The 144,179-nt window shown below is 37.0% G+C and overlaps 1 pseudogene; it reads left to right on the forward strand.

The window, feature by feature from the left end:
- The first annotated feature begins 24,235 nt into the window (after positions 1–24,235).
- On the forward strand, positions 24,236–26,382 carry LOC127214804 (mitogen-activated protein kinase 6-like; annotated as a pseudogene).
- Positions 26,383–144,179: the final 117,797 nt, after the last annotated feature.

Genomic DNA, 144,179 nt, shown 5'->3' on the forward strand with positions numbered 1-144,179 from the left:
TGGAGAAGGTAGTGGGCCCCAAAACTGATAGCTGAGAATCTTGCATTGGACTGACTCTGACCCAATGAATTTGGGTCTCAGTTTGAAGGCCTGGACAGTCTAAGTGACCTCAGACAGTACAAGCAGGATGTATCTTTGCTGCACAAATGGACTTTGAGAGCAATTCCCCATAGAGGGATACTACATTAACATAGAGGCAGGAGGGAGGGCCTAGTCCCTACTCCAAATGACCTGACAGATTTTGCTGACCCCTCCTGAAATTCATTACATTCCCTGTGGAGCACGGGGGGAGGGGGAAAGAGAAGGGCAGGTGGTCTGGGGGCCATAGGATGGAGAAAGAGAGGGAGGGGGAAAGGGAAGGAAGGGGAACTAGTATTGATATGAAAATTAGAAATAACATATATAAAAATAGATAAAATACACATAATTAATAGTTTCCATTCGTGATCACTTTTAGAAATGTATACAGATCAATTTGTTTCTGTTCTGGTTATTGAGGTATCAGACATGGAACAAATTCTGTTTTCTACTTGGTCACTTTTATGTTCCACAGTTTGTATTCTACCTGTCAGCTCTCCAATGCCATCTTCAATATTCTGAACCTTTTTGTAAGCATTTTATGTTTTGAATTCTATCATTTTCTATGTTTTGAAACTTTGTTACTAAGTCTCTTATGGTTTGTACAAGTTCCTTATTGTTTGCTGTAATCTCAAACCCTTTCTTTAAGAATATCATGTTAATGATGAGATCCATTGCTATTACAAAACAAAAGTACATATTGGTCCAATCATAATTTTCTTTTGCTAAAATTCTTTTATATATGAAGTAAAATGATTCCTAAAATCCTGCATTGTAAAATCATCTGCCATACGTATGGAACAATTGATCTCAGATATTGTACCCGCTTAAATTTTACTTCATAACACTGAATATAGATTTTGGAAAACCTGTTCAAAGAATCAATTTCTCTAAAAGTAAGACTATGAACTAATGAATCAAGTCTTCAGAGATGCCCTTCAAAGTGTAAATTTCCTTCAAAATGTTTCCTGTTACCTTCCTTCAGTTACATGGTAAACTTTTAACTCAGGCATAGGTCCATGTGTGAGTTTTTTTTTTTTTTTTTTTTTTTTTTTTTTGGCGTTTTCATTAGTTTTTTCAACAAAGATTTTCTCTGTGCGACTTTGGAACTTTTCATGACATTCATTCTGTACACCAGTGTAGCCTCAAACCCATGGGAAACCATGCACCTACCTCCAAACTGCTAGGACTAATGCTGTGCATCATGGCCAATATGAGTATTTTTTTCTTTAATGTGGTCTATGCAAAGTATATTTTATATGATGGTTTCTGAAAGACTTGATGCATAGTATCAAGTGCTAACTGCAAATATTGATTGTACTGTGTTATTGATTTTAACTTAGAGTCCACATAATTGCTAAAGTTCATGCACCCATACATATTACTGTTTTGCCGCTGTACATTGAGTGGTCTTGTTCACTTCCTCTGGTCCCTGCCTCTGCTTCAATGCTATGTGAATCATAATAGCATGGGAAGTAGGTAAAAAAAGACCCAGATCATATACCATTACTGATTCCACTGCCACGGATCTCAATATCAGATTAAGCAACAATCCATCAGCCACATGCAGAGGGCTTATACTGGTTCCATCCTAGCTGCATATCATGGAGTTCAGGGCCTGATAATTCACAAAAGTTCAGGGAGCTACACATGTTCATTTTCCACTAAATACCCACCTGTGATTAAAAAAAAAAAAAACCTTACCTATTTATATTCATGTGACCACTTGTGCTCAGGCCAATGCTTGATGGTGGATCTCTGCACCTGCCATCTGCTTTACCAGTTATTTCATTAAGGTGTTCTTTTGACAATTAGGGTAGTCATCACCTTCTTACAGGAGATGGACATTTTATGCATCCACTACCCTGTTTAGAGGCATTTTGCCTGGGATCATCCTTGTGGATTCCATGGAGTTATGTTGGCATAAGTTTGCTCCCTAATTCCATAACAGATTCCTGCATGAAGATATGTATGTCATTGCTCTCCTTTTGCATCCATCCTATATCTCAAAATCATGATCCTTCATGTTCACACCACCTCCCTCTAACCCCTAGTTTACCTAAGAAATCTATCAGTGTATCATTAAACGAACAATCCATGCATCCTCCTTAAGATTCACCCTGTTATTTAAGTTCTCTGGTGTTGTGGATTAGGAAAGTGGTTATCATTGCTTTACTTTGCATATAATATCCATTTACCAGTGAGTAAACACCAGTTTATTTGTGTTTCTCAGTCTGTGTTAGCTCTCTCAGGATTCTTTTCTAGTTCCATATACTTCCCTTCAAATTTCATTATGTCATTGCATTTAACATTTAGAAATACTTAATTGTGTAAATCGACCACATTATATTAATCCAATATTTTATTGTGGGGCATCTAGGTTGTTACCCTGATTTGCTGTGTCAGCACCAATTGCTTAAAATATCTTTTATTATGTATCATAATATTAGCATCATTGTCAAAAATCAAGTGTCATAGCTATATAGAACAACATCAAGATATTCAATTTGACTTCAGTGGTTCAACTGCCTATTTTGATGTAAATGCTAGGCTGTTTTTATTATTATTGGTTTATATTAGAAGAAAATATCAGTGTTAATGATTGCTCTCTTATTTTCTTTATTGTACATTGTGGTTCTGCCTATTCTGTGCATTTTGCTTATGCATACAATGGTGATTATTATTTTTTCTAATCTATGAAGAATTGTGAGGGAATTGTCAAGAGGACTGCATTATATCTGTAGATTGCTTTGTGGAAGACTACCATATTTATTATGCTGGTTCTACCTTTCCAAAAGTATAGTACATATTTGCATTTTATTCAATCTACTTTTATTTCTTTCTTCAAAAACTTAAAGCTCTTGTCCTACATGATTTTCCCTTGTTTCTTTGAAATATCTGAAGATATTCTATGTTGTTTTCGCTATTGAATGTGTGATGTTTCTCTGCTCTTTATCACTGATATGTAGGAGGGCTAAGTCTTTTTTATGTTAACATTTTATCCTTCCACACTTGGGAATGGGCTTATCATCTTTATGTATTCCCAGGTAGAAATTTGGATCAATTATGTATACTATCATGTTGTCTGCAAATAGACAATTTTTTAATTTTTCCATTCCTATTTTTATTAAGTGTATCTTCTTTGTTTTCTTATTGTATTTCTATCTAGTACTATATTGAATAGGTATAGAGAGAGTGAACACCTTATCTTGTTCCTTATATTTGAGGAATCATATTGACTTTCTCTTGATTCAGTTCGATGTTGACTCATTGTACTTTACTATGTTCATCTATGACCTTTGTTTTCATGATCTTTCCTGGACCTTCATCATGATGCTTTTTAAGCATCCAGTTAGATGAACATTTGAGTTTATTCTTTCAAGTTGTTTATATGGTGGATTACATTGACAGATTTTTGTGTGTTGGACAATCCCTGTGAATCTGTGGTAAACCCACTTTGATTATGTTGGATAATTTTTATGTGCTTTGTATTCAGTTTGCCTGTGATTATTGAGTATTTCTGCATTAATGTTTATGAGCAAGGTTTGTCTATAATTGTTTTTCACTTGGATCTGCAGATTTTTATGGAGGCAATTAGTGCTATGAACTATTAAATGTGCATTCTCTTATATTGAATTCTAGGTAATCTTCATTTTTTTCATTATGTCTTCCTGTATCCTTTTAATTCAGTTGTGTTTTGTGTAATTTCTGTAAGTTTGCAGGGTTTCTGTAATTTGTGTTGTTGTTGAGATCTTACATTTTCCATTGTGATCACTTAAGCACTTAAGATGTAAGGGTTTTTTTGTACCTGTTGACATTTAATTTGTGACTGAGTATTTACAGAGTCTTAGATATACTTTTATGAGATAACATATTGTCAAAAAGGTAGACACTATTGTGTTTTGAGGGGAATGTTCTACAGACCTTAATCAGTCTATGTAAATCATAACTTCGATTAATTTACTCATTTATCTGTTAACTTTTCTTGTGAAACACCTGTCATTTTGGAAGATGAGGTTTTGAAGTCACCAACTGTTAGTTGTTAGCTGTGGTTTGTGATTTAAGGTTTGGTAATGTTGTTTTTAAAATTGTAGTTGAAGCCCTCTTTGTGACATCAATATTTAGAATTTAGGAATCATCTCTTGGACTTATCCTGTGAGGAATAAAAAAAAACCTTCTCCATAAGTTTTTAAAAATTTCCACCTGAAGCCCATTTCATTAGATATTATGATATATTTGCCAGCTTCTTTCCCATGCTCATGTAATCAGAAAATTATTTCTCTACCTTACACAAAGAAGTAGTAATAGTCTTTGAAATTCAGGTTTGTTTCAAGTATGAAGCCGATGGAGATCCTCTTTTCATGACCATTCAATTAGCCATTGTCTTTTCTTATAGGTATATTATGTCCATTGATATTAAGGGTTATTATTTACCTGTTGTTGTTAATTCCTTTTTTAATGTTTTTAAGTAATTTATATTTTACAGTTGTTTCAGTTTTCCATCAATCCTATCCTCTGCTTCCCCTACCTCTCATCTATTCCTTGGAGAGGACAAAGCCTCCTAGGATATTCAATAAGTGTGTCTGACCATTCATGTGAGGCAGGAACAAGACATCTTCCCACCTCACAGAACCCTGGGTCTAGGCTGAACAAGGTATCTTTCTATATAGAAGGGTCTCTACTAAGTCAGTTTGTGCATTAGAGGTAGAACTCATATTGTCTGAAACTCACCATTGTCAAAAATTAACTGATTAAGTTAGAATCACAAGGATATTAATGTGTCCTATGTGGAATCTTGAAAATTGTAGCAGAGGATATATGTCTAAATAAACATCAACCTAGTTTACTTGAAATGTGATGCTTTGACTTTTATGTGTATTTTGTAGACTCATCTATTTCTTTGTTAAGATAATGGAATTAAGTATAACTCACGTAGAGGCTTGCAGTTTCAGAAGAATATAAATGTATCTATCATGTGGAACTATGAGTGGGTTTGATAGAAGAATGTGATAGAGTTCTACATCATTATATTTTCCTGGGAACCCTGGTAGAATTCCTTTTTCCCAAATCATGGCCTATAGAAAAAAGGGTATCTGAGATGCTGTGTTACCACTGGATAATGTATTATCTCAAGATAAGTGCCTGTGCAATCTCTAATGACAGAATAAGTGGAATGTGATTCTCCAAAGAATAGCAGCACCAAAGACCTGTAAGTTGTCCTACAGTTACCAACATTACCCAAGTCAAAAGTATCTAATTAATGGAATACATTTGTTGAAAAACTGTACAAAGCCTTTTTAATGAATGTCTCCCTTGCTAAGATGTAAAGCCATAGATTAACAAAACTAAACGACTCAAAGATATCTTTCAAAGGGTGAGAGTATCATTGTCAATTTCCCTAAGTAAATTTTAATCGACTTCTTAGACTAGAATGATGCAAAAGAGGAGGGTGCTTACCTGTAATGATGTTGCTTCCCAACTTCATCTGTCTGATAGCCTCAAATAACAAGGATACATAATGTCAATATCAACTTTAAAGACTGTAATAACTGTGGATATCATTAAATTGGTTCCCAAATGAGAGCTTCATGTCTGGTAACACTGTCCATGTTGATTACTGTTGATTACTGAGAAACCCTTGGAGCTGGCTCTTGCCCCACTGTCAGTGAGTTATGAGCTTTCTAGAATCAGACAGCTAGAATGAAGTTCCCTTCAGTGTTCTGCATGAATGAACACTCAGGAATGAGATGATGTTATTTGCAGTGGGTGAGTGCCCCAGTTTGAAGAAAGTGAGGATCTTGTACAATCTTCAATGCCAATACAAGTCTAGTGAGTCAAGCCAGGGAAAATATTCCTGGCCACCATTGTAAAAGCTTGTTCTTTGACAGCTTGGAGATGTGTGATAGGAAGACGGATGTGGAATTTAAAAAGTAAGGGACCATTTGCTTGAATGTATAATGAAGACAGCTTGGCAATTTAGGCAAGATACAGCCTTTAAGCAGAATTGTCTTATTGATAAATTTTTAATCTTTGATTTTCTTGTAAAGGTATGAATTCAAACCGTTTCCCTTTATCCAAAACGATAAGAACTATTCCATGGATTTTAAGATCTATAGACCCGGAAAGCATTAAAATTTCATAAGGCAAGTGTATCTCTAGAATTATTAACCAAGGTGAAACATAAAACTGTTTCCCATTTCTATTAGAGCCTATATTTACCATGGAAATCAAATCATAATGGCAAGGGGGCTAGACATGGTGCTACAGAAAGGGGCAAATTTACTATTGCTCACTGTCTTCTTTCCTAGCTGAAAATTGATACTCCAATTCCACTGAGATCCACTCAGCCTTACTGGCTGTACTTTAGTTATCCTAGTCCAATCTACTGTCATATCATGAGGGCAAAACATGTCCTGATTTTTCGATACTGTGCCCATTGAATTCAAGGTGAAATGTTCTTCATATCAATCCTCGGTTTTGTTTTATTTTGATGTCATAATATTCTTATTTTATTTCTCCTCCTTTATAGTGAAAAAAATATTCCCATTTCCCTCTACATTTATGCTCCAATCTGAAAAAATAAACCAGTATGACAACCTAAACACAAAAAATATACATCTGAATGTACATGTAAACCCTACTAAAACATTTATAAGAAAATGAGGAATGTTGGGATTCATAGAAACTGCATGGCTAAGAGAATATAACAATTCTCTACCCAACTTTCTTTCTTCTTTTTATATTAAGTAATAAAATTAAAGGTTTATGTGCTTCTGGGATACCTATGTTCTTTCCTTTGTCACTGATGAATTGTTAGATAAAATATTACATAAATACAAATACACACAACTGGCCTAATAAATGAGACCTAAATGAATATCTTCCCATCTTTCAATTCATACTTCCTTGGTTCTTCCACTCTTTGATCTTTAACTATTTCCTCCTTTCAATATTGGAGATCTGATTTTATACAGCCTTATTGGGTTTTTCCTCTTTTTACCTTTCATTTTAAATTTTCTTCAGTAGGTGATGTGATTATTATGTTCATTGCCTATTATTTTCATGTCATAAAATGTCTCTTCATGTAGTTCACATACCCATTATTACTAAATTGTAGGTGGTGTTCTTTAGCTTTGAATGAAGCCACAAACTGCTGATATCTTCCAAGATGACCCCTAATGCAGACGACTGCCCCTGCGTCCTAAAGACACTCTTACAATTCTTACTCTTTACAAAGTTTCCTGAAGACATTGGCTGTTACAAAGGGATATCCGTGGGTCTGTTGGGTGGAGATATGTGGGGAAATACAATTTCCTAGAAATGGGAAGCTTGACACAGACACACAGACTCTGTCTCTCTCTGCCTCTCTGTTTCTCTGTCTCTCTCTTTGTTTCTCTCTGCTCCCCTCTTTCTATGGGATGAAATAATTCTCAAAATGAGATACTGAGTACAGATGACATCATGGTGAGCACTTAGAGGAAATGTAATGTTCTTACCCAGCAGTGCATGGCAGTCACAGTGGTTACATATCAGCTCTTCCTCCACATTCTTGCCTTCACTGTCTTCTACAATGAGAAGTATAAGAGCCAGCAGCATCAATGTAGTTGCCAAAGCAGCATTGCTTCAGATGAGCAAGTGCTGCTCTCTCTTAGCTCTGCAGATGATGGCACCCCCATCAATGCTGACAGAGCCTCTGGTGCTGTATATCTGCTACCCCAGCGACTGCATTATCACTGCTGCCACTTTGTTGAATGTCATGATGTCAACTCAACAGAGTTCATTAGACAAGATCCTCTGATTTTCTGATTAGTAAAGTATTGCATTTTTTAAAGTGATGACTGTGTCTTTCATGGATTTAGTCTGGTGAACCCTCCCAGGAACTGATGATGTGAAACCATCAAGGTTTTAAATTATTTAACCATTTATTTATTAATTATATTACTATGTAAACTGTGATCTCCCAGTGTCCCTTGTAATTTGGGTGCAGCTTCTGTATCTGCTGTATCCACTGCATAGCAGCCAAAAACCTAATGGATGACACCATCATCATTTAAGTAATGAATAAATAAATAGTTGGAGTGTCCTGCATACTTAACTGCCATAGCATGACCACAAACTTCAGTGATTATCAGTGAAGTAATACTTAGATATCTAAACAATGTCACAATTAATTCCCAGTAATGACTGGTCAGGCTCATGTCATGAAGGATGACATCATCTATTTAAATATTTAACATCTACATATTTAATAATTGAATAATTAAATAGCGTTGCATACTTAAATCCCCCATGCTGGAGCCAGACTGAGCTCTTCCTAGAATAATGATTGATTTAAACAATTAAATAAATATATAAATATATAAATATGGGACTAGCACATTATTTCCCATAATGTGGCACCAAACTCGAGCTATCATTCCTGATCAACAAAGTGACTAAATAAACATGTAATGAGATGGTGCTACATTATCAACTCCCACAACATAGCTCCAACTCCAGTAATCACTTATTAAATAATGATAGACCAAAATAAGTAAATGATTAAAAATTAAATAATTGGATGGTGTTTTATACTTTACTTCTAGAAAATTGAGCAACACTCAAGAGTTTATTGCTTATTTAATCATAGATGTTGACAATAAAAATAATGAGTAGTGAGATAACATTTTATAATTCATCCTTATAAGGTACCAAAATTATATGAAATAATTAAATAATGAAATGTCATACCACAATTAACCTCAACATGGTGGATCAAGACTTCACTCTTATTTGCGTAAAGACAGATTTAAACAATGAAATAATCAGATTTTTAGATGATCTAGCCCAATTGACTCCAAAGGACAGGAATCATATATTATGTAATGATCGATTTTAATAATGAAATGATATGATCAGCAGTAAAGGCAAGAGTTTCCTGACCAAATTACGAGTTTTGACGCAATGAAAGCAAACTCCTTATGGAGGTATTTCTATGTCCATCATCCTTTTATGAAGTAAATCTTTGCTGCCTGTAGGAGACATATTTCACTGGCATGAAAAGACTTAGGATATTAAGCATCCTAAATGCCATATTCTGCAGGTCTTCAAAATGTTTGATGATTATCTCTCTATCTAAATATATCTGTTTAAAATTGAACACATACATAATATGACTACGTGTTTGATTATTATAGATGACTATATACCTGTATTTCTTAATTATACATTCATTTTTAAATAAGCTGCATGATTGCAATACCTTAAACAAGAAATATGTATGCACTACAACAAAAACAACTTTACATTTGTGTCAATATACCAAATCCCATATCAATTTAAATTATCGGAGGATAATAATGTTTTTTTTCTTATATTCCCCCAAAATGATGACATGTAACACATCAAATAACCAAAAATACTCATCCCACCTCTTTGGGATATGAAAGATTTATTCTGTTGACTTCTCCCTGGTGCCAGTGGGCAAATGCATTTTTAGGGGACACTCCTGATTTTTTTTACAGTAATTTTTCATAAGTGCACAGTAAGCTACTTATTCTTGTTTCCTGGAACCTGTGTGAGCATGGCTGTTACTTAGAATGTCTGACAACTTTTTCCAATATGTTTGTGTGTGTGTATTTCTCTTTGTGACTTTGTGCATTGCTACATTATTTACTCACCTATTTTCTCCAATATTTGCACCTGTACCATGTGATCAATCTGTTCTAGATTTAAGAAAATGTAGAGAAACATAATTTTATTTCAGTAAATAGAAAAATATTAAGTTAGATTTCATAAATGGTATTGTCCCAATTCTGGAAATAAGACAATTGGAGCATAGAAAATATTGTTGGATACAAATCAATGCAGTTGAATGACCTAATGGTGCTTTCATGTATAACACTATAGGCATGTAGTTGTTTGATAGACTTGAAAATAAGTTTAACTCAAAAAAAAACCCCTCCCATTTTTGGTAGAAAATCAGGGAAGCTATAAGTTTAGCCCATTGGTGAGAGTGATTATCTAGTTTTATTAAAATTTATTCTTAGTTTTATTAAATCTAAGACCCAGATGAACACTCTAGATATGAAGCATTCCTTAACTCAGCTAGCACCTAGAACACTGTGTACAACTAAACATCCAGGTAAATACAGTAAGCCAATAAGTAGCCTCCCAGGATGTAGGGCAGAGGTGTGGTGGTGTACCAGAGTACAGGACACAAAGCATGTTAGTCAGATGACATGGGGTTGTGGACAACCCACCATAATGGGGCCCTGAGTTCAGCCCTGACTTCTCAACTTACAGAAGCCAAATTGCTGGAAGATTGGGCATCATGGGTAATCCAATTTTATGATGTACAGATTAGAAAGGAGAATAGTAACAAGAAACGTTTGGATTCATGCTTATGGTACACCATCATCAGGGTGCAGTTGGAATACTACTCCTCATCAACTGCAGCAGGTACAACCAAGGGCCTGGAAATATCCTTAACCTTGTCCCAGGAAGCAGCTTGCCCAGTTTTTTATATGGGGACACAGGGACACATTGAGAGCATAACTATTCTTTCACATATTCCCCCTTACCTACTAAGGCTTGACTAAGGGTCACCAACATAAATATCTACTAGGGGTTATCAGGCAAAAATTCTTAAATGCTTGATGATCTGTTACAATCTATCCCTTACCCATAGCCTTATCGTCCCCATATTTCACCAGGCACTACTCAAGAAACTTCTCTTTCCTTTCTCCGATTTCCTTAAGTTCCCCTCACACATGAAATTTTCTGTATCTTCAGTTGAAATCAACCTACTTTTGGCCTGGCACAGGCACATGTCGATTTATCCAAAGAGATTCAAGTGGGCTGTGGAAAGGAAAATTAGACACCTAGGGAAAATAAACTTATTTGTGCCAACAGGATGCTTACAGTATATATATATCCTGCATATAGAGTTCCCTCAAAATTCCTGGTGTCCCTAAAAGAAGCACTCAACATGACTTCATTCTTTCCCTCCAGGGCAGCAGACACATGTAAAAGAATCAAGTGTGCATAGACAGAATGGAACAACACATCAACCTGTGTGAAAAAAAAAAACACAATCCCATACCAAAACACCTGAAACTGAACACAGGACCCTCTTCCCTTGTGACTGTCCAGCTTGATATCCACCTCTGTGTCTCCCACCATGGCTTTTATTTGCATTCAAATCCATGGCATCCAGGGCAGCTGAGCCTATCTAGACCCAGATGATGTACCATATTTAGTTTGGAAATGCTTTTCAGTACACAACAGAGAGCCACACTGTTATGAGCACTGACAGAGTACAGAGTCCTACATTCACACTGTTGATATCTTTTAAGATGACTGGTAGATGAAGACCACTGACATGGCTTCCAGTGGCAATCTATTGTAATCTCTTCCAATTCTCAGGCTGTACCAAGATTCCTAAGGACATCTGCTGTGTGATTACAATGGGACTTCTGTGGGAATGTTGGGTGGAGGTATGTGGGCAGATATGAGCCACTAGACATGCCAGGCATGGAACAGACACAGAAAATCTCTCTTTCTTTTTCTCTCTCTCTCTGCCTCTCTCTCTCTGTCTCTCTCTCTCTCTCTTTTATTGGAGGACATATTTCCCAAATAGGATGAGTTCAGGTTTCCAGCTAGAAGAAGAGACACGATCTGACCAAGCCAAATGTAGAATGTGGCAGTCACAATGGTCACCTTGCAGCTCTTCCTTCACATCCTGGCCTTCACTGCTCTGTACTGTGAGAAGGACAAGCAAAAACAACAGAAGCACAGGCAGCATCATAGTGGTTGCCAAGACAGCATTGCTGTTGATGACATCACTGAGAGTGAGTAGCTGCTTTTTGTTCGCTCTGCTTGTGAAGGTACCTCCATCACTGCTGCCAGAGCATCTGTTGCTGTGGTCCTAGCCACCACAGCATCCTCATCATGAATGCAGTGACTTGTTTGCTTGTCATACCATAAACCCAACAGTGCTTATTAGACAAGATCCTCTGATCATCTGATTATTAAATACTTGAATTTTTAAAATTTGGTGATGACTGTGTCCTTCATGGGTCAGTTGTGGTCCATCTTCTCGGGAACTGATGATGTGAAACCATCCAGTATTTATATTATTTAATTATTTAATTATTAAAATACATTATTATTAAATCAGTAATCATTTGATCTCCCAGTGTCCCTCACGTTCAGGTAGCTGCTTCTGGTACCAATTATCTCTTGTGTTCATTACACTGCTGACAAACCCCTCATCAATGATCCCATCATTATTTAAGTAATCAAATAAGTAAATGTTCCTGTATTGCTAACATCCATAAGATGGAAACAGACTCCAGTAATCATCAAGAAAGTAATACTAAGATAATTAAATAATGCCACACAATTATATCCCAGGGAGGATTGGCCCTACTCCAGTCATGAACCACAAAATCATCATTGATTGAAATAATTAATATATAATTATAAAATAAATGAGAACAAAATGAGGTAGTATTGAATACTTAAATCCCACATAGAGGAAACAGACTGAACTCTTCCTTGAGTAACGATTTATTTAAACATTTCAAGAAATAGATAATAAGATGGCCTTGCTTATTAACTCCCAAAAGGTGGCACCAAACTTGAGTTATCATGGCTGATATAATGATCTATTTCAATGACTAAATAACCAAGTAATGAGAAGATGTGCCTTCAAAACTGACTCATGGTCCACAACGTCAATGTTGATTTAAATAATTTAATTACATAATTAGATTATCTGGAATACTTGGTACCACAAGGTGGGAACTCCAGTAATTTTCGATTATGTAATGACCTAAATTTACAGTTGAATATGTATAACATCAGATCATGGGATGGTCTTGCACACTTGACTTCCAAAAGAGGCTCTAAACTCATCATCATTGAATAAAGATAGATTGTAATTATTAAATGATTAAAAATATTAAGTAATTGGCTGATGTTTTCTACTTGAATCCTAAACAATGGTTTAAGAATTAAAAGACCATTTATTTAATCATAGATTTGAACCACAAAATGAATGAATAATGAGATAACAAAACGATATCATCATTGATTTAAATAATTATATAATAAAATGACATGCCACAATTAACTCCAACTAGGTGAATACAGACTCCACTCTTCCTCAAGTAGATAAAGGCAGATTTGAATAGTGACATAATCATATGGTTAGATGGTCTGACACCCTTGTATCCCACAAGTTGTCACCAACTTTCATTGATAACAGATTATGTAATAATGTTAATAATTAAATGATTAAATATTTAAATAGTTGGAGTTTTTTGCATCATTAATTCCTGGGAGGCCATGCCAGACCTGATGATGTCTTCACCGATTTTTAAAATTTGGTAATTTAATAAGCAGATAATCAGTCTTCCTTGCCTGATAACTATGAAGGGCTGACATCATGAGCAACTGAGTCTGTGCTGTGGTACTGAATGAGCTGGGATAATGGGACATACCTGGGGTAACAGGGAGGCAAAAATCCCAACAACCATGCTTATCTTTGTGGAGTCCTTCTACTTCTTCACGGTGCACACCCTGCAATCTTCTGGACTCAATCTTCCAGCACCCCTAGCACTCTGGGTGATGAATATGGCTTTCAGAGTCTACTGTGTCCATGGTGTTAACTTCCAAGTTCCTAAACACTTACCTGACAGATACCTGCAGCCTACACTTAAGCAGTCATAATTTAAATAATTATATAAGCCAGTAATCGGTAACTCTCACAATAAATCAATAGGTTATGTGCCATTTAACTAGGATGGAAGAATGGGTAGATTCTAGACATGAAGGATGACATCATCATCGATTTAAACAATCAAAATTGTGATGATATCATCCATGACCAAATAGGCTTCATACATGGGTTTCAAGGAAGATTCAACATACGACAATCTATGTGATCCACCATATGAAAAAATTTAAAGAGAAAAACCACCTGATGATCTCACTAGATGCTGAAAAATACTTTGACACAACTCAAAACCCTTTCCTGATAAATATCTTGGAGAGATCATGGGTAACATAAACATACCTAGTAATAAATGCAATATACAGTAATCCAATAGCCAACATCAACCTGAATGGAGAGAAGCTTAAGAGGATTCCTCTAAAATCAGGAACAAGACAAGGCTGCCCTCTCTCTCCATATCTGTTCAATATAGAAAAATGGTAATCTTGCCAAAAGCAATCTACAGATTCAATACAGTCCCTATTAAAATCCTAGGACAATTATTTTCTGACCTTTAAAGGATAATAAACAACTTAATATGGATAATCAAAACATCCAGGATAGACAAAATTAACCTTTACACTAAAGGAACTTCAGGAGGCAACACCACACCCAACGTTAAGAACTACTATAGAACTGTAGTCCTGAAAACAGCCTAGTATTTTTACAAAAGAAGAGAAGTAGACCAATGGAATCAAATTGCCGAACCTGACATTAACTCACACACCTATGAACATCTTGTTTCTGACAAAACAGCTAAAAGTATACAATGAGAGGAACAACCATTTTCAACAAATGGTGCTGGCACAATTGGATTATGATGTGTAGAAGACTGCATACTGACACCTATCTTTCAGCATGCAGTAAACTCAAGTCCAAATAGATCAAAGACCTCAATATAAATCCAGCCACACTGAGCCTGTTAGAAAAGAAAGAGGGAGGTATCCTTGAATAAACTGGTACAGAAGACTGCTTTCTGAACATAACTACAGTAGCACATACACTGGGATCAACAATTAATAAATGGTACCACCAAAAACTGAGAAACTTCTGAAAGGCAAAGGACACAGTTGACAATAAATGTCAGCCCACAGACTGGGAAAAGACCTTCAACAGTCCTTCATCTGACAGAGGGTTGATCTTCAAAATACACAAAGAATCCAAGAAACTAGTCACCAAAACACCAAATAACACTATTAAAAAATGGGGTACAGAACTGCAAAGAGAATTCTCAGTAGAAGAAATTTAAAAGGTTGAGAGGTACTTAAGAAAGTACTCAACATCTTTAACTATCACTGAAATGCAAATGAAAACACTCTGAAATAGCATCTTACTTCTTACGGAATGGCAAATTTGAAACACAAATGAAAACTATGGTGGAGAGGTTGGGAAGATAGGGGAGCACTTCTCCACTGCTTGTGTAGCTATTTTGGAGATAGTATAGCAGTTCCTCAATGAAATGTATATCAGTTTGCCACAGTACATGGAAATCCCCATCCAAGAAATAAAGACGTGTGCTCAACTATATTGCAGCAGAATTATTTGAAATAGCAAGACGCTGAGAGCAACCTAGTTGCCCCTCAACTGAAGAATGGATAAAGAAGAAGTGGCACATTTACACAATTAATACTAATCTGTGGGTAATAAAAAAAGGATGGAATATTGAAACTCACATGAAAATGGATGGAACTTGAAGAAACCATCCTGAATGAGGTAACCCAGTCACAAAAAGAGGAACATGGTATGTACTCACTCATACAATTCACACCAGTAGAGAAACTAGTATACAAGGAATATTCTAAGAGAATCTTTCATATTCCATCACAGAAGGGATAAAATATACTGAGCATATTGTGGGTTGGGGGTCATTGAGTAGAGAGAGAGAGCTAGAAGAAATAGAATGAGAGGAGAGGAAAGCACGTTGGTCTAGGAAGATTGAGTCATGGAAGAAATAGATGAGGGAAAAAACATATATATATATATATATATATATATATATATATATATATATATAGAGAGAGAGAGAGAGAGAGAGAGAGAGAGAGAGAGAGACCATGAAAGAGGGAACCATTATAGGTTTGAATAGAAAACTGTCTCTAGAGAATTGTCCGGAGACGCAAAAGACTGAACCCAACTAACAATTTGAGCAACAGTGGAAAGGCTATCATAAATTCCCTTCCCTGATAACGAGTTTAATGTCTAACCTATCCACAATCACAGAGCCCTCTCCTAGAAGCTGATGGAAGCAGAAGCAGACCCACAGCTAAACGCTGAGTCGAACTGGAATCCAGATGCAGAGAGAGAGAACTTGGCCAGGCTAAAGAATCCCATAGTAACACCTGATCTAAACAAGGAGAAGTTTATGGTCCCCCAGACTGATAGCTGTGTACCCAGCACTGGATTGACTTAGATACCATGAATAGGCGTCTCAGTTAGAAGGTCTGGGCAGTCAAAGGTACTTCTTACTGTGCAGGATTCTCCCTTAACATAAGGCAGGAGTGAGTGCCTAATTCCTACTGTAAATGACTTTAAAGATTTAGTTGAGCCCTCGTGAAGGAATCACCCTACATGTGGAACGGGGGGGTTGGAGGGGACAGCCTTGGGGGGGGCATGGGAGGGTGGGAGAGATGAGGAAAAATAGAGATAGGGAACTGTGATACATGTGCAAAATAAGAAAAAAGTAGTTTGGAAACTGGTAATAGATATACAACTCAGAATTATTTTTCTTGCTCAGAGCATTGATCTGATGAAAAGATGAAGTTTTATGAGTCTTAGAATAATGAGAATGATACAGGTGAATAACCCTACTTGAGTTAAAAATAAAACTGACTTTAAAATGAAATAAAACAAGTAATCAAAAATGTGATGATATTGCATACTTAACTACCAAAGATAGAGCTTGAATAGACTCTTCATGGAATAGAGGATCATTTATTTAAATAATTATACAAATATTTAGATGGTCTTGCATACCAACTCTTATCTTCAATTTAATTGATTTAATTACAAAATTAGTTAATCTGGTAACTTGATCCCACAAGGTGGCACCAAACTTCAGGTATTATGGAAGACAAAATCATTGTCTAACTAAACTATATAAACAAACAACCGGTTGGTATCACATCATCCACTTCCTCAGTGTGGCTCCAAACCATATTCATGAACAATGTTTTCACCATTGATTTAAATAATTTAATTACATAATTAAATGATTCGATGATCTTGCATACTTGACTCACCTAATGTGATGCAAAATTCGACTGATCATCGATTATCTAACATCCTATTTTAATAGATAAATAATTAGATGTTGAGAGGTTTGCCATACTAGACACCCACAAGTTGTCTCTTACTTGACTCCCACAAAATTGTGACAAATTACATGGATGATCAATTATTTAATTAAATATTTGTGTATTATGATGTGTAAATGAATAAATGTCATTGTATATCCAGAGTTTAAGAAGATATCAAATAGTTGATGTTGGGCAGGTACCTCATTGGGGATTACCTGCTATCAAATTATCCCTCAGTCTAGTCTAACAAAAGGAATAACACCTTCCTGGTGGAAGTTAACAATGGAAAACTTACCTCTTGTGGAATAATTGTGAGTCTTTTTATCTTTTTAATTCATAGTTTTATTTCTTAGGTAGATGACATTCATCAACAAAAGTTGTTGAACTTTTTTCCAGACTATAACCCTTTATATTAGGTATCTTTGAATTGGGTAATATCAATAACTGTAGGCCAACTTTTTGGGATTTGTCTGTGACTTGCTTAGGAGAATGAATTTCCACAAATGCTGTCATTAAACATTTTAGGAGATACGTATCTTGGAAGAATAGCCAATCTAAGTTTCTCTCTGGTTCCTGTCCCATAATACCAGCATCTTTGCCAGGCATAAATTGTGGTCCAACAATCGGGCTCATTCCTGTTGTACACCTCCCACAAGTCTTTCAAGCAACTACATGCCTATACTAATTACACATGAAAATGAATGCATCATTATGCCATTCAACTACATTGATTAGTATTTAAACATATTTCCTATGCTCCAATGTTTTCTACTTCAGGAATGCAGAAAATACAATTAGTGGCCTCTACTTTTTTTTTAACCTTTACACTTAAATTGAGTTTATTTTTAAATCAATGCATAACACAACAGCATGCTTAGTTATGGAATGCAATGCATTTTGATACTTGAGCAATTGTACAATATTTAAATCCAAATTCCTTTCTCATCATTTTTTAATTTTTTATTTATTTTATATAACCAAATCCATTTAAATAAAAACAAACATCTATAGACAATATTTGGGAATTTGGGCGTCATTCTTTACAAACTACTTCCTGCTGATAAGGGGCACTGTCATGGGGGATTCTAAGAAGATGCAGAAATCCTGGCTGTAGTCTGCAAGGCTGCTTTGTCCAGCTGTTTTGAATGTAGGGTCACATGGTACTCTGTTTCAGGCAGTCTGGCTTGATAAAACCACATTAGTCTGGAAGGAATCCACATCTTTTCATTTTTTGTGGAAACAAAAATAGAAACCCTTCTCCCCAGTAACTTGTCCTTGAACTTAAATTTTGGAGTCAAAGCATTTTTTTTTTTTTACATAATCTACTACTTTAGATGTCAATCACGGTTACCTCTCCCTCTCTCCCTCTTTCCCTCCCTACTTTGTTCCCTTCTTCTCTGCCCTCTCACATGCACCCTAACCACCCTCCACTCCCATCCCCCACCCCAATTCCATATGTAGGGGAATGCCATCCAGTTGGGGTAATGTAGACCTGACAGGTTATGTGAAGTAGGGACTAGGGCTTCTCTCCTCTCTCTAGAATAAGGCAGTTATCCCTCCATGGGGGATGTGTTAGCAAAGTCCTTTTGTGCACCAGAGATACATCCTGGCTCCACTGTCTGAGGTCCCTTAGACTTCTCAGTCCTTCTGGCTGAGACCCGTATTCAGGGGGCCCTGGGTCAGTCCCATGCTGGCTTCCCAGCATTCAGTCTGGTGGCCTGGCATCTTCCTTAATCCTTGTCTATTTACTGAAATGAAAATCAGCTTCTCTTCACTCTTTTACTTTTAGAACATCTTGAGCACATGGTATCTCTGAATTGTTTTGATTTGTATTTTGCTGATGGCTAAGGATGTTGAGCACTTTCTTATTTGTCTTTCGGCCATTTTTGATTCCTCTATTGAAAATTCTCCATTCAATTCTCCACCCTCATTCTAATACAGTTAGTTGGAGTTTGGGTGACTAATTTCTTGAGTTCTCTTTATATTTCAGAGATCAGCCTTCTGTCAGATTGGTGTTGGTGAAGATATTTTCCCCTTCTTTGGGCTGGCATTTTGTCTTGTCATCTATGTCCTTTGATTATTATGTGGCTTTATGGGGAGCAGCTTATTTTTGTTTGTTTGTTTGTTTTGTTTTGTTTTTGTTCCAGTCAATTTTGTTGTTATTGTTGTTATGCATCACCTACTTACAGAGACATACCCTTCCTCAGATTGGGAATGTTTTCTTCCATGATTTTGTTGAATATGTTTTCAGCACCTTTGAGCTTGACTAACTCACTTTGTGCTATGCCTATTATTTTTAGGTTTGCCTTTTTCATGGTGGCCCATATTTCCTGGATGCTTTGCATTAAGAATTTGTTGGATTTAAGAATTTCCTTGGTCTATGTATCTGTTTCTTCCATTTATCTTAAGTGCTTGAGATTCTCTGTTTGATTTTTTTTTACTCTGTTATTTATATTTTCATCTGTATTTCCTCATTGTATACCCATTTTTACTATTTCCAGCATTACCTCAGTTTGTATCTTCTTTATTGTGTCTATTTCAGATTTCATGTATTTAACTTTGATTATTTTTCCTTCAGATGTGTGATGGTTTTTTTTATTGGCTTTCCTTAATTTCTTTAAGAGATTTGTTCAATTCTTACATTATTTTTTTGCTTGGTCTTTTCCTCTATCTCTTCAAAATTCGTTTGTTTTTTTCTTCCATTCCTTTTTCCCATTTCATCTTTCAGGGTATCCATAATTTTTATGAAGTTATGTTTTAGTCATTCTCTTCTGCTTCATGTGTTTTGGTTGTTTAGATCTGGTTGGTGTAGAGTTCCTATATTCTGGTGGTTAATTACTGGTCTTTCTATACTTGGGTATTTTCTTGTATTTACTGTGTTACTTTTGCTTCCTCCATTGTTTGCGGGTAGAGTTTCTCTGTATAAATCCTGCTACCCCAGTATGTTTAGGGGGTCAAAGTTCGAAGTTTGTAACTTTGGTTAATCCAAGCTCTTATGGATATTTCTATTCACTGTAGCAGGTGATGGGGTCCAAAGACAACCAAGAGCATCCGCAAAGTGGTCCCATGTGGATAAGAAGGTCTGTTGTTCTCAAGGCAGACAAAGGATTTTGCATGGATCGGGATGGTTTGTTGGACCCACACTCTGAACCAATTCTTATCCAGAGCTTCAGGCCAGAAGGACCCATAGTCATATCTTATAAAAACCTCCCAGTCACTTATTCTATATCAGCTGTGTTTTTTGGGGAAACACAACATAATCATTAATAAAATCATGGGTAGAATAATGAGTAAAATATATATATGGAAAGTCAGGCTGAAGAAATCTTATAAAAACTAAGCATATTTTTGTTGTTGTTTACTGAATAAAGTGGAAGAAAAACAAGGAATGGATTATTTGATGGAGGACACATTGCACACATTGTAAACCAAGAATTAACACACATAAAGACAGTTATACAGGGAAAACCTTGTATAGACACAATCTTCATCAGAAGCTAACTTTACACCAGAATAAAATAAATGGATCACATAGGAGAGAAATCTTCACTTGTCAACAGATATGTCCATTTTCCTTTGATAGTAGTTGAGACCATTGCTAGAAACCACGTGTACAGTGAAATATGAGAAAATTGCTGTCTCTATGCTTATCTTGGTGATAAATCAGGGGATGATGACACAAAAGACTTAATGTTTTCTTTTCAATAAAATAATGCTGTATAAGGCAAAGAACATAGGTGGTCTTTTATACCCTCTGTATGTATTACATATGGAGTACATGAACTATGTCAAAGTTCTTATCATGCACTTTAACATGTATATTTGCCCTATTCAGACATAGTAGGTGCATGTAGAATAGGAGGAAGAAAATTATGACTCACACATGTATGTGCCAATAGTGTAAAGTAAATTAGGATGTGATAGGTGGCTGATTTTTAGAATATTGAAATCTAAGAGACAGTGAGATCAAAATATTTGCCTGACATACCAAGTTGAAATTACTGTGCTCGTAACAAGAGCCCTGACACAGGAAAAAGCTGAAATGCAGTGTTTACTTTGAAGTTTTGTTATTATGGATATCAGTTGTGTAAAAACTTTAAAGACATAATTAGGAGGTAACTATCCAAACGAGGGTATGGCCAAACAAATTTCAATTAGAATTCAGCAGGTACTATTTCCCAAGTTATGGGCAACTAGTCTCATGGAGTAAAGTCTGTGGAAGAGCTTTCCACAGACATTTTTGTGGGAGGTCTTCTTCAGTGACAATTAGAATTGAGAACTAAATTATTAAAAGACTCATAGGTTCCCAGAACATGATAAGTACCTCTTCTAATTATGTTTTGCTAAGTCATAAAACTCAGATGATAATCCTTGCTGACAGTTGACAGTCAAGGAATACTACCAAGTCATACCTAACAATGAAGTAATTACAGAAATTTCTTCATAGACATAAAACCAGTAGTGTAAATGTGAGAAGATACAGCAGAGAACTGAAAAGAACAAAGATTTTATGAAGATTTCCTTTGGGAGAGGAGAGATTTTTCAGGTTGCAGCTTGCCATTGTAGGGATGTTATTGAGATTCAGATTTTTAACTAGTAGAACATAGACTATGAATGGCCTTAGTGCTTCCTTTAGGAGACTTACCATGATCCAGGTATCATGGGTGGTGTAATCTTTGATTTAATAAGTTAGGTAATTAAATAATTTGATGATTTCACAACATGCATGACCCAGAGGTGCCTCCAAACCTGACTCATTATATATTACATCAGCAGCAGCTTAAATAAATTACATAGTTAAATAATTAAATGGGCTGGCATACTTGAATCCCACAATGTGCTACAAAATGACAATGATCATCAAATATCTAATGCCCTATTTTAATTTTTAAAATATATTATAATTAGATTATGATATGATCTTGCATACTCAACTTCTACAAGTTGTCCCTTAATAGACATCCACATGATTGTGCTAAATTCAGTGAACATTGATTACTTAATCATAGATTTGAATACAATTATTACCCAGCATTCTTTCACATTCATGAATACCTCCCATGTGCTAAAATAACACCACCCACTCATGAACACACATTATATTCTCTGATTTTCCCCAAAAAATGCAAGTCCGTTTTTTGAGTTATATATATTTTTAATGCTCCTACCAAACAACTACACAGATAATGTGAAAGCATAGTATGTCATTCAATAATATTAATGGATATTTAAACATATTTCCTATGCTTCGGCTAATGGGTTTTCCAGAATGTAGACAATAACTTTCTTGTGCCTCTGCCTTAATCTATTTCTATTTTCTGAAATTAAAATAAGCTTCTCGTCACTCTTATATCTTTTAAATATCAAGACCACATGGTAAAGGTGCAAATATGTGGAGAAGGAAGGTGAGTGAATACCTGCAGCAATGGACAAAGGCACAAAAAAGAGAAATGAATATACGCAACAAAAACGATTATATTGGACACCAAAATGACAGTCATGCTGAGAAACAGTCATGCTCACAAAGCTTTAATACCACAAGACCAAATAGCTTACTTTGGACTCCTGAAAAATTATTTTTAAAAAATTAGAAGAGATAATTTTCATGTGAAATATCTCTATTCACTAAGTGAATGAGAAATGATTTATAAAATTGAAATGTATTATATTTCTTAGGCAAATAAGATTAATAACTGCAATCACAGCAGTGATTGATCATGATTTATTTAATAGCTACCATGGTCTTAGTAACAGAGCATTAGAACTTATATTTGCTTCTCTCAAAATACAAGAGATCTGGCAAATGAGTATAATTTTGAAAATTTTTAAAGAGATTTGCAATACTTGTTAATTGTACAATGAGATGCTGTTACTTATTTTGGAACATTCCAAAACAAGACACCAGCTTTCAAGAAGATGCTCCTCTTTATGAGATTACACATTTTTCTGAAGGTAATATTCCATAATTCTGCACATAATTTCTGTTTTAGAGATATTGTATTGCCCCTGCTGGCAAGGGCTGCTTGGATACAAACAGTGGAAAGAGAATAGAGTATGCAGCCATTTCCCACAAAGCTCAATATCACCTCATTGAGACCTGACCCTCTCTCTGTCCATCTTTTGCTGTTTCTTTCTTCCTGCTCCTTAATCACTTCCAATCATCTTCTCCTGCTCTTTTTCTTCCTCCCCATTAATGTCCAAGACAAAGTCAATATACTGCAAAGGCTAATACACTTGTTATCTCCAATGGTCATGCTATTAATCAGAAAGAAAGTCTAACTTATGATTAAACTCCTAAATCCCTGATTTTTTGATGAGGTTTATCAAAAAAGTAACAATAAAAATATGCTGTCATGGTGGCGACTGCTGCAAAGTGAGAGCCTCCAAGACTCCGCTTCCACCAGCACAGCCAGAGACCTGAGCCAATCCTGGGAGCTACCCGTAGGCCCTGCACTCTGTCGATGAGTCGGAGGAGACCTATTGTATCAGAGTAAGATGGATGGTAGCTTTGATTGTGATTGTGTTGAGCTGAAACCACCTGATCACTAACAAAAGATACCTGTCAACCAACATCACCAGGGCTTCCTGTTGAAATACAGTAACAAAGGAAGAGAGGAAGCAAAGGGAATGAGTGTTTCCCAGTTCCTTAGAATGCTGCTCAGGACCAGTCCAACACTGAATGTATCTGCAGTGTGAGAGGATGTCCACAGAGGCCTGCCGAATGCAAAATTATTCACAGTTTTGTCCCATGTTAAGTAGGTCAGCATAGTAAAGCTGAGTGCATAGTATGTCATTTCATTCCATTTGAGTTTCTTGAGTGTTTTCTTTAAATATCTGTAGAGTTGCTGCTCTTCATTGAACTATGAGCACTGCAATCTTTTTAATTGTCCGTATGAGTAGAGATTTTTGAGATTTAAGTCTGAGGGGAACTCAACAGACCTGGTTGGTATCTGCAGTGAACATCAAGAAACCATCGTGCTGTTCAAACAGAATTGTTTTTCTCCATTTTTGAGACATCTTTCCTTTTGATGCCAGTTTTCTTCCTTGTTTGCTCAAGTTCAACAATTTGAAAGGAAAAGGCAATTATTGTAAGGGTTTCAAAATGGCAGAGAAACTTGAAAATCTCATGAACATTCATGGTTTTGATCTGGGCTCTAGGACTTAAACCATTGGGCTCTGGAGGCAATGGCTTGTTTTATTCTGCTGTAGACAATGACTGTGACAAAAGCGTAGCCATCAAGAAAATTGTCCTCACTAATCCCCACAGCATCAAACATGCTCTCCGTGAAATCAAAATTATTAGAAAACTTGACCATGATAACATTGTGAAAGTGTTTGAGATTCTTGGTCCCAGTGGAAGCCAGCTAACAGATGATGCGGGCTCTCTCACAGAGCTGAACAGCGTCTACATTGTTCAGGAGTACATGGAGACGGACTTGGCAAATATACTGGAGTGGGGCCCTTTACTGGAATACCATGACAGGCCTTTCATGTATCAGCTGCTATGAGGGCTCAAGTACATCCATTCTGCAAATGTACTGCACAGAGATCTCAAGCCAGCTTATCTTTTCATTAACACTGAATACTTGGTGCTGAAGATAGGTGATTTGGTTGGGCATGGATCATGGATCCTCATTATTCCCATAAGGGTCATCTTTATGAAGGATTGATTACCAAATGATACACATCTCCATGACTTTTACTTTCTGCTAATAAATATACTAAAGCCATTGACATGTGGGCTTCGGGCTGCATCTTTGCTGAAATGCTGACTGGTAAAACCCTCTTTGCAGGTGCACATGAACTTGAACAGAGGCAACTGATCTTAGAATCTATTCCTGTTGTGCATGAGGAAGATCGTCAGGAGCTATGCAGCATAATCCCAGTTTACATTCTAAACGACATGACTGAGCCACACAAACCGCTAACATAGCTGCATCTGGGAATTAGTCGAGACACACTGGATTTCCTGGAAAAGATTCTGACGTTCAGCCCCATGGACCGGCTGACAGCAGAGGAAGCACTTTCCCTTCCCTACATGAGCACCTACTCTTTTCCAATGGACGAGACAATTTCAAGCCATCCTTTTCACATAGAGATGAAGTTGATGATGTTTTGCTTATGGATGAAACACATAGTCACATTTGTAACTGGGAAAGGTATCGTGATTGTCAGTTCTCAGAGCATGACTGGCCTATTCATAACAACTTTGATATTGATGAGGTTTAGCTTGACCCAAGTGCTCTGACTGATGTCACCAATGAAGAAGAAGTTCAAGATGATCCTCGAAAATACTTGGATGGAGACCGAAAGAAGTATCTGGAGGATCCCGCCTTTGACACTAACTACTCTGCCAAGCCTTACTGGCAGTAATCGGATCACCATGAGAACAAGTACTGTGATCTGGAGTGTAACCACACCTGTAACTACAAGACATGGTCATCATAATACTTAGATGACTTGGTGTGTAGGGAGAGTGAAATGAACCATCACTATGAGTCCAAACTTAGTATAAATCTTTCCAACAAAGTAAAGAAAAATCCGATAAGAAAGGCAAGTCAAAGTGTGAGAGGAACGGATTGGTGAAAGCACAAATATTGCTGGAGGAAACATCCCAGCAGCTGGCAGAGAAGGAAAGGGAGAAGAGCCAGGGCTTTGACTTTGACTCGTTCATTGCAGGAACTATTCAGCTTAATTCCCATCATGAGCCTACTGACATTGTTGACAAATTAAATGACTTGAATAGCTCAATGTCCCAGCTAGAACTGAAAAGCTTGATACCCAAGTCAGTAAGCCAAGAGAAGCAAGAAAAGGGAATGGCCTATTTGGCTCAGTTGGAAGCCTTGTATCAGTCCTCTTGGGACAGCCCGTTTATGAGCGGTGGGGAGAAGTGTTTCCTCCTCAGGCAGTTTTGTTGTGAGGTCAGGAAGGGTGAGCATGTGAAGAAGGAGAACACTAGCTATTTGAAGAAGTTCTTTAGCAGGAAGGAAGATTCTGAAATGCTGGAAACTGAGCCAGTCAAGGAAGGGAAGAATGGAGAGAGAGGATTCGAGGAAGTGCTTCTGAACAGCAATGGGGAGATCCTCCTGAGTAAGCAGCTAGAGTCCATAAGCACCGCACTCAATTCTATCCAGGCCACATTAACAACTTCCGCTATGAAATCTTCCCCTCAAATCCCTCACAAGACATACAGCAGCATTCTGAAACATCTGAACTAAACACTTAGCAGACATTTCTCTTTGTTCTTCATGAAATGTGTTGTCTTTTTTGTCACTAATGTTTTAAGTAATTTTATTTTTACTTGAATCAGAAGGTGTCATTAATATTCAAAGATTTTTTTCTTAGTTCTCAGTTTGTAAAATGCAGACTTAGTTTTCATTTGAACTTGCATGTCATTTGCGCACACACATACAAAAAGAATAGAGGAAACAATGCAGTGCAGGAAGAGACAGGATGCACTACGGTGAATACACATTCTCGTAGACCAGTGACCTGCTTTACAGGAAACAAAACTTTGCCTTGAAACTTACACAGTGAGACTGTACATAATCTCATGAAAAGATCTATTTCTTTCCTGAAACATTTTTCATTCATTACTATTTTCAAATTTTTTTCATACTGTACACATTTCTTAAAACATATGATACCAGTAGCAACTGAAAACGAATGCCGAATTTGGTACACATGTGTTATCTACCTCAAGGTAACAAAAGTATGTGGCTAAACATGAACCACCCATAGTGTTCCATGGCACTTCTATCTAGCCAGCGTTTATCATAGTAAACTATTGAGATTCGTTCACCATTTATAATGTCCTGGTATTTATTCTTTATAGTGAAGTGTTAAATGCATCACATTTAATTATATTTAGCAAATCAGTATATTTTCAGTATTTAATTATAAAAGTTAACTTAGTTTTAAGTTTATTTGCAACTGCCCTGTTTTTCCATTTGCCATAATGGTTTGTTGCCTGCCAAGGTTATGTCTTGACATCAGCTTGTCCTGAGGCTTGTCCACGTATGTTAAGTAAAGTACTCATTGTGTATAGGAGTAAAGTACTCACTGTGTATAGGAATCTGTATTTTGGAAGAGCTTGATCTATCTACAAAGAAAAATTAGGAATTCATTATAATATGCTCCTAGAAGTCTTAATTGTGTTTATTTTTTAAAAACTTGTAATGTTAAACTTGTGTGAATGGAAGTAATTAAAGTACATCATTATTGTAGTTTAAACATTGTACATGATAAGCCTCCCCAAACCCATTTTTACTTTATGTTTTTATTGAATGATCTTTTCCCCATCCCTAGGCAAGCATAAATAAAATTAGGTTAAATGTTATATATATATATATATATATATATATATATATATATATATATATATATATGCGCCGCCTATCATATCACCATGCACAGATCTCAGGTTCCTCCCCAAGACTTAGTCCATTTATCAGTTGTCACAAAATCCCTATAACAAAGTGCATGATTCTAGTTTTATCTTATTTGCACTTTTTTTCTCCATCTGTGAGTCCTGGGCTGATATTCCTGTGGTGTCATGCTGAAAACATAGTTATCATATCCAGTTTGGTACTATTTTTTGAAGTGTGTTCACATATATTATACAGATCTTTTATTTTTCACATTTTCCACATGGAATTATAATCCAATGCCAATATAGTGCTCACAAAACCACTGACACTTATTTGTATTGTTATAATCACTTTCATAACATTTTATTAAAATTATCTTAATTAATTTATTTCAGTAAGTTGGGTAGCCCTGATAATCATGAACTATATCATATAGACCACATAGGCCTCAAATGTACATTTATTTCCCTACTTCAACCTCTAACTTACTGAGATTAACAATGTGTGTCTCTATGCATAGTTTTCTTTTAAAATTTTTCCAGAATGTACATATATGCATCATATGACCGTCCAGTGCCTAGAAAGGCAAAAGAAGGCACCGGATACATTGGAGTGTAGTTGTAGATGGTTGTCAACCATCATATGTAGGCAGGGAAACAATATTTCATCCTCCAGCAAGAGGGTACCTTCCTTTAAGCATTGAACAATCTCTCCAGAACCTAATTAATATTTTAACAGGAGTCATGTTATTTGGCTGAACAAAAAATAAATTGAATTATCAAATCTCAAATTCCTAGTTTAGACTTTTTTAGACTGAGCCATCAGACTACCTATATTTAGTTTTTTTTTTCTAACAATGGTGGTTTACTTTTGAATTTCAATTAACACCTTTTTTGCCAGGCATTGAGAGACATGCTTGTAGTTTCATCCCTCTGGAGTCATGGTGAGGCATATGTCTGTGAGTTTGAAGTCAGTCTTTTTTATAGAGCGATATCAAGTACATTAAAAAGGAATATATGTCTCAAAAAAGACTCTTCATCCAGGTTGGTGTAGCTAGTCATTTTTCTCAACATTTGCAATGAAAAGATAGATCTCCATGTATTGAGCCTTTTCTGTAATCACATTGAAATCCAGAAAATATCAGACATATCTTGTACAGAAAGAAAACAAACAACAGGAAGAGAAGAGGAAACAAAATAATACCTCAATTTAATATCCCTGGTTGAATGTTCAATGTAATGATAGTATACATTTAGGCATCCACCATTGTTTTCTCATGATCTCAACATGCCTTGTATATTGAAAATTAAAATAAGTAGAAATCATTTCTAATTTACCTTTTCTCCCTTTCCTTGCAGAGTTTTACATTTTTCTCCATTGCACATCACCATGACATCAAGATGGTCTTTTATTTTTTGAGAAAGAAAAAAAGTCAATTTCTCTTCTTCCATCTCTGAGTTGGATCAAATTCACTATAATCCTAAACACATCTACAATCTCACATGTTCACTGTTATGGAGCCAGGATGAAACCAGTATAAGTCGTCTGCGTATGGATGATGGATTGTTGCTTGATCTGGTATTGAGATCCCTAGCAATGGAATAAGAATCTATACATGGCATATGACCTGGTTCTTTTTATCTACTTCCAATGCTGTTATGACATAGCATTGATGCAGAGGCAGGAATCAGAGGAAGTGAACAAGACCACTTAACATACAGCAGCAAAACTATAATATGTATGATTGCAAAAACTTTAGCAATTATGTGGACCCTAAATTAAAATCTATAAAACAGTACAATTAGGATTCCTAGTTAGCACTTGATAATATGAATCAAGACTTTCAGAAACCATTATATAAAATATTTTGCATAGACCACATTAAGAAAAAAATCTCATATTGGCAATGATGCACAGCTTTAATCCTAACAGTTTTGAGGCAGGTGCCATCATATCTCAATGTATTTGAGGCTAGACTTCTCTGCAGAATAAATGTCTGGACAGTTTCCAATGTCATACAGAGAAACTTTGTTCAAAAACCAAAATAAAAAGGAAAAAAAAAAACTCACACATGAACCTATGTCTAACATAAAATGTTTACCAGGAAACTGAAAGAAGGTAACAATTGCAAACTTACTCTTTGAGAGAAATCAATTCTTTGAGCAGGTTTTCCAGAGTCTATGTTCAGTGTGATGAATTACTTCTCATTTTTGTAATGGTGTCAGTTAAGACACCAAATTTTAGGGCTCTGATTGTATCTTGAGGGGAGTGTCAATGTGCATGTACACTGATATTCAAAAATATGTAGATAACATTCAAAAGAAAACACTATATCTCAGATGGGTCCTGTATGTTGACCCATGAATTGGGCATAGAGAATCTCACTATTATTGCCAGATAGCATTAATTGTATCATAGACAGTCACAATATAATACATCTGTCCATGTTAGACACATTCCATCCACTCATGGCTTCTTTTCGTATCCTCAATCCATTCTCCAAAGCACAGAAGTCTCTGTGAGTTTTATTTTTCTATTTTTCTTACTCCAATACTACATAGCATTGGTGTGAAACACACATGTAACATAAGGCATAAGTAAGCCGATACATTTAAAGCATGATGAGCTTATAAAAATCATATACAACAGCTCCGATTTTTTTGCATAAAACACAGTATTATCAGTTCTTAAAGAGAAAAGAAATTCCAGTACAGGCATAATGTGGTTGAACCAAACAGACATTAAACAAATTGAAATCATCTATATGCAAAAGATAATTTGTGATATTTTCTTTATGATCTAACAATTAATGCTTGCCTGAAGATCAGAATGCAAAGCTAGTCACACTATTCAGCCATACAGATCAGGCAGTGATGGCACACATCTTTAATCCCAGCAGATACACTAGTTAGCCATTAAAGCTGGGCAGGGGTGATGCATGCCTTTAATCCCAGCACTCAAGCAGAATATTAGGCAGTTAGAGAAAGGGGAGCACTGTGTTCAGTCTACAATCATGCTGAGGACAGAATCCCCAAGTCCACAATTTGTCTGAGCCTTAGAAGAGGTAAAATTTCTCTAGTGGCTGCTGCTTTTCAAATCTTCACTTTATCCCCAATAACTGTCTCCCCAATATCTGTTTTAATTGTTCATGCTACAAAAGCTGTTATACAATTCCATTATGTGGTGGCTTTTTAGAAATGAGTAGAAAGAAACATTACTGTATAGTGTGCAAAAGGTTTTAATTTGCACTGGTAGAAAGGGTTTTTGAGGGTAGATGATATTAACAATTATACAGCAATGTAAATTCACTCCTATTGACCAGTATACATGTTTAAAAGGGATAAGGAAAGCAAAGTATTAGGTATGTGTATTTTACCCAATTTTGTTTTATTTATTTGTATTTCTTATTTTATATATCAATGCCATTTTTGTCTCCTCCCCTTCCTTACTCCCTCTCTTCCTACATCACATGGTCCCAAACCACCCTCATTTCCCATGTTCCCACACTCCACAGCGAATGTGGAGGGATCGACAAATCTGTCAAGTCATTTGGAGAAGGGAATAGGCCCTCCCTCCTGCCTCTAGGTTAGGGAAGTATCCCTTCATGGGAAATTTCTCCCAAAGACATTTTGTGCATTAGAGATAAATCCTGTTTCTAATGGATGAGGTCCTTTAGACTGTCCAGGTCTTCTAACTGAGACCCAATTTCAGGGGGTCTGTGTCAGTCCAATGCCAGATTGCCAATTATCAGTCTGGGGGCCCATTAGCTTCTCCATGTTCAGGTCAGCTATCTCTGTGGGTTTCTGTAGTATGCTATTTCTCCCTCTCTGCATCTGTATACCAGTTTGGCTAACTGTTTAGCTGTGGATGTCTGATTCTTTCTAAATTAGCTACTCGATGAGGGCTCTATGATGGTAGAAAATTTAGTCATCAATCTTATTATGAGGGAAAGGCATTTGTGGCAGCCATTTCACTGTTGCTCAAATTGATAGTTGGGGTCAGCCTTGCATGTCTTTGGACCTTTCTCTACAATCAGTTTTCTCTTCAATCCTAAAATGACTACCTCTTATATGGTATCTTGCTTTCTCTCCCTTTTTTCTCTCATCAATTTTTCTCTGACTCAATCATCATAGTTCCATGTATTTTTATGTTCTCCCCTTGTCTTTTTCCTAGTTCCCTCTCCCCTCACTAACCTACCCCTCCCAGTATGCTCAGGAGATCTTGATCATTTCCACTTCTGTGAGGAACATTGTATGAATCTCTTAAAATGCCTCATGGTAGCCTAGTTGGAGAACTATGTCTAAAATCCACATATGAGTGAGTGTATACCATGTTCCTATTTTCTTTATTTTGGGACTGTGTTACCTCATTCAGGATGGTTTCTTCAAGTACCATCAAATTGCCTGAGAATTTCAAGATTCCATTTTTCCCCACACAGTGGTATCCCATTGTGTAAATGTGCCACATCTAATTTATCCATTCAATGCACTCATTTCTAAAGAACCTCTGCCCCATTTCACTTAAATAAATACAAATTTTCTTCCTCTTGTTTACTTAAAGTGAACCAGACCCCACAGCCAAAGACCAAATATGTGTAGTAAATAGGTGAGGCATTAGTTTTTACAAGAGACAAAGAAAGAGAAATACATGAACACACCTTAAAATTCCCCCATATTAAAAATGCCATAAAAGTGACAACTGAGTTCACAAAAATCATGTTCCCAGATATTCATTGTCACAAGTAACCAGAGCAAATATTTTTCTCTAGATTACTGGTAATTTTCTTTTTTTGGTTGGGAAAGATTTCCATAACACAAAATAATCCTCTGCATTCCTAATTAATGGACCTATAGAAAGAACATTATTTTTGTTGACAACTTTTCCAGTATACCAGGAAAAATACCACATTTTCTGGTATAAAGAAATTCTCATCTCCCTCTGTGAAGAAAGTATTCCAGGGAAACTTTTTTTGTTGACATCTTATGTCCATGCATGTGTAACTACTTTGTGTTATCACCAGTCATTACACTGAGTGATATCCATTGTCCACATGTTTCCCATTTTCCCTTTATATAATTAAATAGGAAACAATCTTATTTTATATATCAAACCCAGTTCTCTCTCCCTTTCATTACCCCATGCTGCCAACTTATGCCCATCCCATCCATATTATGCTCCACAGAAAGTATGATGCCTTCTATGGGGAAGTCATAGAAGTATGTAACATCATTTCAGGCAGGGTTTATGGCCTCAACCATAGATCTCTACAGAGTGATTATCTGTCTATTGGGGATGGGCTTCCAATGTCCATTTGTGTGGTCTGTATAAATCCTTTACATTTACCATTGCCATATACAATGCTGAGGACTCATAATTGAAAACCATATTCAGGGAGACTGCTTCTGTCCTATGCAGGTTTCCAAGCTGTCAGTATGGGGTCTTTGAGTTTTCACTTGTTCATTTCAGCGATTTATGTGGGTTACCCCAGTATGGTCTTTAACCGTTTGATCATCACAACTCATGCTTTTCAAATAGGCAATAGCAGTTGGTCTCAGGTCTTAGCTGTAGGTTACAAATAAAGGGAATGCTACATATTTGAAAACATGATAAAGAGCAGAGGATATGATTCCAGATACTTAGTGATAATATTAGTTGTTGGTGGACCAAATTAGTGCAGAACAATATATCATGTGGAGAAGTAGAATGTCTCTGTATTCTTTTATCTCAACATCTAGAAAATAAATCTGACATATCCTTGATAAGACGAAAATATTTGAAAAATGGGATAAAGATTGGGTATAGAAACTGATTATATATATATATATATATATATATATATATATATATATATAATTGTGAATGGAAATATGAGGACTTATTAGACAGATGATGTTTGTGTGAAATGACATTGATAGGAAGATGCATGTTAGAATCCCCATATGTAGTGGATCATTTCTCCAAACATGAAAAATGGAGGTTTCATGGACCAGAAGTCAGAAAAGAAATACATAGTTGTAGTCAATAAGTCTTAAATGCCTTCATAAAATGTATTAAATTAAAAGTTGTCCTTGTTATGCTCCCTCAATTTAATGAAAACCTCTCCAGTCACTAGGAAGAAGGGAATAGTATGTTCGACACTTGCTTGAATGAGATAGACTTTAAGCCACCAACTTTGTAGAGCATGATTATATATATATATATATATATATATATATATATACTTTGTAGAGAATGTGCATTAAGACCAACATTGTTTATAGAGTTAAGCAGTTTTTTCTCTAATATAAGAAGATGATGGTCTTAGGACCATTTAATAAAAGAGATATTTATAAGGTGCATTATATTCATGGCAACATATGCAATAAGGATGGACAAATGGAGCAGAGCTGAGTAGTGTCCAGTCGACAAATATCTGATTTCCACCATCATCAAATCAGCAGATAGTGAGGATTTTCCTAAACAAAGGAAATTTAAGACATTATTATATGTTGAAATTAGCTAGTATAATGTCCATGGATAAAGGACCATAGAGTTTGTCCATGGAGAAATACTTTGTTCTGTTTAGGCAAAAGTTGAATTTGTTCTTATGCTGTCTGCAATAAAAAGGGGTTCCAGCCATGGTTCTTCAGCAATCATTTCTCCACAGCTTTGGATATACACATATTTCAGAGTTTTGATGAAAATAGTAGCACTTATTAGATTTTAAGCTGGTGATGATCCTGTTGAAGAGACACTGCCTCCTTAACATTGTGTTCAACCACGAAGATATGTGTCAGATTGTAATATCTAGTACATAGTATGAGTACATAAATTGAGGTATATAATCCCTTATTTTGGATTCTGTGAACTCTAGAATGGGTTCAGATGTTGAGAACTGGAAACTCAAAAATGCATTTCCCATAGGAAGAATATCTGTGCCTTCCCTCATGTTTCTGCGAGGACAGGTATGACCTGGATGATATAAGACATAAAAGTGTCTTGAAAATTATCCATGAAAGGCTCCTGTGTCCTGTCCACATCGAGAGCACCCTAGGATTTCTGATACACCCCCATCAATCCCCACCGCGACCCTGCCCCTCCTTACCATGTGCCCTACCCTGCCCATGGTCCTGTGCTCTGATTGATCACTGGGACAGAGGGTGCAGCCAACAGTCCACCCTAATTCGGGGACACCTTGGAGCACCTCTGAACAAAGGAGACCTGCCTATCCACGCGGGAACACCCGTAATTTCCATCTGCTTGGCCACTGACCCTACCTTCAGTTCTCTGTTAGAGTCCGGGGACCCTCCCAGAGATCCTCCTATTTCTGCAGGTCCACTCTGAGTTCCTGCCTGCAAGATCCTTGACCCCCAAATCAGGGCCTCTGCTAAAGAAAGAGGCCACAGCTGGAGAGTCCCAGTTTGCAGTGAGAATCGACTATCCTGCAAAACCTTATCAAGTTTCAGCTCACCCTTTGCCCTCTTTTGGCAGCCATTGGCTAGAGGCATTGGCTAGTGACATCTTCTACTGGATCCTCAGCACTGACCACATCCCTGGGTTCCTGGCTGCGGAGAGAACTCATATAGAGCTTCAACCACCCACAGCTACAGATATTGAATCTCTGACACATATAAGTCCCCTGGGAAGTACCATAAAGAGAAGGGGAAATCCCACCAATACCTACTGGAAGAAGCTATGGGGAGATGGCAATACAAGAAAACACCTAAAAACAGAAAGACAAGCATGACACCACCAGAATCTAGGGTATCTACACCAACTAGAATGGAACACAACAAAGCAGAGGAAGCAGAAGGGAACGACTTAAAAATTACCATCATAAAAATGATGGAGGCACTCAAAGAAGATGTGAGAAAATCACTTAAAGAAATGGAGGAAAAACAAACAAAAAAGTGGAAGAAATGAACAAATTCCTTAAGGAAAGAACAGAAAGCCAAGAAAAAAAACAATTAAGCAGGAGAAGGAAATGGTTCAAGACTTGAAAACTGAAATAGAGAAAATAAAGGCAACACTAACTGAAGAAATGCTGGAAATAGAAAAACTGGGCAAAAAATCGGGAACTGCAGACACAAGCATAACCAAAAGAATTCAAGATATGGAAGAGAGAATCTCAGGCCAAGAAGGTAAACTACAAGAAATAGATTCATCGACCAAAGAAAATCATAAATCCAACAAATCCTTAACAAAACATCCAGGGAATGTGGGACACCATGAAAAGACAAATGTAAGAATAATAGGCATAGAGGAAGGTGAGGAAGCCCAGCTCAAAGGTGCTGAAAACATATTCAACAAAATCATGGAGAAAAACTTTCAAAATCTGAAGAAGGACGTGCCCATGAAAGTACAAAAAGAATGCAGAACCACAAATAGGCTGGACCAAAGAAAACAGACGCCTCAACATATAATAAGCAAAACACCTAGAATACAGAATAAACAAAGAATATTAAGAGCAGTGAAGGAAAAAGGACAGCTAAAATATAAAGGCAGCCCTATCAAAACCTCACCTGAATTCTCCATGGAAACCCTCAAGGCCAGAGGGTCCTGGATAGATGTTCTAAAAGAATTTAGAGAACACGGATGCCAGACAAGGCTATTATATCCAGGAAAACTTTCAATCACTATAGATGGAGAAAGCAAGATATTTAATGACAAAACCAGATTTTCCCAATACGTATCTACAAATCCAGCCCTACAGAAAGTATTGGAAGGAAAACTCCAACCCAAGGAAGGCAACTATGTCCAAAAAATGTAGGAAACAGATAATCCAACTACACCAGATACCAAGGGTGAAGCAGAACTAATATTTTCACAGTACCACTGCCAACAACAAACCTAAATCAAACAAGCATCAACAATCAATGATCCTTACTCACCCTCAACTTTAATGGTGTTAACTCACCTATAAAAAGACGCAGGCTAACAGAGTGGATACGAATACAGAATCCATCCTTCTACTGCATACAAGAAACACATCTAAGCTTCAAACATAGACATTACCTCAGCGTAAGGGTTGGAAAAGATTTTCCAGTCAAATGGAAATAAGCAGCAACCATGTGTAGCTATCCTAATATCTAACAAGTTAGACTTCAAAGCAAAATTAATCAAAAGAGATGAAGATAGTCACTTCATATTCATCGCAGGAGAAATCCATCAACACAAAGTCTCAGTTCAGAACATCTATGCCTCTAATACAAAGTCAGCCACATTCGTAAAAGAAACACTAATAAAACTCAAAGCTCATATGAAACTTCACGCACTTATAGTGGGAGACTTCAATACACCACTCTCAACACTAGACAGGACCACAAATCAGAAACTCAACAAATAAACAAACAAACTAACAGAAGATATGTCTCAACTGGAGTTAACAGACATCTATAGAACATTCCATTCAAAGACAAAAGAACATAACTCCTTCTCTGCTCCACAAGGAACCTTCTCTAAAATCGACAACATAATAGGTGGCATAAAAACCTCAACAGATACAAGAGAATAGGAATAGTCCCCTGTATCTTATAATACCGCCATGCTTTAAAATTAGAATTCAACAACACAAATAGCAGAAAACATTCAAGCTCATGGAAGCTGAACAGTGTGCAATTGCAACACACCAGGGTCAAAGAAGAAGTAAAGAAAGACATTAGGGACTTTCTAATATTCAACAAGAATGAGGACACAACATACTCCAACTTATGGGACACCTTGAAAGCAGTGCTACAAGGGAAGTTCATTGCACTAAGTGCCCATATGAAGAAAACAGAGGATAGTCACATAAGAGAATTAACAGTGCAAATGGAAGCCATAGAACAGAGAGAAGCAAACTCACACCATAGGAGTTGATGCCAGGAAATAATCAACTTGAGGGCTGTAATCAACAAAATAGAAACAAGGAAACAATACAAAAAATCAATGCAACAAAGAGTTGGTTTTTTGAGAAAATCCACAAGGTAGACAAACCTTTATCCAAATTAACGAAAAAGCAGAGAGAGAGAATATGCAAATTATCAAAACCAGAAAAGAAAAGGGGAACATAACAACAGACAGAGGAAATCGAGACAATTTTCAGGTCCTACTTTGAAAATCTATATTCCACAAAAATTGAAAATTCAAAGGATATTGACAAATTCATGGATAACTATCCCTTACCAAAACTAAATCAAGAACAGACAAAAACTTAAATAGACCTATAACCCGCAATGTAATAGAAGTAGTCATCGAAAGCCTTTCACCCAAAAAAAGTTCAGGGCCAGATGGATTCAGTGCAGAATTCTACCAGACAGTCAAGGAAGAACTAATACCACTACTCCTCAAAATTATCCACAAAATAGAAACAGAAGGTTCATGGCCAAACTCTTTTTATGAGGCCACAATAACCTTGGTACCCAAGCCTCACAAAGTCACAACTAAGAATGAAAACTACAGACCAATAGCCATGATGAACATCGATGCAAAAATATTCAATAAAAAACTGGCAAATCGAATTCAAGAATATATCAGAGAAATCATCCACCATGACTAAGTAGGCTTCATCCCTGGAATGCAAGTATGGATTAACGTATGAAAATATATCAATGTGAAACACCATATAAACAAACTGAAAAAAAGAAAAATCATATGAATATCTCTGTAGATGCTGAAACAGCCTTCGACAAAATTCAACACCCTTTCATTATAAATGTCTTGGAGAGGTCAGGGATAACAGGAACATACCTAAACATAATAAGAGCAATATAAGTCAAACCAATGGCCAACATCAAACTGAATGGAGAGAAACTTAAGCCAATTCCTCTAAAATTAGGAACAAGATAAGGCTGCCTTCTATCTCCATATCTCTTCAATATCATACGAGACGTTCTAGCTAATGCTATAAGACAACAAAAGGAGATGAATGGGATCCAAATTGGAAAAGATTAAGACAAACTGTCTCTATTTGCAGAGGATATGTTAGTTTACATAAGCGACCCAATAAACTCTACCACGGAACTCCTACAGCTGATAGACACCTTCAACAAACTATCAGGATACAAAATAAACTCAAAAAGTCAGTACCCCTACATTTTTCAGACAACAAAGAGACAGAGAAAGAAATCAGAGAAACATCACACTTTACAATAGACACAAGTAACATAAAGTATCTTGGTGTAATGTTTACCCAACAAGTAAAAGGACTATATAACAAGAACTTTGTGGCTCTAAAGAAAGAAACTAAAGAAGATAACAGACAATGGAAAGCTCTCCCACGCTCTTGGATAAGTAGGATAAGCATAGTAAAAATGGCAATCTTGCCAAAAGCAATCTACAGATTCAATGAAATCCCCATTAAAATCCCAACACAATTCTTCACTGACCTTGAAAGGATAATAATCAACTTTACATGGAAAAACAAAAGACCCAGGATAGCAAAAAATGCCCAATAAAATAAAAGAACTTCAATAGGCACCACCATTCCTGACTTTAAGCTCTACTACAGAGGAATAGTTCTCAAAACAGCCTGGTATTGGCATAAAATTAGACAGGTAGACCAATGTAATCGAATTGAAAATCCTGATATTAACCCACACAAATTTGAATACCTCATTTTCGAGAAAACAGTTAAAATTATCCAATGGTGCGAGGACAGCATCTTCAAGAAATGGTTCTGGCAAAATTGGATGAGGGTATGTAGAAGACTGCAGATAGACCCATGCCTGTCATCATGGACAAAACTCAAGCCCAAATGGATCAAAGACCTCAACATCAATACAGCCACATTGAACCTATTAGAAGAGATATTTGGAGGTACCTTGAACAAATTTGTATAGGAGACAGCTTCCTGAACAACTCTAGGGGAACAGACACTGAGAGAAACAATTAATAAATGGGACCTCTTCAAACTTAGAAGCTTCTGTAAGGCAAATGACACAGTCAACAAGAAGAAAAGTCAGCCCACAGACTGGGAAAAGATATTCACCAATCCTATATCTGACATAGGGCTGATCTCGAAAATATACAAAGAACTCAAGAAACTAGCCAAAAAAAAAAAAAAAAAAAAAAAAAAAAAAAAAAAAAAAAAAAAAAAAAAAAAAAAAAAAAAAAAAAACACAAAATAACCCTATTAAAAATAGGGGTACAGAACTGAAGAAAGAATTCTCAATAGAAATCAAAAAGGCTGAAAGACACTTAAGAAAATGATCCACCTCCTTAGCTATCAGGGAAATGCAAATCAAAACAACTTTGAGATTACATCTTACTCCTGCCAGAATGGCTAAAATTAGAAACACCAATGATGACTCATGTTGGAGAGGATGGGGAGAAAGTGGAACACTCCTCCACTGCTCATGGGAGTACAAACTCATACAGCCATTTTGGAGATCAGTATGGCAGTTCCTCAGGAAAATATGAATTAGTTTACCACAGACCCTGCAATCCCCTCTTTGACATATACCCAAAGGATCCATATACATGCAACAAAGACATCTGTTCAACTATGTTTATACCAGCACTATTAGTAATAGCAAGAACCTGGAAGCAACCTAGATGCCCCTCAATTGAAGAATGGTTAATGAACATGTGGCAGATCTACACAATCAAATACTGCTCTGCAGAAAAACATAATGGTATCTTTAAATTCACAAGCAATTGGATGGCACTGGAAGAAACCATCCTGAAGTAGGTAACCCAATCACAAAAAGAGGAATACATTATGTATTCACTCATATATGGATTTTAGACCTAAATCAAAGGATCACCAGCCTATAATTCACACGACCAGAGGAACTAGTATACAAGGTGTATTCTAGGAGATTCATATAAAGTCCCTCACAGAAGCAAGAAGGGACAAGTCCCCCAGAGCACAGGGGAATTGGGGGGTGGCAGCAAATGGTGAAATAGGAGAAAATGAGGGGGAGGAAAGGAAAACATGTGTCACCAGGATGATTGAGCCTTGCTAAGAATAGAAGACAGGGAAGAGAGAGTGGGAGACAGAGAACATAAAAGAAGGAGCCAATATTGTTTTGAAGATAAAATTGAACACAAAGAAATTTGTAGAGACCTACAAGCCTGCTGTCAACTAACAATTTGTGCTTCCGTGGAAAGGCTATCATAAATGCTCTTCCTGAAGAGTGAGATCAACAACTAACTTATCCATGGAGTCCTCAACTAATGCCTGCTGGAAACAGGAGCAAACACCCATACATAAACATTGTGTCAAAGAAGAACCCAAATGCAGATGGAGAGGACAAGACCAGGTTGCAGAAAGACATAGAGACAGCTTAATAACGGGCCCAAAGACTGATAGCTGGTAAGCCAGCATGGGAATGCCTCAGGCCCCCCTAAATATGGGTCACAGCCAGAAGGACTGAGCAGTCTAAGGGACCTCAGACAGTGGAGCCAGGATGTATCCCTGGAGCACAAAAGGACTTTGCGAACACATCCCCCATGGAGGGATAATTGCCTTATCTAGAGACAGCAGAAAAACCCTAGTCCTTACTTCACATGACCTGTCAGATCTACATGACCCCAACTGGATGGCATTCCCCTACATATGGTATTGGGGTGGGGGCATGGGAGGAGAGGGTGGTTAGGGTGCTTGTGAGAGGGCAGAGAGTGTAAATCATAGAGAATGAGGGAGGGAGGTATGGAGGGAGGGAGGGAGTGAGGGAGGGAGAGGGGAAGAGGGAACTGGGATCGACATGTAAAAACTGAAATTAAAAAAAAAAATTGCTTTGACTCCAAAATTTAAGTTCAAGGAAAAATTACTGGGGAAAAATTATTTCTATTTTTGTTTCTGCAGAAAATGAAAAGATATGGATTCCTTCCAGACAAATGTGGTTTGATCAAGCCAAACCACCTGAAGCAGAGTACCAGGTTATCCCACATGCAAAACAGCTGGATAAAGCAGCCTTACAGACTACAGCCAGGATTTCTGAAATTCTTCGAATCACCCAATGACAGCCAGCACCCTTTACCTGCCTGAAGTAGTTTGTAAAGAATGAAGCCCAAATTCCCAAATATTGTCTATAAATATTTGTTTTCATTTAACTGGTCTTGGTTATATAAAATAAATAAAAACAATTCATGAAAGGGAATTTTGTCAGGTAAAGTAGAACAAAGCCAAGTCGTCACCCATATTTCAGATTGATAAAATTTTCCTCCCAATTTATTCAATAAATGTAAAAATGGAGGAGTTACTTCACCTTATACCATGCACAAATGCAACATATTCCATACTCTGGTTCCAATTCTTCATTACATTCTGGAATAGTCTTATCTATAATAAGGCTGTCATACAGCTATCATTCAACGTGAATGTTTACATTGCTGTCTGTGTGGCATTTTCAAACTTTACTTCAGCTACATGGAGTAGGAGGAATTTTGGATTCGTATTATTTTTAGTTATTAACATATATATATATATATATATATATATATATGTGTGTGTGTGTGTGTGTGTGTGTGTTCCATGTCACACCAGATTAATCTTGAGATACTTTTACTATTAAGATTTAATAAGCCTATCTTTCTTCAGGGAGTTAAGGTTCAACTTTTTTTATTTAGGGCAGTATGCATCAAGATTAATAATGGATATTCAGGTCCAAAATAAGTGAAGGCAATAAGACATTAGCCAGATAAGCATGTCTTATGTTATCCTGGGTGTAATAAAAATATCAGAGATACCTTGGTATATAGAAAATATAATAATTGTCCTTATAGAGTAAGTTAACATTGTATATAATACTGAAAAAGAGGAAAATATCTGAAGCCCTCTCTAAACAACATAGTGATGAAAAAGTTCTTATTTGAAAGAGGAATAAATGTTACTTCATTTGGAGAGAGAGAATTTCCCAACTCCTTTGTCAGAATGGAAAATTGAGATTATAGCTTGGGCAAGGGAATATTTCTGAATCCCCCTTTTCATATGAGGGAAATCCCCTGCTAAATTTTTTTCAAAATATGGCAATCCAAATCAATCTTGCTATCCATTGAAAGCCCTAGGTTACTATGATTAGTGGAAACGATTTAAGCTCTGCCTTATTAGATTCGTATTAGGCCTCCCTGTTAGATATAGGCAACCAATGAGTCTAACCTGAGAGTTCAGATATACATCAGATTTTTTCCTTCCAGAATGATGGTGGCCATCTGAAAAATAACGCCCAGAAATCTGTGCTCAGTTCTCTGGATAAAATAGAAATTTTGCATGACAATTTACCAGTTTCTAGGCAGATAAAATAATTGTATTTTGTACTCTATCATCTTCCCTGTATATAAACCAGGATCTTTTATGATTTTGTATGAAGAAATTCACCTGGCTGGCTTGTTCAGCTAGGAAAACCCTTAGGTCCCATGATACATATCAAATTAAGTAACGTGATTTTGTGTAATAAAGTGAACTATGTTCCACTGCCGGTAGGAGTGCAAACATTGGAAATCTGTATGGCCACTGCTCAGAAAATTAGAAATTAATCTATTTCAAGATCTTTCTTTCCCAGTCTTGGACATAGCTACACAAAATATCCAGTCGTACAAACAAAAACATCACACAAGTGATGTATTTGGAGTGATAATATAAAGGGAAGGACTCTGTCTGATAGGACAAGATTAAGCAGGAAAATGAATAGAATGAAATTTAATGTAGACATTTTTTGAATTTAGTGGACCTGCTCAGGTCATGTCATAGCTTTCCAGTGTATGGATGGATAACAATTACAGTACTGTTTTAGTATTTGCACCTTCATTTCCTGTACCTTTGTTCCTATTTTATATCTTTTTAAATATCCTTCATTAATAGAGCTATAGATGTATGTCATAAATGAACTGTATGTTAGAAAACAGTTCTGAAAGTATACACTATCCTTATTATTAACACTTGGTTGTCAGATACCTGAGGTTTGATGTAAATAATAGGCATCTCATTTGACCATTCAGTATGTACCAACAAAACTAGAATCAGGCTTATTTCTCAGGGAGAAAACAAGAAGAACAAGAAGCATCCATTCAGTAAACATTTGCAATTTAATCACTTGAAACAGGAAGAAAATTTTGTGTCCAGTTTCAATTTCTCTTGTGGTCCCCCCCAAAAAAATAAATGCATCTTGAAATAACAGGCTCCATTATGACTTTCGGGCAGCTCTGCCAAGATTGATAAAAATTCATGAAGAATTATCAGTGTAAAAATTTATAAAATCTTGAGCAAACATATTCCACAACATGCCAATATAAATTGGGAGGTGATTATATAATCATAGGTGGAGCAATGTGTAGCATAATGGCTAAGTGATATGAACGTTAAATCTGGCTTAATTAATCTCATAAAATAACTAGGGATAATTCATTGTCAGTTCTATATAGAGGAAGAAAGACAATGTAATGTCTCATTATACATCTTGGAGTGAATCATGGGGTTGGTTAATATCTCCCATTAGCCCTCACCAGGCACTCACACGGACAAACACAGCTTTGCAATGGAGGTTATATATAGATATAATCTTCATCAGAATCTCCGGATAACTCAGGATATAACCCATGAATCACATATGAGAGACATCTTAACTTGTCAGCATATCTCTCTACATTTCTTTGGTAGCAGATAAGAATATTGTCCGGGAAGATTTTGCATAATGAAATATGAAAAAAGTGAAGCCTATAGGATTGTTTTGGGGGGAAACCCCAGAAGCAACTCATGCTTTTATTTCATTTGAGAAAAATGATACTGAAAATTTCAAATGAACATGTGGGGTTTTGTCTGTCTTCTGCATGTTGAAATCTGGAGTACATAAACTATGTCAAAGTGCTCATTATTCAATTTTAATGGCATAGTGACATTTCATTTGTATGCTCACTGTACCCAGAAATTGTTTTTAGCTGTAGAGCAGGAGAAATAAAAGTAATTATAACTCACTAATCTTAGTTTCCTTAGTGTGAAGTAAATTAGGATAAATAGTTGGTATAATAGGTAGGTGAGTTACATTAGAATATGAAAGCTAATTAAATTGTAACAGGCTGTGTAATAATAATAGTTGCTTGAAAAATCAATGTGAGATTTACATGCTTATACCAGGAGCCCAAGAAAGAGGGAGAAGGTTAGATATAGTGGTCTATCTGCTGGTATTGTATCATATATAACTGTGTTATACAAACTTTAAATGCAAGATAGTTAGAAGTTAATCATTCAAATTAGGCAATGGGCAAACCTTTTCCCATTATCCCTATGGCTGATATCTTTTCCCAAATCATGGGTACATCACCTCACTGAATGAAATCAGTAAAATAACTTTTCACAGACTTTTGATGGTTGTTGACTTCTTCCAGCAGAACTAAAATTCTGAACTTAGTTATTTAAGTCTTCTTAGGTTTCCAACATATTTTGCATTTGCTATTCCTACCTTCTTTGGGCTATGCTTTATTAAATATTGGGAATCACAGAATACTGCCATGTTACACCTCACAATACAAAATATTTTTCTGTATTGATAAAACCAGGGATGTTACTGTGAGAAGATAAAACAGAAAATTGAAATGACTTCAGGATTTATAAAGAGTTACATTGTGAGCAGTGAGAATTTTCAGGGTGCTTCTTCCCAATGTAGGGATAATGGGAATTTTACTCCAGAGCTTTGGCCTCATACCTAGTAGGTAATAGGCTAGGTTAGGGGCTATAAGCTGGCTTTTAAAAAGTGATAGTGTTTAGGAATGGAACCTGCAACTGAAATTCCTGACGGGATAGGAATGGCACTGGTTTGCCTCAGGATACCTAAAGATTTTTAACCTTTTCTAGACAAAGTAGGTACAGATCTTGGATTTGTTTTCCCCTACACTGGGACTTACCCAACCTATTACCCCTCATGTACACTAACAAGACAAAATGTCTCTGATAATCGGGCCTGTGAATCCGGACTCAAAATCTTCAAAATATCTTTATTTGGTGAGGAGAATATGATTATTATTAAACTTTGTGTTGCCATCTGCAACACTTCCCACAAACCTCTGATTATTCTCTTCACTCGGATAAATTTTTTTCCAATATGTAATGTTAACCTGACTATGATAGTCTAACCAGTGGCTCATAAATCTGACAAAAGACATTGCAATATTTGTAAGGGAAATCAGAAGAGGTTTCTACCCTCGAAAACATAACAAAAGAAACTCAGTGACAGAACTTTAGGGGAAATATATTTCCCAATGCACAGAATTACTTGTTTGTTAATAAAAATATTTTTGGTTTCTATAAATTAATATTGTAATAATAAGTCTCATCCATAAATATGATAATATAGCAATGTATATTCATTTACTTATCATTTTATGGCTTCTTATATCAGTAATTATTCTTTCAACCTTAATGTACATATGTAATTATACAGCACTAATTAAATTAATATTAGATTCTTTATTTGTCCTTTCTTCCTTTTGTCATTCTGGCCATGTTTCTTTTTTTCTATCTTTCTGCATTCTTAAATATTGTATCCTTTACATTTTTTTTAACCTATTACACATTTCCATTTTTAAATTTATTATATATCTTTATTCTTTGTGCTTTTTTTCTTTATCTTTGTTCTAATATTACATTTTTTCTCATTTTAATTTTTCATCTTTTAAAACTGTTCACCAAAAAGCATAATGTGGATGTTGTGAAGTATGCCAAACAGTTATTTCAAGTTAACTATTCTCATTATTAACATATGGTTTTCAGTACCCTGTAACCTGCTGTAACTATTAGGCATGTGGTTTTGCCAGTAGTTGTGAACCATCAGAAGGCAGAAGGCTGTTTTACCTCATATAGAATATTATCAGAGATATCTATGCTCACAAGAATGGTGTTTAAAACAAGTGAAATAAGAAGAAATTGCTGTGTCCAATTTTCATTATGATTGCAGATTAACTACCAAATATGCATCTTGAAGGATCTGACTCAATTTTATATTTTGGCAGTTGTTTTTAACTTTGTCATAATCCCTTCCAATAACTCATGATCAGAATTTAAAGAGCCTCCCAGCTATGGTATTCCATAAGAAGCCAACCTTCAAATGGATGTTATGGAAATTACATGTGGCATATTTTTCAAGAATTGCTAACATCATCAATCTCTACCTGGCTTAAATAATTGCCAGGTAATCCAATAGTGCAGATGTTACTGTGCTGTATAAACTAAGCTCCATCTTTCCTCTTTCACTTCCTGAACACTACATATTTGAAGCTGCCAAAGGAGCTTCTAGAAGGCAAGATGGCCAAGTCAGCAAGCTAACAACCAGAATAGGGTATGCTTATTTAGACATAATTTTTGCTTTGTTCCTTCTATTTATTTTGTTTAATGCTGATATGTTATTTCTTATGGTATTGTATTTTATCTCATTTCCATCATTTAATTGAATAAATATAGGTAAGTGTATAAGGTAAATTTTCACACACAGGCACACACACATACACACTCACACATGCACATCACTCATTAATGTGATAAATAAGATCATTTAGGTAGTTTATCTTTTAAAATTATGATATACTCTTTTGTATATAATTACTCTATTCCTTAGATAAAAAATAAATCATATCTAAATGCTTTGTTTAAAATCTTCACCTTGTCAGTTATCATTTTCCCCCAAGCTATTCAGAGGAACCTTGAATACAGAAAATCAATGACAAAAAAGGAAAACATGATCAGCAGCAACATCTGCTCCTCAAAAGGAACTAATGTCACTCAAACAAACAAATAAACAAACAAAAAAACCCATAGTACTCTAAGGTGTATATTTGTGTTGTAATCCTTATATTGACATATGTAGTTAACAGGATCTGAGATTTGTTGAAGACCAACTATGTTGATGAGAAAACTTGTCTTTCTATAAGCCTAAGAAATAAACCTGGCATAACCTCAAACAGTTATGTGGTGTATATCCATGCACAAAACTATCATTGTGAAGGGGAAGGAGGAAACCATAGGGAAGTCAAGCTTATTCATGACCTAGTATCTGTTGAGTGATATTCCTTTAAAATAAAGTCATACTGGATATTGGTAACATTTTTGGCTGAGATGTATTATCTCCTTTCAGTGAAAAGGAAGTTAGAAGAGGGAACACAGATTTTTAAAATATGGAGAAATCTTGTCTCAAAGGGGAAAAAGTGTGTGAACCTGGTGCAGAGATTTACAATATTTTGATACTAGAGTAGAGACAAATATGATAAATCTGTGTAATATCCCTCTCCTGTGCAGAGATCGGATTCTCAAATGGTAGAAAAGAAGTAAAATGAAGGAGTGAATTGATGCAGAGGCCTTAGTCACCTTTTTGCAATTTGCCTTCCTGTGTTGTGGTGATCTGCCAAGTGAAGAATAATGAATTTCAGAATTTCTTGGGCTATATATAGAGAACATTTCTCAAAATGAGGAAATCAAACAAAACCCTACACAGTGACATGGTTGGCATCTGTTTGGTAGAAAGAAAGAAAGAAAGAAAAAAAGGAAGAAATAAGAGCAGGGGAGGAAAGGAGAGAGGGATGGGTCTTAGTGACATAAATTTGGGTTTAGTGGTAAATGGCTGCATTCTCCATTCTCTTTCTACCTTAGGTGTCAGTGGGTGGATGTGATTGTCAAAGCAGTCCTTGCTAGTAAAGAGACAAACTGTATCAATGAAAAAGATATTAGGTACAGAATTGTGGAATATTATTATCTTCAGTAAAAATGTGTAATTTCATAATGTGGAGAGTTATCATGTAATTGGGAGTCTTACAATCTATATAAAATACTTCAATATGTACCTGTAAAGTGCCAAAATAAGTCAGAGCAATGTAATTTACAATTAAAATGGGATTGAGTGCTCATTGAAAAAAAATGTCCAAATTCTATTTATTTGCCAGATTTCTTGCATTTTGAGAGAAACAAATATAGTATCTAACACTCTACAATAAGACAATGGTAGGTATATCAAATTCTGTTAAATACACCTTGATCAAACACTGTAATGATTTCATTTATTAATTTTCTTTGCCTGAGAAAAATATATTATAATTTTATAAATCATTTCTCTTTTACTTGGTGACCAGAGAGGTCAAACATAAAAAAAGTCTCTCTTCACATTTTTTAGGTAATTAAAAATTAACTCCAATTTATTAATTATCCCTAACAGTTTAAAATAAGTTAATTGTATTTTATATGACTAGGATATTACATTCTGTCCATGTTAGGCATTATCCTTAAAAAATAATATTTTTTTGATATAAAGCTCTGGCTCCTATTTTGAAACAAACAGATCTATCAACTGTAAATTAAATAGAATATAATTGCATAGTGTAGGGAAGGTGAACTGTCAAAAACAGCAGAGTTGGAGAAAAGAATAAAGAAATAGAAATGAGGAAATTTTTTTTTTCATCCTGATCGCTTACATTATTTGGAAGGGAACCAGGTAATATTGGGATATAGGGTACCCCTAGTTTGCCACATTTGGATTGATTATCAAAGGGATATTGAAGCCATTCTGAAGTGTGGGTTAGTTTAAAGGCTCTTAAGTCTGGGTATCTAGGTTCAGGAGTTGGAAGTTCTCCATGAGGCAACTTAAAGAACTTCGAGGTACAGACAATGATGCATTTCTCATAGGTGAGTTACAGGGCCTACCATTAAACATATATGTCCCACAGACTTATGCAGGACTGAATGATGAAGGCACAAATTGAACAGTTGGTTTGTCCATGTACAGTTCGGCGTACAGGCCTAAAATCTCAAAATGATAGAGGCTCCTGGTACCAGGAATTGAAAAGGAAGTGAGAAGGTACAACTTGATCAAAAATGAAAACTCCCCCAAGGGAAATGATCAGAAATGGGTGCCTCAACATCCAAGAGTACCAAAGAATCTGGCAAGCATTTAAACTGACTGAGAAGGATCACTCACCAATGCTGCTGACAGATGGAGGGATAGTGGTGTTTAATTTTAATGCATGACTGCTAAGGTCATAGCCTCAGGGGACTTTTATTCCCTCAGATAACAGCTCTGTTGCTGGCAAGGCTAAAGGCAATTCTAACTAAATCTCCATCATTCTAACAATACTAAAAATTCTAAGTATATGGTGAAATCATGTGGGCTCAGAGAGATAGGGTAGCAACTGGCAAACTTCCCCTTGTTGGGGGCATCTTGGAAGCCTCTCTCCTTCCATCCACACTTCCCCAACTAAAAAAGAAAAGAAAAACAACACACACACACACACACACACACACACACACACACACACACACACACGGTAACCTCTTCCTCTCTGCTACTTCCACTCAACCAGATGCTAAACCTGCTTCTCTGTGTCCAGGTAAATTTTATTTAATTAATGCAAATCAACACATTTTTTACATAGTTACCAAATGCACCATGCACAATTGTAACACACCTTAGCCTAGTTAAATAGTCTACATATTCCCCCTTTTTACTAGATAAAAAGATAAGTTTAACTTAACCTATGAATCTACACTTCAACACCATTAAAGAATCCATAATAATATAATATTTCCAGAGTAAACAGGAAGTGTAGTAAGACACCTTCAAATGTTTAGAAACAACAGAGATAGCTGGTTGACTGAACAGTCAACCAAAGATCCCCTGCAATGTTGGCCTTCAAGCCTAGAATCTCTGACAGATTTTTCTGTGAAGCAGGGATTTTGTAGAAATGTCCCATCTTCTCTTGGCACAGTTCAGCAATCCTTTTTTCATTTGTATCCTGCTTGTCTTATTTGTAAAGAATACTGTCAGCAGTCAAGGCAAGAGTTTCTTGCCACATGACTAGTTTTCACACAATGAAAGAACACTCCATTTCAAAGCTCATCGATGCCCATCATCCTTTAAGGAAGTAAATTGGTGCTGACTGGAGCAGACATTCCTCAATGTCATCAAAGCCTAAGATTATTAAGCAACTTAAATGCCATATTCTGGACGTCTTAAAAGTGTTGGAAGGTCACCTTTCTATCTAAATATAGCTGCTTAACCTGAAAAACATACCTAATATGACTACAAGTTTGATTGTTATTGATGATTAAAGACTAAACTTTATTTCTTAATTATACTTTCATTTATAAAAAAAGTTGCATAAATACATTACCTTAAACAAGAGTAGAAACATATATCATGTAAAACAAAACAACTTTACATTTGTATTAATATACCAAAGCCAATATCAATGTAAAATATTTGAGGTTAATTTTCCTTTTTAAATTATATTTGCCCTAAATTATGACAAACATCCATATTGCATCAAATAAACAAAAACTTCCCTTACCACCTATTGGGAATATAAATGTTTTATTGTCTAGACTTCTTCCTATTGTCTGTTGGCAAAGGCAACTTTGGGAGACATTCCTAATTTTTTTTACAATAAATGTCATGATGTCCTGTTTGTGCTGCATGGAAACATTGCGAGCATCACTGTTTCTTACCATGATTGTCATTTTTGTGTCCATTGTGTTTTCATGTGTGTACTTATTTCTCTTTGTGCATTTGTGCATTGCTATAATTATTAACTCACATACTTTATCCCCATATTTTCACTTAAACCATGGGGTCAAACTTTTCTAAAGATAAGAGAATGAAGAGAAGATTATTTTCATTCAGTAAATAGAAAAGCATTAAGGTAGAGGCCATTAATGGTAATGTCTCCTTTCTGGAAATAAGAAAATTTGAGCATAGGAAATATGTTTAAATACTCAACAATATATGTGAAATACATAATGAAGCTTTCATTTTAATGTGTATATCACCATATTCATGTAGATTTTTGATAGATTAGGAAATAAATATAACTCAAAAAAGAGCCTTGCATTTTTGAGAGAAAATCAGTGAGGGTATAAGGTTAGTATATTAGTGGATGTGCTTATTTATATATGTGGGAGGTGTACTGCAATGTGACTGAATATTAGATTATAAATGTTGCCTGGAAAACCTGCTAGAATTCTATATGCTGGTATCATGGGTCAAGAATGTGAGAACAGCTTAGATGTAGTGTTATGACTAGTCTCCCAAGATAAGTATCTCATAAAATTTTAATGACAGCATTTGTGGAATTTGATTCTCCTATACAAGTCATTTCCAAATCCCTGGAAGTGGCTCTGCAGCTATTAATAATACCCAATTGCAGATTACCTAATATCAGGGAATATAGTCTGTGGAGAAACAGTTCAAATACTTTTGTTGATGAATGTGATCTTCCCTAAGAAATAAAACTATGGATTAAGAAGATAAAAAGACTCTCAATTTTTCAACAAAAGGTAAGTTTTCCATTGTTTTCTTCCATCAGTAGGTGGTAATCCATTTGTAAAACTAGACTGATGGATATTTGGATAGCTGTTCGCGTCTAATGAGGCAGTTGCCCAACATCAACCATCTGATATGCTCTTAAACTCTGGATACACAAAATCATTAAATCATTTATACATTTTACTATTCAAATATGTGGCTAAATAATCGATGATCCGTGGAGTTTGGCACAATATTGAGGGAGACAGGTAAGAGACAACATGTGGATGTCGAGTATGGCAGAATATTTCATCCTCTGATTATGTAATTATTTAATTATTAAAATAGGTCATAGATTAATTGATGATCAGTGGGTTTGTACCACATTGTGCAAGTCAAGTATACAAGAACATCTAAAATATTTAATCAATTTTGTTAAATCAATAATGACAACATTGTTCATGAGTCTGGTTTGCAGCCACCATGGGGAAGTGGATAAGATATCAACTCATTGTTTGATTATTTCGTTATTTAAATCAATGGTTATGTCTTCCATGATGCCTGGATGTGGTTCCTCCTTGTGGGATCAAGTATGCCATATCAACTAATTACATGACTAAATTATTTAAATTGATGATAGGAGTTAATATGCTAGGTTATCTAAAAATATTTGTATAATTATTTAAATAAACCGTGGTCTGTTCGATGAAGAGTCCAGTCAAGCCTCCATCATGTGGAATTAACTTTGCAATATCATCACATTTTTTACTAAATGTTTAAATTGATTTTGATGTTATACTTCATGACTGGAGTCTTGTCATTCTTCCCTGCCAGTTAAATGACACATCACCTATTTATTTATTGTGAGAATTAGTAATTAATGACTTACTTAATTAAATGACATCACCGATTATTGGTAAGGTGCAGTTATCTCTCAGGGACAAGGTTAGGGATTTGGAAGTTTCAGCCATGGACACAGCATACTATGAATGCCATATGCATCACCCAGAGTGCTTGTGATGGTAAAAGATTGAGTCCAGAAGATTCCATGGTGCCCACCAAGAAGTAAAAGGGCTTGTTTGGCCCCCTGCTGTTCCTCCACATCTTGACATTCATTGTGCTCTACTATTGGCAGAAGCAGTGGCACCAGTGGCACAGCACCATCAAAGAGCCTTACCACGGATGAAGTCCCAGAACATGGATGAGCTGCTCTATCTTAGTTCTTCTGGTGGTTCCCCTTGTTACTGCCATATTTGGAACTGATACCAAAGTTGTAGCCACTACTGTTAACCCAGGTATGGGCAGATCATCACAGCTCCTGCAAAAGCACAGCAATGACTCAGTGGGTCATGATGATTTCAGCTGCATAGAGTTCATCAGGCAAGACAGTCTGATTATCTGATTATTAAATTTTTGAATTTTAAAAATCTGTGGTGACAGCTTCCTTCATCAGGTCTGACATGTCCTCCCACAAATTGATGATGTAAAATAGCCCATCTATTTAAATATTTAAGAATTTAGTCATGAAAATGATTCATTACATCATCTGAGCATTGAAGTTTGGTGCCAGTTTGTGGGAGTCAAGGTTGAAAGACATTCTAACCATCTGATTACTTGAATATTCAAATCTGTTTTTACAACAGGAAGACTGGAGTCTGTATCCACCTATTTGGAGATAATTTTTGCATGTTATTTTAATATTTCATTATTTAAATCAATGACGATATCATTTTTTTTCATCTCCCGAGGGGTGAATTATGAGACATTATATCATTATTCATTAATTTTGTTGTTTAAACCTATGATTAAATAATGAATGATCCCTCCAGTTTTGCTCAATCATGCAGGAGTCAAGTTTAAAACACCATCCAATTATTTAATATTTTAATCATTTAATTATTGAATTTGTCATTATTTATTCAGTGATCACTGGAGTTTGAAGACACTTTGTGGGAGTCAAATGTGTCAGACATTCACATCATCTGAAGTTATACTTATTTATCTACAAAATTAAGTCATTACATAATTGAATATCATTGGAGTTTGGTTCCACATTGTGGGATCAAGTATGCCAGATCACCTAATTATTCAATTAAACTATTTAAAATGACAATGATGTTATGGACTATAAATCAGGTTTGCAGTCAGATTGTGGGACTTGATGATATGAAATCATCTCTTATTTGGTTATTTAGATATTTTAATAGATCCCTAGCCGGTCCCATTAAAGAAATTGATATATCTCAAAAGTCCTCAATTTCCCCTTGGTAATAGTACTTTCTGTATTATCTGTGGACATGCATCTACATGCTAGGTCTAGGACACAGGGGGGTTAATAGGTCTCTGAAGAAATAGAAATGTACAGAGTGAAAGCAACCTAGATGTTAAGGGAAAATAAGTAATACCAGCTTGTCATACCAGTAGGCCTATAGCACATGCCCCCAATATCTTCAGGTATTTCCAACCAAATTCCAAGTGTCTTCACAGGAAACCTGCAAGGTGCTATCACCCTTTCCCTCCAGGACACCAGACACATGAAACAAAAACAAGTTTCTTTAAATAAATTGGGACAGTACATCAACTTTCATGTAAAATAAAAAAAAAAAAAAACTCATACCAAAACACCAGAAAGTGCACACACAGGTTCTCCATGCTCATCAATCTCATTCTCTTCATGTATCTGTCTACATTCCGATCTTCCTCCCCCACTATCTGTGTCTCCGTCTTTCCCTGGCTCCCATAATTATTCCCCATCCATGGCATCCAGGGCAGTTAGGTCTGTCTGGACACAGATAATACACTGTATTCAGTAGGGAAATGCTTTCAGTACCGAACAGAATTCAATTCTCCTATGAACACCGAGAAACTAAAGAAGCCCAACTATTTACTGTTGATATCTTCCAAGATGACCTCCTGGAGACAACCTTCTCTAAACTATTCCAATTGTTATTCTCTATAAAGATTCTGCTGTGAGGTTACAAATGAACCTCTGTGGGTTTGTTGGGTGAGATTTGTGGGAAACTATTAGTTCCTAGAAATGTGAAGCTTGTCACAGACACACAGACTCTCTCTCTCTCTCTGCCCCTTCTGTCGCTCTCTCCATCTTCACCCCCTTTCTCAAGGAATGTCAAAAGTCTCAAAATGAGAGATGGAGTACAGACAACAGCATGGAGCACACCTAGACGACACACCAAGACCCAGCTGAGTGTGGCAGTCATAGTGGTCTCCTCACAGCACGTCCTCCACATCTATGTATTCACTGCTTTCTACTGTGAAAAGGATAACCTGCAGCATAAGATATATCAGCAGCTTCATAGTGGTTGACAAAGCAGCATTGCCATGGATGACATCACAGAGAGCAAGGAAGTGTTGTCTCTTGGCTCTCCAGATGAGGCCACCTCTATCACCGCTGCCAGAGCCTCTGCTGCTCTATTCCTGGCTTCCACAGAAGCTGCATCATGACTGGAGCAATTTGCTTGAGTGTCATGACGTCAAACCAACAAGTTTCATTAGACAATATCCTCTGATCAACTGACTATTAAATTAATGAATTTTTAAAATAAGTAATGACTGTGACCTTTATGTGTCAGGTGTGTTGAATGCTTCCAGGAATGAATGATGTGAAACCATCTAGTCTATTTTTTATTATTTAATCATTTATATATTAATTATACTAGTATATAATCTGTGATCACCTGATCTGTCAGTGTCCCTCATAACTTGGGTCCCGCTTCTGGGGCCAGGAATCTGCTGTATCCACTGCACAACAGCCAAAACACTAATCGATGACACCATCATCATTTAAGTAATTAGTAAGTCAATTATTGGATGGTCTACATACTTAACTCCTATAAGATATCACCAAACTCCAGTGTTATCACTGAATTAATACTTAAGATAACTAAATAATGCTCACAATTAAATTCCAGTGAGGACTGACAGACTTTGGTGGTGAAGGATGACATCATCTATTTATTTAATTTATATAAACTTATTAAATAATTGAATAACTGGTGTGCCATACTTAAAACCCATATAGTGTAACCAGACTGAACTCTTCCTAGAATAATGATTGATTCAAACAATTAAATAAATAAATAAATAAACAGGGGCCTTGCACATTAGCTCCCACAAGGTAGTACCAAACTCGAAATATCACAGCTGTTGTAATGATCAGTTTAAATGACTCAATAATCATGTATTGAGATGATGTCACATAATCAAATTCAATAGGGTGGCTCCAAACTTCACTGATCATCTGTTAAATAATGATAGATTGTAATAATAAATGATTAAGCATTAAACAATTGGATGGTGTTTTATCTTTTACTCCTACAAGATTGGGCAAAACTATTTATCTGTCTTACGTTGATGAACTCAAAACTCTGTTCCTAATTTACCTTCTGTCATAACTAAGGAAAAGTGTAACAATTACTATTAGTCTTTAACTCCATTAAATATTCCATAAGAATATAATTTTCCTGAGTAAACAGGAAGTGCACTGAAAGCCACCTAGAAAATATTAGAAATGGCAGATATAGCTGGCTGATTGAAAAGTCAACCAAAGTTTGTCTGTAGTGTTGGGACAATAACTTTTGGTTGGCAGGCATAGAATATCTGTAAGATTTTTCTGTGAAGCAGTAATTTTTAAGGACTGTCCTTGTCTTGTCAGAGTTCAGCAATCTTTTTCAATTGCATCCAGCTTGTCTGTTTTTTACTGCATACTATCAGCACTCAAGGCAAGAGTTTCTTGCACAAATGACAATTTTTGACTAGTTCTTCAATGCCCAAGATCCTTTTATAAAGTAAATTGGTGCTGATTGGAGCAGACATGACTCACTGTCATTAAACTTCTTAAGTTATTAAACATCTTCAATGCCATATTCTGGAGGTTTTTGAAGTGTTTGCAGGCCATCAATCTATCTAAATATAACTGTTACCCTTGGAAACATGCCTAATATGACTACATTATTATATATTATTGTTATTATATTATCATTATTATAGATTTTTATAGATGACTAACCTGCACTTCTTAATTATACTTTCATTTCTAAATAAGCTGCATATGTACAATAACTTAAAAAAGAGTAGAAACATACATTTAGTAAAAGAAAAAAAAAAACTTTACATTTATATCACTAACACCATAGCCCATAGCAATGTAAAACTGTTAATGTTAATATTACTTTTTACCTCAAATTCCGCATAAAAGATAGCAAACATTCCTAGATTTAAAAATAATATAACTCAAAAAAGGGCCTTGCAGTTTGGGGAGAATATCAGTGAGGTTATCAGGTTAGTCCATTAGTGAGTGTTTATTTTTACATATACATGATGTACTAGAATGTGACAGAATGTTGGATCATAAATGTTGCCTGGAAATCCTGCTGGAATTCTATAGTGTGGTATCATGGGCCAACAACCAGAGAGCAGCTTAGATTTACTGGTATCATTAGATATTTTAGTCTCCCAAGACAAGTGTCCCATAACTTTTTAATGATGTCATATGTGGAAATTGATTCTACTTACCAAGTCATAGCCAAATTCCTGGAAGTTGGCCTACAGATATTAATATTACCCAATTCAAGATTAACTAATATCAGGGTGTATATTCTGTGGGAAAACAGTTAACAGACTTTTTGTTGATGAAAGTTATCTTCCCTAAGTGGTAAAACTATGGATTAAGATGATAAAAACACTTATAATTATTGAAAAAAATGTGAATTTTCTAATTTTGCTTTCTTCAGGAAGGTGTTATTTCATTTGTTAGACTACACTGAGGGTTGATTGGATAGCAGTTCATCTCTGATGAGGCAGCTGCACAACATCAACTATCAGATATCCTCTTAAACCCTGTATACCCAATGACATTTAATCATTTTCACATTTTACTACTCAAATCTGTGATAAAATAATAGATGATCCATGGAGTTTGGCGCAATCATTTGGGAGCCATTGAAGAGACAAATTGTGGGTGTCAAGTATGGCATCTTTTCCTTTGATTTTGTAATAATTTAATTATTAAAATAGGACATTAGAAAACCGATGATCAGTGGAATTTTGTAACACGTTGTGGGAATCAAGTATGCAAGACTATCTAATTTATAATTATGTAATTCAATTATTTTAACCAATTACAACATCATCTTTCATGTGTCTGGTTTGGAGTTACCTTGGGGAAGTGGATGATGTGATATCAACACATTATTTGATTACTTAGTTATATAAGTCAGTGAGTATGTTTGATGCCACCTTGTGGGATGAAGTTGTCCAGAACATCTAATTACATAATTAAAATATTGAAATTGATGATAGGAGTTAACATGCAATATCATCTAAATATTTGCATAGCTATTTAAATGAATCATCCTTTATTTCATGAAAAGTCCAGTCAAGCTCCATCTTGGGAGTTAAGTATGAAATACCATCACATTTTTTGATTAATTGTTTAAATATATGATGATGTCATATATTTAATGTCTGGTCATTCTTCCCTGCCATTTAAATGCCATATTACCAATTTGTTTATAGTGAAAGTTAGCAATTACTGACTTATTTAATTATGTAAATGATGGTGACATAATTGATTACAGTTAGGGTACAGTTATCTGTCTGGACGAGGTTAGGGATTTGCAAGTTACAGCCATGGACACCCCAGACTCGCAATGCCATGTGCATCACTCAGAGTGCTAGGGATGCTAGAAGATTTAGTCCAGAATATTCCATGGTGCCCACTGAGAAAAAGTACACAGACTACACCAAGGTAAGCTTTTCCTCCTTGTTCTACCTCCACATCCTGACATTACTTGTGCTCTACTGTGAAGAGAAGCAGTGACACAAGAGAAATGGCACCATCACAGAGTCCTCATCAGGGATGATGTTACAGAAAAAGAATGAGCTACTCTCAGCTCTGCTGGTGACGGCCCTGCTGCTGCCATCTTTGTAACTGATACTAACCTTGTAGCCACTACTACTACCACAGGTATGGTCCCAAAATCACAGCACCTGCAGCACCACAGCAGAGACCCAGTGGCAAGGGATGATGTCAGCCCAACAGAGATCATAAGAAAAGACAGACCCACTATTAAATTACTGAATTATATATTCTGTGATGACAGTATTATTCATCAGGTATGACATGTTCCCCCAGGAAATGATGATGCAAAACAGTCCAAATATTTAAAAATTTAATTGTTTAATTATTAAAATAGTTTATTATATAATCTGTGATCACTGAAGTTTGTTGCCACCTTGTGGGATTCAAGAGGAACAGACCATCTAATGATCTGATTATTTCAGTATTCAAATCTGTCTTTATCTACTTGAGGAAGAGTGGAGTCTGGATCCAACTTGTTGGAGTAAATGGTGGCATGCAATTTTATCATTTAATTATTTAAATCAATGCTGATAACATTTTGTTATTTCGCCAGAGGTGAATAATGAGGCATTATCTCATTATATGTTCATTTTATTGTTCAAATCTATGATTAGGTAATCATTGATCTCTTGAGTTTTGTCCAATCTTGTAGGGGTCAAGTATAAAACACCATCCAATTATTTAATATTTTTAATAATTCGATTCTTAAAATCTATCAGTTTTATTCAGTGATCAATGGAGTTTGGAGCCTCCTTGTGGGAGTCAAATGTGAAAGACCATCACATCATCTAATATTATACATATTTACTATAAAATTTGGTGATTAAGTACTAGACGATCACTAGAGTTTGGTTCTACCTTGTGGGATCAAGTACGACAGACAATATAATATTGTAATTAAAATATTTAAACTGGCAATGAGTTTGTAGGCCCTAAGTCAGTTTTGAAGTCAGATTGTGGGATTTGACAATGTGACATCATCTCATTACTGGGTTATTTAGTAATTTAAAGAGATCAATTTAACAACCAGAATACCTCGAGTTTGGTGACACCTTGGGGGATTTAATATGCAAGGCCAATTATTTATTTATATTTTATAATTATATTAATTATGTAAATTGGTGATGAAGTTGTCCTTCGTGAATGGAATCTGGCCAGTCCTTCCTGGGAGTTAATTGTGTGGCATTCTTTATGTATCTAAGTGTCACTTCCTTGTCAATCACTGGTGTTTGGTTACATCTTATGTAATTAAGTATGCAGGACCATCAAATTATTTACTTGTTTTATTATTTAAATCATTATGTGTTTATCAGTTAGGGGTTCGGCTGCTATGAAATAGATACAGAAGATGATTGGTGCAAGAAGCAACACCTAGACCATGAGGGACACTGGGAGATCCAGTGGTAACTGATTACATAATAATAGAATATAATGATTATATGATTTAATAATTTAAAAATGGACAATTTTGCATCATGAGTTCCTGAGAGAGTGCACCAGAACAGACACAGTCATCACCAATTTTTAAAATTCTATAATTTAATAATCAGATGATCAGAAGATCTGGTCTAATGAACTCTGTCGGGCTCAGGTGATGACACTCCAACAAATCTGCAGGCATGATGAGGCTGCTGTGGACAACAAAAGCAGAGGCTATGGAAGCAGTGATAGAGGAGCCTTCACCTGCAGAGCCAAGAGAGAGCAGCTCCTCATTCTGTGACATCAGCAGCAGCAATGCTACCTTGGCAACCACTATGATGCTGCCTGTGACTCTGGTGCTGTTGTTTGTCCTTCTCATAGTTGAGGGACATGAAGGCCAATATGGGAGGAAGAGATGCAAAGTGACCTCTGTGACTGACACACACTACACTTGACTTGGTCAGATTGAGATACTTCCTCTAGGCCTCTTCCAGACTCCATCTCCCATTCAGGGAATATGCCATCTCATGAGAGAGAAAGAGAGAAAGAGAGAGAGAGTGAAGGAGAGAGAGAGAGAGAAAGAGAGAGAGAGAAATTGTCTGTGACATTCCCACATATCTCCACCCAATAGACTCACAGAACGCCCTTTGTAATCTTATAGCATATGTTCTCAGGAAGCTTTGTAGAAATGGAGAATTGGAAGAGACTAGACAAGGATGTCGGTGTAGTGGGCTTCATCTAGCAGTCATCTTAGAAAATACCAACAGCGTGAAGGGGGGACTCTGTAGTATGTGGGTGTTCATAGGAGACCAGTTACCTCTATTATGTTATCTACTATTTGACACAAAAATCCTATTCCCTCATGTCCTCCTTCCAATGCATAATTTTGCTGTTTTGTCAAACATCAGGTGTTCACAGATGTGTGAATTAATATCAGTAGTTTTGGTTTGATCCCATTGGTCTACACACACACACACACACACACACACACACACACACACACACACACATATATATATATATATATATATATATATATATATATATTGCCAATACAAAGCTGTTTTTAGGAACATATGTCTATGATAGAGTTTGAATTCATGTATGGCAATGCCTCATGAAGATCCTTTATTGTACAGGGTAGTATTGGCTATCCTGGGTGATTTATCAATATACAGTTGTTTATGATCCTTTCAAGGTCAGTGAAGAATTGTGCTTAGATTTTTGATGAGGATTGCAATGACTCTCTATGTTTTTTTATTTTTGTTTTTGCTAAGATGGCCATTTTTACATTTTATCCTACCTATCCAAGGGAATGGCAGGTCTTTCCATTTTCTGGTATTTTCTTTAATTTCTTTGTTTATGGACACAAAGTTCTTGCTTTATACCTCTATCACTTGTATCGGTAAGCATAATCTCTATCTACATTTGTTGTTTGTGTCTATTGTAAAAGTGATGTTTCTCTGATTTCTGTCTAAGCCCCATTATTTTCTGTGTATACTAGGGCCACTAAGTTTTTTGAGTTAATATTGTATCCTGCTAATTTGCTGAATGTGTTTAATACCTGGAGAAATTTCCAAGAAGAATTTTTCAGGACACATATATAAGCTAAAACATCATCTGAAAATAGTGACAGTTTAATTTCTTCCCTTCAAATTTACATCCCTGTGGTCTCCATTTGTTTTCTTACTGCTCTTGCAAGAAACTCACATATAATATTGTGGAGATACAGATAGAGTGGGCAGTTTTTTCTTCTTCCTTATTTTTGATAAATCACCTGAAGTTTGCCTGGGTTTAGATTTTCATTGACAGTTGGAATGAGAAAAGCTTTTTCAACAAAGGTTACTGAAAGACTTGGATGATGTGTGTCAAAGACTGCAAATACACTCATGGTTATTTCTATGCATAAAATGTATGTTCAAATATTTCAAAGACCTCAACAGAAATCCAGCCATACCAAACCTCTGAGAAGAGAAAGTAGCATATACCCTGGTACATGAGACCGCCTCCAGAACATAACACCACTAGCAGAGATGAATGAGATTGACAATTAATAAATGCAAACTCCTGAAATGGAGAGGCTTCTGTAAGGCAAGGGACATAGTCGCCAAGATCAAAAGGTAGCCCTCAAAGTGTGAAAAGATCTTCATCCACCCCACATGTGACATAGAGCTCATCTCCTAAATATACAAAGAAATCAAGAAACACCAAATAAGAGTATGAAAAATTGGGGTATAGAACTAAATAGAGAATTCCCAATAAAAAAATAAAGTGGCTGAACGTTACATGTGAAAGTTCTCAACATTCTTAGCTCTCATGGAAATGCAAATAAAAACAACTATGGGATACTAACTTGTTCCTAAAAGAATGGCTAAAATTGGGTAATATCATTACAATTTTTTCATTAAGGTGTCATTTCATTTTTCTTCATTGAATAATGACTCATATGTAGTTGCAAGTGGATAAGATCCATTTGAAATGCATCTAATTTATATATTGGGCGCTGATAGGAAGTCAACTCGGAGAAACTATCATTTTTGTCATTCTAAATGTTGACTTAATTTGTTGAATTATCATGTTCAGATGATTCTGAGATTAAAACCTATACCACACCTGCTATCTGTATATCCTTTTCATATTGACTTATTTTCACTCTGTTACAAGATGTTTGTTAGCTGCACATGCAGACAAGTATTGGTGGAAGTAAAAGGATATGATTGGAGGAATTAGAAAGAGGAACTCCTAATTCAATCAGATTCATACTAAGAGAAAGCAATGCAGTTTCACTTGATGTTGGCTTTTAATTTATTTTTTTTATTTCTGTTTTCATGTTAGGGATGTTCCTATTATCACTGATATCTCCAAGTCTTTATATAATGAAAATGTTTTGAAGATATCTGCCCTTGAGCTTTTTGTTTGGGAGAATTTGATGACTGCTGCTATTTCACTACAGGTTATAGTTATATTTAAGTTGCTTATCTGTTCTTGATTTAGTTTTGGTAAGTGATAGCTTTCCAGAAATTGGTCTATTTCCTTTTAGTTTTCAAATTTTGTTAAGTATAGTTTTGCAAAGTATGAGCTGATAAGTTTTTGAGGGAAAGCTCCCATGACCCTAAATGGTGTGGAATATTTTAAGTCTTTTTCATGCCCTGATACCTGTAGTTCTTCTTCTGATGTATCAGACTGAAGGTCTTCTAAAGGCTGAAATCTATTCACCATCATTTCTTTGAGTGTCTGAACTTCTTGAATCAAATAAATTTCTAGAGACTTCATTGGATCAGTGAGTTTCTTATTTTCTCCAACTACAAATGATTCCATGTTTTTAATCTTCTCATCCTTAGATATTATCTGAATGGCATGAAAACTGCCTTCCAGAAACAATGTTCTATCTGCTAGCTTGCCATTATCCTCAGACATGGAATAGATTCTATCATCAATTCTTTCTTTCTGATGTTCCAGTTTTTTAAACTTATTAGTAGCTTCCTCCAACCAGGAACAAACTGTTTCTGCTAGTGTTTTAATGCATTGCATTGTTTCTGTTCTGGTTATTGTGGTATCTGACATGAAAGAAATTCTAACTGTCAGCTCTCCAACGCCATCTCCAATATTCTGAACCTTTCTTTCTATACTTTCTATGCTTCGAATTCTATAATTTTCAATGTTTCGAATCCTTGTTTGTACAAGTTCCTTATTGTTTGCTGTTCTCAAACCATTTCTTTAAGAATATCATGTTAATGATGAAACCCATTGCTATTACAAAATAAAAGTACATATTGGTCCAGTCAAAGTTCCTTCTGTTAAAATCCTGTTCATATATGAAGTAAAATAATTCCTAATGTCCTGCATTGTAAAATTATCTGCCATAGTTATGGAACAATTGATCTCAGATATTATATCAGCTTAAATTGCAAAGGATGTTACAATTACCTTAGGTGTAATTCTGCTGTCCTTAGGTGTAATTGATGCTTTTAGTTGTAAATCTAACACTTTGTTATCTCTATGAGACTGCTTATGGTCTCTCCAAGAAGTAGCTTCTGGTCCAGAAAACACACAGAGAATAAATCCATACAAATACCCAAACTCACACACACACCAAACACACACACACACACACACACACAGAGTGAGAGAGAGAGAGAGAGAGAGAGAGAGAGAGAGAGAGGATAGACCCCTGTGTTGATTTCTCAACCATCTCTAAGTATTGTAACATCTGAGATGGTATCTATACAGAGCAGAGCATGACAATGAGATTTTTGAACTTTGAGCCTTGGGGTTTGTACTGGGTTTAAGTCATGGAGAGCTACTCAAGAAAAATAAAAAGCATGCCACCTATTTGTGTATACTGTAGAGCAGAGAGGAAGCCCACTGGGTAAAGTAGAGTCAGTAAAACCTGGCTTGGCCTGGCCTGGATGGTAACTGTAGGACTGCCTGACTTTTGGGGGCCCCCTTCAGTCTCCACCATACTCTAGCTGCTTCAACTCAGCATCCCACTTGCTTTAGTTCAAAACCTGCTAGGTACAAAAAGCCAGGTTTCATGGGATCATGAGATTGGTGACTTCCAGACCACTTGTATGGATCTTTGAATGTGACTCTAGAGAAGTAATATCTTGTAAGGGATTCCAGTGCCCGAATTACATGCAGCCCAGCTCAATGAGAATGTCATGTCTAAAAGAAACCAATGTAAATCCAGAGATGAGTCCTTGCTTATGAGGAAAAGTAAGGAGAAAGAATGACAGCACTGGGGCTACAGATGGCAGAAATCTATCCACAATTACTATGTGGCTCTAAGCCCCTGAATATAGGTCATGGATACTGGGCACTGTGTATGCTTTCCAAAAGTTAGGTAGGGGTGCTATTGGAGATGTTCAGGAAAACATTGTGGCTGACATGTCATACTGAGCAAAAGCTGCATTCAGTGGGAAGGCAAATTTCCCTCATCAGGCCAGATGTAGCCCAGGATTCAGTATATTTGTAGACTTGTCCCACTACTCAGCTTGACATGCCTGCTCTGGGACCAGGAGACTGAGTTTCCTGAGCATAGCAAGCCAAGCACATGGTGCCTGGAATGGTGCACCTGGACCAAAGTTCCTCCAAGTACACTGCTGTGTCAAGAGTAATGCAGGAGACCTGATTATGTCCTGTGGGTCCAGCTCTGACAGCACCCCATAGACAGTTTGCAGCCATGACAGAGAGACACCAAAATATGCTGGCATGTTCTGCAAATGCATTTTGTTTATGGCAACAGTGTAACCAGAATTGCAGAACAGCCCTTTCCAAAACAACAAACAAACAACAAACTAACTAAAAATAAACATTTTTCATCATATTCCAAAATATCCACCAAAAATCAAAGGATTTCCAGAAATGGAATACTTGGATTGCTGCAAGGGATGAATTCCTAGAGTTGTGGAGGGACAGCATGCAGTGATGGGGTCACAGTACTCACAGGGTCATTTATTTCACTATTTCGCTGACCCTGCCATTCCTCAGAAGACCCAAAGAGAGAACATATGTAGGTTTACTGGCAACCTTGCACACCAACCTCAGTGAAGCCTATAGAAAACTGATGACAGTGGCATAATGAAGGAGCTTAACAACCAAGCTCATGGAGATGGGTACTGTGCCCTAAGTGAAGTCCCTACCTGCCTAGCCAAGTTATTCTGTAGGTCACTCCTCAAAGATATCTGAGATCCAGAAGCTATCTATTTAGCATGGCAAAACATCCTCAGCTGCCAGGATGGCCATTGGTCTGCTAGATAATTGCACACTTGGGGAAACCAAACTTTTCAGTCAAGCCTGACAGCCATGAAATTGACTCCAATACTGACACAGTGCTAGTATAGAAGCGAGGTTGTGTTATGCAAGAGAACAGGGCAAATAGGAAGATTTACAGGAGACATATGGGTGAGTACATCCCCACCTCGATGGGGGCCTAAGCTCAGCACTTGTTTCCTACCTGTCCGAACACTTATTTGTGATGGACATGTGTGAAATTGCAGGCAGATGTGTACACGCATGAGGGATCCAATTTTATGATGTACAGATGAGAAAGGACAGTGACCACTAGAACTCTTGTTCTAGTCCCACGGTACCACTTTAACAGTGTTCAGGTGGAATGCTGTCCCATATCATCTACATCAGGAACCACCAAGGGACTCGGGACATCCATAACCTTGTCACAGCAAGTAAGCTACCCACTTTCCTAGATGTGGATACAAGGACATATTACAAGGATAAACACTGCTTCTCACCTGACCCCTTGCTTACCATGGACTGGCTCAGGGTCCCCAACTTAACTATCTCCTAGGCCTCCTCAGACAAACATTCTTAGCTACTTTCAGGTCTATTACTTTCTATCTCCTGTCCATAGCTTTTAACTCTAGACACTTTACCAGACAATACTTAGGTAAATTCTATTTTTATCTGCAAAGTCCACAAAACACTCTCATACATGATACCTTCTATATATTATGTAGAAATCCACCTATCTGTGTCCTGGCATAGGCATAAGAGATTCAAGTGGTCTTGGTAAAGGCAAACTAGACACCTAGGGAAAATACAAAATTTTCAGTTGTCACAATCACGTGCTTACAGTATGTATCCTCCCCTGTCCTGCAGAGGGAATACTCTCCAGGTGTCCCCATAGGATGCCTTCAAGAAGCCTTCATCCTTTCACTCCAGGGCAACAGACACATGTAAATGAAACAATTGTCCAGACATAGAATGGGACAACACATCAACCTGCACATAAAAACACCATCTCATGCCAAAACCCCTGAAACTTCACACTCTGGTCCCTCTTGTCTTGTATCTTTCCATCTTTTAGATATCTCCTCCATTATGTGTGTCTCCCTCTCTTGCTCCTATATACACTCGCACCCATGGCATTCAGGGCAGCTCAGCCGGTCTGGACACAGATGATGTAATATAATCAGTAGGGAAATTATTTTCAGTACACCAGAAATAACTGGTCTCATATGAACACTGAAAGAATACAGTCCCACCTTCACACAGATAATATCTTCTAAGATGACTGCTAAATGAAGACAACTATCCTAGCCACCTGGAGACAACCTTGTCTAATCTCTCCCAATTCTCCCTCTCTGAAAAGCTTCCTGACAACATCTGCTCTAAGATTACAAAGGGCCCTCTGTGGGCATGTTGGGTGGAGATATGTGGGACGCTATGAGCTCCTAGACATGCCAGGCATGACCAAGACACACAGAGATGCAAATTCTCTCTCTCTCTCTCTCTCTCTCTCTCTCTCTCTCTCTCTCTCTCTCGAGGACATATTTCCCAAATGGGATATCCAGTACAGAAGAGGCCCGGATTCCACCTAGAAGAAGCCAAGTGTGGAGTGTGCCTTGCCATGTTGCTCCATATCCTGGCCTTCACTACCCTCTACAAGGAGAAGGACAAGCAATAGCACCAGAGGCATGGGCAGCTTCATACTGTTTGCCAAGGCAGTATTCCTGGAGATGACATCACAGAGTGTGAGGAGCTACTTTCTTTTGGCTCTGCAGCTGAAGGCAACCCCATCACTGCTGCCATAGCCTCTGCTACTGTGGTCCTAGCAACCACAGCTTCCTCATCATGACTGCAGTGACTTGGTGAAATGTCATGATATCAGACTGACAAAGTTCATTAGAAAAGATCATCTGACCATCTGGTTATTAAATTACTGAATTTTTAAATTGGTAATGTCCTTATTTGGTATGTTCTGGTGCATCCTCTCAAGAATTGAGGATGCAAAACCATCCAGTTTTTAAAATCATTTAATCATTTAAACATCACAATATATTATTATGTAATCAGTAATCACTGGGGCTGTCAGTGTCCCTCATGCTCTTGTCACTGCTTTTGGCACCAGTCATCTTCTCAGTCCATCGCACAGCAGGCAAATTCCTAATCGATGACTCCATCTTCATTCAAGTAAGCAAATAAGTAAATAATTTAATAGTCCTGCATAATTATGTTTCATATGTTTGAACCAAACTCCAGTGATTGTCAAGGAAGTAATACTTAGATAGTTAAATAATGACACACAATTATCTTACAGGGAGGACTAGCCAGACTCATTCGTTTAAATAATTAATATATAATTATAAACTATTTGAATAATGAGATGGTGTGTGTTGAATACTGAAATCCCACATGGGAGAGTCTGACAGAACTCTTTCTGTAATAATGATATATGTAAACAATTAAATAAATAAATAATTAGATGACCTTGCATATTAACTCCCAGGAATGGTGCCAAACCCTAGGTATCATGTCTGATGTAATGATCTATTTAAGTGACTAAATAACCAAGTAATGAGATAATGTGACATCATCAACTCCTACAATCTGACTCCAAAACTGACATGGTCCATAATGGCATTGTCATTTTAAATAATTTAATTGCATAATTAAAGGAATGACATACTTGATCCCACGGTGGAAGCAAACTCCAGTGAAGCTCAAATATTCAATGGCCCGATTGTATAGTTAAGTTAGTATAATGTTAGATAATGTGATGGTCTGGCATATTCGACTCCCACAATGGAGCTCAAAACTCCAGTGGTAACAAAATAAACAACAATAGACTTTAATAATTAAGTGTTCAAAAAATTCAATAATTAGATGGTGTTTTATACTTGACTCCTATAAGACTTGGCATAACTCAAGAGATAATTGATTAATCATAGACTTGAACAATGAAATGAATGAATAATTCGATAGTGTCTCATAAGTCTCCCCTGGAGAGATAACAAAATGATATAAACATTGATTTTAATAATAAAATAATGAAGACTGATTGCTGGGAATCCAGCATGGGACTGACTCAGGCCTCCCTGAATAATGGTCTCAGCTTAAAGGACTGAGCAGTCTAAGGGACCTCAGACAGTGAAACCAGGATGTATTCCTGGTGCACAGAAGGACATTGCAGACACATCCCCCAAAGGAGGGATACTGCCTTAACCTAGAAACAGGAGAGAAGTCCTAGTCCCTACTTCAAATGACTTGACAGATTTACATGACCCCACCTGGATAGTATTGCCCTACATATGGAAGTGGTGTGGGGCGATGGGAGGGAATGGTGGGCAGGGTACATGTGAGGGGGCAGAGAGGGTAAGAGGGAGGGTGGGAGGGATGGAAAAGGAACTGGGATCAACAAGTAAAATAATAAATAAATAAAATAAAATAATAATATAATGAGATGACATGCCTCAATTCATTCCAACAAGGTGGATCCAGTCTACACTCTTCCTCAAGTAGATAAAGACAGATTTGAATAATGAAATACTCAAATGATTAGATGGTCTGGTAACCTTGACTCAAACAAGTTGGCACCAAACTTCAGTGATTACAGATAACTCAATATAGCATTTTAATAATTAAATGATGCAATATTTAATAGTTGTACTGTTTTGCATCATCCAGTCCTCAGAGGACATGCCAGATGTGATGAAAGATGCTGTCAATACATATTTTTAAAATACAATAATTTAGTAATCATATAATCCGACTGTCTTGCTTGATGAGCTCTGTAAGACTGACATCATTGTGATCCACTGAGTCTCTGCTGTGGTGCTGCAGGAGCTGTGGTAATGGTTCCACATCTGAGATAGCATAAGTGGCTACAATGTTGGTATCAGCTACAAATATGGCAGCAGCAGTGGTGTCACCAGCAGAGCTGAGGGATATCAGCACAACCATGTTCTGGAAAATCATCCCTTAAGAGACTTCTATGATGGTGCCATGCCTCTGGTGCCACAGCTTCTCCTTCTCATAGTAAAGCAAAGCAAATGTGTGGATGTGGAGGAAGAACAGGCAGGAAAACATACCTACCACCATACTTACCTTGGTGGAGTCTTGTACTTCTTCAAGTGGGCAACAATAAATCTTCTGTACTCCATCTTCCAGGATCCCTAGCAATCTGTCTGATGCATATGGCATCCAGAGTCTGCTGTGTCCATGGCTGTAACTTCTAAATCCCTATCTGCTTTTGTGACAGGCAACTGCACTGATGATTCCAAAATCATTTAAATAATTAAATAAGTCAATAATTGCTAACATTCACAATAAATAAATAGGTGGTGTGGCATTCAACTGGTAGGTAAGAATGGCCAGACCATGAAGGATGGTATCCTCATCAATTTAAACAACTAATCAAAAATATGATGAATATTGCATACTTAACATCAAAAAATGGAGCTTGACTGGAATAATTTAATTATGTAATTATGTAATTAAATAATTTAATTATGTAATTAAATGAGCTGGCATACTTGACCCCAATAGATGGCACCAAACTCCAGGTATCATGGATGACATATCATTGTTTTATATAACCAAATGATCAAACAATGAATTGATATCACATCATCCACTTTCCCAAGATGGCTATTAACCAGACTCATGACCGATGTTATGATTTATTAAATAATTTAATTACATAATTAAATAATTGTAAGGTCTTGCATACTTTACTCCCACAACGTGGTTCAAAAATCCACTGATCACCGATTATCTAATGTCCTAATTTAATAATTATATTTTACATAATCAGATGATGAATTGGTCTGCCATACTCGACACCTACAGGTTTTTTATTATTTCACTCCCACAAGATTGTGCCAAACTCTACAGACCATTAATTATTTAATCAAATTTTAGTAGTAAAATGTGTAAATGATTAAATGTCATTGTGTATGCAGGGTTAAAGAGGATATCAGATAGTTGGCATTGAGCAGCTGCTTCATTATAGATGAAATGCTATCCAATTATCCCTCAGTATAGTCTAACAAATGGATTGACACCCTCCTGAAGGAAGCTAACTATGGAATACTCAGCTTTTGTTGAATTGTGAGTCTTTTTATCTTCTTCATCCACAATTTTACTTCTTAGGAAGATGACACTCATCAACAAAAGTGTTTGAACTGTTTCTCCACAGACTATAATCCCTAATTTAGGTAATCTTGAATTGGGTAATATTAAGAGTTATGGGACAACTTCCAGGGATTTGGCTATGTGTTGATTAGGAGAATCAAATTCCACAAATGTTGTCATTAAAATTTGATGATATACTTATCTGGCTAGACTAAATTATCCAAGACAATATTACATTTAAGCTTCTCTCTGGTTCTTGGCCCATGATACCAGAATATAGAATTCCAGCAGGGATGCCAAGCAACATTTATGATCAACATTCTGTCACATTTCAGTACACCTCCTACATGCTAAAATAAGTGCCCCCACTAATGGTCTAATCTTATATCCTAACTGATTTTCCCCAAAAGTGCTTTGCTCTTTTTTTGAGTTACAATTATTTTCAAATCTCTCAAACAATTGCATGCCTATACTGGTATACACATGAAAATGAATGCATCATTATGTCATTCAACTACATTGATGAGTATTTAAACATGTTTCCTATGTTCCATTTTTTTTTATTTCAATAATAGAGACAATACCTTTAATGACCTCTATCTTAATCCTTTTCTATTTACTGAAATGAAAATAAGCTTCTCTTCATTCTCTTAGCTTTATAAAAGCTTGATGATGTGGTAGCTCATTGTTGTTTTGATTTGCATTTTGCTGATGGCTAAGGATGTTGAACACTTTCTTATGTATCTTTCAGCCATTTTGTATTCCTCTATTAAGAATTCTCTATTCAGTTCTGTACACGTTTTTCTAATATTGTTATTTGGAATTTTGTGACTAGTTTTTGGAGTTCATGGTATATTTTAGAGATCTGCTCTCTGTTAGATGTGGTGTTGGTGAAAATATTTTCCTACTCTGCGTGGTGCTATTTCTTCATGTCAACTATGTCCGTTGATTATTATGTGGCAAGGGTTTTTTTTGTTTTTTTTTTTTTTTTTGTTTTGTTTTTTAATTTGGTTCCAGTCTTTTTGTTTCTCTGTATGCTTCTTCTACATGTTCTTCCTCAGATTGGGAATGTTTTCTTCCATGATTTTGTCGAATATGTGTTTTGCACCTTTGAGCTGAGCTACCTCACATTCTTCTATGCCTATTATTCTTAGGTTAGCCCACATGGTGGCCCACATTTCTTGGATGTTTTTTGTTAAGGATTTGTTGGATTTAAGAATTTCTTTGGTCGATGAATTTGCTTCCTCTACTTTTTCTTCAGCTCCTGAGATTCTCTCTTTGATCTCTTGTAGTCTGTTAGTTATATTTGCATCTATAGTAACTGCTTGTATTCCAATTTTTATTATTTCCATCATTCCCTCAGTTTGTGTTTTCTTTATTATATCTATTTTTAGGTCATGAAATGAATGTGTGAATTGTTTCCTTCAGATGTTTGATTGTTTTTTCTTTGCTTCCCTTAATTTCTTTAAGAGATTTGTTCATTTCTTGAATTATGTGGCTTGGTCTTTTCCTGTATCTCTTCCAATTTTTGTTTGTTTTTTCTTCCATTACTTTAAGGGATTTTCTCATATCATCTTTGAGAGTATCCATCATTTTTATGAATGTATTTTTAAATTGTTCCCTTTTGCTTCATCTCTTTTGGTGTAATAAGATCTGGTTGGTGTAGATTCCCTAGATTCTTTCTTGTCTTCTTGTCTTCTTCTTGTTTCTTCCAGTGTATGAATGTAGAGTCTCTCTCTATGTATCCTGCTCTCCCAGTCTGTATAGGTGTGTCAGGGGTTCAAAGTCTGTAACTCCATTTATGGTGGAGTTTAAGATTAGATCGTTATAGTTAAAGTTGTTTTGTTTTGTTTTGTTTTTAGTTATGACAGAAGATAAATTAGGCACAGAGCTTTTGGTTCATCAAGTAAGTTGGAGCAGACAACTCTCACTGTCCTGAAAAGACTTGGCTTATTAAACATCTTAAATGCCATATTCTGTAGGTTTTGTATTTGAAGATCATCTATCTTTCTAAATATATCTGTTTAATCTTAGAAACATAGCTAATATGACTACATGTTTGAATTTTATAGATGACTAGCTAGTAACCTATATTTCTTAATTATGCATACATTTTTATATAAGCTGAATGAGAAACTTCAGCCAGATCCGCTGCCCTGTGATGTTTGACGTGGAATTTGAACTCTCTGCATCCAAGACTATATCTTTGATCTGTGGGCTGAACTTTCTCAGAGCATTTGCACCAGGGAGCTGTGTGTAGAATAATCTTTTTAGTCAATGTCAATGTGCTTTTGGTGCTTCCACGGAAATGTTGATGAGATTGGAGTATCCTAGCTTCTCTAGTACCATCTAGACATTTAGCACTGTATTTTACCTTTATGTATGAACATCAATTGTTGTGAATGTTAAAAAGGTAACTCATGGGTTCGGTAGCACTCCACTAACATGCCGTGATGTAGAAGGGTAGAATTGTTGATATAAAAGATTCATCCATTCAGGTGGTTGTTGGTGGTTTATGACTTTAATGAGTGTTTGAGGACAGTTTGGTGTACAGAGCTAATTCCTAGACAGGATCCAAAGCAATACAGATAACATATGTCTGTCTGGGAAAATCAAGAAAAACAAATTATTTGTCAATGCTTAGGCTGTTATGCTATAAATAGTACATCTTACAAAGTGTATGCTGACCAGGTCTGTTACACATGAGGATGATAGTATTGTAACATTTGTCTTTAAACCATTACAAAGACACATCCCCTGATTTACAAACAGCCACTAAGCCCATCCCCATATCAAAACACCGGCCTGCAATAACATGATAAAAAAGCACTACTGGGTCACAAACAACCTTAATGCCTTGTATGCCATAAACATCTGATTTTCTTCTTGAGAAAAGCATAGTTCTTCTAGATGGGCAATAGGATACCAAGTACAAAATCAAAACACTTTTGTGTTAATCATGTCTGTCCTTATCAAGGAAGGCTATCATTTATGCCATTGTGAAGGGAAGAGAAACATCACTACCTTGATGAGCCCAAAGCTCTGTCCCTGATTTGCCTTCAGTCATAAAAAAAGAAAAATGTAACTATAATTATGTAGTCTTCAATGCCATCAAAAATTCCATAAGAATATTATATTTCAAAAGTAAATAGGAAGTGAAATATAAGCCACCCCAAACCTTAGAAACAACAGAGACAGCTGGCTCCCTGAGCAGTTCAACCAAAGTTCCTCTGATATATTGGTGCATCCGTTTTTGGCCAGCAAGCTTAGAATATCTGGCATATTTTTCTATGAAGCAGTAATTTTGAAGGACGTAAATTTGACAAAGTATACTGCATGTCTTGTTTTTACAGCATATGCTCAGCAATCAAGGCAACAGTTTCATTCCCAAATGACTAGATTTGACAAAATGAAAGCAAACTCCATATAAAGGTTCTTCTATACCCATCATCTGTTTATTTTTTTAATTTATTATTTTTCATGTTGATCCCAGTTCCATCTCACTTCCTCCTTCCCTCCCTTCCTTCCTCTGTCTCTCCCTCCCTATCTACTCTCTCACATGCAACCTAACCACACTCCCTCCAATCCCACACCCCAATTCCATATGTAGGGGAATGCCATCAACTAGGTGTCATGTATATCTGACATGTCAAGTGAAGTAGGGACTAGGGCTTCTCTCCTGTCTCTAGGTTAAGGCAGTTATCCCTCCATGGGGGATGTGTACGCAAGTTCCTTTTGTGTACCATGGATACATCCTGGCTTCATTGTCTGAGGTCCCTTAGACTGTTCAGCCCTTCTGGCTGAGACCCATATTCAGGGGGTTCTGAGTCAGTCCCATGCTGGCTTCCCAGCTATCAGTCTGGGGGGCCAGTTAGCTCCTCCATGTTCAGGTAAGCTGTCTCTATGTGTTTCTGCAGCCTGGTCTTGTTCTCTCCATCTGCATTTGGGTTCTAGTTTGACTCAGTGTTTATGTATGGGTGTTTGCTCCTGTTTTCAACAGGTATTAGATGAGGGATCCATGGATAAATTAGTTGTTGATCTCACTATCCGGGAAGGGCGTTTATGGTAGCCTTTGCACAGATGCTCAAATTGTTAGTTGGCAGCAGTCTTGTAGTTCTCTAGACCTTTCTTTGTGTTCAACTTAAGTTAAAACCAATATCAGCTCCTTCTTTTAAGTTCTCTCATTCTCTCCTCTTGTCTATTCCTTCCTACTCTATTCTACCTAGTCACACGTGTTTTCCTATCCTCCCACTCTCTTTCTCCTTCTTCTCTCTCCATTCACAACCCCCCCATTTCCCCTGTGCTCTGGGGGACTTGTCCCTTACCGCTTTTGTGAGGGACTTTATATGAATCTCTTAGAATACACCTTGTATCCTTGTTCCCTGGTGGTATGAATTATAGGTTGATGATCCTTTGCTCTAGGTCTAAAATCCATATGTGAGTGAGTACACACTATGTTCCTTTCTTTTGTGACTGGGTTACCTCATTCAGGATGATTTCTTCAAGTGCCATCCACTTGCCTGTGAATTTCAAGATAGCATTATCTTTTCTGCAGAGTAGTATTCCATGGTGTAGTTGTGCCACACCTTCATTATCCATTCTTCGATTGAGGGGCATCTATGTAGATTCGAGTTTATTGCTCTTATAAATAGTGATGCTATGAACATAGTTGAACATATGTCTTTGTTGCATGGATGTGGATCATTTGGGTATATGCCTAAGAGGGGCATTGCCGGGTTCTGTGGTGAACTAATTCCCATTTTCCTGAGGAACAGAAATACTGATCTCCAAAATGGCTGTACGATTTTTCAGTGCCACCAGCAGTGGAGTAGTGTTCGCCTTTCTCCACATCCTCTCCAGCATGAGTTGACATTGGTATTTCTAATTTTAGCTATTCTGGCAGAAATAGGATGATATCTCAAAGTTGTTTTGATTTGAAGTTCGCTGATAGCCTAGGATGTTGAGCACTTTCTTAATGTCTTTCAGCCTTTTTGCTTTCCTCAACTGAGAATTCTTTCTTCATTTCTGTAAACCTATTAAGGGTTATTTGGTGTTTTGTTGACTTGTTTCTTGAGTTCATTGGGTATTTTTGAGATCAGCCCTGTGTTGGAAATGGGATTGGTGAAAACCTTTTCCCAGTCTGTGGGCTGCCATTTGGTCTTGTCCACTGTGTATTTTGCCTTATAGAAGCTTCTAACTTTGAAGAGGTCCCATTTATTATTTCTTGCTCTCAGTGTCTGTGCCCATGAAGTTATGTCTCCTATACCAATTTGTTCAAGGGTACCTCCAAATTTCTCTTCTAAGAGGTTCAATGTGGCTGGAATGGTGTGCAGGACTTTGATACATTTGGACTTGAGTTTTGTGTATTGTGACAGACATGGGTCTATCTGCAGTCTTCCACACACTCTCATCCAATTGTGCTAGCACCATTTGTTGAAGATGCTGTCCTCGCTGCATTGTATAATTTTAGCTGTTTTGTCGAAAATGAGGTATTCATAGTTGTGTGGGTTAATATCAGGATTTTTATTTGATTACATTGGTCTACCTGTCTATTTTTGTGACAATATCAGGCTGTTTTCAGACCTATAGCTCTGTAGTAGAGCTTAAAGTCAGGAAGGGCTATCCTGAGTATTTTGTTTTTCCACATAAATTTGATTATTATCCTTTCAAAATGAGTGAAGAATTGTGGTGGGATTTTAATGGGGATTGAATTGAATCTGTAGATTGCTTTTGTCAAGATTTCTATTTTTACTAGGTTTATCCTACCTATCAAAGAGTATGGGAGATCTTTCAATTTTCTGGTATCTTCTTTAAATTCTTCCTTTAGAGCCACAAAGTTATTATTATACAGGTCTTTTAATTGTTTGGTAAGCTTTACACCAAGATAATTTATGTTGCTTTTGGCTATTATAACGGGTGAAGATTCTCTGATTTCTTTCTCTGTCTCATTGTCGTCTGGAAAGAGTAGGGATACTGATGTTTTTGAGTTTATCTTGTATCCTGCTTGTTTGCTGAAGGTGCTTATCAGCTGCAGGAGTTTCCTGGTAGAGTTTATTGGGTCGCTTATGTAAACTATCATATCATCTGCAAATAGAGACAGTTTGACTTATTCCTTTCCTATTTGGATCCACTTGATCTCCTTTTCTTGTCTTATAGTTTTAGCTAAGAGATATGGAGAGGGCAGTCTTGTCTTGTTCCTGATTTTAGAGGAATTCGCTTAAGTTTCTCTCCATTCAGTTTGATGTTGGCAGTTGGATTGCTGGTTATTGCTGTTGTTATGTTTAGGTATGTTGCTGTTATCCCTGATCTTTCAAAGATCTTTATCATGAAAAGGTGTTGAATTTTTCAGAAGGCTTTTTCAGCATTTTGAGAGATTATCATATGGCTTTTCTTTTTTAGATTGTTTATATGGTGGATCACGTTGATAGATTTTCATATGTTAAAATATCCCTGCAATCTAGGGATTAGGGCTTCTTTGTCATGGTGGATGATTTCTCTGATGTATTCTTGAATTCTGTTTACCAGTATTTTATTGAGTATTTTTCCATCAATGTTCATCAGGGATATTGGTCTGTAGTTTTCTTTCTTAGATCTGTCTTTGTGAGGCTTTGCTGCCAAGGTTATTTTGGCCACATAAAAAAGAGTCTGGGAATAAACATTCTGTTTCTATTTTGTGGGACAATTTGAGGAGTAGTGGTATTAGTTATTCTTTGAATTTCTGGTAGGATTCTGCACTGAATCCATCTGGCCCTGGACTTTTTTGTGTTGGAAGGCTTTTAAAGACCTCTTCTATTTCATTGCACATTACAGGTCTTTTTAAGTTGTTTGTTCTTGATTTAATTTCGAAAGTGATAGTTATCCAGAAATTTTTCCATTTCCTTTGAATTTTCAATATTTGTGGAATACAGTTTTTCAAAGTATGACCTGCAAATTGTCTGGATTTCCTCTGTGTCTATTGTGATGTTCCCCTTTTGTTTTCTGTTTATCATTGTGCATGTTCTCTCTCACTTCTTTGTTAGTTTAAATAAAGGTTAGTCTCTCTTGTTGATTTTCTCAAAAAACCAACTCTTCGTTGCATTGATTTTCTGTATTGTTTTCCTGGTTTCTATTTTGTTGATTTCAGCCCTCAAGTTGATTACTCCTATTCTCTTATGTAACTATCCTTTGTTTTCTTCATATAGGCACTTAGTGCAATGAACTTCCCTCGTAGCACTGCTTTCAAGGTGTCCCTTAAGTTCGGATATGTTGTGTCCTCATTCTTGTTGAATCTTAGGAAGTCCTGAATTTCTTTCTTTCTTTTTCTTTGACTCAGAATATGGTGCAATTGCACATTGTACAGTTTGTATGAGTTTGCAGGTTTTCTACTATTTGTGTTGTTGAATTCCATAAGGTACAGGGGACTATACCTATTCTCTTGTATCTATTGAGGTTTGTTATTCCACCTAGTATGTGGTCGATTTTAGAGAAGGATCCATGTGGAGCAGCGAAGAAGTTATATTCTTTTGTGTTTGGATGGAATGTTCAATAGATGTCTGTTAAGGCCAGTTGAGACAAAACTTCTGTTAGTTCTTTTGTCTCTTTGTTGAGTTTCTGATTTGTCGTCCTGTCTAGTGTTGAGAGTGGTGTATTGTGGTGTATAAGTGTGTGAGGTTTTTTATGAGCTTTGAATTTTAGTAGCATTTCTTTTACGAATTTGGGTGACTTTATATTAGTGACATAGATGTTCAGAACTCAGACTTTGTGTTGACGGATTTCTCCTGTGATGAAAATGAAATGAACATCTTTATCTTTTTTGATTAAATTTGGTTTGAAGTCTAACTTATTAGATAGTAGGATTGCCGTGTCTGCTTACTTCTTGGTTCCATTTGATTGGAAAAATTTTCCCAACAGTTTACACTAAGGTAATGTCTATCTTTGAAACTTATATGTGTTTCTTGTATACAGCAGAAGGATGGATTCTGTCTTTTTATCCATTCTGTTAGCCTGTGTCTTTTTATAGGTGAGTTAAGACAATTAATGTTGAGGATGAGTAAGGACCATTGATTGTCACTCCTTTTTTTGTTTTAGGTTTATTGTTCACAGTGGTATTGTGAATATATTTGTTCCGCTTTACCCTTGGTTTCTGGTGTATTTGGTTATCTGTTGCCTACATTTTGTGGGCATAGTTAACTTCCTTGGGTTGGAGTTTTCCTTCCAATACTTTCTGTAGGGCTGCTGTTGAAGATATGTATTGGGAAAATCTGGTTTTGTCATTAAATATCTTGTTTTCTCCATCTATCGTGATTGAGAGTTTTACTGGGTATAGTAGCCTAGGGCATCATCTCTGTTTCTTTAATACTTGTAGAACATCTATCGAGGACCTTCTGGTACTGCAGATAAATAAGGATCAGGATAAACAAATAGGCAGAATAGATGTTTATTCAAGGAGAAATAACTTACAACATAGAGGGTTCCTGAAAGTTCCACTGGATGGATGCTCTCCTGTCCTGCCAGCAAGAGAGCGTTCCCAGGCTCTTCCTCAGACCTCCTTCCACAGGTCACTCCCGCACATGGCTCCATCGCCAATGTGTGTGGTCAGCGCCATAGAAGGAGACAAAGTAATTATCTCACTACAATTCTGCTTTTAGTCTAAAGAAAACATTTAGGCTTGATACAAAAATATATACAAAAGAGTGACTAACAAGTGTGCTCTAAGAAAAGGAAGGTCGAGAACAAAATGACCTACATATCTAGTCCAAGGATGAAGGCACCTCAGAGTTTACAATAGAGTTTTCCTAAGCTGGAAATCTTAAGTCTAGTACCTAATATATCTTACTAGGAAGAGAGAATAATAGTTGTGATAGTATAATCTTCAACCTCATCAAGACCTGAGAAGGAAAATTACGATAATAGTGTATACAGGAAGTACAGATGGGCAACTTCCAAAAGATGTAGCAAGGACAGAAACAGCAAGCTACCTGGACAGTCACCGTAGGTCTCACAGCAATGTTGGTACACCCAGATTTGGCTAAAGCCAAGAGAACTTGACAGACCACAGCAACAGCAGGGAGGTTGAATGACTGTCTTACCCTGACTTGGCAAGGTCAAGCAGTCTTCTATATTTGTCTCCTGCAAGCACATAGGACTGCATGTCCAAATCACTGGTCAAGGGGGGCAACTCTTTGCCCAACAGGCCATTAGTTGAGGTGAGAATGAACTCCAGCAGGAGCAACAACAGTGTCCAACATATTTTCAGGAAAGTGCCCTGTGCTGTCAGGAGCAACAGTGTCTTATGTCAATGGAGTACTAATATTAAAAGATTTAAATGCCATGTTCTGCATGTCTATGAAGTGACTGAAGATTAAGAATCTATATCTGACTACTCTCATAGGTATGGGGAACATGAGTGAAGATAATCTGTAATACTCAGGAACTTACTTAAAAATATGATTAAAACTTCCCTGAGTAAAGCAGGAACAAATACATAAACAATATAGCTATATCCATATCCATACATATAAATCCTTAAAATAGAGGTAAAGTAGAAATGTCAAGACAAGAGGTAGAACTATAATGGTCAGCATGATAAATATCCCAAATTGTAACAATATACAAAATGTTTTGAATACAAAATAAGTATACATACATAGAATATGGCAAGAATAAATGTGCATAACTTGTATCAATATATGAAATGTCTTGAATATTAGTAAAAGTAAACATACATAGAATATGTTAAAAATAATATTCACAAAACATCATAAGTGGAAAGATTTCATACATTATAGTAAAATATAAACTTAATAGTTTTCCACATATAGGAATATATAACAATGTAAGCTATAAAATACTAGTATCTCTCTCTTACTCAAATTCATAAGAAAATAGGCTAATCTACCTATATCCCATCTAAACCATACCTTTCCCAAAAATTCCCTATTTCTGTCTAAAAGATAAACCTGAGTGTAAGCATCCCCTTGATGGGAGATGCCATTATGTATATGTGTTTCTCATACTGGTTAATAATATACCACTGTTGGCCAATTGGAAAGGAAGATAGGAGGGACTAGGAGACAAGGAGGAAAGAGGAAGTAGGAAGGAGGGCCAAGATGGAGAGTCTGCAGAGAACAGAACCACCATTCCTCTGCTCTCGGTAAGACCACGTGGAAATACATAGAAATGGGTTAATAATTAAGACAGAGCTAGCCGATAGGAAAGTAGCACCTGGCCAACATCCCCTTCCATACCCAACACTAAATAACTAAAACCAACCCAAAGAAGATTACTATTATACCAAGGGTAGCAATGGGGGTGTCGATATCTTAAGGTTACTTCTGATGAAATGGGATAATGATTGCTCCATGGGATCCTGTGGGAAGAAAATTTTGAGCAACCAATTTCTCAAAAGAACTGGCTGTGACATATGTAGCTAGTCACTTTGTGGCAGAAAATGCTTTATTGTAGTTGTATTTGAAACATTTCACAGGGTGTAATAAGAAGTTGCACCATTAAAGCTAGCTAGTCATGAGTTGTCTCGAGCAAAACAGTCTCAAACCGGTTTTAGGGTGATGTTTGTAGTCCAGATGCATCAGGTTGAGTCAAGTAGAAACAATGATGTGGGTCCCCATCTTCTTTCCAGAGAGTTCAACGACTGCAGTTAGGAATTGTTACTATTCCTTGTGGAAATCTGAAACATCCATATTAAATTAAAAATTTCAACAATAAGCATTAAAAACGTATATGAGAAAATTAGGATTTCAGAGAGAAAATTGTGTATAAGAAATGAGTCCCTAGATTTTGTTTTCTTCTGCCTTACACCAATTGGCTTCTTCATTTAAGGCAGAAACCATGAGTTTAATCTTAACAACATGCTTGAATTTAGAGAGGGAAAGCCAAATCCAACTCCAAAGGCAAAATTTGTTTACATGAATTGGGGCTACTGAATACTAGATAGTAGAGAGAAATAGATTTCTGTATAGAAATAGTTTACTACAATTAAATATTATTACCATATATCAGATTCTGCTTCATTAAGTGATTGTTTCTTGAGAGCTGTCTTCTCTTCTGTAGGTTCCTACATGGTCAGTGTTTTTTGACTGTTTAAAGATAGGTTTTCTCTGTTTCCCTGTAAGAACAACAGAACACTTCCCCTACATTGAGAAGTCTTCGCACAATTTCTGAGACCTAATTTGTCGGATGACTTCTCATTTCTCTTCATTAAGATATTTCTCTTGTTCAACTCGGATCGGTATTAGACGGTATCCAGAGTATTTCTTCTCCTGTAGATACAAATGAAAAACCCCTACCCCAACGTAACACATAACCTGCTTTCCTTTCTCAGGTCAAAACATGCTTGAAGTGCATTGACTGATTTAGTTCAAAACTTTTTCTATTGTCCAGTGTCTTTCTGCAGCTGTTTTTCCTTTTTAATCAGCATTAAGAAAGTTTAATGTTAATAAAGCATTATGTAATCTGTGTTTGGGTGTCTTGGTTCCTCCTGCCTGTTTAAAGAGCATATTCTTTAAAGTACGATTCGATCTCTCAACCACTTCTTGTCCTGTAGGATTGTGCGGTATACCAATAATGTGCTTTATGTTATAATACTCAAAAAACTGTTTCAATTTGCTGGAGACATATGCTGGAGCATTGTCAGGCTTTATTTGTGCAGGTATGCCCATAATGGCCATTACTTCTAATAGGAGTGTGATAACAGAATTAGCATTTTCAGAGCTCAGAGCAGTGACCCATTCAAACACTGAAAATGTATCTATAGTGTGATGTACATATTTTAATTTTCAAATTCTGCAAAATAAAACACATCCATTTGCCATATTTCATTCCTATTTATACCTTTAGGGTTACTGCCTGGTGGTGGAGGAGTTTGCTTATAGAATGAGCAAGTATTACATTTACTTACTATTTCCTTGGCTTGTTGCCAAGTGATAGAAAAAGCCTTTTTTATACCTTTGCTGTTCACGTGGTGTTTGTTATGAAACTGTGAGGCTTCTAGCACACTTCCTATCAATAAACAATCAATTTCATCATTGCCTTGTGCTACAGGACCTTGCAGACCCCTATGGGATCTGATGTGTGTTACATATATAGGATGAGTCCTCTTTCTGAAAGTATCTTGTAACTGTATAAACAATGAAGTTAATTCTGTATTGTCAGGAATAAATTCTGCAGTCTCAATGTGTAAAACGACTCTCTCTTCATATTGAGAGTCAGTAACTATATTGAGGGGTTCTTTAAAATCCTTAAGTACCATGAGAATGGCATATAATTCTGACATTTGTAGAGAACTGTAAGGGCTTTGAACCACATTGCTAATTTTTCCTGATTTATATCCTGCCTTACCTGATTTGTTTGTATCTGTGTAGAATGTATGAACTCCAGAAATAGGTGATTTTCTTACAATGTGTGGAAGGATCCAAATTGTTTTCTTTTTGAATTTGATTCTCTCAGTTTTGGGAAAATTGTTGTTAATCATTCCTAAAAAAATACTGTATGCTCTCTGCGAATATTCATTATCTTTCCATAAGGAGGAACTTTCCTCATTAGTTAAAGGTACTATAATTTCTGTTGGGTCACTTCCTGTCTGCTGATGATGTCTTAATTTACCCCTTATAATCAAGTCAGAGATCTTTTCTATATATACTTTTAGTTTTTTATTGTGTTTATGTGGTAGGAATATCCATTCTAATATATCTTCTATCAGCATCATAATCCTGAAGGATATTCTCTAGATGTTAATATAACCAGAATACAGTCTAGGTTTGGATCCACATGGCCCACATGTGCTTCTAGTATCCTCTTTTTCTGTGTAAATAAAAAGAAGCGTTTTTAACTTCAACATAGCAAAATATACAACACAGCAGTTATCAAATAAAAATCACAGTTAACACTATTTACTCAATTAACATTTAACAAGCTTTAAGAAAATATCCTATCATTGATTCTATCTTTGTGAGTCTAAAATCCTATATGTACCTTTCCTTAATCCTAAGGAAAACTATAACCATAAGTATCTGTCTTTAACCCCTTTAAAGACCACAGAAGGATAGTATATAAACTCTAGAAATGACAGAGATAACTCACTGCATGGCCAGTCACCTGAAATTCTTCTGTAATATTTCATCTTCAGGCCATACTGTGTCTGGCAGACTCTTCAGCAAAGCAGGAAACTTTTAACTGTCTTCTTGTATTGGTAGTTTGTCAGTCATTTTTCTGTGCCATTCAGACTGTCTGGCAGACTCTTCCAGGAAGCAGGAACTCTGTAGCAATGTCCATCTTGTATCAGCAGTAACTTTTCTGTGGGTCCTGCATGTCCAGTTTACACAGCACAAAGTCAAACAGTCTGGACAAGAGCAGTACCTTGTCCAAATAACTAGTCTTGCCATATTGGTAGTAAACTCAATAACGAGTTTCTTCAATATCCATCTACATCTTCCTTTCTGACTCAGGTAGTGTTGCCAGGAGCATTTATGTCTCAGTGCCAAGAAAAACCCTAAATCATTTTAAATGCCATATTCTGTATGTCTTTGAAATGTTTGCAGAATTCTTATCTATCTCAAATACATCTCTGTGTATCTTGAAAATCTAACTAACTATTGACTGTCATAGATAATTATCTATAATCTGTACTAAATTATACATTACATTTCTAAATGACCTATAAAAACACAATACATAAACAAGAAGAGAAATATACATATCCCAAAATTGACCTAAAATTGTTTCTATAAATGAAATACATTCCAAAACAAAGTATTCATATCTATACCATAATCATTAACCATTTATTACCAACTCCATTTAAATGAAAACAAACATTTATAAACAATATTTGGGAATTTGGGCGTCGTTCTTTCCAAACTACTTCCTGCTGGTAAGGGGCGCTGTCATGGGGGATTCTAAGAAGATGCAGAAATCCTGACTGTAATCTGCAAGGCTTCTTTGTCCAAGTATTTTGAATGTAGGATCACCTGGTTCTCTGTTTCAGGCAGTCTGGTTTTCATGGAGAAGTTATGTGTAATTTTGGTAGTTCTGCTTTTATAACTTACCTGTCATTTTTCCTTCGCTGCTCTTAATATTCTGTCTTTAATCTGTATGCTAGGTGTTTTGATTATTATATGGTGAGGGGTCTTTTTTCTTTGGTCCAGCATATTTGGTGTTTGGTATGCTTCTTGTTCTTTTATGGGCATATCCTTCTTCAGATTGGGAAAGGTTTCCTTGCTGATTTTGTTGAATATGTTTTTGGCACATTTGAGCTGGGCTTCCTCAACTTCCTGTGTGTCCTATTATTCTTAGGTTTGGCCTTTCCACAGTGTCCCACATTTCCTGGATGTTTTGTGTTAAGGATTTCTTGGATTTACAATTTTCTTTGGAAGATGAATCTTTTTCTTCTAATTCATCTTCTGTGCCTAAGATTCTCTTTTCCTTCTCTTGAATTCTATTGGTTATGCTTGTGTCTGTAGTTCCCGATTTTTAGCCCAGTTTTTCTCTTTCCAGCATTCCTTTGGTTTGTGTTGCCTTTATTTTCTCTATTTCAGTTTTCAAGTCTTGAACCATTTCCTTCTCCTGCTTTGTATTTTCTTGTCTTTCTGTACTTTCTTTACTTTCCTCAAGGAATTTGTTCATTTCTTCCACATTTTTATTTGTTTTTTTTCCTCCATTTCTTTAAGTGATTTTCTCACATCTTCTTTGAAGGCCTCTATCATTTTTATGATGGTAATTTTTAAGACATTCTCTTCTGCTTCCTCTGCTTTCTTGTGTTCCTTTCTAGTTGGGGTAGATTCCCTAGATTCTGGTGGTGTCATGCTTGTCTTTCTGTTGTTAGGTTTTTTTTTTTTTTTTTTATATTGCCGTCTTCCCATAGCTTCTTCCAGCAGGTGTTTGTGGGGTCTCCCCCTCTCTCTATGGTAGTTCCCTTGGGGATTATTTGGGTCAGAAGTTCAATATAAGTAGCTCTGTGTGGTCCAAGCTCTATAGGAGGTCTCTCCACAGACAGGGATCTGATCTTGAAATTTAGCCATTTGATTTAAGTTCAAATGGTAACAATATAATACAAACACAAATACATTGTAACATTATCAATTTAAACACTTAAATACTGGTTTAAAAACAGTTCAAAATCCTGTAATGCCTTTTTTTGTAATATCTAAAATAAAGCACCCTTCATGAATATTTATGCCCATTGTCAACTTGGTGACTGTTAAATTTATGTTAATTTCCACTGTTACTAATTGTAACATTTAACTAGTTTCAATTTTAACAGCTTTAGCCATAAAACGGTATTAATTTCATCTACATTAGAAGGGCATCTGATTTCTGTTAATCTGAATTCAGTGACCAGAACTCAGAGATAAATTCTGAGCTGAGGGCTGTTATCATTAGACAGCAAAAATGTTTAAACCATGTTAGTTTTAGTTCTATTCTTATAATAAAACATAGGTTCATAACAGGAATCACAGAACTTTGATTACAAATACATATAATTTTCTTTAGAGAAATAAATGGAATTTTTAACCAACCTGCTATAGTCAAAATTTTTAACTCATATTACTAATTTTAAATTTAGTATTTGTAGATCTGAAAGCCCACAGCAATCAGTTTACATATACCTCTGACCTTTTTATGACTTTTCTTTGAACCTCTGATTTTCACAGACATCCCTATCCTAGACAAATGTCTTATTTTCTATTTTCCTCTTATGAATGACTCTTACTCAGAGGTGTGTTGCCGAAGTGTAGATATTATTTATTTATTTATTTACTTATTTATTTAAATCCTGAGTGTACCTTCTTACTATGGTGCTTTCCCCTGAGCTTCTCTGCACCCTCTGCTCTCTTAACTCTTGGCTGCCATTACTGCTTATGTGGGGTACATCAGTTGTCATTTATTGATATTTAATATGGATCAGGAGAAAATATACGCTGAATAAATATTATTCAGGGAGAAATAACTTACAACATAGACAGATGAATGCTAGCAGGTTCCTGGTCCCAAGGATGCCTAAGGATGTACTCCTGTCCCCATGCTGCAAGAAAATGATCTCACTGATCCCCTCCTCAGTTTTAGTTCCCCCAGCTAACATCCAGCCCTGTCTCCACCCCAATGGGCATGGTCTATGCCACTGGTTCCACCAAAGTGAATATCTCACTATAATTTCCATTTTAGTCTAAAGAATATATTTAGACTTGATACAAAAATATATGCAAAACAGTGAATAACAAGTGTGCTCTAAAAAAAGGTAAATTTAAAACATACAAACTTATGAACTAACTATGTAGTCCTAGGGTGAAATCGAAATGGAGTTTACATTAGAGTTGTCATAAGCTACAAAGCTTAAATCTAGTACTTAATATATCTAACTAGGAAGAGAGAATAATAGTTGTGATAATTTAATATTCAACCTCATCAAAGACCTGAGAAGAAAAATAACAATATTAGAGTAGGCAGAAATTGTGGATGGGCAACTTCCAAATGGTACAGCAATGACAGAAACAGCATGGTACATGGACAATCACCTGAGGTCTCACAGCAATGTTGTTACAGCCATTTTTGGCTAAGGCCTAAAGTACCTGACATACCACAACAAAACCAGAGAGGTAAAAAGGAGGTCTTATCCTGACTTGGCAGGTTTCCGCAGTCTTCTAAGTCCTGAAATCTATTCAGCATTGTTTAGTGTCTGAAATTTTTGAATCACATAACTTTCTAGAGACATCATTGAATAACTCAGTCTCTTGCTTTCTCCAACTACAAAGGATTCCATATTCTTAGTATATTCATCATTTGATATCTGAATGGCATGTAAACTGCCTTATTGAAACAATATTCTATCTGCTACCTTTCTATTATCCTCAGACATAGAAAAGATTCTATTTTTTAGTCTTTCCATCTGATGTTCCAGTTTTTTAAACGTTATTAGTAACTCCCTTCAACCAGGAATTAGCTCTTTCTGCTAGCATTTTAATGCATTGCATTATTTCTGTTTTGGTTATTGAGGCATTAGATATAGAACATTTTTTTTTGTTTTCTAGTTGCTCATCTTTATGTTGCATGTTTTCTTTTTACCTGTCAGCTCTCTATTGGCATCTCTAATATTCTGAACCTTTTTCTCTAAGCAGTCTATGTATTTCCTTCTAATTTTAAGCTCTCCATTGTTATTTTCAATATTCTGAACCTTTTTTAAAAACCTATTTTTTGTTCTAATTTTAACTCTCTGTTATTATGTTCAATATTCTGAATCTTTTTTTCTAAGCAGTCTATGTTTTGTGTTCTAATTTTAAGCTCTCTATTGTCATTTTCAATATTTTGCATTCTGTTTATTGCCAGTTTCCATATTTTGAATCCTTGTTCCTTAGTCTCTTATGGTTTGTACAATTTCCTTATTGTTTGCTCTAATCTCAAACCATTTCTTTAAGATTATCATAATATGATGAAACCCATTGCTGTTACAAAAATGTATATATTGGTTAAGTCATGATTTTCGTCTGTTAAAATTCATTCTATATAAGAAGTAAAAGAATTCCTAAAGTCCATCAATGAAAGATTATATACCATAGGTATGTAAAAATTGATCTCAGTTATTATATCAGTTTAAATTGCAAAGAATATTGCAATTACTTTAGGTGAAATTCTGCTGCCCTGCATCATTGGTGGTTTTATAGATCTCAACGTGTGGTAGTTACTCCTGGAGGTGTACCACCAAATAGCATCTGGCAGCAGAAGATCCTTCTGATCTTGATCCCTGTAGAATAGCTCTTAATAAAGTAAGGAAAGTGAAATATTGTTAAAGGAAGGGGGGAAAGGAGCCTTGTGCAAATTGCCGGGACTGCAGGGCTAACAGGTATTGCCTCCTACTGGCATCGCTGAGCCATGGGAAATACACAAGCAGGGCTCTGCTGAAATGCATAGTGGGGAAAAGTGTAAAAGATGATAAGCAGTGAGTGACTCCTTCAGGCTGCTGTGGAGGTAAAGGAATTGTAGAGCAGAGGCAAATGTCCCACAAGCTGAGGGGTATCCACCTGGTTAGGCAGAGTACCCTGCCTGTTAGGGGATGGTGGAGGAAGTTAGTAGTGTCTGCCAACTGGGTGAAAAACAGGTCCAGTGAAAATCCAGATCCCACTTCTGACACCATATATTGATGTTTTATAAGGATCAGCAGAAACAAATAGGCTGAATAGGTGTTTATTCAGGCAAAACTAACTTACAATAGAGACAAATGAAAAGTAGCAGGTTCCTGGTCCCAAGAATACATCCATATATACTCCTGGCCCCATGATACAAGAAAGAGAGACCTCTGATCCCCTCCTAACACTCCTTCACCCCTCACCCCAACCCTCACCCCCACACCTGAACATGAATGCTCCTCTGGGTTAACCCCAGTCACACTCACTGCCATGTGAGGGGAGGAGGGATGGGCCAGTGTGATCCTCAATCATTTGCTGCTAGGGATTCAGAATCCCTCTCCTCTCTGACTTCCCACCAGCTGAACCAATCCACCTAAGCCATCAGTGACCCAGCATGGCTCCTGTATGAGCACAGCTTAGGACTTCTGAACCAGTAGGAGCCAGCTGCTCTTTACAATTGTGTACTTCATTACCACCAGCCTGTAACTTTCTGGTCTTGGAGTTGATGTGGCAATATAATTTATGTTTTTACACAGGGAAGGAGTTAGACTTAAGTTAATTTTGTCTGAGGTAGCATCCATGGGGGAGACAGTGGAAAAAAACATCACATAAATAAACATCACAGACAGAGCACCCAACACAGAGACTTACACACACTAGGTTTTCTCAGATTCAGATGGCCTAACTCCCCCATTTCCACAGGAGGGTCTGTAATGCCAAACATTGTACATATGGGAGGTGGCCTCACCATTTGGATGACTTAGTCTTTGACCAAGTCTTCACATTCAGATAGCGGGTTGATGAAACCCTCTGATGTATCCATGCCCAGATAAGAATTTGAGGTATACCCTAAATTCTCCAGGTATAATCCCTTTAGTGTATATACTGAGGTACTATTGGCATGTGTACAGATTTATATATCCATTGCAGGACCAGTTAGAACACCATTTCTTCAGACAGACTGACATTCAATCAGATTAATATATAGATATAGAACACACATCCTGGCCAGGAGCTCAATCACTCAGGGTTTGAAAGACCTGCAGATCATGGACATTCACGCTCACACTCAGGAAAGGTGACACCCTAAATCACTCATGAGAAGCAGTCTTGTAAAAGTATGAGGTCTTTTGTATTCCAAATTCACTGGGGTCCACAGTTGTCTGTCATGCAGGGGTGGAGGACCGAGGACCGTGATTACAGAATTGAGGCAGCTTTTATAGGGTTACAACAAAGCCCACACATCTTAAACCAATCATATCATAGCATCCAAGCCCATGCGTTGGGGACCAATCAATTTAAACCATCCAAGCCCAAGCTTTGTGGACAAGTCAGTTTTCTATAGCCCCAGAGGTATGCATTTGTGCAGGCTCCTGGGTGGGGTGACAAATATCATTTTCTGTACCCAGGTACTTACAGATCTTGTCATGAGCAGCAAAGAATGTGACCCCTTTCCTACTTACTTCCAGTGGGCAGTGTCCAGAATTTAAGGTATTTAGGGAATTTTTAGACTTCTAGTTTGCTGGAGTCATTGGAGAGTTAGGATGTATTTTTCCATCCTTACATTCCCCACTACTTATCTTGTCAATTTTTCTAATATTAGAACTTCGAGGACTAAAGGGCAGCATCCTCTTAGTTAGGAAGGCTCTTGCATTGTTTTCTAAGTACTATGATCTGGACCACACTTACTTGCTCCATAACAAAAGCAAGAAGTTTTCTAACAGTAAGCAACAAAGTGAGGAATAAAAATGTGCTATTGTAAGAGGCTATTCCTGGGTCTTATAACCTTGAGTGGTGGTGGTGGGTTGGGGATGGGTCCAGGGAATAGGACGTATTCTGGAATGTCCAAAAGTGGGCCTTTTCACCGAATCTCAAGTTTTCCTGTGTGGTGACCTCTAAAGTAGACTAAACCCCCAACTTGGAAATGATGTGGACCTTCCAATCTCCTTTCGCCAAGTAAGCCTACCTGAGATGTTTCCATGCTCACTCTCTCACCCATTCAAACACTTTGAGCTGAACAAAAAGAGGTTGGGATAACAGCACATCAGCAGTATGTACAGAGGCAATTTCAACAAGTGGAGGGAGCCCACATAGAGCCCTTTATAGGGGTCAGCCCAAACATTCCAGGGGTATCTCTAACTCTGAAAATCACAAAGGGTAGGAGAGCTATCTGATCATTAACGCCAATTTAGTGAAGGTCTCTTTAATGGTTTTATCTATCATTTTTACATGAGCTTTGGGATCTGCATGCACAATGTAATTTCAATCAATCCCCTTTATCTTGGCCAGCAACAAAACCTAGACCATTGTCTGATCTTACTATCTTAGGTATTTTAAATTTTTGGAAAACATTCTTCAGTAATTTTTAGCCACCATTATTGAGGCAGCCCCTTTTGTTTATAGTTAGACATGTGCACATGTACATTTGCAAAAGCATAACTGCTGCCTATTTAATGTTTATGGACTTCTCTTCGTCTAGCCCCAGGGCTTGCATAAGGTCCATGAGCTCTGATTTTGTGCTGAGGTTCCTTCCGGGAGGCTGCTGGCCCAGACCATTCAGGCTCCAACCACCACTACTACCCCAGCACTTCCTTTTCCTTTTACAAGGTAACTGCTCCCATCAGTGAACCTGGTCAGCGCCTCCCCGGCAAGAGGGATGTCCATATGATCTTTGAGAGCCCCAGTCTCTTCAATGAACAGCTGATGGCAGTTGTGAGTCACTGGTTCATCAGTCTCCTCATGTAGAAGAGTGGCAGAATTAGGGTGGCTGGTGTCGCAAATGCAATCCTCTCCGTAAGAAGTAGGCTTTGGTAGTGAGTCATGTGTGTGTTGGTCATCCATCGGTATGGGGGCTTTCTTCTGCAAATCTGGACCTTTTAGGCTGAGGCTTGATAGCCTAGGTCAGACAATTCCAGCAGCAGTGCGTTTGTACCTTTCAAACAATCCTGTTGGGTGGCTCCTGCTAGAAGTAGGACATCCACATACTGGATGGAGCAGGTTCACCTGGGGGTTTTGGATCCTGAAGCTGGCCAGATCTTTATGAATACCCTCATCAAAAATGGTTGGGGAATTTTAAACCCTTGCGGCAGTCGTGTCCAGGTGAGCTGCCTGGTTATGCCTGTGTCGGAGTCCCTCTATTCAAAGGCAAAAAGCGGTTGGCTGGTATGTTGTAACCTCAGGCAGAAGAAGGCATCTATTAGGTCTAAGACGGTGTACCAGCTCCGTTCAGGTGGGAGGGTACTCAGGAGATTATAAGGGTTTTGGACAGTTTGATGTATGTCCTGTGCCCTTTTATTGACCTCTCTCTCAAAACCAGCACTGGCCAATAAACATTGGTCCCACTCTTTCTAACTGGTAGCAAGGGTGTATTCCAGGAAGATTGAACAGGAATCAGAATGCCTTGCTGGATCAATCTTTATATATGGGGTCTAATTTCTTCCTGAGCTTCTCTACTCATGGAGAACTGTATAACTGACACTGGTGTAGCACTTGCTTTCCGTGGAATAACCTGCGGAGGAGGCACTTGTATTGCCAGATCCATTCTGGATACTTCAGCCCAAGATAAGGGAGTGTGGGCCAAACACCAGTCCATATTGGAGGTTCCAGCCCAATCTGTACAGTCAAGGTCAAGCCCTGGTTCCCCGTGGAGTCTCTACTCATCTTCTAACCTAACAGACTTGCAATTGATTTCCCTGTTTATCAGTTACTAGTGGCTGTTCAGAGTCAAAATGAATCTAGGCTCCTACATTTGACAGACTGTTTCTTCCTAACAGAGGGTAAGGGCATTCTGGGATAACCAGGAACGAGTGGCATACCTGGCCCACGCCAAGTTCCACTGATCTTTGGGTATCCATGAATACTGCCGTTGCCCTGTGGCATCCATTACCCAGGATATTTTGTCTTTTAATTTTCCTAATGGCTGTATCAGCACAGAATGCTGCACTCCAGTATTCACTAAAACTTCAACTAGTCACCCCTCTACTTTCAAAGTTAACCTGGGCTCGAGGAGGGGGTCCAGACCCCATCTTTTGTAATCCTCATCTTCCCCAAGGGCTAGCACCTTTGATCCCTTATTTCTCTTCATGGGGCTGTCTGTTGCCCAATGCCCTCTTTCTTTATAATATGCACATTTGTCCTTGTTGATTGAGGTGTGATGTTGCCCAGGTTTCCATACTGTCTAGGGCCTGCTCTAAATTTTTAATTTTTTTTCTATCATTTCATATTTGAACATTGTGGCCATGATTTTAGTCAAATTTTCCTATTTTCAGTCACATCTTTTTTTTCTCCTTTTCTTTTCTGTCTCTTTAATACATTTTCTATGTCTCTCCTTTTCTTTTCTTTGTCTCCCTTTTATAAAACATTTTCTCTGCCTCTTTTATTAAATTATAAAACTCAGTTTCCTGTAACTCTTCCAGTCTCTGGAGTTTTTTTCTAATATCCGGGGCCCGATTGCCTTATGAAGGCCAAAGCCACCAAATCTTCTGAGGTAGAGTCAAAAAGGAGTGATCTATTTACCTTAGCCAAATTGGTGGGCCATCTCAGAGACCCACCACCAGAGCCTGGCAATAGATTTTCAAGCTCTCCCTACCTTCAGCAGTGTTGCAGTCCCAACTGGGGTGAGTCAAGGGTAATCCTGAGTGTCAATCTCATTTTTCAGCTGCTTGGGCTGCCCATCAACCCCGGTAACATTTTTTTTTAGCCTCTAGCTGTTGGCAATAATTTCAAATAGCCTGATGAGAGAACATAAGGGACTCCACCAAGCCTGTAAGGCATTGGGGATCCTATGAGAAAGAGGGCTGGTTATTTTTACAATTACAAAGTTCTGATTTTCCAATTACAAAGATCTAAGGAAGAGGGCCAGCACTGTAGGCTGCAATTGGGTCACCGGACACTGGGGGGAGGCATAACATGCACCTCAGCAGGGTCATAAAGCTATCCATTCATTCCTGTATGGTTAAGCCCCTGCTGCCCATGTCTATGTCTTCTCTGCTGCAACTTGGCCCTGGCAGCCCCAGTGGTGTTAGCATGATCCAGAGGACGGGCATGCTCACAGTCTCATCCAAAGATAGACCTTCACAAGTGCTCTCCAGCAGCAAGTCAGGATGAGAGCCATGCCCTAAAAAATAATTGCCTTAACAGTTTGGATAATCTCACAATGAAACACCATCCAATACTCAATGTTCACTACTCAGGTACAAAAAGTCTTGAAGAATCTCCCTAACCTCAACTGACAAATTATGGGCCATAGACTGAACTTCAGTCCAATAGTCAAGAGTCAAACTAAAGGTTGTTGTCATCACAGTCTGTCCTATGATAAAACTACAGACAAAGACACCAAATACACACAGAATGTAAACATATAAAACAGAACCTAGCAGATCCAGACACAGGTGACCAGTCCATATCTTCTACCATCAGGCAAAAAAAAAAAAAAAAATGGCTGCGGAGGAAGTTTCCACTTCAACAACAGAACTCCTTCCTCCCACCAATCAATAGATTGAAGCCATGTCCTCATTTCCTGGGGTGTCCCCCAAGGTGACACTAACAGATGCAGACACATGCAACCCATCCATGTCTCCCAAAACCAGGCAAAACATTTGAATGGCTGCAGAGGAAGTTTGCACTTCAACAACAGAGCTCAGTGCTACCAACTGACACAAGGAAGCTAACAACTGAGCATCCCCAGGATTCCATACCCCCTGGGGGTTCCCCCAGGGCAACAGGTTATGATCCCCCTAGCACATCTGCAGATCACAGTCCCCTGACCCTTACAGCCCAAGAGGACAGCTGCAAACCAAAACCGAAAATGCGTGTCCAAGAATAGAGATACCAGGAAACAAATACTCAGAACTGAGATGACAGCCAACACACACACACATACACACATACCAGTGGGGATTCCTGTACTTCACAAGTCATTTCTCAGGTAAGAGAGGTAGTCACGGATTTACGGCCAACATACCAAATGAAAGTCCTGCATTGGGGCTTCAAACAAGAAAATAAGTCTTTGTACAATCTCAAGGCTAGATGATGGCTCCACTGATTTAGAAACCTGAAAACAGTCCTGCTCAAGAAGAGACCATTGAATAATGCAGATATTTTCTGACCTGGACCCTGAGAAGCTGTGCTGATTCACCACAATGCTTATAGAGGTAATGTTCCCAGCCCATGGTATTCAAATTACCATGAAGACAACACTGTTTATTATTATTCCTTTTCTCAAGTATTTCAGGAATAAAACTCCCAATGCATTGGAGCTATCACCCAAGGATTTGACAGGACAAAGATATACCATCTTCTTTGTGATATAGCTCCTTCCCTTCTCTCATGGTTTTCTTAAGTGTCTGGGACTACTAGATAAAATGTACACCCAGTTCCCCTGACTTCAGCAGAAAGCCACAGAACAAACACCTTTTGTGCCATATGCCCTAAAATCTCTCTCAGGCTTTTAATATTATGGGCACAATTCCGTATGTTGCATTGTGTAAGGGAGGAAGTGTCTTTAAGCACTCTCCAAACCACTTGAGGAAGTGGTTTTGTTGCTCAAGCTTAACCAGCCAATGAGCAACACCAGGCGAGCCAGCCAGTCACAGGCATTGCAGAACATATCCTATAGCCATACTGCTGGTTTTTATGCATGCTGCAGGCTTAGTTTTATAGCAGAAGAAGCGCCAGTGAATTGATTGGTGTTCTGGAAGTGCTATTGTAGTAAATTGTGAGTAGAGCGTGGATGAGCGCCAAAGCCACAACATGGTGAGTGAAGTGATGCTTTCCTAAGTTGGGGAAGATGAGATAGGGAGGCCTGGGAGTTGGTGTGGCAAGTCCTTCCTGTGGCTTCTTGGGAACCTGTAGCCAAATTCCGTTTTCTGTGAGGTCCCATATTGTCCTAGCAACTCCCCAGACCCGGGAGCTGGACTATGAAAACTTCACTCACTGGAAAGCATTTCATTTCCATCACAGAGCTTTGTGAAGAAACACACTTATACTCATGACCAGAGATTTTTGGTGCTCAGGATGGCAAGTAGCCAAACCGAGAGAGGTCTAATTTCTCCAGTGACTTCTACTTGTTCAGTACACAATTAAAGTTTAGGTGCAAGATTCATGTTTAGTTAATTGTGTGTTTCCTGTAAAAGACACATTCTTTATTTCTGTACATACTTATATTTAATTATTTTTGATTTTTTGATATTTATTTATTTTTCTTATTTTCCTTATTGCTTGCAGTTCCTTTTGCCTCTCTCCCATGCCTCCCAATTCCCCTTCAGTTCCATTCCTATCACCACGCCACAGGGAGGGTGATGCCTTCCAGGAGAGTCGAAATCTGTCAAATTTGGAGTAGGGGCTAATCCCTCCATCCTGCCTCTAAACTAAGTGACTTTGCCTCCATTTAAAATATGCTCCCAAAATTCTTTTGTACACCAGGGATACATCCTGGTTTCAGGGAAACAACTCTTTTCTAAGTACAGCATTGGAACATGACATGAAAATTGCTCTGTAGAGCAGGCCAGTCCCAAACTCATAGAGATGTACATACTTCTGTCTCATGAAAGTGTTATTATAGGCTTGGGACACTGATCATATCAGCACATGACATTCTTGTGTTGGACTGCACTCTACTACTAAACTGTGATGTGGATGAGTAGAATTGTTCATATAAAAGGCTTACCAAGTCGTTGGAGATAGTGAAACCAACAAACTAGGATTTAGCTGAGAGAATGCTGCTTGTAAAATAACCCAATGATGAGTAATTAGTATGCTAATAAGGCATGTTAGAGATTGGGATGCTAAAATATTCATTTGATATCTAGGATTGTCCAGGACATTGGCTCCAAACCATAACAATGGAGAAACTCCTGATTGACAAAGAGCCCCCAGGCCTATTTCCTTATCTCAAAAAAAGCTTTCTATAAGCTGCTCAGGGGAAATTGTTTGGTCACAATGAACATTAGGGCATGCTGTGCCAGAAAGGACCAATTTTCTAAAGCAAAATCATAGCCCTGCCAGATGGGTAAGATAAACAAGATAAACCCAAGTGACAACTGGTTGAAAGCAAAAGGCCTGTTGTTTTGAGGGTTGGACTGACCAAGAAAGACTTTCACTTTAGGCCCTCAATCATGGAGATTGGATATAGCTACCTCTCAAAACAAGAAACTTGATTGGAAGTTACAGTAACAGCCTGGGGGCTTTGCCTTAGGACTTTTCCATCAGGCACAGAGATATGCAGAATAAAATAGAACTCCTCCTTTAAAACAAGGACGATGCTTATGAGAGAATGCAATTGTCTGGGGCTAGGTCCTTTGTGTAGGTGTTATTTCAGATCTTGAGACTACAACTCTTACTCCTGTTAACTTCCTAGAAGTCTCCCATTTCCTTCAATTTCTGCCTGGAAGTAGTAAAGAGGAGGCAATTCTCCATAAGAAGTTTATATAGAAAATGACACAGCTTAAGCAAGACCTCTCTGCCCCAGGTTTTCTCTTTTCTTTGTTCTGCCTTTCCTACCTTCCTCATCTTTTGGCCTATCTATGTCAGGACCTGTCAATAAAGTGTGAGTTGCTGTTTCATGTCACTGGTGTATTATGAAATAATTATGGTACTATCTTTTCTGTTGAAGTCTTTCATTGTCTTACTGGTCTGACTTTCAGTTTCCTGAAAGCTGTCATCTGATCCTGGAAGAACTTAAAAATGGCAGCATTGTGGAATGCAAAATATGTTTTTGCAGCCAGACAGTGATGATGAATACCTTTAATCCCTGCCCTCAGATGTCACATTCTATTAATTTGAGACTAGTGTGCTCTAGAGGGCTAGCTCCACTACAACTAAGACTATGCACAGGGAAACCAGGGAAACCTGTCTCAAAAAAATCTGTTGTAGGCTTTCTCCTTTTTGAACATTAATGTGAGATGGTTGCATGTTATCATTGCATCTTTATTTACCTCTTTAGTATATGGAGTTATTTCTCATTGGAAAGGCAAAATCTAGAAAAGGTTTACTCCCAGCATTTTAGAATTAAGTTTCTCAGACATGGTCTCTCAGTGACAACGGTTGCTTTGACCCCAGTATGTTGCTTTTTTATTATTTATTTTGTTATTTTACATCTTGATCCCAAGTCCCTCTCCATCTCCATCCCTTTTATGATCTCTGCTCCCTCACACATGCACCATGACCACCCACACCTCCCATCCCCCCATCACAATTCCACCTGTAGGGTAATGCCATCCTGGTGGGGACATGTAACTTTGTCAAGTAATTTGAAGTAGGAACTTCCTCCAGTCTATAGGTAAACAGAGTATCCCTCCATGGGGGATGTGTCCTCAAGGTCCCTTTGTGCATCTGGAATACATCCAATTCCACTGTCTGATGTCCCTTAGACTGCTCAGTCTTTCTAGCTAAGACCCATATTCAGGGGTTCTGTGTCAGTCCCATGCTGGATTCCCAGCTATCAGTCTGGGGACCTGTTAGCTCTTCATTGTTCAGGTAAGCTGTCTTTATGTGTTTCTGCAACGTGGCCCTGTCCTCTCTCTCTACATCTGGATTATAAATCGACTCAGTGTTTAGTTATGGGTGTATGCTTCTGTTTCAACGAGGTACTAGATGAGGGCTCCATTATTTTGGATAAGTTATTTGTTGATCTCATTATCAGGGAAGGGCATTTATGGTAGCTTTTCCACAGTTGCTCAAATTGTTACTTGGAGTGAGCCTTGTATGACTCCAGACCTTCCTTTACATTCAGATTCTCTTCAAGCCAATAATGACCTTCTCTTTTATGTTATCTCTCTCTCTGTATCCCTCTCTCTTGTCCTGTCTTCTATTCATACCCTGACTCTATCTTCCTTGTTGCACATCTTTCCTCTCTTCCCCTTAAATTTCTCCTAGTTCCCTCTCCAATCACTGCTCCCTCCACTGTCAATTTCTCTTTCTCTGAGGGATCTTATATGAATGTCTTAGAATACACCTATCCTAGTTGCTCTGGTGGTGTGAAGTATATGCTTGTGATCCTTTGTTCTATGTCTAAAATCCATATATGAGCAAATACATACCATGTTCCTCTTTTTGTGACTGGGTTATCTCAATCAGGAAGGATTTTCAAGTTGCATAAACTAGTCTGCGAATTTGTTTTTTTCCCACAGAGTTGTAATCCGTTATGTAGATGTGCCACATCTTCTTTATCCTTTCTTCAGTTGAGAAGGATCTAGGTTACTTCCTGATTCTTTGTATTACAAATAATGCTGTTATGAACATAGTTGAACACATGTCTTTGTTGAATGGATGTGGATCACTTGAGAATGTACCTAAGAGGGTGATTGCTGGATCCTGTGGTAAACTAATTCCCATTTTCCTGAGGAACCACCATACTGATCTCCAAAATGGCTGTATGAGTTTGCACTCCCACCAGCAGTGGAATACTGTTCCTCTCTCTCCAAATCCTCTATAGTATAAGTTGTCTTTGGTATTTCTAATGACATGAATAAGATGGTATCTCAAAGTTCTTTTTATTTCTCTGATAGCTAAGCATGTTGACCACATTCTTATGTGTCTTTCAGCCTTTTTTGATTTCCTCTATTGAGAGTTCTTTCTTCAGTTATGTGCCACATTTTTAATAGGGTTATTTCGTGTTTTGTTGGCTAGTTTCTTGAGTTCTTTGTACATTTTGGAGGTCAGCCATTTGTTGGATGTAGGACTAGTAAAAATTTTTCCCAGTCAGTGGGCATGCCGTTTGTCTTGTCCAAAGTGTCCTTTGCATTACCTAAGCTTTTACATTTGAGGAGGTCCCATTTATTAATTGTTGATCTCAGTGTCTGTGCTACTGGAGTTACATTCAGGAAGCAGTCTCGTATATCAATATGTTCAAGATTACCTCCTACTTTCTCTTCTAAGATGACCAGTGTGGCTGCATTTATGTTGAGGCCTTTGACCCATTTGGACTTAATTTTTGTGCATGGGAAAAGATATGCATCCTTTTGTAGTCTTCTACCCACCATCATCCCCCCCCATTGTATCCCTTGAGCTGTTTTGTCAAAAATAAGTTGTTCATAGGTGTGTGGGTTAATATCAGGATTTTCAATTCGATTCCATTGGTCTACCTTTCTATTTATGTGTCAATGCCAGGCTGTTTTCAGAACTATGTGATGCTACTGAAATTCTTTTATTGGACAGGGTTGTTTAGGCTATCCTGCGTCTTTTGATGTTACATGAAGTTGATTATTATCCTTTCAAGATCCATGGAGAATTGTGGTGGGATTTTAATGGGGATTGCCTTGAATCTGTAGATTGCTTTTGGCAAGATTGCCATTTTTACTATGTTTATCCTACCTATCCAAGAGCATGGGAGATCTTTCCACTTTCTGGTATCTTCTTTAATACTTTCGTTACAACCCCAAAGGTCTTATTATATCGGTCTTTCACTTGTTTGGTAAGCGTTACCCCAAGATACTTTATGTTGTCTTTGGCTATTGTAAAGGGTGAAGATTCTCTGATTTCTTTTTCAGCTACTTAGTCATCTAAATAATGTAGGGGTACTAATTTTTTTTTCTTTTTTACTTTATCTTGTATCCTGCTAGTTTGATGAATGTATTTATCAGCTGTAGGAGTTCCCTGATAGAGTTTATTGGGTTGCTTATATAAACTGTCTTATTATATGCAAATAGAGACAGTTTTACTTCTTCCTTTCCAATTTTGATCACCTTGATCTCCTTTTGATGTCTTATAGCTTTAGCTAGAACTTCAAGTACAATACTGAAGGGATATGGAGAGGACAGCCTTATATTTTTCCTGACTTTATAGGAATCGCTTCTCTCCATGCAGTTTTATGTCTGTTGGTTTAATTTATATTGCTCTTATTATGTTTAGCTATGTTCCTGTTATCAAATCTCTTCAACCTTTATCATGAAAGGGTGTTGAATTTTGTCGAAGGATTTTTTAACATCTAGGGATATTAGTATATGGTTTTTCATTTTCAGTTTGTATAATGGTGGAACACATTGAGAAATTTTTGTATGTTAAATCATCCCTGTACTGCAGGGATGAAGCCTACTTGTTCATGTTGGATGATTACTCTGATGTATTCTGGGGTTTGGTTTGCCAGTATTTTATTGAGTACATTGCATCAATGTTCATCAGGGATATTGGTCTGTAGTTTCCTTTCTTAGTTGTGTCTTGTTAGGCTTGGGTACTAAGGTGATTGTGGCCTGTTAGAAAGAGTTTGATAATGAATATTATGTTTCTATTGTTTGGAAAAATTATGGGAGTATTAGATCTTTCAATTTCTCGTAGAATTTTTCACTGAAGCCATCTGGTCCTGGACTTTTTTTGTTTGGAATGCTTTAGATGACTTCCTCTATTTCATTGGTGGTTACAGCTCGTTTTGTTTGTCTCTTCTTGATTTCACTTTGGTAAGTGATATTTATCCAGGAATTTGTCCATTTCTTTTGAATTTTCAAATTTTGTGGAGTACAAATTTTTATAGTATTACCTGAAAGTTGTCTGGATTTCCTCTGTGTCGGTTTTCCCCCTTTTTCTTTCTGATTTTGTTAATTTGCATGTTCTCTCACTGCTTCTTCATTAGTTTGGATACAGGTTTGTCTCTCTTGTTGATTTTCTCAAAAAACCAACTCTCTGTGCATTGATTTTTTTGTATTGATTTCCAGGTTTCTATTTTATTATTGCAGCCTTCAAATTGATTTTTTCCTGGTGTCCAATCCTCCTGGGTGAGTTTGCTTCTTTTTTCCTAAGGCTTTCAGTTGTGCTGTTAATTCTCTTATGTGACTATTCACAGTTTTCTTCATATGGCACTTAGTGCAATGACCTTCCCGTGTAACACTGCTTTCTTGGTAACCCATAAGTATGGGTATATAATGACCTCTTTCTCGTTGAATTTCTGGAAGTCCTTAATTTCTTTCTTTATTTCTTATTTGACCCAGTTGCACATTGTTCAGTTTTCTTGATTTTGTAGGGTTTCAAAGATTTGTGTTAGTGATTTCCAATTAAAGCATGGTGGTCTGATAAGATACAGGGGACTATATGATTCTTTTGTATCTGTTGAAGTTTGTTATGCCACATAATATGTGGTCAATTGTACAGAAGTTTTCCTATGGATCAGAGAATAAGTTTTATTCTTTTGTGTTTGGATGGGATGTTTTGTAGATGCCTTTTAAACTCAGTTGAGACATAACTTCTGTTTGTTGTTTCTTTCTTGAGTTTCTGATTGGTGATCCTGTCTAGTGGTGAGAGAGTTGTGCTGAAGTCACCGTCTATAAGTGTGTTTGTGGGTTTATGTGAGGTTTCAGTTTTAATAGCATTTATTTTAAGGATGTGAGTGCCTTTGTATTTGGGGCATAGATGTTCAGAATTGTGAATTTGTGTTGATGGATTTTTCCTGCGATGAATACGAAATGACTGTCTTTATCTCTTTTGATTATTTTTGTTTGAAGTCTTACTTGTTAGATATTAAGATGGCCACACCTCCTTCCTTCTTGGATCCATTTGATTGGAAAATTATTTCACAGCACTTTACCCTGAGGTAATGTGTATATTTGAAGCTTGGATGTGTTTCTTGTATGCAGCAGAAGGATGGACTCTTTCTTCATATACATTCTGTTAGTCTGTGTCTTTTATAGGAGAGTTAATATCATTAATATTGAAGGAGAGTAAGGGTCATTGATTGTTAATGCTTGTTTGCTTTAGATTTGTTGTTTCCAGTGGTATTTTGAATATATTTGTCCGACTTTACCTTTAGTTTCTGGTGAAATGGGTTTATATGTTTTCTACGTCTATGTGAGCATATGTAATTTCCTTGGGTTGGAGTTTTCCTTCCAAAATTTTATGTAGGGCTGGATTTGTAGATCAGCATTGTGAAAATGTGGATTTGTCATGATGTGATAAAGACACATCAGCTTTTCAGCAGGAGAAAGTTCACTGTGGCATCAAAAATTGATAAGCAGTGACATGTCTACTCATAAACTAATGGCTGACTAGATGCTACTTCCTTACATTAAATGATCAACTTTGGTTATGCACGAAGCATGGTCAAAACAATAAGGTTATTGTTATTTTCCTTGCTACTGTTAATTTTGTATAAGTCTGTTGCATCAGCATTTGTTCTCAAACTATGATGTTCTGTTAGAACTAATAACATAAAATTGTAGGGTTACTCCCCAACTGGCAGCTAAATATAATTGCTAGGAAACCTGTGATATTGATAACACTGGTGATGCTACTTGTGTTGAGCACAGAATTGCTGGTCGCATTAACACCCAATGTGAGTCTGCTCTGCTCCAAGGCCTTCTCTGGCACAGCAAATGCCTCCATCTTATTCTCCCCATTGGCCATGTAGGCATTTTGTCAGCCATATCATCTGCAATCTAAGCAGGCTTTCAGGTTACAGTAACAATGGCAGAACTTGCTGTGCCATGTAAGAATACTTAGATTGTGCATAGCATGCCCACATTACATCCTTTCTTTCCCTGGAGCTTTTTATACACAATCTTGGTAGGACTTCCTGTCATAAAATGATGACTAGGAATCTTTGCCTTTCCTGCCTTGTCTTTTTTTTTTTTTTTTATGAATATCTGACTTGGATTTAGAGTGTGATTTCTTAGATACGTGTTCTTGACTCTTTTTTCATGCTTTTAATAGATAAAAGTATAGTTTTGCTGATTGAGAGTATTGTGCCACCATTTGGAACAGTGGCTGTAGTTTGAAGGGAGATTTTCCTTTCATACTTCACTGTCACAGGAGAAGTCACCCCCAGGGTTGTGCCTCTGGCAATGGTAGAAATTGGAAATGGCTGAACATTGTCACTGTTGCTTTGAGATCTGGTTCTTTTTTGATTCAACCTTGCTACCTTAGGAGTTGCTACTGTACATGATCACCCATGAAGTGTACGGTTGGTAGACATAAAAATATTATGGCTTAAAAACTGGGAAGAAAGATAAAAAAATGGTCCACTGGATACAGTGGTTTCCAAATTTGGATTCAAATTAAGACAACCCAACCTCTGTATCTCAAACAGTTTCTAAACTGTGGATTACTTCCTCAACAATCAGCAAAAGACAATCACCAGGTTTTGGGTCTTCAATGAAACTCTATGGAGCACAAATCAGTTGCTACCGTGTCACATACAGGTGACAGACTGTCAGACAGATCCTCAGTTTTTATATCAACAAATGTCAGTCATATTTAGATGTTTGGGTGAGGGGATATTTATACCAAATCTATCCATTGAAAGTAGTTTGTAAGTAGGCAAAGTATTGACAATAGAACAAACAATAGCTATGCTATGGCCACTTTCAGACTCTGGAGATAAATTAGCTTGAGGATCTGCTGAGTGTTCTGAGGTTTTAGGTAAAGGGGAATGTGTCAAACACAGAGTAAAGGATGAATCTGAAGGTTTCTCTGTTTCCTCACAAAACAATGATACTTCATTGAGTAAAGCTAAAATGTCGAAGAACAGTCAACTGCTTCTCTTATATCCTGCACCAGTGTTTTCTGTGTCATAGTTTCTTGTAGGAATTCACTAGGATGCTTAACTACTTGTCTTACTCATATTGCTCTGAGTCTTTCACCAGTTACATGAAGGTTTCCTCATCATTTTCTTGCCTTTACAAGTTTTGCATACATAGCGTTGTCAGGTGGAGTTGGTGGGTACAATAGGATTTTGTAGCAAATATCCACAAACATAGCAAGAGAGGGACTGTTGCAAGTAAGGAAGAATACTGAAAATATTTTGAAATCACCTTGGGGTCTCCAAGGTCATGGTTGAGCACTAGGGCACTTGCAGAAATATAGAGAACAGTAGCATTCATGGGGTTCATTGCAAACACTTGGACAACAATGTCTCTCAGTTGAAAAGAAATCCCAGATGCAAGTTTCTAAGCAGTGAGGTAAGAATGGCAAGTTTACAACTATTAGGAAGGAATCTGTGCAGAACCACTGGCCAAAGCAGCAACCAAATCCATGCAAGTTTTGGAAGCTAAAACAACCCTTTACACATGGGACCTTTGTGTCCATCTTCTGTCCCTTAGACCTGCAGACCAAAGAGAGAGGAAACAAGTGAGCATCCAGCTTTAGAGTTCAACTAAGATGGCACTGATTGGATGATCTGGCCTGGAATGGCACTTGGTCTAGCCCTGCAGTTCGCCTGGTGGCCTGGGCTCGACATCATATCTGGCTGCAGTAGCACCTCTGGATGGAGCTGTAGCACATGGGTGTGGACCTGATGGGTTCCCAGTGGGGCACACTTATCTCCAGCCATGGGCCCTTACTCCATTGCAGCACCTGCGCAGAGGCAGTGGGATGACAAGGACTACTGCACAGGAGTCTAGTGCCAGCACCTTAGGCAGCCTTGGGTGTGGCCACTGCTATTCTTGTCATGCTGGATGTGGGGCACATGCTGTGCTTCATGGAGTAGCAGGAGCCAGCTGCCCCAAAGGGAGACCCGGTAGGTAATACTCAGACCGAGGTTGTATGAGTGGGCAGAAAACAGGCCCAGCAAGCAGTGGATGTGAATCTCACTCCTAGGATCCAAACTCAGGATCACCAGCCCAAGTGCAGCCCCCTCACAGCCTGGCCATCTTTTCAGCACAGCACTGATGACTACTCCCAGCTCTACTACCACTGACTGACTACCCGTGGCTTAGGCAAGTTCACCCCACCAGGACTCTGCCACCGCCCAGCGGAGAGAAATGATGCAGGCTCCTCCCTCAGGCCTCAGGCTGCCCTCAAATTCACTTCACACTCAGCTCTACCTCAGTTGGGCATAGACTTCTCTGGTTGTGTGGATGGTGCAGTGCTCCAGGCCTGCTTTGTATCCTAGAACACAGCATGCTTAGTGCAAACCTCAAGCTCTCTCTGCCCTTGCCACATGAGCTCTCAAATTCTCTTTATCCTAAGTTGTGTGGGGTTTGGTGGATTGGTTAGAATGCATATTGTCCCTTCACTTGGGCTGTCCCTGTAGTGCACTGTTGTGCCAGGCACAGGGACCAAGCAGGGCCTCCCCATGTCTCACCGCCTTGAGACCATTAGCCTCATGGGGCAGACACACTGTCATCCTTGAGACTTGGCTGCCACTGTTGTTGCTAACCCTAGCATGAATGCACAAAGTGTGCTTTCAATACCCACACCCCAAGCTTCCTTTCCCTCCACTTCCCCTTTCCCTGATTTGCCTCTAAAAACCCCCTTCCATGCCCTACTGGAGCTACGAGCTGGCCCAGGGCATGCACAACCCACCCATCACCCCTCATAACACCTCCCTGACCCTGCAGCCTTTGCCATTAATAGTGCACTTTGACAGTCCATCTAGAAAACCATATACACACATTAGCCCACACCCACCATCCCCACCATGCCCCACTGCTACCCTGTCCCACCTTCCCTACCCCACATCCACCCCTGACTATACATGAGCACATTTCTCATGCCCTGCTCTCCACTTATGCCTCCTAGAACAGAGAATGCTCAGTGCAAGCCTCAAGTTCTCTCCTCCCCTCCTGCAAATGCTCTCAAATTCTCTCTCTCCTAGGTTGTGTGGATTTTGGTGGAATTGTTAGAAGGAACATTGTCCTTAGCTTGGGCTTTCCCTGTAGTGCACTGTGGTCTAGAGCCCAGGGTCTCAGCGGGGCATCCCCATGTCTCACCACCTGCTGTGGGGAGGGAGCATCCTCTAGATAATACAACAATACAGTCTAATGCAATAGAAGCAGTCATCAATAGCCTCCCTAACAAAAAAAAAGCCCTCAGCAAGTTGGCTGCAATGTAGACTTCTACCAGAAATCCAAAGAAGAGCTAATACCAATAATCCTCAATGGTTTCACACAATAGAAACAGAAGATTCATTACCAAACTCTACAAGGCCACAAGTACCTAAGTACTCAAGCCACACAAAGATACAAATAAGAAAGAGAACTACAGACTAATATCCTTCATGAACACGAATGAGAAACACCTCAATAAAATACTAGCAAATCAAATCCAAGCACACATCAAGGAAATCATCCATCATGACAAAGGAAGCTTCATCCTTGCATGGCAGGGATGGTTCATCATTTGAAAATCTATCAATGTGACCCACCATATAAAAAAAGCTGAAAAAGAAAAACCACATGATCATCTCACTAGATACTGAAAAATCCTTTGACAAAATTCAACACCATTTCATGGTAAATGTCTTGAAGAGATCAGGAATAAGCAGTAAATGCATAGCGAACATCAAACAGAATGGAGAGAAGCTTAAGGTGATTCCTCTAAAATTAGGAACAAGATAAGTTTACTCTCTCTGACTATACCTCTTCAATATTGTACTTAAAGATCTAACTAAAGCAATAAGACAACAATAGGAGATTAATGGGTTACAAATTGGAAAGGAAGAAGTCAAACTCACTATTTGCATATGATATGACAGTTACATGAGGGACACAGAAAACTCTACAAGGGAACTGCTACAGCTGATATACACTTTCAGCCAACTATCAGGATACAAGAGAATGTCAAAAAAAAAAAATCAGTAGCCCGTCTATATACAGATGATAATGGGGCTCAGAAATAAAACAGAGACACATCACCCATTACAATAGTCACAAAAAACATAAACTATCTTCACCTAATGCTTACAAAATAAGAGAAATACTTATATAGCAAGAACATTGTGTCTTTAAAGATGTAAATTAAAGAAGATACCATAAAATAGATCCATTCTCTTGGATAGGAAGGATAAATATAGTAAAGATAGAAAACTTGTCAAAAAGAAATCTCAAAATTCACTGCAATCCCCATCAAGATCTCAGAAAAAATTCTCCACTTACAAAAGACTCAGAATAACCAAAATAACCGTATACAATAAATGAATTTCTTGATGCAGCATGATCCTTGATTTCAAGCTGTAGTATAGAACTAAAATTCTGAAGATAGCTTTGTATTGGCACAAAAATAGGTAGGTATGTTAAAGGAATTAAATAAAAAAAAAACTCTGATAATAACCTACACACCTACAATCATCTGATTTTTGGCAAAACAAAACAGATAAAAGTATACAATGGGAGGAGGAAAGCATCTTTAAAAAATGGTAATGGCATAACTGGATGATGGTATAGACTGAGAAGCTTAGGTAAGGCAACGGACACAGTTGACAAGACCAAATGGCAACACACACACTGGGAAAAGGCCTTCTCCAAACCTACATCTGACAGAGAGCTCAAGAAGCTAGTCGTCAAAACACCTAATACCCTTATTTAAAAATGGGGTACAGAACTGAATGAAGAATTCTCAAGAGAGAAAATCAAAACAGCTGAAAGATTCTTAAGAAAGTGGTCAACATCCTCATCTATTAGGGGGAAATGCAAATAAAAAACAACTTGGAAATCATGTCTTACTCCTGCTAGAATCGCTAAATTTATTAACACCAATGACAACTTATGCTGGGCAGTATGTTGAGAAAGGAGAATGCCCCTCTAATTCTGGTGGGAGTGCAAATTTATACAGCCCTTTTGGAGATTAGTATGGTGGTTCCTCAGTAAAATTGAAATCAGTCAATTATAGGATTTGGCAATCCCACTCTTTGGCATCCATGCAACAAAAGGATCGGTTCAACTATGCTTTTAGTAGCATATTTTTAACAGCAAAAACCTGGAAACAACTTAGATGCCTTTCAACTAAAGAATGGATTACGAAGTTGTGGCAATTAACAAAATAGAATAATACTCTGTGGAAAAAAATTGTAATCTTGAAGTTCACATGCAAATGTATGGAATTTGAAGAAACCATCCTGAATGAGGTAACCCTGGAACAAAATGAGGAACGTGGTATGTATTCATTCATATATGGGTTTTTAAACATAGATAAAGCATCACCAGCATATCATTCTCATTGCCAGAAAGTTAAGATACAACGTGTAAGTTATGAGATTCCTAGAAGGTCCTTCATATTAGGAGAAAGGAACAAGATATCTGAGCATATTAGGAGTGTGGGATAGTGACTGGAGATGGAGCTAGGAGAAAGAGAAGGGGAGGAGAGGAAAGTATGTGGGACTAGGAAGATTGAGTCACTGGAGGAAAAGATGAGAGAAAAAAGAGAGAGATACCATAAGGGTGCCATTATAGGTTTGAAGAGAAAAATTATTCTAGAGAAATGTCTAGAGACCTACAAGGATGACCCCAAATAACAATCTGAGAAACAGTGGAAAGAATACCTTAAATGTTCTTCCCTGATAATGAGATTGATGACTAACTTACCTACCATCATAGTAGCTGATGGAAACAGAATTAGATACCCATAGGTAATCACTGAAAAACTGGAATTCAGATGCTGTAAGGAGTGATAAGAAAATGGAGACTAGACCAGGCTACAGAAATCCACAGAGACAGCTGACCTGAACAATAGAGAGATGTAATAGATCCTATACTGACAGTGTGGAAACCAGAATTGTACCAAATCACACACCTGATCTTGGGTCTTAGTTAAAAGGCCTGTGCAGTCAAAGGGACCTCTGAATGTGGAACCAGTATGTATCCCTGGTACACAAAAGAAAGTTGGGTGCACATCCCCCATGAAGGGATACTCCCTGAACATAGAGGCTGGATGGAGGGCCTACTACAAACGACATGACAGACTTTATTCATCCCTATGGGAAGTCATCACCCTCCCTGTGTAATAGGGTATAATGGGATAGGAGGGTAGTAGGAGGGCATGGGTTGGAGGGAGGGAGGAAGAAGTTCAGGGAGGGAGTGAGGAAAAATGCAGTTGAATCAATATATAAAATAAGAAAAATGAATTAATAAATAAAAGAACAAATAAAAATAATATAGTTTGACATCTTGCATAGTGTATATAACAATGGAAAACTCAAGACATAATAGGTTATTCTGAGGTTTAATTATTATAAGCTTACATCTTCGGAAAGAGGATATTGACTGAAAAAAAAAAGCCTTTGAACAACTTTTTCTCAGACTGTGTTAAGTATGAGTACATATCTTTGGAAGAGTAATTGCATCACTTTCAAGGCTATTATTCATGCACTTGGACATGCCCTGAATGGAATCACCTCTTATCTTGTGATTACTAAAGACTATACAGGACACTAGTAAAATATCCAAAGAAAACACTACATCTCAGCTCTCCTCTGCTTTTGTCCCCATGATATGGGGAAAAATAATTCCACTGGGATGGTCAGGTAAAATTAATGATATTATGGTATGACAATATAGCACAAAGTCACTCAAATGCAAACAATTATAAACACAGTTTATACCTTTATTTACTTTATCTTTAGTGCAGAAGATTTTATGTAAATTGTTTTTCTTTCTTTTTCTATATCTGCAAATAACAATACAAGGGTATGAAGTAGTATACACAAAGAATGCTCAATTATACCACAAGGATACTTGATTATCTATGTTCATAGCCACATATTTCATAATAGCCAAATCTTGAAAACAACCTATAAGACTATCAACTGAAAAACGGATAAAGATAATGTGGTGCATGTACACAATAGCATACTCATTAGTGATCAGAAAGAGCAACATCCTAAAATTTGAAGGCACATGGACAGAACCAAAATAAAACTACCAAGACAAGTTCCCAAAATTCAGAAAGATTAAATGCATACATACACACACACACCACACACACACACACACACACACACACACACACATATATATATATATATATATATATATATATATATATCATAAATGTGTAGTAGATGTAAAGCAGATGATACTCAAACCAACAATCTAAAACCCCTGAGAAGCAGCAATTACACTCTTGCAGAAACAGATGGAAACAGATGCATAAATACACCAGTAATCATTTGGCAAAGCTCCTAGAGTACTATCACAGGGAGGGTGGAGTAATAATATGAGTAAAGCAGTCAAGACCATGATGGGGAAACCCTGCAGAATAATCTGACCAAGTTAGTGAGAAATCAGGGACTCTGGTTTGATAATGGGGGCACTACCTAAGACTAAACTATACTCCCTTAATATAGCGGTCAAGGGTGTCTCTCAGATAATAAATGGCTTCTAACTCTAATTCACAAACCGAGATAGTATAGCCTATTTTATATGAAGGGATACCTCATACAGCTGAGACACTGGTTTGTGTGGGGTGGAAAGGAGTCTTAGTACTGCCTCAAGTGGAGGAAGGGAGAAACTTAGTAGACACTCTGTCTGAGGAACAGATGAGAGGTAGGGGAAGCAGAGTAGATGAGTGGTGGCAAAGTGGTAATGGAACGTTAAAATAAATTATTTTAAATATCAAAGAAGAATTAACAGTCACAGATAATTAATATTCCTTAATATCAATGGACGTAATATACCTATACAAGTGAATAATATAATGAGTATGAAAACGGGTTCTCCTCCTTCTACACACATGAAAAGTTTGAGAAATAATATTCCAATTTGATGAGCATAAGAAACAAGCAGGAAAGATATCATATCTAATGAAATATGCATCAGAATAATATTATGAAAAGAAATCCAGAAGGATATTTCATATTCATGAAAGGATATTTACACGAAGACTAAGTCTTAATTCAGAACCTCCGTGTCCCAAATAGAGAATCAATCACAATTACAAAAGCAACATTACAAAAACACAAATCACAAATCATAGCTCACAAAATAATAGTGGGAGAATTCAAGACCCCATCTTATGAATTGATAGGTCTGACAGAAGAAAACAGAGAAATAAGGAAACTAATCAATGTTTTGACTGAAATGTACTGAACTAGTTCAATATAATATTTCATCCAAAAACAAAAGGTGTGTGTTTCCTCACAGTATCTCATCTCATGGAACCATCTCTAAGATTGTCTAGTTACTCAGTAGCTGCTAAAGGTCTACAGATACAAACAATAAAAATAACCCCTCCTATCTTAAATGATCACAATAGTTAATGTAAGAATTCAACAATACAAATTACCAAAATCCAACAATCTCATGGAAAGTATGCAAAGCACTACTGAAAAACACTGGGTAAAGGATGAAATAAACAAAGAAAAATTAAAGATTTCCTAGAATTCAATATAAAAGATGTATCACATATAAGCTTATGGGACGCTATGAAAGTAGGGCTAAGAGGACAGTTCATGGCATTAATTGCATCCATTGAGAAGCTGCACAAGCAAGTTAGAGACAATTTAAGACAAATCTTGATCATGGACATTGCAGCAAAAATACTCAATAAAACAGGCACACTGAATACAAGAACACAACAAAAATCATTCAACATAATCAAGTTGACTTCATCGCAGAGACACAGAGATGATATAACATACAAAAAATCTGTCAATGTAATCCACCAAATAAACAAATTGAAAGAATAAACCCAAATGATCATGTACTGGCTGCTGCAAAAAACTTTGACTATATCCCACACCACTTTATTCTAAAGGTCTAGTGAAGATCAGGGATACAGTGATCATGCATAAACATAGTAAAATCATGTACAACAAGTCAATATAAAACTAAACATAGAGAAACTCAATATGATTCTTCTAAAATAAGGAAGAAGATAAGGTTGTTCTCTCTTTCAGTATATACTCAATACACTACTCCAAGTTCTACCTGGGACAATAAGACAAGAAAAGGAGATGACAGAAATACATATTGGAATGTAAAGAGTAATTTATTTTGCAATTTGAAGTCAATATGATAACATTCATAACTGACACAAAAATTCTGCCCCAGGGCTCTCACAGCTGATAAACATATTCTGTAATATTGCAGGATACAAGATGAACAACAACAAAAAAATAAGAGTAGCCCTCCTTCAGATCAATCATAAACAGGCAGAGAAATATGAATTACAGTAGCCAAAACAACATAAAATATATTGAGGTAATCCTCACCAAACAAGAGTGAAAGTCACGTATGGTATTTGCTTTAAGGCTTTGAAGAAAGAAATTAAAGAAGATATCAAAAAATACATAAATCACCTATGTTCTTGGAAAGGCAGAATCAACATCATAAATATGGTCATCCATCCCAAAGCAATCTACAGATTCAATGCAATCTCCATGAAAATTCCAGCAAAATTTTCACTGACCTAGAAAGAAGAATAGTCAATTTTACATGGTACAGAAAAATGCCCAGCCATAACAACAATGTACAATAAAGAAACTCACTGAGAAATCAACACCACTAATTTTTTCTTCTAATATAGAGTGATAGTAATAAAATCAGCTTGGTATTTACACTGAAATAGAGAGGTAGGCCTAAATTGAATACACTGATCTACATATCTATGATCATCTTATTTTTGACAAACATGTTAAAATAATAAACATAAAAGAATGAATTTTAAGTAACTATTGCTAGCATAGCTGGTTATATAATGTGTAATATTTCAAATTGATCCGTATCTATCATCATGAACAAAACTACATTTCAAATGAATCAAAGATCTCAATATAAACCCAGCCTCATTAAGCCTCTTCCGAAGAGAAAGTGAGAAATTGACTTAAACACACTGGCACAATACATCACTTCCTCTATATAACACCACTTGAACAGACTGAGAGCATAAGACTATATGACCTCCTGATCCTGAGGTGCTTCTCTAACGTAATGCATTCAGTCAACAAAACAAAATGGCAGGTTACAAAATAGGAAAAATCCTCTCCAATCACATATCTGGCAGAGGGATTATCTTGCAAATATAAAAAGAACTCAATACAATTGTCAAAAAAGTAAACTCAATCCAATTAAAGTAATGTAACACCAAAATAATCAGTGATTACTCAACACAGGATTCTCAAAAGGATTTCCTTAACATCTTTAGCCATCAGAGAAATGTAAATAAAAATAATATTGAGATTTCATTTTACACATATCAAAATTGAAGAGATAAAGAGAAACTGAGGACTGCATTTGCTGGAGAGGATATGAAATGAGGGGAACAGTACTGCATTGCCTTGGGTGAGCTTACTTGTACAGTCACACTAGAAATCAGGAGTAGAGTTTTACAGAAATTTGATAATCAATCATCCTCAATATCCAGCAATACCATGCTTAGGTATATATCCAGAGGATTCGCAATCACACCAACGTTATGAGTAAGTTTTTTTTGCTGCCAGCCGGTCTGGTCCCGCCGCCATGATATAATTCTGTTGCCCAGGTATTTGTTTCTTACCGGTTAGCTCACTTAAATATTAACCAATTTCTATTAATCTTAAGTATTTCCACGTGGTCTCATCTTACCGGAGGGACTGGCAATCTGCTCTCTCCGTCTTACATCTTGGAACTCCTCCCAAATACTTCCTCTTTCCTCTTAATCCTCTCCTAGTCTGCTATCTTGCTTTTCTATTGGCCAACAGTGCTTTATTCATTAACCAATATGAAAAACATATTTACAAAAGGATATCTCCCATCATCTCCTCTTTTCTGTCTAAAATAAAAAAGAAGGGTTTTAACCTTAACATAGTAAAATATATCACACAACAGTTATAAAAAAAGAATCACAGTTAACATAATTTATTCCATTAACATTTAGTAACACCTAAAGAAAATATTCTATTATCTATCCCATCTTTGTGAATCTAAAGTCCTATATGTAACTTATCTTTTATCCTAACTAAGGAAATCTATAACCAATACTATCTGTCTTCAACTCCATCAAAGAACATAGAAGCAAAATATATAAACTCTAGAAATGACACAAATATTTTGATACCTGGTCAGGCACCTGAAGTTCTTCTGTAATGATTCATCTTCAGACAATAGGCCATAGTGTGTCTGGAAGACTCTTCAGCAAAACAGGAAACTTTAAACTGTCCATCTATAGTGGCAGTTTGTCAGTCCATTTTTCTCTGTGTCATGTGAACTGTCTGGTAGTTTCTTTCATGAAGCAGGAACTCTGTAGCAATGTCCATCATGAATCAGCAGTCACTTTCCTGTGGGTCCTGCATGTCCAGTTTATACAGCATAAAGTCAAACAGTCCAGACAAGAGCAGTATCTTGTCCAAATGGCTAGTCTTGCCATATTGAAAGCAAACTCCATACATGTTTATTTGATGTCCATCTTCCATTCTGACACAGATGGTGTTGCCAGGAGCAGTGGTGCCTCACTGCTAAGAAACACCCTAAACCATTTTAATGTTATATTCTGTAGGTCTTTGAAATGTTTGAAGAATTTCTTTCTATCTCACACACATCTCAAAAAACCTTACTAACTTAACTACATTTTGAGACTTGTAGGTTATTATTTATAATCGGTTCTACATTAGAAATTATTTTTAAATGAGCTATATAAACACAATACCTAAATAAGAGGAGAAATATACATATCACAAAATTGACCTTAAATTTGTATCCATTCCAAAACAAAGTATTCATATGTAAAGGGTATGGTTTTTCTGCCTGCCTTGCCGCACCTGCTCCAAATACTGCAAATAGACTCAGTATTTGATACAATGCTATTGACCAGGTTATAGTTTCTTATCGGCTAGCTCTGTCTTAATTATTAACCCATTTCTATGTATTTCCACGTGGTCTTACTGAGAGCCGAGGAATGGCAGTTCTGTTCTCTCCAGGCTCTCCATCTTGACTCCTCCTTACTACTTCCTCTTCCCTCCTTGTCTCCTAGCCCCTCCTATCTTACTTTCCTATTGGCCAACAGTGCTTTATTCATTAACCAGTATGAGAAAAATATATAGAGAATGACATCTCCCATCATTCATATCTATACCATATTCCATTTTTACTTTTAAAAAAGATAGGTTGTGGTCATTAGCCATATATAACCAACCCCGTATAAATGAAAACAAACACTTATAAACAATATTTGGGAATATGGGTGTCAAATACAAAGTCTGTGTGTGTTATTTGGGGGCAGCACAGCTGTGAGACTAACAGGCAGGAAAACTACTCATAACACACCAAGGGACATTTTTCTGAGCTATGTGCATAGCAGCATTATTCATACTCAGCAGATTCTGTAAACAATGCAGATGACACAAAAGAAAGAATGGATAAATTAAATATGGTACAATTACACAATCAATTAATAGTTGTACAAAATATGATATACTGAATTTTGAAGGCAAATAGAACAAGAAAAGAACACTATGAAAAAGCTAATGCAGACGCAGAAAGAATGGATACTATATGCAAAGTAAAGCAATGATAAATTCTCTGATATTTCACATCCCCAGATGAATTAAATTACATGGTGGATCTTAAGAAGGATGCATGAATTGTCCTTTTAAGGGGAAATCGATAGACCTCTTGGGAAAACTAGGGGGTAAGAGAGGGAGAGATGGATCTGGATATTTGTGTTGAGGAATGAATGGAAATGGGAGCAATGTGATAGATATCTTGATGAATGCTGTGCAGAGACAACTCCATGAAATCAACCAGTATTATCCCACATACCACTTCTGTAAAAAATATAGTAGGCCCATTAACTGCCATTCTCCTCTAAGGAGCTGGTGACTGACATATTTGTCAAAAGAACAGCTTTTTGAAATAACAGATGAAAGAGTCGTAGATATCCACGGTCAAGCACTGGGCTGAGCACAAGATGTGGCATTGAGGAAAGAGGCGATAGTTTTTTTAGAGCACGGAACGGGGGCAGGGTCTTGACTCAACAAAATGACATATAAAGGTATCTGATCTTATGGAAACTCTCAGACCCTGGACTCACTAATATGGAGCCATCAAGGGGCCTATTTAAAACCTATGCATGTTGATGATGTTTTTCATCTTGATTTGTTTTTGAGTTCCCTACCAGTGGAATCAGGATCTGTACATATCACATGATCTGGTTCTTTTAAACCTATTTCCCTTGTAGTTATGCCTTGCCTAGCATTGAGGTAGAGGCAGGGAGAAGAGCATTTTGATAAACCACTCCATATGCAGTAGCAAAACAATATAAATTAGTGCAGGATCCTGAGCAATTATGGGGGAATCTAAGTTAAAAACTATATCAAAATCTAATCAGCATTCTCGCATGGAACTTGATAGTGTGGATAATGGCTTTTAAAAATCTTCAGATAAAATATGTTCTGCAGGTGCCACATAAAGAAATGATACCAAATTGGACTGGACAATGGTACTGCACAGCATTATTCCTAGTACATTGGGGGCAGGGGAGGGCAGATCTCCATGGTTGTGAGCCTAGCCTGGTCTACAGAGTAAGTGTCAGTAGAGGTAGCAAAGTCAAAAAGAAAAACCCTGTTTTGAAAAACCAAATAAAAAAAGAAATAACTCACAAATTAATCTCTGCCTAACCTAAATGAGTTTACCATGAAGGAAGATAAGAATACCAAACTTACTCTTTACTCAATATCTATGAATTCTTCATATCATTGTTCATAGTTTTACTTTTTGGGAGAAGATGATATGTCCCACCACAATTCTTACATCAGGTTTCCCATAGACTATATTCTCTTTTATTATTATTTCTTACTTTACATATTGATCTCATTTCCCTCTCACTCCCTTTGTCCAATGACACATACCCCTCCTATTTCATTCCCCAAAATGCAGGAGGGATCATCAAAATCAGTCAATTCATTTAAAGTAGGAACCCCTCTCCTGCCTCTAAGATAAGGGGAGTATCCATTCTTCGGGAATGTGCTCCAAAAGTCTATTCATGCACCAGGTATATATTTTTTTCCACTGTCAGAGGTCCCTTACATTGCCCATCTCTTCTAATTGAGACTCAAGTTCAGAGGGTCTGAGCCAGTACAATGCTGGTTTCCTTCCTATCAATATGGGGATACATTAGCTCTACCATTTTCAGCCCATCTGTACCATTTTCTTTTTATGACTTGTTCTCTGCCACTGTATTGTAAAATATATCATGAACTATATAAATTCAATTATGTTCAGAATAAAACAAATCTTCACTTTATTTAACAAATAGAACATTGCTCAGGGAAAGGACTTGAGAAGAGCATAAATGTCTTTTTCTGTGGTATGAAGATGGGTCACTCCTATCTTCCTTTCGTATTGGCCAACAGTGCTTTATTCATTAACCAGTATGAGAAATATATACAGAATGACATCTCCCATCATCTCCTCTTTTCTGTCTAAATAAAAAAGAAGGGGTTTAAGCTAACAAAGCAAAATATATAACACAACAGTTAGCAAGAATCACAGTTAACACTATTTAGTCCATTAACATTTAGTAAGATTTGATGAAAATATTCCATCATCTATTTTATCTTGTGAGTCTAAAGTCCTGTATGTACCTTCTCATTAAATCCTAACTAAGGAAAACTATAACCATAACTATCAGTCTTCAACTCCTTCAAAGGCCACAGAAAGATAGTGTATAAACTCTAGAAAGGACAGAGACATCTTGCCTTTTCAGTCACCTGAAGTTCTTCTGTAATCTTCCATCTTCAGCCCATAGGCCATAGTGTGTCTGGAAGACTCTTCAGAAAAGCAGGAAACTTTAAACTGTCTTCTATTATTGGCAGCTTGTCAATCACTTTTCTCTGTGTCCTGCAGACTGTCTGGCAGACTCTTCCATGAAACAGGAACTCTTGTAGCAATGTCCATCTTGAATCACCAGTCACTTTTTCTGTGATTCTTGCATGTCCAGTTTATACAGCATAAAGTCAAACAGTCCAGACAAGAGCAGTATCTTATCCAAATGGCTAGTCTTGCCATAGTGGAAACAACCTCTATAACGAGTTTCTTCAATGTCCATCTTCCTTTCTGACGCAGGGTGGTATTGACAGGAACAATTGTGTCTCATTGTCAAGAAAAACCCTAAACCATTCTAAATGCCATATTCTGTAGGTTTTTGAAAGGTTTGAAGAATGCCTATCTATCTCAAATATATATCCGCATATCTAGAAAACATAACTCAGCTATATGTTTTGACTATTATAGGTAACTATGTAAAATCTGTACTACATTATACATTACATTTCTAAACGAGCTATAAAAACACAATACATAAACAAGAAGAGAAATATACATATCACAACACTGACCTTAAATTGTATCAATAAATGAAAATCTATTCCAAAACAAAGTATTCATATCTATACCATAATTCCCTTTTTACCTTTAAGAGGATATTGGTTGTGATAATTAACCATTTGTAACCACGTCCCTTTAAATTAAAACAATATTTGGGAAATTGGGTGTCGTTCTTTCCAAACTGCTTCCTGCTGGTATAGGGCGCTGTCATGGGGGAATCCTAACAAGACGCAGAAACCGTGGTTGTAGTCTGTGAGGCTGCTTTGTCCAAGCTGTTTTGAATGTTGGATCACCAGCAACTCTGTTTCAGGGGGCCTGGCTTGGTCAAACCACATTAATCTGGAAGGAATCTAGAGCTTTTCAATTTCTGTGGAAACAAAAATAGAAATCCTTTTCCCCCCAGTAACTTGTCCTTGAACTTAAATCTTGGAGTCAAAGCATTTTTAAAATATATAAATTGAATTAATCCAGTAGTATTTCCTTTAACATTTGTTTCCTCAGCAGTCAAATAATATAAATAAAATATAATGCCATACAGTATACAAATTCTCTCTGAGCTTTTCATTTTACGTGGCTTTATTATTACTCTCTCTTTCTATTTTTTAATTTTTTGAGACAGGGTTTCACTGTGTAACTCTTATCTGTCCTGAAATTCACTTTGCATACCAGGTTTACTTTTCAAATCTGTCTCCTGAGTGCTGGAATTAAAGGTGTGTGCCACTACACCCAGTTCCTCTTTGTCTTTTTTAAAACCATGTCTACATATATTTTAAAACACTGTAAAACTTCAGCTTTTTTTTTCAATATGAATCTGTCATTACTCTAAATCTTTATCTTTTTCTGGCCATGAGTCTTTTATCTGTAAACAACATTGCAAAAATGAAAGTCATACCTGTTCCTGCTGCAGATTATGAAAAATGGTGGTGGTTACTTTTACAGCAAGCACTGAAAGCTGTGCCCACTGCCTTGTTCTGTGCTTCCATCCACTAAGCATACTTGGAGATGTGGTCGCTGCCATTGCCATCTCTCATACACACCAATGAATTTTTACAGTGCTTCTTCTTAAAAGCCATGCGGTTTTTTTGCCGCTTATGCTGAGTCAGGCATCTTCCCTTAAAGGAGCCGCGGAAATTTTTGCTTGCCTCACACAAAACAGAATCCAACTGAGAAAAATGCTGCTACCAAGAAACCTTCCTTGTCACTGTTTTTTTTTTTTTTACCCTGTTTAAAGCTTTTGTTAAATTTTAAGTGTAAGTTCTTATTAGCAACATGGGCGCCATTTGTAAGGAGTAAGGTTTTTCCTCCTGCCGCCGGTCTTGTCCAGCCGCCACACCAGCCCCAATTAACATACTGAGACTCTGTATTTGATATAATTCTATTGGCCTGTTACTTGTTTCTTAACGGCTAGTTCTGTCTTAAGTATTAACCCATTTCTGTTAATCTAATATTTCTCTTACCAGATAGCTGGCTGGCATACTGCTTTCTCCCGACTCCCCATCGTGGCTCCTCCTTCCCTATATCCTCCTTGTCTCCTATTCCCTCCTATCTTCCTTTCCTATTGGCCAACAGTGCTTTATTCATTAACCAGTGTGAGAAACATATACAGAGTGACATCTCTCATCACTAGAGAGTTACCGATCAGGCTCCAAATGTATACAGAGAAAACATGTCTCAAAAAAATTTCTAAACATAAACAAAGCAAAACAAAGAAACAACCAGAAACAAAAACAAAACAACAAAAACAAATAAAAAGAAAGCTTGCCTAAAGACCAGAGTGTGGAGATAGGCAATAGTTAGCCATAGAGGTCTGCCCATGGTGGAGCCCAAATTTAATTCCAGCACTTAGTATGCAAGCACAGGTGGATCTCCATAAGTTCAAGGCCACCATGGCCTTTACCAGATTGATGCAGTCTAAAATAGAAACAGAGATGGTGTTGGTTGTTCAAACCATTATCCTAGGACATGGGATGTGGATCCAGGTGTGTTATGGATATGTGGGGAGAGAAATATAAGAATGAACCTGAAGGTTCCTAAGGAAAGAATTGCCCCTTTCTTCTGAAGATTCACTGGTGGTAAGAACTAGAGCCTGGCTGCTGTGCTTCTCTGACTTTTCACCATTAACCCCATTATTTGACTTGAGACTTTAATTATTAAGACCAATTTCGAATTAGTGTCATAGTAAACAGTGGTTTAGAAGAGTAGAAATGATAATAGAATTGGTGGTGTAAAGTTTTACCAATTTTATTCCTATAGTTTGAATATATTTATGCATGAGATAAAATGTTTTGTATATGTATACAGAATATGGATAATAGATAATTATGAGCTATCTGCCAACATTCACAATATGTTTTATTGAATAATCCAAAACACTTCTACAGTTTAACAATAAGAACAAGATCTACGTAAATAAAGAAGTAAATAATGACTTTGGGAACATGGTGCATTGAAAGTAAACTATGATGTAAGTTAATTTACAGCATAAATGAACACAATCCAATGACAATGCCCAACAATTTATTTTTAAAATTGTTGACTAGTAAGTTACATTCAATAAAAATACTTTAAAAATTTTTAAAACTACATTAACAGTGGAAATACTCATAATGCTCAATGGGATTATGAACACATGGAATACAGATTGACACAATATGACATATATACTTACCATGACATAACCACAATCAAAATGTGTACAATATATTTAAAAGAATACAGGAAATGAAATGAAAAGGCAAGAACTGGGGCCAGAAAAATATACACAACTACTAATCAAAAGCAAAAGCAAAAGATACTCAGTCAGGAAAACTGTGACCTTGACCAATTTTATCCAGTTACCTGGGAATTCGTGTCCAGCGATTAAATAAACACAGACTTCAAAACTCAAATTATGTCAAAATGACCCTTAAACTCTTGCTTCTGTCCCTCTAGCTACTGATAATGCTTCCAAATACAGATGGTCCTTTCTCTGGAACTCTCTCTCTCTGCAAAATTCTTGTACAGGCTGGCTCAGAGGACAAAACAACTGCACAGATCTCCACATGGAAAAAGGGAACCACAGTTTGTATCATGGTCCATACAAATCCCCGAAGAAAGGACAGGTCAGCAGACCTGATCTGAACACTCTGTAAGCACCATGGCATGTTAATAGCAGTTTTCTGGCAACCTGGTCCCACTGCTTTTTCAGCCCCAAATAATATGCAGAGACACTGTATTAATTATAAGTTTGTTGATCAGTTACTAGTATTCCTTATTGGCTAACTCTGCTTATAATATTAACCCATAATCACTAATATATTTATTTGTACATGGTCTTTTCTTCCCCGAGAATGCCAGAATCACATACTTGCTTCCCGATATCATATTGTAACTCTACTATATTTCTAAGAATACTCCACCTCTCCTAGTTCCACTTTTCTTGCTTTCCTATAGAGCAACAGTGTTTTCTCATTAACCAGTAAGAGAATCATATTTACAAAATGGCTTCTCTCATCAGAATAGATTTTGGTCTTCAGTACAGCTCCCTAAAACAGCAGAAGAAGAGAATCCTGAAAAGAAACTGAAAGGAACCTGACTCCACTGCTCCTGTCTGCTATGCCTTCCCAGAGTCCTTCATTGCCTGGTATTACCTGCTTAGCCTAGACTATTAGCAGTACCACTACCAAGTTTTCAGAGATCAAATGACGCAGAGAGCACAGCCCTTGCAGTTCTGCCCTATCAGCCCAGCAGACAGGGGGCTTAGTCTGGAAAGTTTATATTTTTGTAGGAATTCTGCTAATGTTGTAGAACACATCCTGCTCCTTGTCCAAAGCACAGGATTGTTTTTGTGCACATTCTATCATACACTCAATGTGCCTTGCCGGCAACCCTTGACGTTATCCCTGGGAAAAACTGCAGCCAAATGTCCATCACATTCAAACAGTAACTGTTGCTACTGTGTAACTGTTGCTCCAAAGTAAAATAGGCCATGAATTAGAAAACAACAAGGAGAACTGGTGAGGCTTGGGAACAGGAGAGAATATGTGGATATGAAATAGTTATTATTTTAAAATATATATATTCTTGATTGCCCTCATCTAGGGACACCAAGAAATGTCCAATCAGGATAATTATTGATCATCTGGAATGGGTTAACTAATTCTACATTGGTAATCTCAACTACTGTTGAAAGAGGAAATTTCAGCCTCCAACTTACCTTTCCTTTTCTGCACTGTGACTCCACAAGATTCAAAGTTGATCATGAAGTCAATCCTTGCTCAGATGCTTCTTTATTAACAAGTCCTTGCAAAAATTAGGGGGGGTTTGGAGGTCACTCAATAACTGGTCCATTTTTCTTCCTCATTTGCCAATCAAATTCCAGAGTGAAAGAAGTACAAAAAATTTTCTGAGCCCTGGGAGGAGATGTAGGATTACGAGTTCAATGTAATTCTCAATTAAACTAAATGAGGCAAGCCTAAGCTCCAGGAGACTTTGATCTACACAGAAATCAATAAACAACATCACTTAGAGAAAAAGGAATGAAACACGTAAAACCTAGAAACTATGGGAAAGCATAAACAATCACAGCCAAAAGCAACAATGCACTTAAATCAGACATTTAAAAGATATCGATAAGTGATAGGTTTGAAAATGAAAATAATGTATTTTTAATATGTTGAAAACTTGTCTATATTGACTTCAAGAAAAGTCACACTTCCCTAGAGAGAACAAAATTTGGAGCAAAATTTCTGATGGATATTAATAATAAAATTTGGAGTCACCTCTCAGAGAGTGAAAGCTGATGGATCACAAAACTAGAGCAGCCAGTCACTAGAGTTCTTACATCTACCAGTCTTCAGACCAAAGGGACCAATCCTGTTGTCACACTGCCTTCTTGATTGACTGCTGTCTTTATGAAACCTCAGAGTGACTGCTCACACTGAACCATCTCATTGCAAGATATCCTGTCTCCTCCCTCCATTATGTTCTTTTCTCTGTCCAGTCATATCCCTCCTATCTCATGGACAGTGCTGAGATTAAAAGCATGTCATCTCAATTGTTGGGATAACATTTCTGTTAGAATTTTCTCTTTTAGACTGATTCTCTCCCATTTTAATCCTTTCCTTCTCCCCCCTCTCTTTGTTTCTCTGTAGATATCTCCCTAACTCTCCCTTTTCTTCTATCCCTTTTTCTCTAGTAGCCGGAGTGGCATTGAGCTAACAGAGAAACATCTGTCTCTTTTCTCCTAAGAGCTGGGATTAAAGCTGTGTCCCCACTGCTCCCAGTTTATGGATGACTTGTATACTACATCACCTGCCTATATGGCTAACTAATGGCTTAGGTGTGTGACTAACTCGTGACTTAGTGTATGTAGCAACTAGTAACTTTGTTTGGGTAGCTAACTAGTGGCTTATTTGTGTGGCTACATAGTGACTTGGCACTTACTAACTAATGACATATCTCTGAACTCTAATATCCAGTAAAGCCTTATTTGTTGGATTACAAACAAAATATTACTATGGTCATTAATAAGAGATAGATTGATGTTGCCCATATGCAAATGTTTTCTACTGAGCTTTGGAAAATGACATGCTTTTCAGGACTCTTGGAAGATATAACTGTGTCAAGCAGGATTGAATTTATCTGAACAGGAGAGTTACCTATTTGCAAATTCCATATTCATTTTCTCAGAATAACCTTCCCCATATTGTCCACTAACACTGGTCTGTGTTCATTCACATGACATGAATTAAAACATGCTGGGAAATTACAACATCACTCTCCCTACCAGAATCATGTCTTCTTTCGTAATGGTGACCCCAGCAACTCGTTGCCTATTCTGAATATTCCTGCACAATTAGTGCTATTTGGGTCTGGAAGCAGGAACCAATGCACCCCATAGGAACACTTTTCAATGTGATCCACCATATAAACAAACAGAAAAAGAACAACCATATGATTATCTCCCTAGATGCATAAAAAACCTTCAACAAATTCAACACCCTTTCATGATAAAGGTCATGGAGGAGGTCAAGGATAACAGGAACATACCTAACCATACAGCAAACCAACTGCCAATATCAAACTATATGGAGAGTAATTTTAGACAATTTCCTAAAAATCAGGGACCAAGACAAGGCTGTCCCCCTATCTCCATATCTCTTCAATATCATTCTAGCTAATGCTATAAGAAAACAAAAGGAGATCAAGGTGATCCAAATTGGAATGGAAGAAGTCAAACTGCCTCTATTTGTAGATGATGTGATACTTTACATACGCGACCCAATAAACTCTACAGCTGATAAAAAACCTTCAGCAAACTAGCAGAATACAAGATAAACTTCAAAAAAATAAGTAGCCCTACATTTTTCAGACGACAAAGAGACAGAGAAAGAAATCAGAGAAACATCACCCTTTACAATAGGCACAAGCAACATAAAGTATCTTCGTGTAACACTTACCAAACAAGAAAGACCTATAAAATTAGAACTTTGTTAGCTCGGAAAGAAATTAAAGAGGGGATACCAGAATATGGAAAGATCTTCCATGCTCTGGGATAGGTAGGATAAACAGTAAAAATGGAAATCTTGCCAAAAGCAACCTACAGATTCCATGCAATCCCTATTAAAATCCACCACAATTCTTCACCGACCTTGAAAGGATAATAATCAACTTTGTATGGAAAAACAAAAGAACCAGGATAGTCAAAACAACCATATACAATAAAAAAGAACTTCAGGAGGCATCACCATTCTGCTGACTTTAAGTTTCTACTGGCAGAGCTATAATTCTGAAAACAGCCTGGTATTGGCATAAAAATAGACATGTAGACAAATGGAATAAAAGTGAAAAATCCTGATATTAACACACACAACTATGAACACCTGATATTCAACAAAATAGCTAAAATTATACAATGGGGTGAGGACAGCATCTTCAACAAATGGTGCTGGCACAATTGAATGAGGGTGTGTAGAAGACTGCAGATAGACCTATGTCTGTCGCCATGAAAAAAACTCAAGTCCCACTTGGATCAAAGACCTCAACAACATCAATCCAGCCACATTGAACCTTTAGAAGAAAAAGTAGGAGATATGCTTGAACAAATTGGTATATAGGAGACCTCTTCCTGAACATAACTAAAGGGCACAGACACTGAGAGAAACAATTAATAAATCGGACCTCTTCAAACCTAGAAGCTTCTGTAAGGCAAATGACACAGTGGATAAGACCAAATGGCAGCCCACAGACTAGGAAAAGATTTTCACCAATCGGTATATCAGAGGCTGATCTCCAAAATACACAAAGAACTCAAGAAACTAGTCAACAAAACGCCAAATAACCCCATTAAAAATGTGGTACAGAACTGAAGAAGGAATTCCTCAATAGAGGAAATCAAAAAGGCTGAAAGACACTTAGAAAATGCTCCACATCCTTAGCTATCAGGGAAATGCAAATCAAAACAACTTTGATATACCATCTTACTCCTGCCAGAATGGCTAAAATTAGAAACAAAAATGATCACTCATGTTGGAGAGGATGTGGGAAAGGGGAACACTCCTCCACTACTGGTGGGAGTGCAAACTCATAGAGCCATTTTGGAGATCAGTTTGGCGGTTCCTCAGGAAAATGGGAATTAGTTCGGCCATAGAACACGTCAATCCCCCTCTTAGGCATATACCCAAAGGATTCATGTACATGCAACGAAGACGTTTGTTCAACTATGTTCATAGCAGCACAATTTTAATAGCAAGAATCTGGAAGCAACCTAGGTGCACCTCAATTAAAGAATGTTAATGAATGGAATCTACATAATGGAATATTACTCTGCAGAAAAAAATGATGGTATCTTGAAATTCGCAGGCAATTGAATGGCACTTGAAGAAACCATTCTGAATGAGATAACCCAATCATAAAAAGAGGAACACAATATGTACTCACTTTTATATGGATTTTAGATATAGATCAAAGGATATCCAGCCTATAGTTCATACCACCAGAGGAACTAGGATATAAGTAAGGTATATTCTAAGAGAGTCATATATATTCCCCTTACAAAACTGGTGTGGGACAATTCCCCAGAGCTCAGGGGGAAGTGGGGCAGCAGAGCATGGAGAGAAAAGAGAAAACGAGGGGGAGGAAAGGAAAGCGATGTTTGACCAGGAAGACTGAGGCTGGTTAGGAATAGAAGTCAAGAAGAAGAGAGACAGAATGAGACACACAGAGAGAGCGCCGTAACATAAATGAGGGAACCAATAATGGTTTGAAGATAAAATTGAACACAGAAAAGGTCTAGAAAACTACATGACTCCTGCCAAATAACAATTTTGAGCTTCTGTGGAAAAGTTACCATAAATGCCCTTCCCGGAGAGTGAGATCAACAACTCAACTTCTCAATGGAGCCCCTCAACTAATGCCTGTTGGAAACAAAAAGCAAACACCCATACATAAACACTGAGTCAAAGTAGAACTCAGATGTAGATGGAGAGGCCGAGACCAGGCCGCACAAACACATACAGACAGCTTACCTGAACAAGGAGGAGCTAACGTGCCTCGAGAAGGATAGCTGGGATGACAGCATGGGACTGACTCAGGCCCTGCCTGAATAAGAGTCACAGCCAGGAAGGACTGAGCAGCCTAAGAGACCTCAGACAGTAGAGCCAGAATGTATCCCTGGTGCAGAAGAGGACATCACGAACACATCCCCCATGGAGGGATAACTGCCTTAATCTAGAGACAGGAGAGAAGCCCTAGTACCTACTTCAAATGACCTGTCAGATCTACATGACCCCAACTGGATGGCATTCCCCCTACATATGGAATTGGGGTGGGGGGATGGGAGGGAAGATTGGTTAGAGTGCATATGAGAGGGCAGAGAGGGTAAAAGGGAGCGAAGAGGGGGGGGAGGGAGGGAGGGGAACTGGCATCGACATGTAAAATAATAAATTAAATTAAAAAATTGTTTGCCTCCAAAATTTAAGTTGAAAGACAAGTTACTAGGAAAAGGATTTCTATTTTTGTTTCCACAGAAAATGAAAAGATGTGGATTCCTTCCAGACTAATGTGGTTTGATCATTTAGCCAAACTGCCTGAAACAGAGTACCAGGTGATCCTACATTCAAAACAGCTGCGCAAATTAGCCTTACAGACTACAGCCAGGATTTCTGAATCTTCCTCAAATCCCCATGACAGCACCCCCTTACCAGCAGGAAGTGTTTGGAAAGAATAACACCCAAATTCCCAAATATTGTCTATAAATATTTGTTCTTCATTTAAATGGACTTGGTTATATAAAATAAAAAAAATAGTCAAAACAAAACAAAAAAAAAAAAAACTTAAAAAATTTTACTGTACTATTGATGTTTAAGTTTTTCACCAAGGAAACTAACAATTCCTCACGCAATCTTTGAACTCTCCTTTAAGATGATGGGGCCATACAACGCCATTTTTCCCTTGCCTTTTTTGGGTGAATCTGTACCACAAACATCACCCTAAAACTGGTTTGAGACTGTTTTGCTCGAGACAACTCATGACTAGCAAGCTGTAATGGTGTGCCTTCTTGTTACACCCTGGCCAGAGTTTCAAATAGAACTACAGTCACATTTTCACCACACAGTGACTATATACATGTCACAGCCAGTTCTGTTGAGAAATTTGGTTGCTTAAAAATTTTCTTCACATAGGATCCTATGGAACAATCATCATCCCATTTCAGCAGGAAGTAACCTTACGATAATGATATACTGTTCCCCTACTTTTGGAATTTAGGGATAACAGTCATCTTCTTCTTTGTGTTGGTTTTAGCTTACTTAGTGTTGGGTATGGATGGTGATGCTTAGACTCGGGTTTTTCTTTTAGACAGAAATAGGGTATGTTTTGGAAAAAGGTATGGTTTAGATGGTGGATAGGTAGATTGGCCTGTTTTCTTTTGAATTATTGAGTAACAGTGAGATAATAGTATTGTAAAGCTACATTGTTAAATATTATTATTTGTGATAAGCCATTTAAAATTAAGTTTATATTCCCTTCCCAGAGAGTATTGTACATTATATTCTTATATTGTTTAAAATATTTCCACTTATGATGTAATTTGCACATTATTCTTATTATATTCTATGTATGTATATTTTTATTGATATTCAAGAGATTTCTTATATTGATAAATTTTATGCACATTTATTCTTGTCATATTCTATGTATGTATACATTCTTGTATTCAAGACATTTTGTATTATTGATATATTTGGATCTTGCTGCTCTTTATAGTTGTACCTCTGTATTGACATTTTTAATCTACCTTTATTTTAGGTACACACACACACACACATTTATATATATATATGCATATCCTTATAATAGATATAGAGTAACTATGTACATATATATATGTATATAGTTATATTGTTGTTATATTGTTTAGATATTAATCATTGCTTTGACACAAGGAAATTTTAATCAGTTTTTTTAGCTCAGTAATACTCAGTAGTATTACATATCATCTTTACCCATGTTTCCTTTATTATTAGATTAGTGAGAGTAGATGCTTAATCTTCAATCACTTCATAGACATGCAGAACACTGGTCTTCTTTAAATGTTTTAATATTAGTACTCCATTGACATGAGACACTGTTGCTCCTGACAGCACAGTGCACTTTCCCCCAGAAAATATGTTGGCTACTGTTGTTGTTTCTTCTGCTGGAGTTCAATCTCACCTCAAATAATGGCCTGTTGGGCAAAGATTTGCCCCCCTTGACCACTGATTTGGACATGCAGTCCTATGTGCTTGCAGGAGACAAATATAGAAGACTGCTTGCCTTGCCAAGTCATGGTAAGACAGTCATTCTACCTCCCTGCTGATGCTGTGGTCTGTCAAGTTCTCTTGGCTTTAGCCAAATCTGGGTGTACCAACATTGCTGTGAGACCTAGGGTGACTGTCCAGGTAGCCTGCTGTTTCTGTCCTCGCTGCACCCCTTTTGGAAGTTGCCCATCTGCACTTCTTCTCTACCTTATTATTGTTATTTTCTTCTCAGGTCTTGATGAGTTTGGAATTTAAACTACTGGGCAACTATTATTCTCTCTTCCTAGTTAGATATATTAGGTACTAGACTTAAGGTTTTCTAGCTTAGGAAATCTCTATTGTAAACTCTGTTATGCCTTCACCCAAGGACTAGATATGTAGGTTGTTTTGTTCTCGATTTTCCTTTTCTTAAAGCACACTTGGTATTCCCTCTTTTGTATATAATTTTGTATAAAGCCTAAATCTTTTCTTTAGAGTAAAATAGGAATTGTAGTGGGATATTCACTTTGTCTCCTTCTTTGGTACTGACCTTGCCCTTTGGGGCGTGGGTCCAGTGACAGAAGTGACCTAAATTACTAGGTCTGACAAGGAGCAGAGGAATGCTCCCTTGCAAAGCTTCATGGGGACAAGAGGACTTCCGGAGTAATTCTTGGAAGCAAGAACCTGTTCGTGTTCATCTGTCTATGTTGTGAGTAATTTCTCCCTGAATAAACATCTGTTCAGCCTTATTATTTATCCTGATCCTTGTAAACACTGAATCCTTGCTTGTTCAGGAAATTCCTTAACATCACAGTGATTAACTCTTCAAATAGTTGTCACCTGACTTGTCCTATTGCTTATCTGACTGAACTATGCTTCTCTTGCAAGAAGAAAAACTGAAACTTTATGGCACAAAAATTCCTTAAGTTTTCCTGTTTCCCCTTAATATCTCCTTTTGTAATAGCTTCATACAGGACAGAATTTTATATTTGGATGGGACTTGATGCTGTTTCAGTAAAAAAAAAAAAAAAGGAATGGCTTTTTGTAATGGTTTTGAGTCAAATGTCTATAAAATCATGGTGAGCATATGTGAACCCGGGGATCCAATTTTTAAACATGTATTTTTGGGTGTTTTATAGGCAGTCCTTTTCAGTTGAATTCTACTTTGTGAGGCTTTGTGAACATTATTACATCCTTTGTATGAACCTCTACAAATATAATACAAAAGTGCAGACCATCTAGAGGGTACTGCAGAAATAAGGATCTTTAAAGTTTGCAGAACTGGTATCCATGGCAGGTGCGCCAAAATCATGTTCTTGGTGACTACAAACAAGATTCTATTCATAGTTTCCTGCTTCCAATGCTCAGAGTAGACTCAGCCCTTAGAAACCAAAGTTATTGAGAGCCTGCCTCTGGGTCAGGGGATTTCAAGGACTGCATGGAACCTCCTGGGTTAGAGAGCCAACTGCACCTAGACCCAGGAATACCCATCACACTGCACCATCTGCCACTCACCATCTTGGGATAGCTTAGCCCCTCACCTTATTGTGGTTTTCCAACTCACTGTTGCTCAATCCAAAGCAAACAAATCCAGTGGTGCCAGTTTCTCTCTATCTGTGCCAAGCTCTAAAGCCAGGGAGAAGAGGGGCTCTGGCATCACTTCTGACTGACAGGTTGCTAAGGGATCTTATTGGCTACTAAAGCCTGAGTCACAGGAGGAACTTTCAGAAGGTTTCTGTATATACTACGTGTTTTCTCTGCCCGCGACTTGTCTTCTCCCGCCACTGTGCCAGCCCCAAAGAATGACATACTGATACTCTGTATTTGATATAATTCTGTTGTAGTCGTTACTTGTTTTTTATCAGATAGCTCTGTCTTAAGTATTAACCCATTTCTATGTATTTCCACGTCGTCTTACCAGCAAGAGGCAGCTGGCAGACTCTTCCATGAAGCAAGAACTCTAGAACAATGTCCATCTTGAATCAGCAATCATTTTCTGTGGGTCTTGCGTATCCAGTTTATATAGCACAAAGTCAAACAGTCCAGATAAGAGCAGTATCTTGTCCAAATGGCTGGTCTTGCCATATTGGAAGCAAACACCATAACATGTTTCTTTAATATTCATCTTCCTTTCTGACACAGGTGTGAGTGTTGCAGGAGAAGTTGTGCCTCATTTTCAACAAAAACCCTAAACCATTTTTAAATGCCATATTCTGTAGGCTCTTTGAAAGGTTTGAAGAATGCCTTATTCATCTCAAATACATCTCTGTATATCTAGAAAATCTAATTAACCCAATTATAAGTTTTGACTATTATAGGTAATTCTCTATAATCTGCATTAAATTATACATTACATTTCTAAATAAGCTATAAAAACACAATACCTAAATAAGAGGAGAAATAGTACATAGACAAAATTGAACTTAAATTTGTATCAATAAATGAAAATCCATTCCAAAACAAAATAGTCATATCTATACCATAATTCCCTTTTTAACTTTAAAAAGAGATTGGTTGTGGTCATTAATCATTTATAACCAACCCCATTTAAGTGAAAACAAACATTTATAAACTATATTTGGGAATTTGGGTGTGTCCTTTCCAAATTACTTCCTGCTGGTAAAGGGCGCTGTCATGGGGGATCCTAATTAGATGCAGAAATCCTGGGCTGTAGTCTACAAGGCTGCCTTTTTTCAAGCTGTTTTGAATGTTGGATCACCAGGAATTTTGTTTCAGGGGGTCTGGCTTGACCAAACCAAATTATTCTGGAGGGAATCCATAGCTTTTTATTTTTTGTGGAAACAAAAATTAGAAATCCTTTTCCCTGGTAACTTGTCTTTGGACTTAAACTTTGAAGTGCAAGCATTTTTTAAAATATATAAGTTGAGTTATTCCCTTGCAGTATTTCTTTTATCAGTTGTTTCCTGCAGCAGTCAAATGATATAAAGACAATATAATGCCATACAGTACTACAGATTCTTTCTGAGATTTTCATTTTTACGGGGCTTTATTATTTTACGGATACTTTTTCCTCCCATTTTGCTGGTCTTTTTTTGAGCCAGCGTTTCAAACCCTATTAACTCTTTTTTTGGTTTTTTTTTTTTACGCTTAGTGACCAGTTACAAAAAACTTGTGTCCTAGCGGGTGGCTCAGACCTAAGAGCATTGGCCTATTAATCAAGAGGTTTCGAGTTAAATTCCTAGCAACCACATGGTGCTTACAAACATTGTATGGGAATGGCAGTCTTCTGGCCCTTGGGGGTCTACAGACACGCCATGCTGTATACATACTAAATAAATCTTTTTTAAAAAATAACCTCCAAGGATTAGTGAACTACTAGTCCCATTTCCTGTATTGCTATCCTATTTGACATAGTATTTAATTTATATAACAAACCAATAATGAAAACAAATATTTATAACAGATGGGAATGGTCATCGTCTTCCACAATTACTTCAACTCCCCCACTTTCCCCTCTATCACAGGATGTTTTTTGAAAGGCAGCCGGTTTGACTGTGTAACTCTTATCTGTCCTAGAATTCATACTCCTACCTGGTTTACTTACGAAATCACAACTCCCTCTGTCTCCCAAGTGCTGGGATTAAAGACATGTGCCACACACCCACCTTTTTTTTGTCTTTTTAAAACCGTTTTTTTTTTTTCTCCCAATGTCTACATATTTTTTAAAACACACTGTAAACCTTTAGAGGTTTTCTTAATGTGAATCTGTCTTTTTCTCTAAATCTTTCTCTTTGTCTGGCCACGAGTCTTTATCTGTTAAACAACAACATTGCTAAAATGAAAGTCATAGCTGTTTCTGCTGCAGTTTACCAAAGATGGCGGCTGCTATTTTACAGCCAGCACTGAGAACTCTGCTCACTGCCTTGGTCTGCATGCTGCCGGCTTGGAGATGTAGTTACTGCCATTGCAAGTTCTCGCACACCAATAAATAGTTACAGTGCTTTTTAAAAGCCATGCGTTTTTGCCCTTTATGCTGAGTCAGGAATTTCCTTAAAGACACCTGAGAGATATCTGCTTGTCTCTTGGCAAGCAGAGTTCAACCAAGAAAAATGCTGTTGGTAAACTGCCTTGTCTCTGTTCTTTTCTTTCTAAAACCCCTTTTTTAAGCTTTTTGTTAAATTTTAAGTGGAAGTTCTTACTAGCCTTGTGGGTGCCATCTGTAGGGAGTACGTTTTTTTCTCCCACTGCCTGAGTCATGTCCCACTTCCGCACAAGCCCCAAATGATACACTGAGACTCTATATTTGATATAATTCTGTTGGCCCCATTACTAGCTAGCTCTGTCTTAAGTATTAACCCATTTCTATGTATTTCCACGTGGTCTTAACAGCGAGAGGTGACTGGCAATTCTGTTCTCTCAGTCTCTCATCCTGACTTCTCCCCACTACTTCGGTTTTCCCCTCCTCCTTGTATCATAGTACCCTCCTATCTTCCTTTGCTATTGGTCAACAGTGCTTTGTTAATTAACCAGTATGAGATACATATATACATAATGACATCTCCATCAGGTTACCGTGTGCTTACAGACACAGAACAATAGTTTGTGTTACTGCCTTCCACCAGAACAAGACCATTTATGTATCAGCGGAGATATTTATTTGTATAGGACTTCCCCTGCCTCCAATAGCAGACCCTATTATCTTTTGTTAATAGGCTTTCCTTTTCTTCTTTCTGGATACAATGTGGCTAGCTATCTTGAACTGCCCACTGGACTTACTAAATTGATGGAGTGATTTTCTGTCAAAAGCTGAAAGAGCTAAGAACATCAAATAAAAGAATGACTTGGAGCTACAAAAGAGATGTTTTGTTTTTTGTTTTTTGTTTTTTTGTTTTGTTTTTGTTTTGTTTTTTTAGGGGGGGCTTTTACACTGAGCTCAGGTGAATTGATTTGCTTTCTGCCTGGTTGTACAGGAACTTCCAAGAATAAGGAAATAAAAGCAGTTACCAAATCACAAAACTGATAATTGTTTTCTCTCATCAGAAAGCTGAATTACCCCCTCTACCTTTCTCCTTTGTGACTTTTGCAGTCTTAGTTCTAATTCTCTTGCTCTGTGATAGGGTACCTGGATGCCCTGAGTTTTGCTCCTTCATCTCTTCGGCTGGATTCTCATATTTGTTCTATCTACCTGCCAGCCCTGTGCTTCCTTTCTTCTGACTTGCTATTGGTCAGTCAGCACTTTGTAGTGATCACCAAGATGCTCTACACATGCAAATAGCCACAGCTTCACTTAGAGCTAAATAAACTTAGCATCATCTTTCCCAACATCATTTGACATATGTTCCTCTCAGAATAAACAGATTACCATATAGAAAATAAAATTGTACATCACCTCTTTGCGATTAGCCAGAGATAGATGCACACAGTTCTTAAAAGATATTTAAACCATGGATTGAATTCTGCCTGTGAACACATATTAAGGCTATAATAGTTGGCAATCTCTACAATTATAGAAAATGTTTCTGAGACAGCACTCTTTTGTTGGTTCACGTGTCTCTAGTTCTCCTGATCAACGAACACTTTGCTCTTAATTTACAAACTAAAACCCTTAAATAGATGGGCTTAACCACCTCTGAGTTTTTAAATTACAATTTTTTTTGTCCTGTAGTCAACAATCCATTGCAGTTACCAGAAATATAATTCTGAGTGGAGCATGTCTCCCTCCTTCAAATCAAAATAGGAGGAATAGTTTGTTGTGTACACTGCAAAGGTAAATGATGGGCAATCAGCTGCTGAAGTTACCATGATGGAAATGGTCCAGATATTGCAGAATTCGTGCTTCATGATTTCCCATGGTTGTTTGTGGTTGTCAGTCCTAAGGCCATATGGAATGTTGTTCTTGAATTTTGCTGTATTGTTCTTGTACATTTTGGTGTTGTCCAGCTAGCCTCCTTCAACGTTTGTATACTTCCTTTAATAACCAAAGCCATTGGTTCATAATAAATAACATGTGACTTGCTTTTGAATGTGGCACAAGTCTCAACCCAACTGGGATAAGTTTCTTCTTCACATGGAGGACATGACTTTGAACAATGTTATCTTGTACTTTCTTCTCACCATGTGTTGTCACTCATGTCTCCTTATCAGCATGCATTCTTTCCTTCCAGGAGAATGAAAACTGACAGAATTGGTGTGTGTACATTTTATGGAGGAAGCTTAAACTACCTAGTATTCAGTTTCTAATTAGGGTGGTCTCCCGTACAGATATTTAGAATCAGAAAACACAGATATTTAGGATTCATAAAAGTAGCAGTTATAACGTGAAAGCAATTTCATAGCTGTCAGGTTGCCAGAACAGGAAGGACCAACTGTATTACAGTGACACAGCATTCGGAAACTTAGGAACTGTTTGTTTATACTAATGAGGCCTGTGGCACAGGCTTTCCTCACACTATTTACTTGGAGAGGTGTTTGCAATTTTAACCCAGACTCTGCTGCTTAGTCCTGGGAAGACAGTTTTGCATTGCTTCCAGGCAGGACATTGGTTGTTCTGTGAAAAGGAAAAACATACCACAGTGAATGTGTTTCTTCTAATCCCTGGGATGTTATGATAGACTTAACCATTAAGAGGTACGTGTGTATGAATTGAGTTCACTGACCAAATGTAAAGCATTTGTGGTCACAGTAACAAAATGGAGTGGAAATAAGGAGTTTTCATTCCCTGCTTTTATGGTAATTGACATTAGCACAGAGAACTGAGGCAATAAGGTTTTCTTTTGATGCCATTGCTTAGAGAATCGAGCAAAATCACATTGTATGAACACATCCCACTTCTTTTAAAACCATTCTCCAGTTCAGGTAAATCTTGGCTCTTTCTAGTTTATTTTTTATCTTGAATAAAGCTTTGATGAACGTTGTGGCAGAACGGACCAACCTTAGGGTTTATGACTAACAGTGGTATAGCTGTGAATTGATACAGATAGACTCTCAGTTTTCTGAAGAAAGATGATACTTATCTTCATCGTGGCTGTACTAAGTTGCACGCTTGCAAGCAGTGGAGGAGTGTTTTCCTTACTACCCTTCCTTACCAGGATGAGTTGTCAATTACATATGTAATATTAGCTACTCTCAAAGTTCTAAGTTGGAATCAAAAAGGAGTTTTGATTTGGATGTACTGGTGGCTAAAGATGCCAAACATTGAGTGTTTCTCAGCCATTTCACATATATCTGTTGAGACATCTTAACTTTTATATTCATATCCCATTTTTATTGGGATTATTTAGATTTTTATATGTAGGCAGGTGTTTTGTTCTACCTGCAGCTCCCAGATAAACACACTGAGGATTATATTAATTATACATGGTCAACCAATAGCTCTAGCTCATTCCTAACTAGCACTTAGAACTTAAATTAACCAATTTCTATTAGTTTATTTACTGCCCAGGGATCATCTCTTCATCTTGTCTTGCTACTTTTTTGTCTGGTTCATTACTTCTCTTACTCCACCCTTCTCCTCTTAATTAACCTAGTTTGGTCCAACCACCAAACTCTTCGTGCCCTGCTATAGTATTTTCAGCTCTTTATTAACCACTGAGAGTAAAACAAATTGAGATTATACAGAAGACTTTTTTCACAGCATACAAAACCTAGAATTTTTAGTTCTTTATATACTTTTAATTTGGCGTCTTCTGGATGTGGAGTTGTTAAAATTATTCCCCCATTTCTTAAGCTGACCCTTTGCCAGATTGTCAGTGTCCTTGGTTTTACACACTCCTTGCAGTTTCATGGGGTTCTATTTATTAACTGTTGTTCTATTGAGGAAGTTGTCCCCTGTGTCAGTGTATTCAATCTATTCCACACTTGGCCTTGTTTTTCCTTCATTTTCTCTGATTTTCCATTGGGGACATTGACACACTTGACTTGAGTGTTGTGCAGGGGAAATATAAATATAAATATATATATATATATATATATATATATATATATATATATATTTGAATTTTTCTTACAAAAATTCAGTTTTACCAGAACCAATTGTTGAAGGTGCTCTGCTTTTTTTCCTATTTTATATTTCTGAATTTCCATATCAGTACAAGTGTCCACCTATGTTTTGATTCATGTCCAGAACTTTAATTTCACAACATTGTTCAACATGTCTGTTTTCTTGCCAGTGTAATGCTATATTTTACAGTTGAATTGCTTTATGTATCCTTTTTGTTATGCATATAAAGGTGCAAACTGTACTTTCTATGCCTTTAATGAACTGTGTTGTAATATTTATAGGTATTTTGATGATTCTCTTGATTGCTGTAAGAAAGATGTCCTTTTAACTGGGTTAATGCTACTAAACCTGAGAACTGAATACCTTTTAATCTGCTCATATCTATTTCAAACTCTTCCGTCATATACCTAAATGTTTTTAGCATGCATTGTTTCACTTGCGTTTTTGAATAACTTGAACACATTTTATATTACTTAGGCTGTTGTGACAGTGCTGTTTCCTTTATTTCTTGCTCAGTTTTTTTTTCTGTTTTTATATAGAAAGATTACTCTTTGCTTCTATGTTTGGTTGGCTAGTTATTGTTACTCTGCTACCCAGTCACTTTATTGAAAGTGTTTATCGCCTGTTCTTTACTTGAGTTTTGAATTTCATTGATGAGTAAGTACAAATAACAATAGTTCAAATTCTTCCTTTCACAATTATACTCCATTGACGTTTTTCAGATGTTTTATTAGTCTAACTAGTACTTCAAGTACTATATGGAGTAGATATATAGTTTACAATCTTTAGAGACTTTCTCAGAATTACTTTGATGTTATTTTTTAATTGATGCAGTATGTAAGCTTGCTGTAAATATCCTTTATTATGTGTAAGTATGCATCTTGTATCTCTAATCTCTACAAGAATTTAATGATGTTTGATTTTGTTGAAGGCTTTTTTCAGTATTTAATGGGATGATTAAAATAAACTGTTTTAAAAGTTTATTTTTACACAGTGATTATAGTTACTGAATTTTGTATGTTGTATTATCACACCCTCTGTGCAATGAGATCTACTTTATTGATTTGGATGACGTATTTGAACTGTTCGTGCAATTGGTTTGTGAGTATTTTAGTATTTGTTAACCTATATTCATGAGAGAAATTGGTCTCTATTCTCTTTATATTTCACACAGCACTGGAATTCTGTCCCTGGAGTTAGGTTAATGATCTCAAGGTCATCAGTAAGAGTGGCTTGATCCATTAAAATTGGGATCGTCAGAGTTTGTCTATCTGGTTTGCAATATCCAGATTATTAAGGATATCAAACTCAAATTTTCACTGTACCCTGTGTCAGGTTCAATGTATATTATGTACTACTAGCATCTGACATAAATTATCTATGATTATTAAAAAAAAAAAACCTGAATGGTGGGTATTGGTGTACTACATGGCATCTCTAAAATGAATTGGGTAGGTTCCTTCTGTTTTTAAATTGTAGAATAAGTCGGCAGATATAATTTGCAATTTTCTTTGAAATTCTGGTAAAATCAGTGGTAAAACAATCTTTCACTCAGCTTTTTGTTCATGAGGCTTGTAATGATTAATTTTGCTTCACTGGGGTGGGGGCAGTGAGTCTGTATTCAAAATGTTTATTTGGTATTTATTGAACTTTGGTAAGTTGTACATATGAGTAGCATAATCCCATCTGTGAGAAAAGATACTGGACGGGTGTGCCACCAGCTCAGCCAATAACTGTATGCGGGACCATTAAAATATCCTTGTTCATCAGAGATCAGACCTCTACCCTTGCCTGTTGCATTTTAAACAAAAAAGGGGAACTGTAGGAAAGCAAAGCCCAAGTTGGTGCCTGGCTGGATGCCAGGTTGTCTGAGCTTAGCTGTAAACAAGCCAGCCCCAAGGTGGTGCCTGGATGGAATTGCAGGTAGTCCGAGATTACCTATAAACAAGCCTTATTTGGAAATTAGCCAGGTGGATCTGAAGTGCTTTCTCCTTCTGTGTCCTATCAAGGATCGCCAGGTGGCATGAGGTGATTGAGCAGTGAACACATATTAATGGGCTTGCTGGGGCTGGGAGGAGGAGAAGATGATGTACAAGGTTCTTGAATAAACTGCTTGAAGAAGAGTCGTGGTCATGTTTCCTTGCTGGACGAGATAGACGCAAGAAGAAGTGATGAAGATAATTTCATATTCATCACAGAAGTCCATTGACATGAAGTCTCAATTCTGAATATCTATGCACCAAATACAAAGGCAAACACATTCATAAAAGATAAAGTACTAAACCTCAAAGCTCACATAAAATCTCACACACTCATAGTGGAAGACTTCCACAACCCACTCTAACCAATAGACAGGACCACCAGATGGAAAATTAACATAGAAACAAAGAACAAACAGAAGTTATATACCAGTTGGATTTAACAGACATCTATAGATTATTCCATCCAAACACAAATGAATATACCATTTCCTCAGGTCCACATGGAGCCTTCTTTAAAATTGATCATATGCTAGACAGCATACTAAACCTGAAAAGATACAAAATACTGGAAAAGTCCCTTGTATTTTATCAGACAACCATGATTTAAAGTTGGAATTCAACAACACAAATTGCAGAAACCCTGCAAACATGTGGAAAATAAACAATGTCCAGTGTCACCAAGTAATAAATAATATTAAAGATTTTGTGGAATTCAATGAGAAAAATGACACATTATACCCAAACTTATGGGAAACTTTGAAGTACTACAAAGAAAGTTCATTGCAGTAAGTGCCCATACGAAGAAAACGGGATAGTTACATTAAATAATTAACTGCACAACTGAAAGCCTTAAAATTAAAAGAGGCAAAATCAACCTGGAGAAGACACAATGAAATAATGAATTTGCAGGATATTGTTTTTCGAGAAAATGGACAAGATAGACAAAACTTAATTCAAACTAACCAAAAGTAGAAAGAAAATTCAAAATCAAAGGAAATGGACAAATTTCTAAATTGGTATTACTTATCAAAATTAAATCAGGAACAGGCAAACAATTTAAATAGATCTAAAACACCAATGAAGTAGAAGCAGTCATCAAAAGCCTCCCAACCAAAAAATAGCCCAGGACCAGAAAATGTCAGTGCAGAATTCTACCAGAAATTAAAATAAGTTTTAATACAAATACTCATTTTTTTCCAAGCAATAAAAGGAGAAGATTCATTACTAAACTCTTTTATGAGGCTACATTTACATTGGTACACAAGCCACAAAATATATCATTAAGAAAGAGAACTACTGATGACTATGCCTCGCGAATATTGCTGCAAATATACTCAATAAAATATTAGTAAATCAAATCCAATAGCACATCAGAGAAATCATTTGAAAGATCAAGTAGGCTTCATCCCAAGGATGTAAGCAGGGTTCAACATTTTTGTCCTTTTTGTCTTATTACTTCCATCCTTGATTCTTATTTTCCATCTTTCTGCATAGTTAACTACTTTCTACACTTTTTATTTTATTACCTCTTGCATATTTTAATTTCTAATTTCATATTCTTACATGTCCTTTTTATTTGTGTCTCTATTTGTTCAACTACTTCTGCTTTTCCTGGAATTTTATTCTACTTTTAAGTGCATTCCATTAAGAGAGCTGAAGTTCTGGATCAACTCCATGTCAAATATATCAAATATTTCTACAAGCAGACAGCATACACATTATTACTTTGTTGTTTAGGTATCCCTGTAGCATGGCATTACTAATAGGCTCCTAGTATTACCAGTAGTGCTGAAGCATCAAAATGAAAATTATCCTTTGTCCTCATGTAGAATATTAACAGACAGAGAGCCTTCCATGCTGATATGGATATGGAGTATTTATAAAGTCCAGTGAAAAAGAAAGAGATTCCTGTGTCAAATTTTTATTGTGATGATGAATGTCCTAGCAAATATGGGTGTTAAAATTTCTAACTCTTTTTTAATGTGTTAGCATTGTTCTTCAACTTGGTCATAATCCCCTATAATAATATAAGGTTGAAAATTTAGAAATCCATCCATCTATTGTATTCTACATCAAGGAAGCATTCAGGGGGTATAATGAATTTCATGAGTTTAAACATTGTTAATGTTAACATGACTTAGGAAGTTCCCAAATTAGTCATTGGTGAGGATGTGAGAATGCTATACCAAACCTCATTTTTCCTCCCCACTTGCTGATTAGTGTATATGACAATGTACCAACGGAGCTTTGGAAAGATTGTACTGAATTTTGGATGAGGGAAAATTGACAGGCTAACATCACAGCTATTACAAAATAACAGAGTAAGTGGACTCTTTTCTTATGCCTCCATTTATGCCTCTCTTCTTTCTGTTTGTTTTTTTCAATTCTGATATGTTAGTACTCTTGTTACTGAGTTGTATCACATTTTTATAATATAATTAACTAAAATATAGATAATTGCATAAGCAATAAGTCTTCAAACAAATGAATATTTTAATAGAGGTCAAATGTTAATATATGATATTATATAAGTAGGTTATGGATTAAAAATTATGATATACCCAACAACAACATCAAAAAGCCCAGGAAGATATAGTTTCAGTGCATAATTATATCAGAAATTCAAAGAAGAGTTAATATTAGTACTCATCATATTGTTCCACATAATAAAATCAGAAGGTTCATTACCAAACTCTTTTTATGATGCAACAATTACTTTGGTTTCCAAGCCACACAAAGACATAACTAAGAAAGAATATTACAGACCAACATATCCCTCATGAACATTCATGCAAAAATACTCAATAAAATATTGACAAATCAAGTCCAACAGCACACAAGGCGAATCATCTAACATGAACAAGTAGGCTTCATCCCAAGCAAGCAGGGATAGTTCAACATATGAAAAACTATCAATGTGATCCACCGTATAAAGAAACTGAAAAAGGAAAAATGCATAATAACCTCACTGGATGTTGAAAAAGACTTTGACAAAATTCAGCATCCTTTCATGATGAAGGTCTTGGAGAAATCAGGCATAACATGAAAAAAAACTAAACATAATGAAAGCAATATACATTAAACAAAGAGACAACATCAAACTTAATGGACAGAAGATTAAATAGATTCCTATAAACTTAGAACAAGACAAGATGCCCACTTTCTCCATATCTCTTCAATATTGTACTTCAAATTCTAGCTAAAGAAATAAACAAAACAAAAGAAAGCCAAAGGAGATCAAAGGGATATAAATTGGAAAGAAAGAAGTCAAAGAGTCACTATTTTCTCATGATATGATAGTTTACATAAGTGACCTTAAAACTCTATGAGGGAACTATAACTGATAGACACCTGCAGCAAATTAACAGGATACAACGTTAACTCAAAATATCAGTAGTCTTACTATATACAGAAATTAACGGCTGAGAAAGCAATCAGAGAATCATCTCCATCTATAATAGCAAAAAACCAAAAAGAAAAAAAATCAACTTAAAATATAAAGGGCAATGCTAAGTAAATAAGTGGAAGATCGATTTAGCAAGAACTGCGTGTCTTTAAAGAAAGAAATTAAAAAAGACACCAGAAAATTGAAAGATCTCCAGTGCCCTTGGATACATAGGATATTAATAGTAAAAATGGCAATCTTGCCAAAAGTGATCTACAGATTCAATGCAATCCCCATCAAAATCCTTGCACATTTCTTCACTGGCCTTGAAAGGGTAATACTCAACTTTATATTTAGCAACAAAAGACTCAGGATAGCACAAAACAACCCTATAAAATAAAAGGTGTTCAGGAGGCAACATCATACCCTACCGCAAACAATACTATACAGATATAGTCCGAAAACAGCTTAGTATTGGCAAAAAATTAGACAGGTTGACCAATGGAATGGAATAAAAAATCCCGATAAAAACCTAAGAACACCTGATTTTCGACAAAACATCTAAAAGTATCCAATAGATGTTATTCCAATAGATATAATTCAACAAATGTTGGGGCATAACTGGATGATGGTGTACAGAAGACTGCTGATAGACCCATGTTTTTGCTCTGCACAAAAGTCTAAGTAGAAATGGATCAGAGACCTCAACAGAAATCAAGACACACTGAAACTCTTAGAAGAGAAAGGGAAGTACTCTTGAATAAATTGGTACAGGAGAAAGCTTCCTGAACATAACACCAGTAGCATAGACACTCAGATCGACAATTGGACTTCCTGAAACATTGCTGTCAGTTAGGGCAACTGGTCTGTCTAAGGGTCCTCTCTCAGTGGTTCCTGCATGTATTCCTGGTACACTATAGGATTTTGGGGCATATACCCCATGGAGGGATATTCCCTCAGCCAGGAGACAGGGAGACGGCATAGAACTTCCTTACTCAAAATGACTTGACAGATTTTGGTAATACCTCCTGGAAGGCATCACCTTCCTTGTGGAGTGGGGGAATGGGATGGGAGTGGAGGTGGAGGGGCATAGTAGGGATGAAAGGAGATGGAACAGGGATTGATATGTAAATTAAGAAAAATGTAATAAATATAAAAAATGACATAGCCTGATTTGATGTACTTGAAATTGACAAAGG

This window comes from Phodopus roborovskii, unplaced genomic scaffold, assembly GCF_943737965.1.
Source record: "Phodopus roborovskii unplaced genomic scaffold, PHOROB, whole genome shotgun sequence".
Taxonomy (NCBI): Eukaryota; Metazoa; Chordata; class Mammalia; order Rodentia; family Cricetidae; genus Phodopus; species Phodopus roborovskii.